The 144,179-nt window shown below is 32.8% G+C and overlaps 7 protein-coding genes across 9 annotated transcripts; 2 read left to right on the forward strand and 5 right to left on the reverse strand.

Moving 5' to 3' along the window:
* Positions 1 to 1,218: 1,218 nt before the first annotated feature.
* On the reverse strand, positions 1,219 to 6,492 carry LOC134707780 (selenoprotein F-like). The gene is made up of 4 exons (XM_063567822.1): positions 6,360 to 6,492; positions 3,444 to 3,623; positions 2,788 to 2,851; positions 1,219 to 2,259 (listed from the first exon to the last, which is right to left on the reverse strand). Exons 1-4 carry the CDS (start codon positions 6,402 to 6,404, stop codon positions 2,081 to 2,083), a joined length of 468 nt encoding a protein of 155 aa, XP_063423892.1. The 5' UTR covers positions 6,405 to 6,492; the 3' UTR covers positions 1,219 to 2,080.
* A 5,740-nt stretch (positions 6,493 to 12,232) lies between these two features.
* On the forward strand, positions 12,233 to 44,316 carry LOC134707782 (ribosome-recycling factor, mitochondrial-like). Of its 2 annotated transcripts, none has more exons than XM_063567825.1 (7): positions 12,233 to 12,361; positions 36,883 to 37,106; positions 39,557 to 39,709; positions 40,454 to 40,572; positions 41,263 to 41,354; positions 41,569 to 41,728; positions 44,063 to 44,316. In XM_063567825.1, exons 2-7 carry the CDS (start codon positions 36,890 to 36,892, stop codon positions 44,141 to 44,143), a joined length of 822 nt encoding a protein of 273 aa, XP_063423895.1. In that variant the 5' UTR covers positions 12,233 to 12,361; positions 36,883 to 36,889; the 3' UTR covers positions 44,144 to 44,316. The 2 variants fall into 2 exon arrangements, with proteins under 2 accessions (XP_063423895.1, XP_063423894.1); XM_063567824.1 differs by lacking the exon at positions 12,233 to 12,361 and adding an exon at positions 35,573 to 35,702.
* Positions 14,755 to 35,622, reverse strand: LOC134707783 (probable RNA-binding protein 18). 2 transcript variants are annotated; one of them, XM_063567826.1, is made up of 6 exons: positions 35,533 to 35,622; positions 19,839 to 19,963; positions 17,962 to 18,088; positions 17,532 to 17,618; positions 15,552 to 15,610; positions 14,755 to 15,212 (listed from the first exon to the last, which is right to left on the reverse strand). In XM_063567826.1, exons 2-6 carry the CDS (start codon positions 19,958 to 19,960, stop codon positions 15,041 to 15,043), a joined length of 567 nt encoding a protein of 188 aa, XP_063423896.1. In that variant the 5' UTR covers positions 19,961 to 19,963; positions 35,533 to 35,622; the 3' UTR covers positions 14,755 to 15,040. The 2 variants fall into 2 exon arrangements, with proteins under 2 accessions (XP_063423896.1, XP_063423897.1); XM_063567827.1 differs by lacking the exon at positions 35,533 to 35,622 and adding an exon at positions 35,457 to 35,479.
* On the reverse strand, positions 27,077 to 28,255 carry LOC134707781 (alpha-crystallin A chain-like). Its single transcript, XM_063567823.1, has one exon. It carries the CDS (start codon positions 27,847 to 27,849, stop codon positions 27,193 to 27,195), a length of 657 nt encoding a protein of 218 aa, XP_063423893.1. The 5' UTR covers positions 27,850 to 28,255; the 3' UTR covers positions 27,077 to 27,192.
* Positions 44,317 to 46,705: 2,389 nt separating the features above from the next.
* On the reverse strand, positions 46,706 to 57,607 carry LOC134707785 (ubiquitin-related modifier 1-like). The gene is made up of 5 exons (XM_063567828.1): positions 57,419 to 57,607; positions 54,062 to 54,132; positions 53,406 to 53,487; positions 48,357 to 48,405; positions 46,706 to 46,993 (listed from the first exon to the last, which is right to left on the reverse strand). The coding sequence occupies exons 1-5, from the start codon at positions 57,445 to 57,447 to the stop codon at positions 46,925 to 46,927; spliced, it is 300 nt and encodes a 99-aa protein (XP_063423898.1). The 5' UTR covers positions 57,448 to 57,607; the 3' UTR covers positions 46,706 to 46,924.
* A 1,937-nt stretch (positions 57,608 to 59,544) lies between these two features.
* Positions 59,545 to 101,478, forward strand: LOC134705940 (uncharacterized). The gene is made up of 20 exons (XM_063564652.1): positions 59,545 to 59,841; positions 60,243 to 60,516; positions 60,901 to 61,285; positions 63,384 to 63,568; positions 64,779 to 64,870; positions 66,867 to 67,104; positions 68,174 to 68,227; positions 68,566 to 69,476; positions 75,403 to 75,676; positions 79,351 to 79,735; positions 81,974 to 82,158; positions 83,368 to 83,459; positions 85,826 to 86,063; positions 87,138 to 87,191; positions 87,530 to 88,440; positions 94,665 to 94,938; positions 95,389 to 95,812; positions 96,543 to 96,730; positions 97,425 to 97,516; positions 101,452 to 101,478. The coding sequence occupies exons 1-20, from the start codon at positions 59,596 to 59,598 to the stop codon at positions 101,476 to 101,478; spliced, it is 5,529 nt and encodes a 1,842-aa protein (XP_063420722.1). The 5' UTR covers positions 59,545 to 59,595.
* A 38,373-nt stretch (positions 101,479 to 139,851) lies between these two features.
* Positions 139,852 to 141,540, reverse strand: LOC134705941 (uncharacterized). The gene has a single exon (XM_063564653.1). It carries the CDS (start codon positions 141,538 to 141,540, stop codon positions 139,852 to 139,854), a length of 1,689 nt encoding a protein of 562 aa, XP_063420723.1.
* Positions 141,541 to 144,179: the final 2,639 nt, after the last annotated feature.

A 144,179-nucleotide genomic window follows, 5' to 3' on the forward strand; every position in this document is an offset into this window, starting at 1 on the left:
AACTTTAAAGACCAAAATGTTGAAAAGGACCCTGTCATACTTCCATGAAAAATGTGTTGTTGTCCAAGCGAATAAAGCTCCAAACAACATTGTTTTTGTGAGTACAGTGGTAAATCCTATTTTCTAAACTGCATGGTAAAGGAATAAGATATTGACAATTCACTTGGTCCCCTCAATATACACCCAAACAACAAGCACCAAGGCAAAAATCCTAGATAAACAGACATATTCTATGTTCAATGGTTGGAATTTCAACCAAAGACAAACAACTGAGTTTCCTTGGTTGTTTAGGATACCTTAATTACACAAGTGGCCTTACAAAACAACTGTATTTTGATGGAACTTCCAAGTGCTCCAAATGCCCCTTTTTAAGTTAGCCTCAGGAACAAACCATCCATTTCATAGATGTACCCGTAATCTTGAAATTACCTTCACTTACACTTAAGCAAAAAATGTATTTTTTTACTTTTTTTTATAGAAGATTTTTAAAATAAATCATGCAAGTAGCAAATAAACTCATCATACATACCAGGATTTGTGGCAGACACATATTTCATCTACAAAAGACTCATCAGTGACATTGGAATCAAAAAAAGTTAATAGGCCAAATAATGTACAAAGTTGAAGATCATTGAGGACCAAAAGTTCCTAAAGTTTTGCCAAATACAGATAAGTTAATATATTCCTGAAGTAGAAATGCCTTAGTATTTCAAAATTTCAAAGTTTTGTAAACAGTGGATTTATAATTGTGACCATATCAGTGATAATTCATGTCAACACAGCAGATGTGCTAACTACTTGGCTTGTGATACTCTCAGAACTAGCTATGCAACACTGACATTAATTAAAATCCTTGAAATGATTGGGACAATCACAGTAATGGTTAAACTGATCCAATATCCTGCTTATAAATAAACTCATCATAGATCCAGGACTTATATTTGTATATACGCAAGACACGCGTTTCGTCTAGAAAAGACACATCAGTGACGCTCGATTTTCTAAAAAATTTAAAAAGGCCAAATAAAGTACGAAGTTGAAGAGCATTGAGGACCAAAATAATTATCTTAATCAGTATCATTCTGGGTATTTAGCTTTCATGTAACTCTGGGTTTTTTATGGTCTCCCACTTTTCCACCTATTTTTTTTCTAAAATGGCATAATTGCAGGAAAAAACTGCAGCTGGCATGCAATGTGAATATTCTTAAAACAAAAACATTTATTAAAATACTTTTATTATATTTCATACTTTGGCCTCAAGTATTAGACAAAAGACAAACATTTCATATTTTTTTGTATTGCATAATTCCCTCTATCCCCTCCAGTCAAACATGCCACAAGGCTTTATTGTTAGACCTTCATACTAGAGGTTAACATAACACATAAAAATACAAAAAAATTATCCAATAACCATACCATGAAATTGTGAAGGCACTTCTAATGAATTAAAGAAATGATGACTTCACTGCGTAACTTATAAATTAGCAATAATTATATAGAACAAATATCCAAATGAAGAATCTATATCATTCATCTTTCACTCAGAAATAATAACAATCATTTTTCTTTTGGCTGTTGCTATTCTATATTTAAACACCTCAACTGCTTTTAAGGAGTATACTTCCAAAATAAACTCTTAGAACCTTATGATTATTCACCAATTTGGAACAAAAAAAAAATTAAATGCTGATATTGAGAATTTTTCAAATTTAGAGTACCGGTAAGTTAACTTGAAATTCTGCAGTGGAAAGTAAATTAGTATATTTATTTATGCCACAAAATCTCTTTTGACAAATAAAGAACCATATAGGATTATGAGATTTCAATAATTCTAAGCTAATATAAATTTTTAATTTTTTACATTATTTTTGTAAATAAAGCATTCTAAAACAAAATATTTCCAAGTGTGATAAAGAGATAAATGCTGAATAACATTGAGAATGGAAAGATACAAATGATTTTTTGACATATTTGGAATGAACAATACAATAACAAAAAAATTACATCAACTATTATAAATTTTCGTACCATCTCTCATACTGTCGCACATTCAACCCTTAATACACATCATGCTAACATATTAATCCTTTAATCTTTCTTTAAAAAAAGCTTCTACGGTATCTGTGTCCCATTTTTCTATACCTAGCGTCTCCACAACATTTTTACTCTCATCTAAGAGTTTTATCATGGGATCTGCTCCTCTGATGTAACGGATTGTTAAACCAGGGAACTGATTTGGGCGGTCACTCTTCACAAATGCTACAAAATAAATTAATTCATTATATGCCATTTTTCTTAAATATGATAATATAAGATATTAAATCTGTGCTTTTAACTACTATGTAGGACCAAATTATACTACAAATGTACATGTTTTCTGATCAATCAAACAAATCTAAAATGGGAATTTAAGGATGATTCTGAGTTATCTAGATGTAATAGACTACAGAAAAACTGCAAAGAAGGCCCTACTTAGACCTATAATGACTTACCTTTACATATTGTGAACTTGATGGAGAGTTGTCTCATTGGCACTCCTACCACATCTTAGTCAGAACTTCATAAAGATGCATTAAGGACCCAATGCCTCGAGTTAGGTGTTGAACTAACACTATAGAAATATTCAACGAAATGTTCTAAAACCTGTGTTTTATAAATTATACATGAAAAGCATACAGGTTGCTAACTTTCATGTATGATTTACAGAAGCACATTTAATATTTAATTCAACAAAAGATTCATCAAACTTAAAAAAAGAATGAGATGTACACATTAAAGCAAACAAACCTTGCACTTGTGGGTACCGCCCCAATTTTCATCCACAGATATGGAGTTCTGCATATGGATGAACCTAAAGAAAATAAATAAACGCAAATTATAATACCTTTTTATCCAAAAGTAACATTCATATAAACAATGTTTGACTACTTTATTATATAACAAAACAAATTAGGTTTCATTTGATCAAGGATTTTTTTCTTTAATCATAATTATAATTTATATTATGTTTCAGTGCATGTTGTAAATGATTTATGCACACTTTGTAATTAAACTTAAACTGATTAAAACAAAATTTGCTATATATTCTGATATACAAACAAAGTCACAAATGTCGTAAAATTTTTCCAATAAAAATGAAAATATTCTTTTGTTTTAAAAAAATTAGCAACAATAACATACTCTGAATCTGTGAGCATGTTCTTTAAAAGCATTGCACTGTTTGTTGAAATTCATTTTAAGCTACATATTCAAAGTTTGGGAAGTTTGGAAATATTTTATCAAATAAATAGCTGTTAAAGGATTACAAATGGTATGAACCATAATCATGATAATAGACTAGCATTTACAACAATGTATTGGTGTCAGAGATGCCAGTCTGCCATTCAATCTAAATATAAATCTTAGGTCTTAATTTGTACTTCTGCAATTTATCAAAAACTCACTTTTAAAGTATTACTGTCACTTTCATCCTTCTGACAACAATTGGAACAGGATTCTGTCAACTGAGACAGATTAAACTGGTCCAACTCTTTACACTGAGAACATACCAAACTTGGTGCAAATCCCAATGTCCTGCATTCCTCAACTGACAGCAGACTACTTTTTACATCATCAAAATACAACTATAGAAAAAATAAAAATAATGTAACAATAAATAGCATTATTATGTACATGTATTCAGATATTGGAATTAACAAGCAATTAATTTCCAAATGTCTTGTTTAATTTTAAGATATATCCATGTACAATGTGTGTGTATTTTCAAAAAGGCAGTGTCTGCGCTACGAATAGCAAAATTGCCGTTTGTAGGCTACGCATACCCACATCCATGACATCCAGTTTTATAATAAAACTTCATTGGATCTGGAATTAAACTTAAAATATGTACAGAAATTATCGCAATAAGTGAATTAAGTTGATCAACTACTTAAAAGTTTTGTAAACATTTATATAAAGGTAAGTGAACAGTTTTTCTCGGTTATAAATATTCTTAAAATGGGAAAAGAGTGATGTACATGTGGGGCAGACATTGTAAAGTTTTCATGAATTGGAACAATTTGTTCAAAAGTATAAGTCGATTAATTTTATACTTTTGTTTAAAAAACAAACTCGAAGTCAATTGCAGCTGCTGAGAAAAGAAGAACTGGAAACACAAAACATAAAGAGGAAATAAAATTTAAAAGACTAGAATTTTCCTGTATTCAAGGAGGCAAAAAATTCTCAACAAGTTCGACGGGAAAAATTAAGGCTTAATACACTATTTCTGATAAACAAAGGCTGATGACAATCATGACAATAATCTTCTATGAAAGCTTCATTAATAAATAACAAAATATTTGTAAACCTTCAGCGCATCAATTTTTTTTTACCTCTGAAGAATGGAAGCAACTTAAAATTCAGATATTATATATTATAGGACTTACTAATAGGCTAGTTTACAGGGACTGCACATGTAGATTTCATTTTCAATTAGCGTGCATTTAATTTTCAAGGTTTATTTTGTATTATTAACTAATAGATACAATTCGAAAATATTATTTGTCATACTCTTCACTCGTTCTACTCGAAATCCCCATTTTATTGATAATTTCTGTATATATTTCACGATTAACTCCCGATCCGATGGCATTTTATTATAAAACAGCAGAGGCGTAGCTAGGCAATTTTGATGTGTACGCAATGCCAGAGAAGGAAGTCATACGGCCGGGGGTTTGGGGGCCGCACAAGGCCCCCAGAAGCTCTGGGGGTAAATGGTGCAAAATCCTGATTCTCGCAATTTCCGAGGACTTAAAATGACCTCACAGAAATCATACTTTCAGGAGAAACAAGTCAACTTTGGAAAAAAATAATCAGTCAGAGAAAAGAAGAGAAACCCGTACTGTTGGCTTAACAATTTTTTTTCTTTCTTATATGTATTGGGTTAAAATTTAATGGCTTGATAAGGTACATTTTATTTGTTACCTAATCATGCTGAACCCACTTTACATTAGAAAACAAACTAATTTCTAAGCCAACACCTTGCAACTTAAATGGGGTTTTTTTTGGAGAAAAAAAAACAGAAATAAAAATTCGAAACACATATCTTAAAATTTATGTTTTATTTTATGAGTGAACATTAGTGTTTTTCAGCTGCTTTATTTATCTGAAAAATCAATGCCCATTTCCGTTTTTTTACTAAAGATGCTTAAAACCGTGTCTGCTTTAAAAAAAAAAAAAAAAAAAGAAGATCTCAGTACATGTATATGAACTGAGTCCGGGTAAACAATTCGTTTTCATTGTATTTCTCAAGAGGTCTTCACTCTTCTCATGGTACTAAAAGACAGTTCTCCCGTTACCGTCGAGACCGGCATACATGCAAATACATTAAATATCTGAAATAAGAAGGAATTGATGTCCATGGTCTCTTAAGAATGTCCTATGTTATTTCATTGGTTATTTTGGAATCTTCAGAAAAGATGTCTGTGTAAGGAGGCATAGAAGATGTGATAATTGTGTTTTGACACCCGGAGGACTCCGCCATTTCAATTTAATAACAGAATCACGATGCTGGTTTCGTAAATGAAAAGGGAAGACTAGTTTTCGGAACGGAATATAGCTACTAAGTGGTCATTAAAATATTTGTATAAATATTTTTTATTAACTTCATCACTTTAGTTTAATTCTTACTAGATTTACCATATTTTTATTTTTGTGAAATTTTCGATGTGTAGGCAACTGCGTTTTTGCGTACGGGTTGCTACACGCCTGAACAGGATGTAGGTACGCCTAGCCTATGAATGTCAATTTGACTATTCGTACCCACATGTGAGTATGGGCAGTCACTGCCTTTCAAAAATAAATCAGCACATCCATCATTTCATTATGAACATTTGTACATAAACGCCAAAATATTAATACCATGAATAACAATACTGTGTATTCATTATTAATTGTTATATAATAAACTCTATGGACCAAGATACCAATAACAAACATGTAAATAGGATGAATGAAACCCCATACCCTAGTCATCATTATTTGGACTACCCTGTCCAATAAAGAATAAAGTGCACAATAGCATTAATCGGTAATAATAGGTAAACATACTGTTTAAACAATTAGAACAGTGTCTAAACACTGTATGTACGGTTCTAAATTTACAACTGCAAAAGTTTGCATGTGTTACAATAAAAAAGGGTTTAAAAACACGTGGCATTTTGACGTTTCATTAGAACTCCCGGGTTTATGCACATGCCTAGATTACAGCTTTAAATAAATATAGTTGTAATATGACATTTGTCATTTCTGGGGCCAGTCTATTGGTACTATATGTTATCGTTAGAATAAATAAAAGACAAAGAAACACAAACGTTCCTTACCAAAATAAAGAAAAAGGAGCATAATAGACCTGGAAGGTCCGTCATTTTAAAAACCGGAAGTTTTTATCCTCACACTTGACAAAACGGACAAAATAAGGAGATTAATCCCGTGAACGTCCCAGATTGAAATGTTTAGTATAGCGTCCTGGGACGGTCGACACTTATGAAAATCGATATCCGTGTTATTTTCTTTCATTAATATACCTTTACCATGTTTAATACAAAAGCCCGGTCGTCAATTTTTCGTAAACAATCAGATACAAAAATGGGCACAGAGACATTTGTTTGCCTTTGAATTGCCCGGGTTTTTTTGCGATAGAGGATAACAAATGAGGATTAGCTATATAGGTATCCATGGTATATATGAATACAAAAGGAGATGTTGGTTTTGAGAATAAAAAGAGGGGATATGGGATAAAGGACTAAAAAAGTTTGGTCTGGGAAAAAGAAGGATAAAAAGTGGAAGCGTGCAAAATGATCACCAAAAAAAACGGGATTAGGGAATTGGCTAGTCCTATTATATAGGCATGCCTATTATATAACTGCATGCATGGCATAAAACTTCACATCCTTATTCAGATTAAAAGTCTTTACGTTCCTATAATTTTGGTTTATATTTTTAAGGTAGCACACTGGTAAAGATAATTAAGACAATTAAGGCAAATAAAAATTAAAAATAGCAAACTAAGTATAAAGAAAATGTCAGAAAAACTCAAAATAAAGGAGGATAATGCCCCACATGTCATATACCAATTACGTTGTTTCAGAAAAATAATATTCAAAGCAATGCTCAGTCTAAGTTAGTGTTTAATTGGGAATTGTGTGCCACCTATGCCACAACAACATTTGCACTGTTATTTGAGGGGAGAAAATGAAAATACTAAAATTGGACAGTCAACATCAAAATGTTTTTCTAACGCAGCGGCCATGTTTTCAAAGGATCAAAACCAAATGAAAAGACAATTTCAAAATTCACAATTCATATACGTAACGGTTTATCATGTCTACCTCAAAAGTTACGGTAATTTAATATGTAGTTTTGAAGCCAGTTGAAAATGTGAAAAGTTTACGGACGCTATACGTCGACAACAAAATTACTTTGAATGAAACCCTCAAGAAACTTGAAGGGAGAATTAAGATATCAAGTGGTGATAAAAAAAATCAATTTTCAAACTGAGGGAAAAACTTCAATTTGCCATTTGAAATAGCTAGCTTCCTTGTCAGCTGAAACACTAAATCATGCAAGGAAAGCACGAAATCATGCATAGAAAACGCAATCCTGATAATTTCATAGCAATTTCTTAAATTCATGTGCAGTAACTCGTTGGCGGATCCAGAAATTTTCAGGGGAAGGACAGGGGGCACGGACTGCTATGAGAGGGCACTTCAGTGATTCCATAGAAAATCAAACAATTTTTTACGGTGTCACAAATTAGCGACAAGTACAAATTAATGACGATCTTAAGTTTGCAACAGGTGTTCACATTTTACAATGATTGTATATTCTGGCGCGTGTAGTTTTATAGTATGACGCGTGTACAAGTTGAAGGTGTTTTAAAAAATTAGATGTTATTGTAGCAATAAAACAAGGGACATGCGCCTCGTTAATTTCATTTGATTTTCAACATTGTGTGTACTGTTATAACCTTTGAGTGAAGCCACATCTTATGTTGCTCCTATCAAGAACAATGATTTGTACATACTGTTGGAAAGGAAATAATATTTCATGTTTTTGTTTCAATAAATCCTTTAAAGGGAAGTTAAAAAATTGTTGTTTTATTTCCCCATTTTATAGCGTGTGCATTTCGTTTGCTCTACCAAGCTGACTTTTATGTTTAGTATATAATAAATTGTCAGCGTTTCAGTCTTATTCTCGCAAAAGTACGTGCTCTGTGCAATTGCTAGAATCTAAGAGCATAGTATTAAGCAAATGCATCAAAATATTATATTCTATTATGCCCATTCCATATATATTTTGTGGCGAGGGGCCCCAGAAGCTTTGAGAAAATTACGCAAAATCGCGCATCCTACGCGTTTCCCGGACTCTTTCTTACATTGAAAAGCAATTAATTTTAGCTATTCTTTTCGACAATATTCTGGTTTTAAAGCAAAAACATATGCAGAGCTATGTATCTATACTATCATTTTACGATAGACAATCAATAGGAAGAATACAGCATAAAAAATGTCCAACCCTTACACTTTAAAGCAACTATAGAATATACATGCCTAATTTCAGGAAAGTGCATTTTACACTTATTTTATGTTTTTCAGCCCCAAAAAGGTCCTATAATGTTTTCGCATCGCTCCGCTCGGCGATCTATAAAAACTTCGCCCCCACTTTCAAAATTCCGAAGTTGAGATCCGGCCCTGGTATGTGCCTGTCAAAAGTCAGGAACCTGTGATTTAGTGGTTGTCGTTGGTTGCAGTGTGCAATATTTATACAATCTAATTAAAACTATTGTTCTTTGGTTTTGACATTCATCAGGACTTAATGTTATATTCATACGAGTACAAGCACGTGAGATAATATAGGTGTGAATTTTAATTAGATTTTTATATACTAATAGTTTGTAATTTGTCCTTCCGAAAACAGTTATTCGTATCATTTGTTGGAGACTATATTTTATATAGTAACATTGATGTATTTTCCCATCAAAGGGCCAACCGGGGGAAGCGAATGCCCTCGACACCTAGTACTATTGCAACCTTCTTGTGATTACTTATTAGAAATCTAGATAGATGTATCATAATTTGAAAATATAAATATTCATCAATAGACACTTTCTAAATATAGTTTGCGAGGAGCATTCTGCATATCCACCATTTCGTCGTTGCAGTTCCATGTTTTTAAGAACGCATGCTATTCCGGTATCCAGTAAGAAGATTCGGTTCTGTGTCGATAGGATTAAATTTCGAAAGTAACACAAACCAGTCCTCTAACTGATATTTTTAAGATTTCCTCTTTTCTAAGCGTCTGGTTGATTTCCAAGTTAATTGTTACCATCTAATTTGTGCAACGAGAAGACATGCTACATACATGTTAAGTATAAACAACAAAAGCCAAATTTTTATAGTTTAGATGGACAAATTCGACATAAGATCTATACACGAGGCCTACAAAATCTTCGAAGAACAAAAATGGAACACATAATTTATCAACCTAACGAAAAAATGCGCACACAACATTAGGCTCCCTGAAAAATATATTTCAGATACTGCACACCAGAATGCAAGAAAACATCCTATATTTCACTGTTCGTGTCGACAATGGAATAAGAAGCGCATGCAGTTAAGGGATACGGGCCACACAACACCAACATCAACTCATTGACAGACACCAACGTTTATATAACACAAACTACAAATTAAGGGAAGATGTACGTCACAGTATGGGTCTCTAAAATGCTGACCAAACTGGAATTAAGACGCTTAAACCAAAAAGCTTATGTTTTTATACGAAATGATTGAGGGGCTATGTCCTCCTTTAAAACAAGCGAAGCTTCTCATAAACAAGAGCGTCCACTTCTCCTTTGTGCATATTCATCAATAGACACTTTCTAAATTGTAGACTAAAATAGAAGTCAGTGACAGAAATCTCTTTTGTGTGGATCTCATAATATTGCTGATATATTGTTCTGTTTACAGTTTTTTTCTTACTTCTTTAGTTTGCGTCAAACACGCACTCAAAATGATAAACAACTAATCAACTTTAAACAATTTCGACAAATTTGGCGTATTTGAAGATTATGTCTTGCTCATCATTTGCTTTTGTCTTATGTAGTTTTCAAGATCATAGATAAAACCCAAATCAGTGGTAAAAATCACCATAAAGAGCAAGGAGTCGACTGACGATTCTGAAAATGTTGACTGATCTTTATAATTTTTTTTAGAAGAATAAGGATGTTTGGTATGATTGCAAATGAGAAAACTATCCGATGATGAAAGTTCACATGAAGCAGATGTAAGCAATTATAGGCAACAGTACTGCCTTCAACGGTGAGGGGAAAACCAATATACATGTAGTTGCAATCACGTTACCGAACATTAAAGGTACTAGTAGTCATGGTAGTGTTAGACCTTCGAAGATATAGATATCCAGTCAGTACCATAAAGTTTTGATGGTATTTTACTCCCGAAAAATGGGTGCATTAATTAAGAACGATTACTCCTATAAGAAATGACAGTTTAAACTTAAAGCTGGTCGATCTCAAATTTTGAACATTTCTAACCCTGTCACATATTCTCTATCAAAATGAAAAAAGTCGTTTTCAAGATAAGCCAAAACATTCTTTTTATCCCTATATTTTATTTTTTAGTAAAGTCAAGATGTTTGGCAGCTGGAGTCATCAGACATGTTTATAAAACTACATACTCCAATGATGATTGTGGACAAAGGAGTAGGTCCGGTAAGGACTCATTTTGGCCTCAAATTTCAGTTTCATCTGACGAAAGATTTTGACCTCTTTTTAAACACTTTTTAAAAGTGTCTATTTCACTTGATTCAATTAGCATAAGTGAAAGATGTTAACTGATGTAGTCATTAAAAGCGATCCGATTCGAGCTCAAATATGCCAAATCTCTCAAATATGCCAAAAACGTCACTTTTCAGATGGTTTTTGTCAAAAATGAAAGTGGCCGCATCCGTGTTTATCCACAAACTTTATAGATCTTTATATATGTTATGTATTTTTCAATATAAAGGATAAACACGAATGCGACACCTTTCGTTATACAGGGAAACCGTCTAAAATTTAACTAAAATGATAGAATTTTGAAGATTTCAGTAATTTAGCATGACTTACTGGTGCTACTTATATAATAGTTCTTGAAAAACTGGTCATTATCGTGATATATGGATTGCCCACAGGACAGTGGTAGTGACTAAGATAGTGATAATGACTGAGCCGAAGGCGAGGTCATTATCGCTATCGCAGTCAGTACCACTGTCCTACGGGCAGTCCATGTATCACGATAATGACCAGTTTTGCTAGAACTATTATGTTTATTTCATTGAGAAACCATGTTTTGGAAAATTCTCATAAATTCAAAACGCCTAAAGCGAACTCGAGTAGTTGTACGATTTCTATAGCAAAGAGTGAAGACCAGTCGTCAGTAATACTGTCATTCATTTTAGTGCAACTTTTCAGTATATAATTTCTAAATTAAGTTCTCTTTAATTTTACAATTAACGAAAAGATATAATAAACAATTCAACAACTTAAATGTAATATTAAAAACAGGAACATGTTTTATAAAAGGTACATCTTCAAGTCTAAACAGAGAAACCACGCCCCAACAGTCATTATCAAACGGAAACCGCGCCCCAACGGTCATTATCAGACGTAAACCACGCCCCACCGGTCCATATCATGTAAAAGTTTCTGGTCCGTATTTTTCTGTTAATGACCTATGGAATTTGTTACTGAAGATTAATGAATGTCGTGTGACCCCTTTTTATCCAATTAGAGAATCTTATTCTCAACCGATATGAAATAAAACCCGATATATGTGCATTGTATTGTCAAAAACAGTCCATATTTATATGTATGTAGCAGAAGCATTCAACTGTCCAATAAATAACTAAAAGTTTACATTTTAACAATTTTGTAAAACTGTTATATTTGGGGACCAAAATGGGTCTTACCGGACCTACTCCTTTGGTTACTATTGGTGTAGTAGTTTCAGAGGAAACAAAATAACCTCCGACCACAGATGATGGAATGTTGACATGTGACAGACTCCAATTGATGAGTAAAGCTCAAATATTGTGTAATAACAACTTAACTAAAAATTAATACAAAACACAAGGAACAGATTGTCAAAATAGGTTGTAAAAATACACATAATGGAAAGTTCATCCTAAGAAATTAGAATGCAATTTTTGAATTCAGTATGGACAACACACAAGTAGAGGAACTGGAAAAGATGACACTATGGTAGAGGAAACAATAGAAATGAAAACAGAGGAGCAGCAACTTTTGTGTTCACAAAGAAATTAGGTAAGTAAACAAGGTATTATGACATTCCAACTATAAAATCACATTAAAAGAGAGGCAAGAGATTCCAAAGGGACATCAAAGTTGAAAATAATGTAAAAACACCATGGTAAAGAAAAAGATAAAATGGCTTAATAGAGTATACAAAACAAACATAATAACTAAAGACTAAGCAACACAAACTTCATCAATCAAAGTGCTTGTAAGCACTGAACAGTAAAGTTTGCTTCAATTTATCAGTGGGAAGTAAAATTAATTATTGCATTGGTTGTAGTTTATTTAACAGAAATTCTAAACAAAGGAAGATAGCTTCAATTTTTAAAGATCATGTTAACAATGACATCATTCTATTTTTACACTCACACCACATCTTCCTTTATCTTTTAGATTCCGGCACCTTGCAAAAGTTATGTAATTTCTAGACAAGTGTATCAATATCTTTTGCCTTGAGTATCTGAGCATATATTACATTAATCAATTTCTTGAAATGTTCATTGTTAGGATGTATAGAATGTTTTGATCAATGCACTATATTTTGTGTATCAAAAAAGGTAATGATAAGCCTTGGAACATTTAGATATCAAGTCAGTTCCATAAGATTTTGATTGCATCAATAATTCAATGGCACCTTCCTCCTTTCTTTTAAAGCCAGTATTTGTATTAGCAACATAAAGATACACATTGCTGTATTCCGCCAAAAAAATTTAGTAATCCAAGAACTACAAAAGTTCCAATAGACTGCAACCATGAGGAGAATGTAATGGAATCTAATGTACTTAAGTGTAAATAGTTTGCTTTTTCATACACAAAACTGCACATGATAAACATAACCTGTAAACATGATCCTCAAGACAAGATATTCAAATAAGCTATATGACCAAAAATGTCATGTGACAATTCCTAACTGTAAGTCATTGGAACTTTCATAGACTTTTTGTGTTTTTTTGTACATTTACTTTGTGAATCTGAAATAAGCATTCAATATATATGGTGTTTTAATTATTTAGTAATAGTTTCGAATTCTTTAAGGCAGCATTTTTTTGTTGAAATGATTTTAGATTGATTGTAGCTGACTTAGTGACAAGTATTTCATGTTTTTCAAGAGAATGAATAATTAAAACAAATAATTTATGGTGTGGGTTTGCAATGAAAACAGTTAATGACCAAATTTGTGTTACCTGAGGTAATACAATCAATGGCAGCAGTACTGCCCTTAATTGTATTACATGTAGTGTTGTCAACGGTTAACCGGTTAACCGGTTAACTGGTCGAACGACCGAATACCGAATACCAAAAACGCTAACCAGTTAACCGGACTTTTTTTCAATTTTGATAGATTTGATATAAATTTGTATTGAAATCATTAAATAGTTATGGTTTATTTAAAACATGTCGTTGTGGTAATTAATTTGACAGATCAATTGTCCAGTCTTTTGATTGCTTTTGTTAATCCAAAAATCATAAAATTAATTAGAACTTGTCTCTAAGCTCGGGGCAAGATCTTAAGGAAACATAATTAGTATACATGTTTTTTTAACAGTAATACAATTAAATTTTACGGTTTTCTTCATTATTTCATTTTTGATCTTATATACTGTCCTGCAGAGCTTAGTCATACTTTAACGAAATGCTAACTAAAAAATTGTGAAATGCAAACCAATGTGAATGTACTGAATGTATACGTAACAGTACGTGTAACATGCTTAATCATTTCAAATTGAAACACTCCACATTATTTTCGGAGACAACAGGAGAAAAGAAAAGAATAATCGGTTTCAGAAATATTCAATTCTTCAAGATCAAGAAGTTTTTCTTTATTTTTCAATCTGAAGTTGGTACAAACGTCATAGTTGATACGGTGTATTTGATTATTTGGAGTCAAACTTCGCAAGGAATCCTCACAGACCAGCCGTATAATGCCAAAAGACAATTAAAAAAAAAACCTGATTTTTTTACTTTGATGGAAGTTGTCACATTTACACTCATACCACATTTTATATCTTTGTGTAGGATACTATAGATAAGACTTTAAAACGAATTTAAACTACCGGTTAACCGGTTAATCGGTCGAACGATTATCCGAGTAACCAGTTAGGCACAAGTTTATGATTTGACAACACTAATTACATGGTAATAAATACATTTTTTAAATTAATTTGTATTCAATACTTTTTGCAATAAATGATGAGAAATATGATATAAACTGTCTATTAACCAAGTGTTTTGTTAAGATTTCTGTATGGCTTCATTAAAATATCTTTAGTAGTGTAAATACAGGAGATGATGTTCCTTATTTCTCGATGCGAATCTCTTTGGCACCATAAAGTGGAAATCCCATTCAACATGGTGTCACAATATCAACAGACTTAAAGAGAGTTAAATTACAAGAATCTTATATTCTTTTCATCTTTATCTAAAATAAGACACAATGCATTGTGTTAATGTGAAATTTGAAACAAAACAATCTTTTATATATTTCACAATTAATGTTTTAAAATTTCTAGTCCTCCTTATCAGTGTACGTTTCTTCTATATATAGTTATTTGCAGTACAACACAGCCTCCTTGGGACAACAAATGCTCATTGGACATTGATACTGGAGCAATTCCATGTATGGTAGCATACCATCAACTTTGCAACCAAGTTTGATTTTTTTTCAGACATCAAAATACCATGATGAGATCACTTTTTGCGGCTGTATGGTTTCTTGATTTGTTCTTGTTTGGCAGCGTTCATTTGATATAATTGACTACTTCCTGGTTGGGCTACAGGTTTTGTAGAAATTGTGAATTCTGATGATGATTCTTCCATCTTTCTTAACTTGTCTTCTATGGCTTGTATCTGACTATCAGTGCTGAAAAGAAAAAGAAATATATGATGTCTGGAAAAGTACGGGTACTCAGTCGACTTTTTTTAAGCATTGAAGTTATTAGTACATATGATTGTAAGAATGCTTTAATTCATCATCTTGCATTTTTGTTGGCTATGGGTTTTTACAACAATTAGTTAAAATGTCATGCCGTTAGTTAAGTAGTTTGGTTTGATAAAACAAATAATTATTTGTCAGATTTTTGAATAATCTGTTATAGTTGTAGAGTGACACTTATATCAGTCATATCATATTAATACATATATACATATTTTTGGGGGGATGCATCACCATGTTAGCTGATAATTTGATTTATAAACTCACCTGCCAGTAGGATATACACCTGTATTGCTACCAGGTACTCTTATGTCTTGCTGTGTACTCTGAAAGTTATAAGAAATTGTGGTCAAGTATATGTAATTCATATTCAACATACATAAACCCTTTCAATTTATTTCCAGGGGGGTGGGGGGTGCGGGGGTTGGAATCCCCCTTTTTTTTGGCCGATCAATGCATTTGAATGGGGACGTCACATATAGTTGGAACCCCCCTTTATCATGGGTTGGCCCCCCCTTTTTTAAAATCGCTGGATCTAAGTTACAGTGGCTACAGTATAGATTCAATCATCGAATCTTAGCTACAAACAAATTTCTTTATAAAATTAAGATTTATGATAATCCAAATTGTACTTTTTGTAATAGAGAAATTGAAACATTAGAACATTTATTTTGGGAATGTGAACATACACAATTATTATTAGAACAGATTGAAAATTGGTTTCTGACCAATGGAATTAGTGTACTTTTTACACAAGAAGTTTTTTTGTTTGGTAACTCTGCAAAAATATCAAAAGGCAATGCAGAAAATACTATTTTTCTTACCATAAAGCAATATATTTATAATTCTAGATGTTTTAAAAAAAATCTTACATTAAACTCAGTAAAAGAAAAGATGAAATATGTGTATGCAATGGACAAAAATATTGCTATGAAAAACAAATGTGAACATCATTTTCTCAGAGAATGGAATGTTTTTGATATATTACTTAGTTAAATACAAAAATGTATATACTTTACATTCAATATTATACATGTTATAAATGAAAATGCTGTATTTACTATACTAAAATAGAATTCAATTTCTAGATGAATTATATTGAAAACTCATCACACTATTCTCTCTCACTCTCTTTCTCTCTCTCTCTCTCTCTCTCTCCCTCTCTCTCTCCGGTGTTCAAACTGCTTTACTCTATATCTTATATTTGTATTTAAAAAAAAAAAAAAAATTGCTTCCTAATAGACAGTTGTATTGATTAGATAATATCTATAGATTTATATATTATATATTGCTATTATATTTTTGTATATTATGTTGTAAATTGGAAGTTATAAATAATAAAAATTAAAAAAAAAAAAAAATTGCTGGATCCACCCCTGATTTCAATGTAATAACAAATTTAAAAGATTCTATAAGAGAGGGCATGAGATGACCTGATTCCAATGTCCAGAGATAAAGCTTTTAGCTTTCTCATAGTAACTTTATAAACTTTTACCTGATAAAGGTACTTTTTGTTATGTAGCTGTGTTTTCCCATAAAGTGATATGATAAGAATTTCCAGGAAAACAAGCAGACATTATCAAATCAGTAGCATACATTCAGTCTTAAAAGAAAACAGAGATGTTGTTTATGGAAGCACATAAATCTATTGTACATGGAACATAAAGCTCAAATTGACAAAAAAAACCTCAAGTCAATAGTTTCTTTTTTTTCACCAAAAATAATTCAGTATATGTAAGAGATTCATTTAACATTGAGTTCTACTGTGGAAATGGTGAAATAACGACAAAATTTTATTTTGAAGGAAAAACATTAATCCTATTTATATATTATTATATCAATAATAAAAACACAATGTGTATCATATCCTGGTAGTGCATCATAAGCCTATTTTGCTGGCTTAAAATCACCAGTATATTTGAATATGATATTGTTATTTATAATTCAGGTTGCACTTTAATATTAAAATATTCATTCATTCATTGTGATGCCACCAAAATTCAAACTTGATCTGTGTTATGTGGTAATAAGCATGGCCTACAAGTTTCATAACATTTGGGGTTCAGGCAAACTGAAGTTAGTGAATAGAGACAAATTTCTAGTCATAGTCAATTTCAAAGTACGACATAAGTCCTGAAAAAACTTACAATTTTTCATTGTTATGGTTAAAGGATTGTTGTACCTGCACAATGTCTTATGTATTGATTATATTTTGATACAGTAAAATCACTAAAGTAAAATAATAACCTCTGTTTCTACATGTGCCCATTTGACTACTAGTCTTTTGGACAATGCCAGTTTACCATGCATATTCCTCTTCGCCTTCTCAGCATCCTAAAAGTGTTATGAAACAAAAATCATGTTACAAAAAAGTTGATACTCAGTTCTGTTTTAATTTTCTATAATACCAAATTCAATCTTGTTTTTTGTACAAATTCTAATAAGTGAAGGCAATATAGTATTAGAATATTAAGCTCATGTATATGTAAGTTAGTTTAACACTACACACACTGAAGTCTTTCCTGCTTTATGAATACTGATTAAGTTCTATGCTGAAAGTTTTTAAGATTAAGGTCTTAATTACTCAATGCACCACATCAGCTTAACATGATCAATGATCCAAGACATTAAGGTCAAGGTCAAATGAACACTGTTGTACAAGAAACCTTATTCTCACCTTTCTATTTTCATAACTAACAAAACAGTATCCTCTGGGTTTTCCTTTTTCTGGTCCTAGTTTGTTAAGAAGAAAATCAAATCTTTTCAATTCTCCAAACTTTTGTAGAAGCTTTAACAATGTGTACCTGAAAGGATATAGGTGTAATGTTTGTTCATTCTGAAACAATAATAAACAATAAAGTTCTTTGTATGACCTTTCCTCAATGTAAACTGTTCCCCAAAATTCCTGTCTACTTAAACACCGTGTATCATTAGTACACCGGATATAGGTACTAACCAAGCGGGCATGATCGATTTTGACCTTACAAGGTAACGAAGATCTGTGTTTTGTTTTATCAATATTCAATGTACATTTCTCAACATTTATATTTCCTGCTCCCAAATAATTTTTGCATCCATTTTTTCCTATTCATAAAACAACTTTGCTATTTAAATAAGAACAATTAACTTGTTCATGCGCAAATAGTTGTGAAAGTCAACACCCACTTTCAATTTCGATACAGTTGTTGAGACATTCACAGGTTTTATCTGAAAGAGACCTAATACAGGGCAACAGTAATGGTTACCAATCATAAACCTACCTGTGATTACTCATTCCTTGAAACTGTTTGGTAATAAACGAGTATGAAAATAAAGTTTTTGTGTACAACTTAACTATGCACCCTACATAAGGATTTATGTGGTCAGCTATACACCGTACACAACACTTCTTTCGGGATAAAATATCGAAAAATAACATATGTATGAAAGATTTCAATGCAAATTATTGAAACAGCTATACTTATTACACACACACATTGACCTTCTATCAGAAAAAGAGTTGAAATGAATAAAGAATTATATCGGAGGAGACAAGGACAACTTCATTTACAAGTATTTTTTCACATGCTTTTAGTAATCCCTCTTGTTTTTGGAAAATAATAAGACATCTCTAATCATCAACCTGTGACCAAATCATTTCTTAAAACAGCAATTATGTCTAGATTGAAGTACACATTGATATTATGTGAACAAAACAAAGATTTTTCGTTTCGTGTAAGATCAAAATCGCTCACGCCCGCTTGGTTAGTACCTATATCCGCTGTACGATGATACACATTGTTAAATATCCCTTAAATCTAGCTACAAAGAAAAAAGTAATATTAAAACTGTGCTAGTCATTATTGGCTGCCCAAATCACTTGAGTACAAAAGTATTACTTAAGGGGGTTACATGTTCATCAATAATGGTAATTTTGGTCTAGTTGAATATGCAACAACTTCCTTATATTACAAAATAGCTGGTTATTTTCGAGGGTGTAAAAGTTTGCAATTTTCATTGAATAAGATATACAAAATGTTTATTGTGGTTAATATTTAGGCAGATTCAAAATGTTTATCAATACCTTGGCATGTGCACTTTTAAATTTGTTGAATTTATTTTGGCGATTCTGTTCTGACTGTGAAAATATAGAAAATGTACACCCTGCGATAAAAAAAACGTTATATGGTATTTTGAATTAGGCAACTGTATCACATTAAGATAACATGAAAAGGACATCTTGTAAACATACATTGCTTTAGGTAAATTTGCTCTAGATATCAGTTATCAAAATATCTATCATAACTTGTCTGCAATTTTTCCTATTTTATTTTAAAATGAACAAGGTTCATGCTAGGATAATAGTTTGGTATGATGTAACAGCAATCTATTTTAGTAATCATGTATATATTTTTATTTTACAGATAAATCATGAGTTATGGCCCCTTAATATACAAATTGTATCCAATTAAAGTTTCATAACATGATTAAAGTTACCAACACAATTATATTTTTTCATGAATTTGGGAACAGATAGAATTTTCTTGTTTATTTCTACATGTATGTATGTCTTACTCTGTCAGTCTAGTATCCAAATTTCCAATCCATAATCTACAATCATCTTTGATGTTGCCTGCTGGATCCTCTGGTACAGGAACAGGTGTTGTATATACTGCCTGGGTTGCTGATGTAAACATTGTCTGAAAAACAGGAAAAGTAAATAATAAGACACATTGAGACAGTAAATCTATTTGTGTACCAGTTTGAGTTGTCCTCCATTATACATGTTATATATTCTGACCTTTAAATAAGTCAGGGAATCCACATGTTTAAGTCAGAATCAATCATTTTGCTTTTTGGAATTAGAATGAATTTGACCCGAGTTATCTCTCTTGGCCATTGGTAGTTTGTCTTCTTTTTTTACCAAAGACAAATTCTTTATTGTCTGGACTCTGGAAACTAGAAAAATGCTTGTTGTTGGCCCCCTTTTTTACCCTTATTCCTGTATGTTTGGTGCAATACCCCTAAACTCATTCCCAGCCTTTCTTTTGTGATATGAACCATTGTGATACAATGACAGAGTGATCCATACACCTACACACAAGTTTTTGTCAAGAAACTACAAAATGCTGGTTTTTTGGCCATAATTCATAAACTGTTGGTAACCATAAACCCCAAAATCAATCATTACCTTTCTTTTGTAGTATTGAACCTTCTTGACAAATTACATAGAGATCCATTCACTTGAACTAAAGTTGCTGCTTGAAAACCAAACGTCTTTAGATGACGACATCATACCATTATACAAACCCAAAAAAAATGTTTGCAGTTATATAAAAACCTGTCCAAAGTCAGGAGTCTACAATTCAGTGGTAGTTGCAGGTTGCTGTCTGCCATACAAAAAAATGAGAATGGAAATGGAGAATTTCTCAAAGAGACAACAACACAACCAAAGAGCAGATAACAGCCTATATTTGTTTATATTTTTAAGCTTATAAACTCAAGCTGTTTTGGTCACATTTTATCATGCGTGGACTTTTGTTCAATTTTGCAATAAATATAAAAAATATTCTTAAATTTTGAAATTCACAGTTTGTCACTACATAAGAACATAAATCATTACGCAAAAAATCATTTTTCTATTTTAAATTATTGATGGATGGATGGATGGCTTGTTGCTTATTGTCCAGAAGCAAATTTTTAAATTCATATTTCGGAAGAGAACTTGAAAATATGAAATGAATATAAACCCTGCTTTGTAATACCAATCACTGAGTCAGATTTTTAAAGTGCTAGTTCACAAGAAGACATGCATATCATCCTTCCACTGGTCACATTTTTATGCCTTTGCTATATTGTGTGCCTAGTGGAGAAGCAACAAATATCAACTTAAAAGTCTATGGTTTGATCAGGCTGCGTTCAAACAACAACCTTCATCACTATGTGAGAGTATTAGACCACAGAGATGATCAAGTAATTAAAGTATGATGCATATTTACTAATTCTATTCACTGTCTTGCACTCAGAATAACAGACAGACAGTAATTAGGGAGGCTTCAGCCTTGTTATTTTTCTACACAGGAAAAAAAGAAATTCCTTTCAATTTTGCACTCCCAGCAAAATATCAAGCTTTCCAACTTTCAAAATATGTATAATTTTCTTTCATGATTATAGATGGTCCTGTGTCCCTTTTCCAGTTTTTTTTTCTTTTCCTGCAAGTGTAAATTAGGCTAACAGCTGAGTGAGATCCTATAAAGACAATTTTAGTAGTTCAACTTCACTTATTCTATTATTTCTTTCAGATCACTTATCTTTTTAAAAATAAAGTGTCCACAACATGCCTAGATGATGACTCTTCTGATAATTTGTGCCTGTGGGTAATTGTCTCAGTGAAGTATACTATAAGACAGTTTTCAAAATATAGATTTCTAAGTTATATATATATTCTATACATATGCATGTACATGTATGTCAGAATTTTTTTATTTTGAAGAAAAAAAAACTCTTTTGTCATGTCTGTATATATGTATAAATATATATATTCCAAATTCTGGTATTAAAACTGTTTTTCTTTTTATAATTTACATGTATAGATACCAACATTGATTTTTCTTGTATACACTTTTTCAGTTTTTATTTATTACACCTCCTAAACCTTAGAATTTGTGTTTTTACATTATAAATATATATATATGGAATCTTCAAAGCTGCAAGGGCATATATGATATATATATATGATATATAGATCATACTCTTTTTTTCAAGTTAATCCTAAAATTGGTACAAATGATAAGAAACTAAAAGATTTGATCAACAGCAGTTTAATAAAAACATCTTTATATAACTACTTGTGTGCAAAAAACTTAAAAAATAAATGCCTATTGTATACATATAGATTCTTACATTGATACCAGTGGATTATCGGATTTATCCAATCGAGATAGTTAAATATCAATTTTAAAGTCCGATCCGCCTCGGCGAGGACTTTAAAATTTATAATTGAACTATCAAGATTGGATGAATCCGATAATCCACGAGTAACTATGTAAGAATCTGTTTCTCTAATGATTTAAAAGACATTTTCTTTTTTTGTTAACCAAAAATCCCCTTCGAGTGCCTTTCACATTGCACGAAGTTGTCAATTTCATTAACACCTGTTATCGTATTTTGATTCATTCAGTTAGCTAAAAAGGTCATGACCCTCAAAATCATCCAATGATCTTTTGAGATCACCAGCAACCACACGTTGATTAAATTTTTTTATACAATGGGTGCGGAAAGGGATAAATTTCCATAGAGTTAGAGAAATAGTATATATGTATGTAGATAAATATTTCATTCAGAGCCCTGTAAAAGTGTTCAAGCTTACATTGAATTACATTTTACCCTTTATTTGTATTCTACATGTATATATGAACATTGTTCATATAAAACAGATCAATAATTAACATCTGCATCAACAAAACTCTATAAATAGTACTACATTGTAGTACTGGTATATAAAATTGAGAATGGAAATGGGGAATGTGTCAAAGAGACAACAACCTGACCAAATAAAAAACAACAGCAGAAGGTCACCAACAGGTCTTCAATGTAGCGAGAAATTCCCGCACCCGGAGGTGTCCTTCAGCTGGCCCCTAAACAAATATATACTAGTTCAGTGATAATGAACGCCATACTAATTTCCAAATTGTACACAAGAAACTAAAATTAAAATAATACAAGACTAACAAAGGCCAGAGGCTCCTGACTTGGGACAGGCGCAAAAATGCGGCGGGGTTAAACATGTTTGTGAGATCTCAACCCTCCCCCTATACCTCTAACCAATGTAGAAAAGTAAACGCATAACAATACGCACATTAAAATTCAGTTCAAGAGAAGTCTGAGTCTGATGTCAGAAGATGTAACCAAAGAAAATAAACAAAATGACAATAATACATAAATAACAACAGACTACTAGCAGTTAACTGACATGCCAGCTCCAGACTTCAATTAAACTGACGGAAAGATTATGATTTCATCATATGAACATCAGGCACAATCCTTCCCGTTAGGGGTTTAGTATCATACCATCATAACATATATGAGAAGAACATAACCCGTGTCATGCCAACAACTGTTTTTAGAATAAATGTGTTTAGTTCCGACGCAAAGACCTTATCAGTGACTCAATATTAACGCCAAAATATGCAATCTTTAATGACTTGACAACAGTATCGTAATTATATCCCTTCTTAATAAGTCTATTCAAAGGTTTTGTAAGTTTCTGAGGTGAATACTGACACCTTTGTGCTTTATACAGAATATTTCCATAAAAAATTGGATGTGAAATACCTGAACGTATAAGAAGTCTGCATGTTGAGCTATATTTACGAATGATGTCTTTATACCGATGATAAAATTTAGTAAATGTTTTGACTAGTTTGTGATATCGAAAACCCTGGTGTAATAATTTATCAGTAATACATAAATTTCTCTCGTTAAAATCTAAAACATTGTTACATACACGACCGAATCGTACAAGTTGAGATATATAAACACCGTAAGATGGTGACAAGGGAACGTCACCATCTAAAAACGGATAATTAACAATAGGAAATGAAAAATCATCCCTTTTATCATAAATTTTAGTATTCAGCTTTCCGTTAGTGATATAGATATCAAGATCGAGGAAGGGGCAGTGGTCATTGTTAGTATTAGCTTTATTTAAAGTAAGTTCAGCAGGAAAAATTTCATTAATATACAAACTGAAGTCGTCATTATTGAGAGCCAAAATATCATCAAAATATCTAAAAGTATTATTAAATTTGTTTATCAGATGTTGTTTTGATGGGTCTTTGCTTATTTCTGTCATAAATTGTAACTCATAACAATACAAAAAGAGGTCCCCAATAAGTGGTGCACAGTTAGTCCCCATTGGAATTCCGATAATCTGACGATATATGGAATCCCCCTAAAAGCGAACAAAAATGTTATCTAGTAAAAATTCAAGGGCATATATAGTATCAAAGCATGTCCAATTAACATAGTTTTTTTGTTTATTGCTACTAAAAAATGACCTAAAAGAGTTTGAACATATATATTCACATTCTGATTTTTTGAATGCCCATTTAATTAGGTGTGTGAATTTTTTCTTAATGAGAATGTGAGGCAATGTGGTATACAGGGAAGAAAAATCAAAACTTTGAACAGATTTAAAATCACCAATATAAGCATGCAATTTATCAAGTACTTCCAACGAGTTCTTGACACTCCAAAAGTAATTTATTCCACTATTTTCGAAGGCCTTATTTGAACAATTTATTATAAGGTTTTTAATTGTACCAAGTGTGCTGGTAAGAAGAAAAGACAATTTAGTAGTTGAACAATGGCTTGAAGACGAAATAAATCTATATTTGTAAGTGGTTTTGTGCAGCTTCGGAAGCCAATACATAGTTGGGACTTTCATTGTATTTGACTCTGCCTGTAAAGCGGTGGCTAAAAGTTTGTTTGTTACAGATTTCGTTTTCTGAAAATGGAGTCAGTTGGAATGTTGGTGAATTGGTGATTTCCTTTTTCAGAACCTCAATGTAAAATTTACGTCAAACAATAATAATATTATTAGCAGCTTTATCGGCCGGGACAAAAACAAATTCCTTGGCTAGTTCTTTTAGTTTATGCTTGATACGAGAAATAGGTTTATTGTGGTTATTGTTAATAGTAAAATGTTCTTTAAAATGTTGAATACGTATATCAACTATCTTCATTACTGAATTAAAAAAAGAGTCCAAAGATTTTTTGTCATTTTTTTTCCCGTTTTATCCATTTCATACAGTAAGTATGGAGTGAGTCGTGGATGATATTACGACACTTATTCCAATTAATAATAGACGGGGGACGATATTTAGGTCCTTTACTGAGGAATGATTTTAACTCTCGTCTTGAACGATGTTAAGATCTCCTGTTATAACATGGGAAATGGGTCCATAAATATATTCAGAATTACTGCAATTACATGAAGTAGGTGTAGTTTCACTGATATTAACATCTTTACACAATTGACTATAATTAAACACAAATTTCCGGGTAGATTTCTTGTAAATATAACAAATAAGAGGTAGCTCAGTATTGTCAAAATATCCAGGAATTTGTTCTTTAACAGAATGGTCGTTAAATATACCGGCAATATTTACAAAATCAAAGCCTTTATTGACATACTTAATTTTAATAAAATGTTTTTTATGATCTTCAGGGCGATCAATTTTTGGAAATAACTTGGAATAACAATATGCCATAATAATTTGAACAATTTCATACTTAGGACTGCTATATGAAATTGTGTTGCAATCCTCCAAAATTTTATTTAACTTATTAACCGGTAACGAACAGAGTTTTGTTAACAGATAATGTCTGCCGTTGTTTTTTGAAATAGAAATTAGGTCCGAAATATTGGTATGATTGGCCCGAAATTTTCTTTGATTGCGATTTGTTCTACGACCGTGAGAACGGTTTTTACGAACAGTTTTAGAAACTATATCCAAAATGTTAACGGAATTGGTTCTAGATATATAACCAATTCCCATGATATTATCATTTAGACCGAGAGGGTAAACTGTCTGTAATTTTTTAATCCAATTTAATTCAATTATTTTCCGTGATCGTACAAACTTTGAATGCGATTCACCAGGCTGCTTATTTACTACTTCTAAAGGTTGAACTGCTAAATATTTAAAAGGATGGTTGTGCTTCTTAAGGTGTTGGTAAATGATACTTTTGAATTTATTTGGTCTTTTAAAACGATACAGATGTTCTTGAGTGCGTTTAGATAAATATCGTCCAGTTTCTCCTACGTACTGAATACCACACCCCGGTTTGTTTCATGTGAGTAAATAAATAATACTGTTTGATTTTCAAGTTATATCAGTTTCAAAATTTAAAGAAAATGTGCGACCATTAAACGTGGACCTTACCGTATTGTTGGTGGAAAGACGGGGACATGTAAGTCATTTTTTGGCATGACACTTATCGATAGAAGGGTAACCACGATTTTTATTGTTAAAAATGTTAGCGATGGTAGTATTTTTAGATAACCAATTTTGAAGATTGAGACGTGTAGATACCCTTTGAACAAGTTTAGTATTTAGTATTTTTCCATTTCTAAGTTTCATAATTGTTTTGTTAGTGAATTACATAATAAAGGAGCAAAGATTGGCGTCCAGAATATGAACCAGCATACAATAATTTAAGTTATATAAAATTGATAAATGTGTTCGGCTGAAAATGTCAAACGCCATCAGTATAAATTACCCGAAAAAGATAGTGTATATCATGGTAGGACTGATGACTGACTAAATAGTAGAATGGGGCTGAATATTGAAATACTACTTTTTGATAAACATTCCTAAAGTAATGAACTAGAGCAGTTCTCGCTCGGACACACACTCCATAATCTAGTATATTATAAGAGCATAAACCTGAAGCACGGGGAGGCACTCTACTGCCTCCACACGGCACTAAAGACAAACTCTGTAAAAAATAAAATTGAGAATGGAAATGGGGAATGTGTCAAAGAGACAACAACCCTACCAAATAAAAAACAACAGCAGAAGGTCACCAACAGGTCTTCAATGTAGCGAGAAATTCCCGCACACGGAGGCGTCCTTCAGCTGGCCCCAGAACAAATATATACTAGTTCAGTGATAATGAACGCCATACTAATTTCCAAATTGTACACAAGAAACTAATACATATATACCAGTATTAAAAGATGTTTATTCACACAATGTACAATATGAAAGATTCTGACAAAACATTGTCACACATCAGATGCTAGAAAATTTTGGTATAAAATTTGGTGTTTTCATATATATCTATGTTCTTTCAAACTGATTTCACAACTGTTTTAAGATGTTTAATTTCCTTTCAACTGACAGACAGTCTGTTATGAACATTATTTTGTGTGCTCAATTGCTATAAGTCTTTCCTTATTTCCTGGCATCAATGCTGGAAGTAAGGCCGTAATTGTTAATTTTCCAGTTTCACTAAGCTTGGAGGTCAAAAGTTCTGGATTTACTTCCTGGGGCAACAGATAGCTTCTCTGATATTCCTTTCTGGATGAACGATTCTCGTATTTCTCTTCATGTTTAGCGTGAACAGTTAATTGCTGGCCAGATGTTTTCACAGTTATTTCCTCTGGTTTGAATTGTGACGTGTCATATTCCAAATAGAATTTTCTTCTTCCAGAATTATCTTCAATTATAGGATTATCCATCCTGAAATTTTCCATTAATCTCCAGTTTTCTGCAGATGGAGCAAGGAAATTATCTCCCATTTTTGCAAGGTTTCCATCTGCCATTCTACGTGAAACATCCCAGTTTCTTTTCATCTCTTCATTCATTTTGGACATTTCTCTTTCAAAATTTGGCCAGATTTGGCTACGCATTAGTGGTCTGCTTTCAAAACCATATGGCATATAAAAATCATCATATCTAGAGATTTGATTTTCATACGGAATAGAATCTCTGTACATTGCTAAATGTTGATCATAACAGGATGGCCAAAAGTCTGGTTCATATCTTATGGGCACATCTCTTGAAACAAGTGACATTTTTTCCAGCTGTTATATATATACACAATCTCCTCTAAATCCTAATATATTTGATAACAGAATAGACACAAAATGTCAAAATTATTATTAAACTCAAAAGCTGTGTTTAACTCCAGAATATTTCATAACACTGAAAATAGTGATTAAAATTATACAGCTGCTATTCTTGAAGATTGAGTTCAAGAAATTTAATTTATAGACCACTGTATAAAATTTACAATAGATCTGGTATTTATATACAAGTACCAGTAGTGTACTTGAAGAAACAACGTAAATAAATATGTTCCAGAAAGATCGACTCCAGAGTACAAAGTGATCTCTTTAGCAAATTTTTCTGCCTAAAGCAATAGTTTGTTTGTAATAAAGTAAATATTTCATCATTTAATATTTACGCCTCAGCAACCTGAGAAACTTACAACTTGTCTATCATCACGATATATATATATAATATCATTATTTGATCATTAAATCAAAAGATTATAACAAATGGGCATTCTTACAAGTATTTGTTGACATGCATTTAACTTAAACACATGTTAAAAGGGTAAATAAATAAATCTGCAACATCAAATATTATTTGCAAAAACTGCATATTTATAAAGCTGTTAATCATGTTAATAAAAAGTAAAATAATTTTTTACAAAATTACCAAAAAGTATTGGTATAATGCATCATAAATGTAAAGACTTAAGTAACACATTATTCTATAACCATAAGGTGTCTAGAGATAATAAATTAACAGACAAACAGAAACAACAGAGGTTTTTTTTCATGCAAAGCTGCCCATGTTTTGAAATACTTCTAAATTTGCCTGATTCTTATAAGTATAAGTACAAAGATAGCATGTAAACAAAAGGGATGCTTATTATTAACTGTGGATTCATTATTATTCATTGGATATCATTTTTCAAGGTTTTCATGGGTACAGGGCTAGATAAACCACAAATTCAAATGCTCAACGAATTACACATTTTCTATAGGTGTTGTATGCAGAGATTGACAAAACCATGAAATCAAATATCTACAAAAATGCAATTTTCTGTCAATCCACGAAAATTGATACCCACTAAAATAGAAATAGGAATCGACAGTTAGTTAATCTGCTAACATTGTATCAGTTTTGATTGTCTTTGCTTATGATAAACAGTCATTACATTGTGTATCTTATGTCATCCAATAGAAAATTGTATATCCATTGGGTCTGGTCAATACCCCTACTGATCCAGAACTCTGCTCTTTATTATAAAACTTAGTCTCTTTATGTAAATGTTCCAAATTTTTTAACTTATTCAACCCAATATAATTTAATTCACATCATTAAGGAGGCAATTTTAACTAACTCTTGTTGAGTAATAATTTCAAGGCAACATGTTTATCATCTAAAAACAAATAGTTTTGCACCGTGATGTGAAGAATGAATAAATATCTCAATCATCATCATCATGAACATTGTTCTGAACTTCATGCCTTCTTGCTATACAAATGCTATAATCCAAGCTTAAGGACTAATGAACATAATAAATTATTTTTCAAAAGATCATTAAGAAATTCTTGAAAAGCTCTGCCATGTTTCCCATGAAACCAGAACAAAGGTCAAGAGAGTACCAAAATATAACAACATCTGTGATGAAAATATGTTGTCTTCAAATTTTGGTAGCTGTCCTAAGGTAAAAATAACAAGAATGTGTCCGAAGTACACGGAAGCCCCACTCGCATACCTTTTGCATTTTCCATGGACCGTGAGATTGGGTAATAATCTAATTTGGCATTAAAATTAGAAAGATTATACTATAGGGAACATATGTACTAAGTTTCAAGTTGATTGGACTTCAATTTCATCAAAAACTACCTCGACCAAAAACTTTAACCTGAAACTCCCACTTTCATTTTCTATGTTCAGTGGACTGGAAATTGAAGTCAAAAGTCTAATTTGGCTTTAAAATTAGAAAGATCATATCATAAGCAACAAGAGTACTAAGTTTCAAGTTGATTGGACTTCAGCTTCAACACATTAACCTGAACAGACGCACAGACGGACGAACGAACGGAGCCACAGACCAGAAAACATAATGCCCCTCTACTATCGTAGGTGGGGCATAAAAATAATTTTTCATTTATGCTTCTTTCAGATGGGAAAAAAGTACAAATATATATGTGGCTATCCAATGGCCACCAGTAAACAATCTACTGTTTAATTATAATCCAGTGATGTAAAAAAATTGCAAAACAACATGTTTAATTATGATCATTTCCTGCGTCTGAGGCACTTTTATGGATTTACTTTCATCGGAAACGCTCAAAGCCAATCATTTGAAATCCTAAGATGTATAAGTATCGAAACTGTTGAAGAGCTATACGTCAAAAATACATAAAATAAATAGCCAAATTCATCTAAAGCCAACTTTGCCTGAGGGAGTTGAAATCTTAGTTTCTTAATAATTTCAAAATTTATAAACAGACAATTTTAGTTAAGTTTGTCAACTGAAATCATGTCAGTGTACCGAAGTAATGACTACTAAGCTGATGATACCCTCAGGGACTGATAGTCCAGCAGCAGAGGTATTGACCCAGTGATGTAAAAAAATTAAAACAACACATTTAATAATATCCTGCGTCCAAAGGGCTTAATTTATCAATCCTTATAATCAATCTAATTTAATTACACGGTCTGATAAAAATTTAACAAAGTTTGCTGTCAAAAATAAAAAGCTGAACATCTGCTACATGTATGACATTTCATTTTTTTTTTTTAAATTTCAATCTGTATAATTTACAAATTTACGAACTATTGTATCAATGGAAAAACATGTTTTTCTAAATTCACACTTCTATATTTACCAAGTTTTCAAAAAAGTACTTTTAAATCTATTAAAAACATGCAACAGTGTGATATTCATACACATGAAAGTAGCATCTATCTTTGAATTAGATCTTAGGGTATAAACATGTACATGTATAAACAGGATAAAGCAAAAAGCAAATTCTAAGAATGTACCTTTTGTACATGTATGGAAGTGTGTCCAGTAAGGAAATTTCAACAAATTCCTGGTAAAAGGAATAGCAGTGATCATGGTGATACCTAATATCATAATCAGCTGATACATGTTTGATCATATATCAGTGTATATCAGGCTACTGTCAATGTTAATCTATAGATTTAAATTTTGCATGATTTATATATATTTATCACATATTTTGTACTGATATGTACGTTTTTGCATGGCCAATAATAACCGGAAGTCAAGGTTGGTTATCAGCCCTATAAATTCATACAAGAAATGAAAAATGAGAACACAGTGAAAAGAAATTTAGAAAGTTACTAATCTGCTGTAGTAGAAAAAAGTAAAAATCACAAAAGTTCCTGTAAAATTTTGACGTCATAAAGAATTCAGAAAATGTATGACGTCGCACTGGAATGAGTAGCGATATGGTATTCTTCCTAAGCATTTTTAACATTCAATTTGGTAATGTAACACTTTAAGTTGCTTAATGTTTGCAATTTTTAAAAAACTTATTTATTGGTAATTATTTCTGAAACTTTAATTGCTTACCTCTCACTTACTGTGATACAAACTTTTGTTTTAACTCACAGTGATACATGTACATATTTTTATTTTTTTTCGTTAACTGTTTTTTTGAATTTGTGATGAAATTTTAAACATAATTTGGTGTATTATGTATGCTTTTTTTTTCTCTTGCTTTGAAATATGTGATAAATAGATTATTACATGTCATTTTCCATATGACCCTGGTATCAGCCCAAGACCCATATCAAGCCCTTGGGCTAAAGCCCTCGGCTTGCTATGGGAGTCTAGGGCTGATACCAGGGCCAGATGGAAAATGCCATGTAATAATCTATAAATATATATAGTTTTATTTAATATTGATCTCTGATTATTTTTTTCCAGTCAAAATATTCAAACGTACTAAATCATATAATACAAAAATTCTGAACAGTTTTTTCCAGCATATTTCATGTATTCATTAAATACAAATGTAAATATAAATATACGCCTAAAGCAAGCTAAAGGGTAACAAAGGTGGCCAAATACATTGAACATGTTGAACACATACATTTGTACATGATTAAAGGTAATGATTCTGATCATTCAATATGTTCATGATGTTAGATTATGGAAAAAAGTACAAAAGTAATTCTTCAACTAGATGTGTCAAAGCAACACAAATGGTCTGTCTAACAAAAAATTGAAAAATCTGCAATTTCAATAACACATGTGGACACAAACATGATGGTATTCTCATAGAAAAAAGTCTGTGTTACTGTGATTTTCAACAATTTTTAGGATGTTACCTGTAAACCCTTAATTTTGGCAAAAATTAGCGACTTAATGTTTATCTGTAACTCATGATGGTTAGCTCACATATCAAAAATCCGCCCAATATCTGAAAGCATTTAGAAAAAAGGTCTGAACAACTGTCAAATATTTATCATAGTCCAAAGCCCGTAAATTCAGTAAAAACTAGCAGAGCGGAACGAAACTTAAACTTGATCTGTAACTCATAATGGTTAACTCACATACCAAAAATCAGCCCAATATCTGAAGGGGTTTAGAAAAAAACTCTGTATAATGGTTTGTTGCAGAATAACGCAATGAATTACAGAATTATGGAATGACGAAATTACGGACAAGGGTAAAACTATATGGCAAGGACAACTCCATTGATTGAAGAAGTAAAAAAAAATATACACATATAAGTAAATAAATAATGTATGAATAATCTCCCCTTAATTACTTTTCTAAAAATAATACTTGTTTAAGTAAATTTTTCTTACAATCCCACAAAAGTTCTCAAGTTTTGAGATGTAAGTTCATACCTTTAAGGATTTTTCTCAGGTTTGCTCAATTTTTTTTTATTAGAGTTCAAAGTTTCATCTCATTAATTCAATAAAGAAACTGATTGCAAAGATTTTAAGTATTTGCACAAGGCCTTCAAAAATTGCTCCTTGGGGCTTGTAAATAAGCAGTGTTCTGAAGATAACAGACAAATGGGATTTTCATGTCCATGAAATTACACTTAAATGATTAGTAAAGACATTTGCAACATGTGCAAAGGGCAGATTATTTGAAATTCTATTCTAGAGCAAAGAAATCATCAGAATTCAATAAAAGAAGATGGGATAACTTTTTTACTTCTACAAGTAAAAAATCTGGAGTCTAAGGGACCTAACTCAGCCTTTATTTTTTGTTACCTATACAAGTAAATAAAATTCACTTGTATAAGTATCCTACAAATTTACTTATATAAGTATATTAATAATACTTCTTCAAGTAATTAAAATTAACTTGTACAAGTAGTACCCCTGACTGTAATATACTGTATGGGATAATAGGTTCGAGTTATTGTTCAAGTTACAATGTACAATGTACATGCATGTACAAATTCTCAGACTTGTAATATACATGTATACTTTTCTCTTATAAAGATACATGTAGTTGTTTCATTTAAAGTCATAAGAAACCTCAAATTAAAAAAAAAATAATGCATATGTTTTTTATAACTCAATAGATAGTTTTCATAATATAAAACTTGTAATTATGTACATATACTTTTTTCTAAAGAAAATTCTTTAATTTATTCATATTTAGAAGAAGTTTACTTTTTTGAATTGCTTCCTTCCAGCAAGCAATTCCCCCCGACATATTTTCCTTATGCAAGGTGACCTCAGTGTAACCCATCTCGTAAAAAAATGGTGACCACAATACGCATGGATGTCCTTAAAATAAACTATTATCTGAATTTACATGTTAAACACGTGCTCAATTTCCATGCTTTTTTGTTTATTTTTCGTCAATTGTTAACAAACAGGTGACAATCGTTAAACTTCGGCTTCAAAACACGAACTTTAATTACCTGCCATATTTTCACAACACTGACCGATTGAAAAAAAAATTGACGATAATACGAAATTTACACGAAAAAAATTATAAATTCGAGCACAGAAGACTAAGTTTATGATGTTTGTATGCATTGGTTCAAGAATTGGAAGAACATTATTTTTCATCGGTCACTCGTTTCTTATGACTTTAACACTTCTATTTTTATATATTAACTGGTATAACACATACATGTATAAATTCTTGTTGAAAGACCCATTGGTGGTCTTCTGACTCTTTTGCTCGTCGGTCGGGTTGTTGTCCCTAATTTCATTCTCAAATTTATTGTAAATATATATATACGTACATGTACCGGTATATACAATGCTCAGTGATGCATGGGGACTGACTGTTAATATTATCATGTGAGTTAGACCACTTTTGAGTTATGTCCTTCATTGGAAATGTTCATCAAATCAGTAATGTTAACGCCTTTATGACGTCATTTAACAGAAAGAGGTATTCTCTTGTATTCCTGCACTTTTAATCATAAAAAAGAAGATGTGGTATGATTGCCAATGAGAAAACTCTCCACAACAGACCAAATGACACAGAAATTCACAACTGTAGGCCACAATACGGCCTTCAACAATTAGCAAAGCCCATACCGCATAGTCAGCTATAAAAGGCCCTGAAATGACAATGTAAAACAATTCAAAGAGAAAACTAATGGCCTCATCTACATGTATATATATATACCAAATAATGAACGAAAAACAAATCTGAAACACATTAACAAACGACAACCACTGAATTACAGACACATACCCACAGAAAGTTCATCATCATTACATCAAGCATCATTGATGGTCATTCCCTAATGACGGTGTTGAATTTCAAATATAAGAATCTACAAATGTAATTTGCAGAATAATTTCAAATTAAGAATGAAATTTGTGCAATATACATGTAGAAAATGACATGAATGATATCATATTGTTTTAGCTGCTCTAAAATTATATGGCAACAGAAATGACGATAACCTTGTGTTCACACAAATGATGTTCACTAAAACCAGAGTTTTTGACAGAACTGAGATAATATTAATTACTCAAAAAGTCGAAAGCAGTCTATTCATTAAATATTGTGGTAACTTAATTTGGGTGGTAACAAGCTTAAGACATATCGGCACCCAGACAAATCAGCACTCCCAGTCTGAAGACATTTGGCACCCAATTTTTTTGGACATTTCGGTATCCGGACATTTCGGGACCAAGACAATTCAGCAACATGACATGTAAAGACAGCGCACATAATTAAGACACCTATCAAAATGACTAAACTGCAGTAAAGTCTTCACAAACAAACAACATAAGTTACGTTTTGTAAACCAGTTAATAAGATACATTTACCTCTTCGATGATATATATAAAGTACAATATTGACAATAATGTTATAAATAGTGCAGGAGACATATTAATAGTTCAGTCAAGCATATCACAACATACAAACATGACAAAACAGTGCCAGGAAATTTTAATGTTTGGTTCACTATATTAAGATGAAGGATAAATAATTTATAAGGTGTCGATTTGTCTATGTTAGTTGCCTTCTTGTCTAAGTGCCGATTTGTCTTTCACGGGTGTCGATTTTTCCTGGTACCGATTTGTCTGGGTGCCGATCCGCGAACTGCAAACTGTGACAAAGCTAGCCCTTAGACTGACTATAAACAGCTGATAAATATTATTCTATAATCAATTATTCCTGTACCTATAAATAGCCCTTCCTTGAGATTTAATACCATAAATCATAACCTTATAGTTATACTAATCGTCGAAGAACCTACCCAGTTTTATTTGATGCTGTCTGCAGTGCGTTGTTCAAATCGAAAAATTCCGAGAATAAAAATAATACGCTTCCGAAGGTTACACAGAAAATGATGACGTATACACATGAACATGTAACTTCAAACCAACATTTGGTACAGCTTAAATTATACGGCTTTATGTAGGACAGGTAGCACATTTTATACTTTGATATTCGTCTTTCCCATTGATAGAAACAAGAATCAAACAAGTACCTGTGTTATGACAGTATTTGATAAAACATAAACATAAGTTTAAAGTCAACGTTATTCAACTTGTATCATCATGAAATATTTGCCACTGGACATACTGATTACTGTGGTTAACAAACCTTAAATGCATGTACCTAGTACTTTTGTAATCACTCGTTGTTTTGTTTCATGTTAATATCACTGAGTATTCTACAAATTTAAAGATAAACTTTTGTTCATATTTTTTAATTATATCTCAGCGCATGCAACAGTTCGTAATCTTCAATATTAATGAAGCTGTAACTATATATCAGAAGAAGAAGAAGAAGAGTTTTCAGGTCAAAAGTATTATGCTGACATTTTTGTGCTTGAAGTTCCCCCTTTAAATGACAATGGATAGTTTGTCATTTAATTAACACCTGATTCTATCTCGATCTGACCTGGAAAATCTGCAAAGTTTATAGGCAAAATAATTATGACATCTTGAAAGGCGATTATACTCTTTTGCTTTAACGCCTTACACAGTAACAGCCCTAGTCTGTAAGACGTGAAAGCAAAATGCCTTTCAAGACATCATCATGATCATACAATGTGATATAATATTATTTGGACTAAAAAGTTTGTAACTCTTCCATTTGTCTGTTTATGAAAATGAAAGTCTGGTTCCTGTATACTGTTATGCAAGCCAACTGTCTTTTGGCTCAGTAGTTTTAGAGTAGAAGATATTTGTAAGATGTAAGGTAATAATGCAAAAAAATGTAAAAATCTTCATTAAAGGGCAATAACTCTAATAATAAGACATGTTGATTGGCAGGTTTGATCATTGGAAACATTTATTACCACTAAATACCCAATAATGTTTTGTTAAATTTGGCCTAGTAGTTTCAGAGAAAATTTTAGCACTTGTTAACAACGACAAGGACCATGACAGATGGCAGAGGCCAAGTGACAAGAAAAGCTCAGTTGGTCTTTGAGCAAGGTGATCATGAGCTAAAAAAAAATAAGTATATTAAAGAGTATTAGTGAGGGGAGGGTATCAAATTTAATTCATGTGTATTTTTATTTTACTATATGCTATCTTCTTCAGGAATATGAAAATAAATAAGTTATTTTAATTGATTATTATTTCTTTATAAACAGGACTGCAATGAACTCACTGAGAAACTTGACTCGCTGCCGGAGAAGTATTCATGAACTCTTATTTTCACTGCAACAATCCAGACAATTTGTTACAACTCACACTGGAATATTTGATAAGAAAAGCATCCACAAGAAGAGTAACACTATTGTTCCAGTTAATGTTAATTTACCTCTGACATGGAGTGTTTGTTGTTATGCCAAGAAAGCTGGCAAGGAGAAGAAAGGTAAATTCCTCTTCTGAGTTCAGTGTTAATTTATTCTAAATTGCATATACAAATGTATGTCCCTTTTTTGTGTAGAAATAATGTGGTTGACATGAAATTGCACACTAAACATTTTTTGTAATGTGGTTGAAGTGAAATAGCAAAAGTCATTGGTAAGACGTCCAACTGTAAGCAACAACCCAGACTTGATTGTGACAGGATATTTACATCGTTTTTATTAAAACAGTGAATTTTGGTGTGTCAAATTTTAAATGTTGTCACAAGGATATTTATTGCTTAATAACTATAGTTCAGTATAAAAATAAATATTATCCTAGGGTAAATAAATTTGAGTTACATTTTATTAATTCAAGATTTGTTACAATTAGGCCACACCAATTTGATTCCTTGTTCGACGGACCCGCCCGCACCTATTTTTTTCAAAACAGATTTTTTTAATTTTTATTATATTCCCGCATCCGGAAATGAAATCATGTCCATTTCCCGCACCGTTTTTTTGTAAATATTATATAAAGATCTCAACATTTGTTTTTTAAAATCACAGTCTAGCCTTTGTATAACGATTTTAAACCTATCAGCACCCCACAACACTGTAAATATCTGTGAGAATATTTGTTTCAGCATGAAACCAATTTATTCCAAGCGGGAGTGCTCCGATATAAATAGAAATACCAGTACAGAACAAAACGTTGGTTTCTTTCCCCCTAACTTATATTCCCTATAAAAAAGATGTTCGTTGTTAAAATAAAGTACAAAGAACTTCTGAAGGATTTGCCTTCAACTGCAATTATAATGTATGGTGACGGTCATACCCGCTGCAGGTTTGTGCACCTGTCCTGGTTGATTCAGAGACCTGTCGTTCAGCAGTTATCGTTTGTTGATGTGGGTATCGGGACCGTTCGCCCTAGTAACATGTTCGCCCTGGGTCCGTTTGCCCTGAGTTCGTTCGCCCTTAGAACCCGTTCGCCCTTAGAACCCGTTCGCCCTACTAAAAATATTAATATTCAGGGCATTGAAGTTGAATAAACTTAATCAGATATATTTCTATGGTATATATTCTTGAAATTTATGGAAACATGGAAATATCTAAAAGTGTATGGCTTGTTAAGGATCATTAATTTATTGTTTTATGACAAAATAATTTCGGATCACTGCTTATTGTGATACCTGTCTTTTGATGGATTTATAATATAAAAAACCCTCCGTCAGACAAGGGCCTTGAAGGGGTCATTTTACCATGTTTACTGTTCAGTCTGTTGTAGAAAAGAAAATAGAAATACTAAGGATTTGTACAGTGCTACTATACAAAACCTTTGACAACTTAGAATTTTTTACTTAAAAAGAAGAGAAATACATTATATTTTAACAACTTTTCTAAAAGAGGGATGGATCCACTTATTTTGCATAATATTAAACTGTTAAAGTAAATGTGTTAACATGGTTGAAGTCCAGGAATATTACAAAATTTTTGGATATGTTTTGACCATTTAATACCAAATATTATAGTTCTTTGAGAAAATATAGGCCCTTTTGTACTTAAAGTGTTTTTACAAAAAAAATATATTATAACTTTAATATTTTGACCCCTCATAAAAGGGATATTCATAACATTAAGGGGTTGTTCTGAACCTGATTATGACTTGAATGGAGAGTTGTCTCATTGTCAGTCACACATACATAGACCAGATTTAATTATTCAATTATTTCTTGTTGAACAGGGAAAAAATACTTCATAAATTAAAGAAATGTCAAGATACAAGTGATAAATCAAGTAAATCAAGTTTTAATATAGTCAAAACCTACTATTTTATGTTTACAAAAAAAAAATTTAATCGCTCGCCTTTACTTTTTAAGCTTCGCCTCAAAAATTTGCAAATTAAATATTTTTTTATTAAAATTTTCAAATCGCTCGCTCGCCCCAATTTTTGGAGTCCAAAAATCCGTAGAACAAGAAATTAAATTGGTGTGGCCTTAATAAAATGTTTTATATTCTGATACAATGTAATCAACTTTTTATAAAACAGATACTTAGGTAATCATCATACAACATGTGATGTGTTCAGTCTGTTGACCCTACTTATTAAGTTATATACATCACATTGTGTATACCCTTAAAAGTCGTGTATAATCCATATTAATGTAAAATTCACTACACCCTTTTTTACCTCAGGAATTCAGCTTGTAATGTAATAGCAAGCAAGTTTCAAGTTATATTGCTGTACATGTATTTCCAGTTATACAGCTCCCTTTACTTTATCCAACAGAAAAGTAAAAAAATGAATAAATGCTAATTTGACCACAACAACACTTACAGTTTAAAACATATCATTTATAAATTAGAAAGGTCAAGAAATACTATATTCTCTAAATTGACTTTAGTTAACAAATCTGCTAGACACTTTACATACCTTTACAAGATACAAAATTATTCATTAACTTATTTTTTTCAGGAAAATTATCATCTAAAGTGGTTAAACCACAACTGACTCAAAATGAAATTGGAGACATTTTAGATTTAGACTCTGTGAAACAAAGTATGCAAGATGTTGTGAACAAATTAAAGGATGACTATCTTCATGTTTTGAATATAAGAACTACCACAGGTAGGAATGGTTTGCTTTTAATTATTTTTAATGCATTAAAATGAGTATTGTGTATCAGTGCATGACAAAAAAATACTACACCGACCAAACGCAAAGGAACAGTTTTTAAAATATGATTGCTGTTCATTGTCTTCGGGTCACATTTAGCCTATCAACATGCCATGATGGGAATACAAACAGAGAATTAAATTGAACTTTGACAAGAAATTCTAAATTTTTATTATTACCGGTTATGCTGAATAAAGATGCATATAAAATACCATAAAAGTGTCATTGGCATTGTGAGGATTTAATTACCTTTTGAATTTTTAATTAAGAATTGAATGCTTCTTTTTGTAAATTTATTGGGGTGTAAAAGCGTTGACCCAAGTACATTTTGTATGAAGCGCGGAAGCGCTTCATTCTAAAAATGTACGCACGGTCAACGCTTTTACAACCCTATAAAGTTACAAAAAGAAGCATTCAATACTGATAATTACATTTTTTAGCTAGGATTATAAAAACACGATTTTCATGAAGTTAAATTTTTAAATTCACCTGTGCACTTTATTGTGGGACCTCGTGTCATCATGAATGAAATGTTATTGTCTCATGCAACTGCTTACGGAATAACATGTGATGTGCAATTAGCCAATCAGAATAACGTATTATAACGAAACATACATCTAATGTAAATATTTCATAATACAAGATCTGAAAAACAATATTGTACTCCACTATTCAACCAAACAACTGTATTTTCAGGAGCATTTGAAAGAGTTGTAGTGCATACTGATGATGGTAGATTCAAATTAAGTCAGTTAGCCCAGATAGAGAAGAAGAGCCCACAACTTATAATGGTTAATATGTCATCATCACCTCAGGTAGGCAAAACTATGAGCAATTCCTTGAGGTTTGTAATGTATACATTTGGTGAAATATGTTGTGTATAAATGTTTCAAATGATCATACAAATAATATTATTTTCATAATTGCTACTGAAGACTTCTACACTAATGAAGTTGTAAGTATCATTTTTCATCAGAAAAAAAATCCTTTATTTTATCTTTGAAGGTTAAGCAACTACAAAAATACCACCCTTGACAGCATTTGATTGGACACATCTAAAAATAATAAAAAAATAATAAACTTAAGGTTCCAAGAACCCTGGGTTAACCTGGCTATCAACAAGTAAGATAAACTTGTCATAGACTCCAGTATTAAATTGTGTACACTAGGCTCATCAGCGACACACATGTACACAAATCAATAAAGTTAAAAAGGCAAAATAAAGTCTGGAGTTGAGGCCCATTGAGTAAACTTTAAAGTGAATAATGCATGTAAAGGGAAATAATTCAGATGGACTGCATAACAATTTTTATAAACATATACCAACTGAAAAAGAAAAATTGAAGCAGCAGAAATAACAGAATAGCTTTAGCCAATTACTGTCATTTCTAGGAATACAGCAATGCCATGACTAAAGAAATAAGAAATATATATTGAATTTGCAATCTAAATTTTACTAAATTGCTCTTTTTAATTTATAACAATTAAATATATATTTCTTTCAGTACACCAAACAAGTTCTTAAATCTTTATCAGAGACTGGTATGAATGTAAATCCATATATGGAAAAAACAACAATATTTGTACCTATTCCTAGGTAAGTTAAACTCTACATTTTAATAATTTTAAAAATTCAGTCTTAATTTTGCCAGTATTTCATTTTCTGTTAAGAGCACTATCTTCCAGGTAAATATTTCTGCTGTATGTGTATTGATTTGCCATAATTTTTAGTTTATTAATCATGTGCATGTATATACAATAATATTTTAAACACATACCATATTACCTTGGATATTCTTTTTCTTTTTCAGGGTAACTAGGGAACATAGAGAAAAGTTAGCGAAGGATGCCAAAAAAATGTTTAATCAAACAAAGACACATCTGGATGGCTTATATGCAAAACACACAAAGACAGTAAATTCTAAGAAAAAAACACATAGTGAAGATTTGATAAGGAATTTAAATAATATGGTATGTATATTCCTGATTGAAATATGACACTTTGAAATGAAAAAAATAACTCATTACTTTGCAATAAACGTTGCAAATGTTATTTCCCCCCCAAAAAAACAGTTTAACCAAATTTTTAAAAGTAAAGTTTCGTATGTTATGAAAGACAGTAAAGTGTTCCAAAACACAGATTTATATGGCTTTGGAAAAGCAGCAAGAGTTAAATTTATTACTTTCTGAAAAATCTTGAGAAAATCTACATATTTTTATTAACCATTCAAAGAAGTACTATTTCTTTCAAAAGAAGAAATAAAGCCAGTCACATTTTGTAACCAATTTTCAATCTCTTATGCTTTTAAGGTGGCTCGTGGGTACAAAAATTTTATCAAAAATTTAAACCTTTATTTTTTCATTGCAAATTTTATTTATTACACTATTAGTTGTTACTTTATGATATGGGACAAAAAACAACCCAAACAACTGATTTGGTTTGGCCCCAGATGACTTTAAAAATTGAAAAAGCTCCAAATTATCTCCCTTTGGTGCAAAAATGCCATTTTTTGGCCTTATATTTGAAATATCTTTTTTAACTCATCGGTGAACTATATTTTTTATTATTGTTTTCAAATAAGTTGTACATAAACTAAATAATTGTAAAATTTAAGCGATTTCTTATATTAGGTTATTTTTTTATTTCGATATTTCCTCTTTTTCTCCTATTAGTTCAACAGAAAAAAAGGACATTAACAAAAATGTATGCTTCTTCCAGAGGCAGATTTTAGCTTAAATGAACGGTGACCCCATTTTTTTATTTCATTTTTCCTTTAAGTATATGATAAAGTTCATTTATGAAAAAATATAGCGAAATCCTATATTAGGAAAAAAATCATTTATACCCAGGAGCCCCCTTAAATCAATTAGGCCAATCAAGGTACCTGTGAATGAGGTATTATTTCTAAAATCTCATTCTTTTATATTGCTATACAGGTTCTGTGAAATTGTTTACTCCTAAATGGACAAAAATACATTTAGGAAAATCCATGTACATTTTTGTCAAGCATGCTCATATTAATCAAACTAAGTTTGAACCTCAAACTAATACCAACAGAAAATGTTTTAGTTCTAATCTATAGTATTAAGCCCCTAATATATACACAGAAAAATGTCCCATGAAATTTAACTTGAGGAAACCTCAAATTTTGCATTTCTAATTTCTTATGGAAATTAACATTGGAAAGAGAGATAACTCAACAAAAACAAGTCTTTTTTTGGTTTATTTTCTTAAAATTCATGACATTTTAAGTTCATATTTGAGGAAATAATTTGACTTTATTGTATAATCTTCTGCTCATGAAATGTACAAAACTGAAGTGTTATGTGTATTTTTATTGGCATATTTTTCATTTAAGAAATTGCTAATTTAAGGCTTTACGACCATTCTGTTTAATAGAAGTGGTTAAGTTATAATTTTGTATCAATTTATATTGATATTTCTGCCTTTTTTTGCAGAGTTGTCTCCCATATCAATGCAAATCTCCATAGGAATTTTAAAATCATGATTTTTTATTTATCCTCCAGTTAGATTTTATGGGACTTTTTCTGTGTACATTTGGGGTATAATGTTATAGATTAAAACTTAAAAATCATTTGTTGCAATTACTTCAAGGTTAGGGTAAAATGTATGCTAGATTGACTGGACTATATTCTTTTAATTATCAAATACCTGTAGAGGAACTGATATATCTTACATACCGGTATTCATCTTAAATGTTGTTGAATGCATTAAAAAGATTTTCAGCATAAAGAGTTAAGCATAAGAAACAACTTCAAAAAGATTGGTACATATCCTGTGCTATTTAACTTGATAGTTGAAAAAAGATTTCAACAGAATTTTATCCACAATGATATCACTTTTTTTAAACCTTTAAAAACAAAAAAAACTACATTATAGGAAGAGGTATTGATGAGAGCTATCATTTATCTCCAAAAATTTATTAAATTTAAAAACCTTTAACATGTTTAAAAATAATGTTAATTTTCATAATAAATGAAAAGGATGCTATATTTTGGTCACAGACAGTCATATCATTTATAATGTCACTGTTGTATCATAAAATTTCATTTTAAAAAATTAATGAAGTTAAATAAAAATGGCATGATTTTTAGTCAAATGAAAAATTCGATACAAAATTTTATCAAATTAAATCATAATTTATATAAACACTCACATAGTTGGGGAAGAAGATAGATTGAAAGTATAAATGTTACTATTATTATACTATAATTAATACTTTTTTTATTATTTAAATACTGATGTTATAAGTATCTCATTTGTTTCATGCTTGTTACTTTCAGATATTAGACATTAAGCAAGAGAGGACTGCTGAATCAGAAAAAATAATGGAAGCAAAACAAAAGGAATTATTAGGAGAGTGAACTTATATACTGACGCTCTGCTTCAAAAAAAATAATAATATCAAAATGTGTATGGATGGAGTAATAAGTTTTCTTACCAGTGGGCTTTCAGCTTTACTGAAGCATGGAGTGATCCTTTAAGTGATTCTGACTGGCCAAAAAAAGCAGTTATGAAATAAAATATAAAGCTGTCATTCAAATTTTATAGTCTTATTTTAAAAATGAAAATCTTCAACGGCAACGTTTCTCCATTTATTAGTCCCCTACCACAAAGTTGAAGGGGACTTTAGATTTGCACTTCGTCCATTTGTCTGTCTGACCATCTGTCAGTCCACCAATTCAGTTTTCAACACTTTTTCCTTCATGCTTGAAGATATTGATGTGGTATTTGGTGTTTTGTTTTATCATAACAAGTTACAGATCAGGTTCTAATTTTGTTCCAGTCTGATGTTTTTGTGCAGAGTTATGGTCCTTTGACTTTAAATTCACTTAAGTAATCAGTTTTCCAAACTTTTTTTTTGTCATTCTTGAAGAAATTGATTTGATAATTGGTATATAGTTTTAACATGAAAAGTTACAGTTAAACTTAGAATTTTGTTCTGGTCTGATGATTTTGTGCAGAGTTATGGTCCTTTGACTTAGAAAATTCACTCAAATTAATAAGTTTTCCACACTTTTTTTCCGTCATGCTTCTTGATATTGAACGAAATTTTATTTATATTTTCATCATGATAAGTTACAGATAAAGTTAATGTTGTTCCAGTCTGAAGATTTTGTGCAGAGTTATGGTCCTTTGACTTAGAAAATTCACTTTAGTAATCAGTTTTTGGCACTTTTTTAGATCTTGCTAGAAGATATTGATTTGATAATTGGCGTTTTGTTTTATCATGACAAGTTACAGATCAGGTTCAAATTTTGTTCAGGTCTGATGATTTTGTGCAGAGTTATGGTCCTTGGACTTTTAACCAGAAGGGTACCATGTATTGCCATGCAATATTCACAGAATGCTTGTTATACTTCGGGTTTTTAATCTAATAAAGAAGGCCTTTGAAAAGCATATCGAAAATTATTTCAAAGGAGACATGATTATAATACAACAACAAAAAAACACATATTGCATACAGCAACCACCAACAACTTCAAAGATCTTATTCTTTTAAGAGTACTCATACTTTCTGAAACCAAGTTCAAAGCCCAATTTGAAATTATTAATAAACAGATTTCCCAGTCAAATATAGCAATTTGTACACATTCAAATGATTTTGTATATACTGGTAGACATCATAACAGTTTATGACATATCTGTTGTTGTTTTGTTGTCAGTTTCTTTTGTGAAATATGATTGGTTTGCTGCCTTTAGCTGATGCCTGAAGGGAAATTCAAACAGAAAGGTTAAGACATCTGAATTTTAACAGTAGTCAAATATCTATATCATATGTCAGATGGAATTACACTGCCTACAAAGATGCAACAAATTAATCACCAAAAATTGGTTCCCAATAGCAAATGATCTGAGATCCCTGACCAAACACTTGATTTAAATTACATCAGGCAATCTGTCTCATAAAACTGCTAAAAATTTGACTTTGAATACTATAATAGAAGATAGTGATTTCAAAATGTTTAAAGCAGATGGAGTTCGTTTGGTAAGATGAGTTACTCTATAATGTCTTACCTGCTTTACTGTTGTCAAATCATAATTGAATTCATGTTAAAAATTCTTAAGATTAGAGGTTTTACATTGTTCTACAAGTATCCCATTAACCTAACACTATCAATGTAAGAAAGGGTCAGGGCTGATATGTACTTTTTACAAAAATTCAATACACTCAATTAATAGACTTATTGCTTGTCTTAGAAAAAGACTTTACATAAAAAAAACACTTTATATTGACCCAAAGAGGTCAAGGTCAGAGGAACTCTGATATGCGTCACCAGTAAAACTGCATTTGCCACTGTCAAATAAATCAACAATTGACGGTGGCAACTCTTCAACCACAGTACTGTTATTCCTTAAATGGAAATACATGTCCACCATACAAATATATTAGACCTTTTGCTTACAGTATGAGAAATGGATTTTACCACGAAAAACTTAACTTTGTTCACTGATCCATGAAATGAGTTCAAGGTCAACTGAAAACTATCTGACGTCCAATTTGATCTTTCAAGGTACGCATATACTAAATATAGTTATCCTACAGGCTATTACTCATGTTAAGACTATTGAAATACTTTTAATCTTTTTTCCGCTGCAGGATCACTCTCACAGAGTTGAGCTTTCTGTGACAGAAGTTACAGGCAAAAAAAAACAGGACAGATTCAAAAAGAAAGGTTTGGAAAGCAGAGAAAATTGTGCCCCTATCAGCATAACTTTATTAAATGACATTACAAATTCTAAAAAATAAGGCGCTCATGTAGGTACTTATCATTCAGTAAAGGACTGGCAATGTCAGGGTGTGTTATAGTAAAGTTTTATACTAATAAACTGTCTTTGCCAAAACACCATCTCACATTCTGTAGCTTTGGTTGTAGGCAAAACAAGAAAAACACACTATGGTAGAAGTAATAATTACTTCAAAAAGAAGAATTGAATATATTTTTATTCGAATTTTAATTCATAGATATCAATTGATAATGAATCACAAATTGTTTAGAAGAATGTAAATTGTTTTTCTTGGAAGCTTCCAACAAATCCATGTCAAACAGTTTGTAATCATTCCTAACATAGGATACTCCCAAGTATTCTGTACACCAAATATACCAAATCGTGTTAAGTAAATTCATCTGTCAATAGAACAATCACCCTCCATGTAAAGTAGATATAAACACTATCCTATCATTTGGCTGTAAACTGTAATCCAACTCTCCCTGTAAACAAACAATTAAAACTAGGATTAGAAGTGGGATGAGTAAACAAGCTTAAGACTTCTACTTTCATAGTTTTCTATCCTTGCTTTTTTGTCCTTATGTCATGACACTCTGTTTCTTAAGAAATATCATTTATAATATGTTATTTATAGATAATCACTCAATAGTGATGATTTGTGTTTTATATTATTCCTATAACTCCAAACAGTAGTGTGTTCAGTTGATTTGTTTCTAATTTCACTCAAGTGTACAATAATACCTGGGATCTATTATTAAATTAAAGATTAAATGAAATAAATTTTTAATAATGTATAAATTTTATTGAGCAGTACAAGGCTAGAAACATGTATGCATATCACATTTTCTATTACTTTGGTTTCTACCAGTACCTCCAAGTTTTTTTTTTAAATTTCCAGATGACAAAACTGTGTATAAGTTATTAATATAAACAGAAAGATAATAGTACATTTATTTAACTCTGGTATACATAACAAATGTTTTCCAAAAGTTTTAAATCATTAATTTATAGAAGTAACCAGTTGATAGTTTATCATTTTTACACCAAATGTACATGTTTTTATTTTAGGTATTGAATATCTTTTTAAATTTACAATTAAGAACAACACAAAATTCATATATATCCCAAAAAATGCAAATTTTCCCTAATCCATGAAATTTGGAACCCCCAAAAATAAATGAATCCACTTTATTCTTTTATTTTAGCAGAACACTGATACAGTGTGTTGGCACTGCAATTTTATAAAAAAGAAAATCTTACAATAATGTTAAGAATATTTATCAAAGCTACAAGGAGCCTGTAGTTTGTTGTAGGTTCATGTCTTGTATTTGTTGTTGTAAACTGTTTGTTATTAATTAGTTGGTTTTCTAATTTGAATTGTTTTACATATTTTACGTCCGGGCCACTTAGAGCTGATTTTTCTCATTGTTAAAGGCTGTGCAATTCCCTATAATTGTGTTCATTCCCTCAATTTTATTTCTGGTGGATAATTGTCTCATCATGCTCAATGGCAATAATCACACATCTTCTTAATTTTATGTTATAATAAAAATTTATTGAGCATCTTTTGCTGTTATAAATGTATATATATATATAATATATAAATAGTATTTTGTAATTAAAACATGTTCACAATGCATATGTTTGTTTATTTACAGTCTGCAGGGTTTGCCACTAGTCCGATGTCCCAGACTATTGAAATTTCTTTCAGAGTTCAGACTAGTAAGTTTTTGCAAGACTTTGTTTGGCCCAATAAGAAAAATGTCAAAATATTGGTTTTTGGACTTCTAGTTGAAAAAGTTTTTGATGCACACTGCATATAGATAGGATATTTAATATACATACCATTAATTCCCAATCTGCATCGTTTACTAGAACCAATATACCAGGACGCCTGTAAATAAAAACATCTAAATATTTTGGAATTTGGAATTCATTTTTTTGGAGGATTATAAAACCCATATTGTATGGTAAGCTTTAAAAGTCTCATGAATAGCCAAAAAATAAAACAATTAAGAAAATCACTCGTCAATTATAATTTACTTAGTTCCCCAGACATATGTTTTATCTTAATAAGACTATTCAGTAGAGCTTGAATCCACAACAGCTGGAAGGCCAAATGAATTATTGTTGAAGAAAGAGCATAGGAAACCAAGTGTCCAAAAAAATTAAAACCAGATGCTCCGCAGGATGTAGCTTTATACGACCGCAGAGGTTGAACCCTGAACGGTTGGGGCAAGTATGGACACAACATTCAAGCTGGATTCAGCTCTAAATTTGGATTGTGATTTAATAGTTGACACAGCATAGGTTTCTGACACAGAATAAATGTGTTCTAATGAACTTAAAATTTTTGTTTTCTCTTAATTGAAGAAATTTTCTTTTTATTTATGAAATTTCAAATGAGAAAAATTGAACCCAATTTTTTAATCACATCCCCCTTTCCCTTATTCCAAAACTAATCTCAATTAAAATATTCTAATGGAGTTTGCAACAATAACTACTCATTTAAATACATCATAAAATATTAAGATGTAACCAGATGCTCTGCAGGGCGTAGCTTTATACGACCGCAGAGGTTGAACCCTGAACGGTTGGGGCAAGTATGGACACAACATTCAAGCTGGATTCAGCTCTAAATTTGGATTGTGATTTAATAGTTGACACAGCATAGGTTTCTGACACAGAATAAATGTGTTCTAATGAACTTAAAATTTTTGTTTTCTCTTAAGAGCAATTCACTATGCTGTTGAATATTAATCCTCTCAAAAAAATGTTTGAAGAAATTTTCTTTTTATTTATGAAATTTCAAATGAGAAAAATTGAACCCAATTTTTTAATCACATCCCCCTTTCCCTTATTCCAAAACTAATCTCAATTAAAATATTCTAATGGAGTTTGCAACAATAACTACTCATTTAAATACATCATAAAATATTAAGATGTAACCAGATGCTCTGCAGGGCGTAGCTTTATACGACCGCAGAGGTTGAACCCTGAACGGTTGGGGCAAGTATGGACACAACATTCAAGCTGGATTCAGCTCTAAATTTGGATTGTGATTTAATAGTTGACACAGCATAGGTTTCTGACACAGAATAAATGTGTTCTAATGAACTTAAAATTTTTGTTTTCTCTTAAGAGCAATTCACTATGCTGTTGAATATTAATCCTCTCAAAAAAATGTTTGAAGAAATTTTCTTTTTATTTATGAAATTTCAAATGAGAAAAATTGAACCCAATTTTTTAATCACATCCCCCTTTCCCTTATTCCAAAACTAATCTCAATTAAAATATTCTAATGGAGTTTGCAACAATAACTACTCATTTAAATACATCATAAAATATTAAGATGTAAAAAAAACTGCTTGTTATCACTGAATGGTAAAGATTATTTAAATTTATCAGTTGGTAGTAAAAAGTGAATATACATTGTATATTGTATATAACAAAGATTTAAGTTGATTCTGGACAAAGAAAGATAACTCCAATTAAAAAAAAATCTTGCAATAAGATATTACTTGCTTACTATTCTGGACAAAGAAAGATAACTCTAATTAAAAAAAAATTTGCTATTTCACAATATTGTGAAATTAGATATTTCTTGCCATTGCACAATACTGTGTAATTGAAAAGACTTGCTTTTGCACAATACTTAATATAATAATTTTAGATCCTGATTTGGACCAACTTGAAAACTGGGCCCATAATCAATGTAAGCCAATTTGAAAACAGGACCAAAAATGAAGAATCTACATACACAGTTAGATTTGGCATATCAAAGAACCCCATTTATTCAATTTTTGATGAAATCAAATAAAGTTTAATTTGGACCCAGATTTGGACCAACTTGAAAACTGGGCCAATAATCAAGAATCTAAGTACATTTTTAGATTCAACATATCAAAGAACCCAACCGATTCATTTTTTGTCAAAATCAAACTAAGTTTAATTTTGGACCCTTTGGACCTTAATGTAGACCAATTTGAAAACATGACCAAAAGTTAATCTGCATACACAGTTAGATTCGGCATATCAAAGAACCCCAATTATTCAATTTTGATGAAATCAAACAAAGTTTAATTTTGGACCCTTTGGGCCCCTTTTTCTTAACTGTTGGGACCAAAACTTCCAAAATCAATACCAACCTTTCTTTTGTGGTCATAAACATTGTGTTTAAATTTCATTGATTTCTATTTACTCAAACTAAAGTTATTGTGCAAAAACCAAGAATAATGCTTATTTGTGCCCTTTTTTGGCCCCTAATTCCTAACCTGTTGAAACCAAAACTCTTAAAATCAATCCCAACCTTTCTTTTGTGGTCATAAACATTGTGTTTAAATTTCATTGATTTCTATTTACTTAAACTAAAGTTATTGTGCAAAAACCAAGAATAATGCTTATTTGTGCCCTTTTTTGGCCCCTCATTCCTAAACTGTCGAAACCAAAACTCCCAAAATCAATCCCAACCTTTCTTTTGTGGTCATAAACATTGTGTTTAAATTTCATTGATTTCTATTTACTCAAACTAAAGTTATTGTGCAAAAACCAAGAATAATGCTTATTTGTGCCCTTTTTTGGCCCCTAATTCCTAACCTGTTGAAACCAAAACTCTTAAAATCAATCCCAACCTTTCTTTTGTGGTCATAAACATTGTGTTTAAATTTCATTGATTTCTATTTACTTAAACTAAAGTTATTGTGCAAAAACCAAGAATAATGCTTATTTGTGCCCTTTTTTGGCCCCTAATTCCTAAACTGTTGAAACCAAAACTCCCAAAATCAATCCCAACCTTTCTTTTGTGGTCATAAACCTTGTGTCAAAATTTCATAGATTTCTATTAACTTAAACTAAAGTTATAGTGCGAAAACCAAGAAAATGCTTAATTGGGCCCTTTTTGGCCCCTAATTCCTAAAATGTTGGGACCAAAACTCCCAAAATCAATACCAACCTTCCTTTTATGGTCATAAACCTTGTGTTAAAATTTCATAGATTTCTATTCACTTTTACTAAAGTTAGAGTGCGAAAACTAAAAGTATTCGGACGACGACGACGCCAACGTGATAGCAATATACGACGAAATTTTTTTCAAAATTTGCTGTCGTATAAAAAACACTGCTTGTTATCACTGAATGGTAAAGATTATTTAAATTTATCAGTTGGTAGTAAAAAGTGAATATACATTGTATATTGTATATAACAAAGATTTAAGTTGATTCTGGACAAAGAAAGATATCTCCAATTAAAAAATAAATCTTGCAATAAGATATTTCTTGCTTACTATTCTGGACAAAGAAAGATAACTCTAATTAATTTTTTTGTTGCTATTTCACAATATTGTGAAATTAGATATTTCTTGCCATTGCACAATACTGTGCAATTGAAAAGACTTGCTATTGCACAATACTTAATATAATAATTTTAGATCCTGATTTGGACCAACTTGAAAACTGGGCCCATAATCAAAAATCTAAGTACATGTTTAGATTCAGCATATCAAAGAGGCCCAAGAATTTAATTTTTGTTAATATCAAACTTAGTTTAATTTTGGACCCTTTGGACCTTAATGTAGGCCAATTTGAAAACGGGACCAAAAATGAAGAATCTACATACACAGTTAGATTTGGCATATCAAAGAACCCCATTTATTCAATTTTTGATGAAATGAAATAAAGTTTAATTTTGGACCCAGATTTGGACCAACTTGAAAACTGGCCAATAATCAAGAATCTAAGTACATTTTTAGATTCAACATATCAAAGAACCCAACCGATTCATTTTTTGTCAAAATCAAACTAAGTTTAATTTTGGACCCTTTGGACCTTAATGTAGACCAATTTGAAAACATGACCAAAAGTTAAGAATCTACATACACAGTTAGATTCGGCATATCAAAGAACCCCAATTATTCAATTTTGATGAAATCAAACAAAGTTTAATTTTGGACCCTTTGGGCCCCTTTTTCTTAACTGTTGGGACCAAAACTTCCAAAATCAATACCAACCTTTCTTTTGTGGTCATAAACATTGTGTTTAAATTTCATTGATTTCTATTTACTTAAACTAAAGTTATTGTGCAAAAACCAAGAATAATGCTTATTTGTGCCCTTTTTTGGCCCCTCATTCCTAAACTGTCGAAACCAAAACTCCCAAAATCAATCCCAACCTTTCTTTTGTGGTCATAAACCTTGTGTCAAAATTTCATAGATTTCTATTAACTTAAACTAAAGTTAAAGTGCGAAAACCAAGAAAATGCTTAATTGGGCCCTTTTTGGCCCCTAATTCCTAAAATGTTGGGACCAAAACTCCCAAAATCAATACCAACCTTCCTTTTATGGTCATAAACCTTGTGTTAAAATTTCATAGATTTCTATTCACATTTACTAAAGTTAGAGGGCGAAAACTAAAAGTATTCGGACGACGACAACAACGACGACGACGACGCAGACGCCAACGTGATAGCAATATACGACGAAAATTTTTTCAAAATTTGCGGTCGTATAAAAATAGTGAACTAATATTAGTTAATTTGTGATGCTTATTTGGGAGGGTTCCAGATATGCAAAAATGTGTTTTGACTTACATATTCATGCAATAGTGCCACAGACATAGAATGACTTACCATGTATATTTTTAATATTTTGAGTTATATTTTTTGGCAATATATCAATTGCTATTTTAGAAGAAACATGATAAACATTTAGAAACTATCACGGTTGAAGTGGGCTAAATTTGGTCTATATTGGTTTTAGAGATTGAAAAAGGTAAACAGATTAATAACTAATAGTAGTGCTGAGGATAAAATTCTTAATTGTCCTTTAGATAAGGTAATTTTAAAAAGTACATTTATTTGTTCAAGGGATTTTGAGCTGAAATGTTTACAAATAAAACTTACACAGTTTCTCCTTGCATAAAAAGTTCTGGCCTTTCTTTCAGCAAATTGTCTCTAACCCATGGCAGCATTGTTTTGATAGTCCCTGTTAATATAATTCAATGAGACTTAATATTGTATGCTGAAACATTCATTTGTGAACTGACTAGAATTTTTTACAATAAATATAATTAAAGTGTAATTTCTGAAAAGATGAAACAGAAAATCATTTTTATCCAAGGTAATAGGCTCTTTTTATTGAATCAAAAGTTCTGTAGGAAATGGGAACCTTAAAATTTGATGACTTGTTGAAAGGCCACATTTCTTACCTTGTCTAACATACAGTACCCTTATTCTGCAGATTCAGGCCACATATTCTGCATTATGTGCCTGTCCCATCTCAGCAGCCATTTATTTAGTGATTGTCTTTAATTACTGTCTTTCATGTTGTTTTATTCAATTTTTTTTTATCATATGTCAGATTGTCTTTTTTTAATGTTTCACATTATCATGATTATGTTATATGTCTGGCATTTTTTGGTAGATTATATATATACATAGTTAAATAGGTTTTTTAACAAAGTATCAAATAATTCCACTTGTTGTTCCTAAATGTCAAGACAAATTTTTAATCATATCAATATTGAGATTTTCTTTCTATAAACAAACATGAAACTTACATGGATTTGAATTTTCAGGTAATACCACTTCAAGTTTCTTCTGGTTATCAAACAAAAGTTCTGCTCCTCCACTGAAAATACACATGTACAATTGAAATTATTTTTTTTCAATATAAAATGCCTTTTGTCAATGTTTGTCCTGTCAAAATTTTAAAGGACAGTTACTCTTATTAATCAAAGCATCATTAGAGTTGTAATCCAGCCAACACTAATCTGACATGTACATCCACACATGCAAACAATTAACTTTTCTCAGCCAGCAGTTATACTTTAAGTCATGTTTATCTGCTTATGTAATATTTACTTGTATTCATATTAAATTTGTAAAATTTTGATTTTCTTATTAAGGTTTGAATTGTCTCCCTTTCATCTTCTCCAAAAGTTTAATTTTACATTTACAATCTTTTACAATCTTTTAAATTTTCAAGATATCAGAAGTCAAAATATGCCTAATGGTATACAGTTTTGCTTCTGGTTTCATGTTAACATTTTTTCATCTTAACATTTTTTTTCTCAAGAGCTAAACGAAGAAATAAGTTACAAAAAATATACTTTGCACAAATGCAAAATTTTTCAGATAACCCAAGTTTTTGGTGGGGTTAATTTGTGTTGCTGCCTTAATTAATTTTTCTATGTTGTGTTTTCAGTAGTACTGTTGATTGTCTGTTGGTCGTTTTCTTTTTTAGCCAGAATCTGTTGTCAATAGATACAGGAAGATGTGGTGTGAGTGCCAATGAGACAATGCAACTCTCCATCCAAATAACAATTTTAATAAAGTAAACCATTATAGGTCAATGTACTGCCATCAACACGGAGCCTTTGCTCACATCGAACAACAAGCTATTAAGGGCCCCAAAATTACTAGTGTGAAACCATTCAAACGGGAAAACCAACGGTCTAATCAGTTTATTTTCGACTTAAAGAGTTTGAGTTGGTCTTTTCTTTATTGGCCAGAATCTGTTGTCAGTTTATTTTCGACTTATAGAGTTTGATTGTCCATTTGGTAATGTTCTCCTCTCTTATATCAGGTTGGGAGCAACCACTCATATGATGACTATTCCTTTAATATCAGGGGTTATTTTCAAGTGTTGTTTTTGTTGTTGTAAAAACACTTCTTAATTAGTATAAAAGGGCACATATTTATATTATTTGCTGAAATTTTCCCCCAAGAACTATATATTTATACTATACATAACTATCTGATATTTAATTATCAAAACATTTGGAATATTCATAGACTTGAAATCTTCTTTATTAATTAAATAAGAGGAGCCCATGGCCTCTTTTAGACAAGTTGTTCCATATGTAATGAAGTTTTCCCTTTTTAAGTAAAAAAAGCCTTGGTTTTTTTTCTTTTTTTTCCAAAACAACAAAATGACACCTTGTCTGAGGGACAGTGTCTTATTTAAACAATTAATGGATATCCCTTATATAATTTGGGGGTTGTTCCCAACCTGTTTAAGGGACAACATATATATACATGCATCAAAAGATCGATGCAGGATAAAAAAACTTAAATCAAATAGTTGGGGGGGGGGGGTAAAATTCTGCAAGTTTTGTATATCTTAAATCTATTTTTTACATATATCCCTATTGGTAAATCAATTTTTCCCAAATTAAGTTAAGAGAGATGGGGGGGGTCAGCGAAAATAAAATATGTGAATTAAGTTTTTTATCCTACATTGAACTTTTGATGTTGTCCCTAAGGTTCATGTGAACCCTTTGGCTAAAATGGATGCATTTTCACCTCAAAATATACAGACGAACCTGAACATCTGGTTAAGTTTAAAAGCATAGTATGGCCTAGATAAATACCTTTCAAATTTGTTTTATGATCTGTTATGTTTTAGAAAAATATAGTTTTTTGCAGTGCACTTTTATTCACTTCTAGAAGGTGCCAAAAAATAAGTTGGGGAAAAGTTTGAGAACTTCCTCACAGGTAATAATTGAAGTGAGCTGTATTGATTGACGGTATCAGGTCCTTTCGCCCTTATTACATGTTAACAAATATCAAGGAGATAAATACAGGGAAAATTAGGGCAAACATCAATCAGGATGAACAGGTACTAGCTATATATAGGGCGAACGTCAATCAGGACGAACACGTACTAGGGGAACATCATTCTGGACGAACAGGTACTAGGGGGACATGTACATCAATCAGGAGGAACAGGTACTAGGGGAACATCAATCAGGACAAACACGTACTAGGGGAACATCAAGCAGGACGAACAGGTACTAGGGGAACATCAATCAGAATGAACATGTACTAGGGGAACATCAATCAGGACAAACAGATACTAGCTATATATAGGGCGAACATCAATCAGGACGAACAGGTACTAGGGCGAACATGAATCAGGGCAAACAGACCCAGATTCTTGATTTAAATGGACAATAGATGGACATTCATCAAACTTCAAAAGATATCAGGTCCAGCCACCCCCCTCACATGTACAGATGTCAAGGCAAAAAACAAAATAGCTTTCAAAGATGTTATAATCTTGAGACTACTATTAGTTATTAGTTATAGTAGTCTCAGTATAATCATAATTTTGGACCAGGGACTTCAGTATAAACTGTCCCTGTTTGGACTAAAGCATAGGCATCATGTTACATTTGAAATAAATTTAAAATTGAAAATATATATTCTAACAGAAGCCTGAGGCTAGATATTGTAGCGTTGTCGTTTTTGAATGGATTCGTGTTTGTCGATGTGTTATTTTGGTAGCGTAAATTACGTAAAATCCATATTCAAATGGCGCAAAGAAAACAAACCACAACACAAAGTTTCAAATCAAATAAGTATGTAATCTGTTAAATGTATATCAGTTTGACATAATAAAACAGTTGAACAATAATCCTAATTCACTAAAACAATATTACTCTCAACACTTCTAACTAACAATCTCAAATCTCGCACTCTATATATTCTCTCTCGCATCCCCTTTTATACATATTTACAGGCGGTACCCCGACGGTCCCAAAGATGGGGTACTGGGCGGTTCTATAGATACCGGGCGGTACCTCAACGGTTCTAAAGATTGGCTACTGGGCGGTACCCTGACAGTTTTAAAGATGGGGTTACCGGACAGTTCCCCGACGGTTTCAAAGATGGGGTACCGGGCGGTTCTTAAGATACCGGGCGGTGAATTTAAATAATATAGAAACTGTTCAAATAAATAAAAATACTGGGCATTGCCCTGCAGAAATGTAATTCAACCAAAACGTATTTAAAAGAAAGACATATTACATAATAATAAATATACAGTCAAACTAAAATCTCTACAATATACATGTATATGACTATAATACATGTATGTATGATGTCTCTGGTTAAAACCATCACACATTTACCTAAGTTCTATTGTTACAGGACATGACATTCTGAATCTGTTCTAATCTATGGTGTAATGACAGAGTAATCTTCAGATTTTACAATTGAACAAATATTTTTCTTCTTTTTTTGACAGCCTGGTTTCAAAACCATTCAAAGTATTTCCCTTTCTTCAACAATATCGGAAAATACCAGTTCAGCAAAAATAAAAGTCCTATATTATCGGGAAGGAGAAGTAATAATTCCGTATGGGTTGGTGGCTTATAATGTTATAAATAATATAATCATAATTTTTGAATTGATAAGTTTATAGAGGAGGCATACTGTCAAAAATAGTTTTATAATTAATATATATTTTTTTCAATGCTACATGTTTGTTTTGTAAATATTCTACAATATCTTTGATATATTCGAGTCTTCTACAATGTATACCATAACTCAGTGACACATACTGGAGATCATACTGTACTGAGAGTCTGAGACTGTAGTAGTGTCATGGTTATTTAAAAAAAATATAATCATACGTAGGGTCAAAGTTTACTTTGCATCGTATGGCAAGATCAGAACACTTTATAAGTGAAAATAATCCGTTAGAATGCTAAAGGATATTACAAACGGCCTGGGACTGTTAGTATAATCAGAGACATATAATATTGTATTATATGTCTCTGGTATAATAGTCCCAGTTCAGGCCAACGCACACTTGAAAATATTAAGAAAATAGGGTGGATTTAATACCAAATTAGCGCATTTGTTCTGAATTCGGTACTGGATTTATTTTTAAGTATTACTTTTAGTCAAAATTGTGATAAGATGATATACGAAAACTATAATACTGAATGATGGTAATAAAATGCAACAGGGACATATAAATGTCTCTGATGCAACTAAAGAATTATTTTACATCTGAAGATCGAGAGTTTCATGATTGGAAATATTGAAATATTTCCAATAAACTCTTGGTTTTCAATATCTTCTTCATCGTTTAGTTGTCTGTAAACATGGTAAACTCCAGTTGCATCAACACTAAACAAAAGAGATTAACGTACCACACTATTTAGTCCGGATAAAATACTGTTGTAACATACAACCCAGACCATCCCTGATTCCTATCAAAGAAAGCTTCTGGCATCAGCTATCATTGGTATTGGTTACTTTTCATGATTTCGTATTTTCTAACTATTTAAATTTCTTCTTATTCTTTTTTTTTTAATGCATATTGTAATAGATTTTCTTCCAAGTGGAATTGGGTACGGTTGTACAGTTTTTTTTAACGTTCGGAATAATTAATGCAACATTTTATTTTTAGATCAGTGACTGATCATATATATACTGGAGACTTCAGTCTAACAACAATAACGGTCAGAGGCGGAATAAGAGAAAACACTTTTTTCGGGGAGCCCGGCCCTCTCAACCCCCTTTTGTGGGGGAAAATTTGGTTTATTATATAGGGATTCACTAAATCATGACTAGCGCGGGTCCCTTATAAGACAGTCAGTGTCCCAACCCCCACCCCAACCCCGGCCTTACGAAAAATTCTGGATCCGCCACTGATATTTGGACATGAATCCATGTACCAACCACCACCAACCACCAACCACCACCAACCAACCACAAGATATAGCCTATACTCAAACTAATAATTGTCTTTTCTTGTAAAAGATTTTTGAAGTTTCCGTATAATACTGAGTTATTAAAATATGATTGAAGTTTTGACGGTTCTGTATTTTTGACATTAACAAATACATGTGTACGTGCATGGAAGAAATCTACAACGTCGCTGCAAGAAACCCAAAAACAAAAACACGGTGTTTCGTTAGATTGATTACAGATAATTCATAGGTGTTTGAATTTATCGTGATTTTTCCACGGATTTGATCTTTATCAGTGACTTAGAACATAATTAAGGGGGGGGGGTGAATTAATTTATCGTGATTTTATCACGGGTTGGTCGTTTATGCTAAATAAATAATTAATTTAAGTAATTTGTGGTTCCAATACTTCAACACCAAAAATTAGTGGATTTTCTAAGGAATTTTCTGTGACGATAGCCTATCGTAAGTGGACTCTCTTCCTTGTTCTAATCTTCAATTTAATGTTCGATAAGGTTTTATTGTACTTGCACATACGCTTAAACCCTGATAACCTTTTCTTACGCCAAGATCTATAGACTTTCGTATTATCAGTTTAGAGAAATATGTTTGCGTCTTTGAACGCCTGCTGTATTCTCGCGCTTTTTGTTGTCGTCTGTTATGCAGCCGACCAAACCCGTCAGCCCGGTGCTATTGGATCAGGAGTAGTGGATGCGGTTGTTAATCTTGTAAGGGAGTCTTGCTTATTTGCTGACGATAAACGATTCCTTGTCAGGCTAGCATATGTTCAGTCACATAACGGATATGACGCGAAGACATTTCGGGATGGATACCATGGAGGAATTTGGCAGGTATGTTATTTTGACACCATTTTCATTAAAATCTACTAAGAACAAAGTTGTAGGCTACAGTTCTTTGAAGTAGAGTAAGACTAGTCCAAAATTTGTGTTGTAAACAAACGTACTATTCAGTCTTCAAATACATATGTTTGAAACAATATCACAAAATGAAGATTTTTTTTTTTTTTTTTTTCAAAAATTAAAACGATTGAGATAACTTTATATTTAATATCTTGTTCAGTTATCAATCTACCGTTTTGGTTCCAAATTGTTAAGCCATTAAAAATTTTCAACCTGTCAATGCCTATTTTCCCCGAGTGATGCAACCGAATCAATCTCTGGTCTTGTGTTCTGTCCGAAGTGTATCACGAGTAAGAAATATAAACATTAACGCGGTATATGTTCATTTAAAGGTGGATAAGAACATGTTTGACGAAACCCACAGTAATGCAGGGCGACTAACAAATGAATACAACATAATAAGTAACCAATTCGGGATAGATTGGAGTAGAGTCACATGGTCTGACCTGAGGAAGCCATTGTATTCTGGAATATCAGCTGCTCTATACACAATACTTCATGGAGGCACTGAATGGCGAGTAGAAGATCAAGCTCATTTTTACGAACTTCACTTCGTAAATAAAGCTGGAAACAATTTCACAAATGAAGCAGGCATTCTGGATTTAGGTATTAAATTAATTTGGTCTTTGGTAAAGGTATTACAATCTAAAACTAACAATCTTTGGATTTGATTTTAGTTTGTTTTATTCTGCGTTCATGTGTTTTCATTGTAGTAAAACTTTGTGATGCAAAGTATCAGCTTTTTTTAAGTGGGGTTTATTTTCAATCAAACTGAGAGAAAAAGCACGAAAGATAAGTTATTATCATTGTTATCTAGTAAACTGTCTCGATTATCAACATATTATTTCGAATTCAAATCGACTATGAACAAATTTCGTAATAATAAATTTTCAAATGAACTTTCTACTTTTATATAAAAGTCTGAATGTTTGCTTATGTCAATTGTTTCTTATTGGTTGTCTAGTAAGATAGATTTCTGGCTTTTTTCAGGATGTCCCGGAAAGGAAAAACTGGATTTGGCTTTTATTATTGATCGATCGAACAGTTTATCAACCGATGATTTCGCACGAGCCAAAAACTTTGTCAGAAACGTTGTTGATTCGTTTGACATAACACCAAACAAGACCCGGGTAGCTGTGGTATCTTATGCCAGCCATGCTAAATCCGAGTTTTATCTCAATAGATATACTAATGTAGTAGACTTGAAGAACGCCATATCAGCAATACCATTCATTGGTGGTTCAACTGCTACCAGTGAAGCGATAGATCTGGCTACAACTAACATTTTTACACCAAGTCACGGCAGCCGAAACAATGCAGTTAAAGTAATGGTTGTCATTACGGACGGCGATGCAAATGACGAAATAGACACGAGGTATATTTCAAGGTTATGTCAAAATAAAATTAATATCTTAAAACGACGGGTAATAACATGGGTACTGTATATAATTGCAACTGCGTAATGCATAAAATTCATATAGAATTATTTATTTAAATTTTGGTCTCGCAGATATTTCGTTATTTTGTTTTTTTCATCTATTCTTCCAGAAAATTACCAGAAGCCGTGGTTATAATTACGAGAGAAGCAATTAGTTATCCAGCTCTACAGCTTTAGTCATCATATATACATGTGTGGTATACGACATTTTAATAGCATTCCAAAGACACAAACACAAACAAAAGTCATACGATAGTTTGTTCAACGAGTGGCAAGTGTATATACATTACTCCAGGTACAAACAAATGCCAATACATGTAGCAGACAATGAAAATCAATGACTTCGGATATGCACATGGACATTTGGAGGGTTAAACAAGTCTAATAGCAGTTATATTGTACGGTGGGGGTAGGAAATCACAAAACAATAGTAGACTTTATATATATATATATTTATAAGTTATTACACCAGTTTACGGGGCGCCGAATGGGACTCTTGTGGTTTTGTACTCAAAATTCAATTTTGTACGGACAAAAGTGACTTTTGTTCAACAAAAATGAGTTCAGTTTAACAAAATTTGTATCATACTACAAATTTGAAATTTTGTCATACAAAATTATCTATCAGCGGACAAAAGTCACTTTTGTCATGACAAAATTCATTTTTGTTACACAGACGAGACTTTTGTTACCTAATTTGAAAATTGAGCGACAAAAGTCAATTTTGTATTTAAATTAGTTTAGTTTGGTTTCTGTGAACTAATTTGCATACAAAATCGACTTTTGTTACACAAAATTGACTTTTGTTACACAAAATTGACTTTTGTTACACAAAATTGACTTTTGTTACCCAAAATTGACTTTTGTTACACAAAATTGACTTTTGTTACACAAAATTGACTTTTGTGAGACAAAATTGACTTTTGTGAGACAAAATTGACAAAATTGACTTTTGTCTCAACAAAATTCAATTTTGTCTCAACAAAATTCAATTTTGTCTCAACAAAATTGACAAAATTGAATTTTGTCTCAACAAAATTAACAAAATTGAATTTTGTCTCAACAAAATTAACAAAATTGAATTTTGTCTCAACAAAATTGATTTTTGTCTCACGAAAGTCAATTTTGTCTCACGAAAGTCAATTTTGTCTCATAAAAGTCAATTTTGTTCTTACAAAATTGAATTTTGTCATCACAAAAATGAATTTTGTCGTCACAAAATTGACTTTTGTCTCAACAAAATTGACAAAATTGACTTTTGTCTCAACAAAATTGACAAAATTGACTTTTGTCTCAACAAAATTAACAAAATTGACTTTTGTCTCAACAAAATTTACAAAATTGACTTTTGTCTCAACAAAATTGACAAAATTGACTTTTGTCTCAACAAAAATGACAAAATTGAATTTTGTCTCAACAAAAATGACAAAATTGAATTTTGTCTCAACAAAAATGACAAAATTCAATGACAAAATTGAATTTTGTCTCACAAAAGTCAATTTTGTCTCACAAAAGTCAATTTTGTCTCACAAAAGTCAATTTTGTCTCACAAAAGTTAATTTTGTTTCACAAAAGTCAATTTTGTCTCACAAAATTGAATCTTACCTTACACAATTGACTTTTGTGATTTAATTTCCATATCAGGTAACAAAAGTCAATTTTGTATGCAAATATGTTTATATTTGCATACCTTTAAGACAAAATTGACTTTTGTCATGACAAATATGAATTTTGTCTACAAAAATGAATTTTGTCATGACAAAAATGAATTTTGTCTACACAAATGAATTTTGTCATCACAAAATTGAAGTTCTCACAAAACAAGTCTGTAGCACATAGTTTTGTAAGACAAAAATGATTTTGTTATGACAGAATTGAATTTTGTACAAAACCACAAGAGTCCCATTCGGCGCCCCGTACAGTTTGCCTACTTTACTATACTATTTGCCATATTAAGACTGGTTATATTACAATATTGGACGCACTATATGTTAATTAGTATACTTATTACATATAGTTCATTCTGCTTTTTCAGGCATGCTGCTGAAAGAGCACACCGAGCAGGTATAACCGTATTCTCAATAGGTGTTGGTAACAATATACAGAAACAAACACTGAATACTATTGCATCGAACCCTTCCTGTACTCATGTGTTTAGTGTCACCAGCTACTCCGAGATAAAGGCCATTAAAGAAGAAATTCAAAAGAGTACTTGTGGAGGTAAGACTTTTAAGGAAAGTTTGCTGTTTCTATTTATTGAACTTTTTTCTTTGTTAAAACTTGTGTATTGTTAAACACATTTTAAAGCATGGAAATCACGTTTTCTTATCACTTGGAAGTAAACGTTATAAAGCCCAAACTAATGATCTGATGATTAAATTTTTAGGCGAAAATTTCCCACAAATATTCAATAGTTGGACATATGTGGATGGGAATTAGAGAGGGGACAAAACTCCAAATAAGCAGTTATAATCATAAACATACAATGTTTGAATATGCAATTCCAAATATTAATTGTATTCTTTGGAAAACTCTTAGCATTTTAAACTGACTTTTGACGTTTTAGTTTTTAAGATATAATATAAGTAGACGAAAGCCTTTTGCAAACTTTTAAGCAAATTACTTGTTTCAGACATTAAATTAAATTTTGAATTAGAAATGGCGAGTTCATCTGATGTATCACTAGCCTGTCAACGCGGACGTTAGGAGTTCGAACCCCGCACGTAGCAGGTGCGTTCGATTCCAAATTAATCTTAATTGATAACGAAAACCAATTTCATGCATTTCTTTTGACAAACCGGCTTCCTACAACAATAAAGACTTACCGCCACGATATATCCATTAGTGCTGAAATTAACATTGAACACCAACAATCAACTAATAAAAAAACACGTTTATAAGAAATTTTCTTGGGAGCGTTTCGTATGTAACGTAACTAACATGATTATGTTGCTTAGTGTTAAGTTATCTCCTCTTTTTATGGCTTCTCTGAATACTTCGAGTTTTACAATCATTTGAAATAGTATAGTTGTATATTTACATGCTTCAAATATATGCTTTTTATATGTTAATGTGTTTTAAAAGAGAACATGTAAATTTGGTATACTTCTGGTTGAGAGTAAGAAGGAAGGACTTCTAAATAAGCAAATGAAGTCTTTGTGTTTGCATTTAGCAGCTGTGGGATTCTTTTATGTTGTATTTTTACTACATTCGTTTACTTGTACACGTATTTTTGTCGTCAATACCGATATTTGACGGCTAAGAGGTTGTTTGTGATCTGTAAACTATACACTATTCTTTGACACTTTTGTTATCTAACTGATTGACCTTAATACTATGTATTTTTTCTGCAAATTTTCTGTTTCATTGGTGTTTAACCCCACATATGATTAATTCCAACCTTACTTTACTACCTATCTAATCGTTACAGCACCAATTTATATACACGAGCCTTTCTGTTGCACACTTGGTGAATGTCCTACACTAGCTTACAATACAAAAATTGGAGGAGTAACACTAGAGGTGAGACAATGTAAAGCTCGAATATGAATTTATACGTTTTATTTCAAGATCACTCTTGCATATGTTGTTGAGAGTATATCATATTGTTATGAATTTCTAGTTAAACAATCATAACGAAACTGTAAGCACTTTGATATTTAAACAGATTCGCATCAAGCAACTGAGCATTCGAAAGTCGATCTTTCCGAAAGAACCGAAAAAATAATGATACTCGCAAACAAAGATTTCCTTGGAAGATTTTATCCGTTCTGTATAGTATAAAGATAAGAAGGTATGGAACAACTATCAATTGTACTATATATTGGACATTAATGTTAACAGCTACACGCGTTAGCGAACAACGAGCAAAACCCATATGGTTCTGTATTATTTAAACGACCCGCTATATACTAGTAGATGATGTTTTCTCTCAATAAATATTTCAAATTCGCGACTATGTTGAACGCGTCTGTCACATCTGACTTGAGACAAATGCCGATACAACAGATACAGTTAAGTCTGCTGATATCTTGACTAACACTTAGAAACAGAACATGAGGGTCTGTTTGAAACATAACTTAACGACAACGGCGATTATTTAAGCTTCCGAAATGTGTACTTCACGTTTGTATGTAGCAGCATTACAGCAGCTGCAGCATACGGACTATGTATCTACTAGTTGATACGATATTCAGCTGGGCTCCGCTTTAAATTCTTACATGATTTCCTTGATAGAGGATTGCTACTCACAAGAAAGCTATTAAACCAAGAGTTCTAAGTGATAAAAACGAATATGTTCCAATTGTCATAACTACAATCCCGTACCCTGAGATCACATTTAATTTTTGGCGGGATTTATGTTGCTCAGTCTTTAGTTTTGTATATTATGTGGTTTGGCTTTTACTTTTTTTATACCCCCGCTTTAAAAAAGGGGGGTATATTGTTTAACCTCTGCCTGTCCTTCCGTCAGTCCGTCAGTCAGTCCGTCCGTCCCATGAATATTTTTCGTCGCATATTTCTCAAGAACTACAATACAAGGATTTCTGAAATTTGGTTTCAGGGTTTATCTAAGTCAGCTATACCGTGTGATGCGTTTTCAGATTGATCACTCGACAACTTCCTGTTTACCGAACACTTGTATGATTTTACACATGATAGCCAAGTTGAAAATTTTCGTCACATTTTTCTCAGGAACTACAATACAAGGATTTCTGAAATTTGGTTTCAGGATTTATACAAGTGAGCTATACCGTGTGATGCGTTTTCAGATTCATCACTCGACAACTTTCTGTTTACCGAACACTTGCATATTTTTACACTATCAATATTATCCACTTGCGGCGGGGGTATCATCAGTGAGCAGTAGCTCGCAGTTTCACTTTTTAGTCATGACGTTGTCAGTTTGTTTTCAACCTATATGTTTGAATGATCCTTTGGTATCTTTTAGCTTCTCACTGTCAAACAATTCGAAAGGGAAACTTGGGGAAAAAATAAAGTTAAGCTAGTAATGAAAATCAACGCCTCGTAACATGCTTTATATTTCTACATTATTTATAGCGATCACATTGCAAATGTTTCCTACTATAGATTAAAGCTCTATTATAATCTCAGCAATGATCTTGTTGAGATATCTATAGAAAGAACATGTTGTATGATTGCCCATAAGAAAATTCTCCAAAAGAGACCAAATGACACAGATATTAACAACTATAGGTTACCATACAGCCTTCAACAATGAACAAAGCCGATATGTGTTAATTGCTTGTGCGAAGCTATTATTCACGCCATTTTGGAATTTATTTACTCAGTTCTGAATGATACCGTATGCATTCGATAGGCTAGCGTGAGATATAGAATAGGGAACGTGGACAGGATAAGATATACATATAACAGTACAATGTATATGTATTCACCCAAGACCCGATCTTCAATTGTTGATTCATTTTGACGTAATGCGTGATACTGAAAAGTACCTTTTTAGAAAGGTTTAACTGTGTTAACATTATCTTAATTTTAGTCCAACGTTACATGTGGACTAGGCAATATATATACTGCCTTCAGCAACCCTTATCCAAGCCAGTCGTTTTACGAACAAACCACTACAGTTTCCTCTGGAACTCCAGGTGTGATGTTTGTAAATAGCTCTTCTGACCGTACTCTGTACATTAACATGGTAGACGCTCTCAAAAGTTCTGGCGGAAGTGGAAATTGTGAAATTTGTATTAATCCAAAAGATGGAGACCAAAGAAATCATAGTAAGTTACCTTTTGCTTATCAATTATATTGTATTCCTGATGAGGTGACATTTAGACGCCGACATTATTTCTATTCTAACATGAAAGTAGAGACAACACTAACACACAACTCAGTCGATTTTTATGGAATTCTACTTGTCTATTGGCACCGTGGCAACTTATAGAAAACTTGGCGTTATTTTGGCGGCCAGTATTTATCGGCAGAAAAGTTCACAGTACTTGATTATACTAATGGATCTCAAGCAGTAAGAAGGCTTTTTCAAAATACCAGGTTTATAATTTGATATTACAGACTCGCGTTTCATCTCCATGAAGACTAAGTTGTAACGGCCGAATTATAATAGCTGGATTGCCAAATCAAATATGTTAAAAAAAAACCACTAGAAAACAGAAAATCACAGAAATTTTGCAATTTCTTACAGGAAAGACGCAATCAGCAATGTCAATAAACATCATAAAAGTATAATTACAAAAATACTGAACTCCGAGGAAAATTCAAAACGGAAAATCCTTAATCTAATGGCAAAATTAAAAGCTCAAACACATTAAAAAAATAGATAACATTCACTAATCTAGTGAAAGCAAGTATAATACTTAAAAATATTTTAGTCCTATCTTCTTTTCATTCTGATTCAGACACACCTGTACTAATTCTACGTCATAACGATAAAGGAATAGTTGACAGAATAAGCGAAGACATGGCCCCATATGTAGGGAGACTCATTGTTGAGTTGTAATTTTAAAAAAAAACCATTTATTTTGACCCTTGGAAAAAAAGCTAGAACTTTTTAGTTTCTTATTTTTTCTTATTTAATTTAATTCAATATAATTTTGATTTATAACACTCCTGAATGTAACTTCACAGTGCACAAATTCCACGGACAGCTCTAATCACCAGCTCTAATCCTACCCATTTAGAAAGATTAGCAGCTGCAATCTTACGAGTTTTCTTCATGTTCTTAGAGAATAAACAACTTATATTTTGAAGTTTTGACGAAATAAATGCAATTGGTAATTTAGATACCTTCACGTTATGTTCATTAACTATTAAATGTGTTAAATTTTACAGATATCAAATGCTACCAGAATGCAGTAGAAGTTCCCTGTCCAGATAATTGTGAAGGTAGAGTACATGTCAGTTTAACGTCTTTTAATAAGCAAACTAATCTAAGGTTTACAGAAGACACACGAAGCTTTAAATACAATTTTAGTTTACTATGGTCAAAAGATAAAAACAAAAGTTTCAAGTTTTAGAACATTAAACCGTAGATACTATAAGAGCTTTCATAAAGAATGTTAATAAAGATAGACGAGTTATTCGAACTCAATACGTGTCAGCATGTATTCTTTTTTTTTATTGGAATTAATTTCCAAATAAAATTGGCATAAGCATTTAGTGGTTCTGATATATAATTTAGTAGTATGCAATTTAATATTTAGTTTATTTGGTTCTATTTTCAGAAAAGTGGAACCTTTTCCCAAACGTTTGTACCGTAGAGAACTTAAAAAATGGGCATACAAAATTTGAGCATCCATTTTCAAAGCTCAAATATTTAATGTGCGACCAAAAACTGCAAAAGTATGTTGTTCATTGTCCACAAAACCAGTCTTATTACCAAGAATGCGAACAGTGCGTTGGAGAAGGATCTAGTTGTCCAAATTTAACAGTACCACTGACTGGTTTAGTAAATCCTTGTTCTTTGGAGAACATATTGAACGGTCATTTTTTCTTTACATACCCGACTGATGTTACAAAGTTTATTCATTGTGATGTCTGGGGAAAGGCCTGGATTATGAGCTGTCCCCATGATGAAGAATGGGATCAGCACGAGTTAACATGTATCGTCCCGCCAGGCTATACAAATCCTTGTAGAACATACAAAGTAGGCGATCCTCTTTTTTACCCTTATGAATGCGATTCACACAAGTACATTCAATGTGATCTATGGCACCAATCATTCCTAATGACATGTCAGTTAAATTTCGTCTTTAGTCCACTTGTAAGAAACTGTGTTCCAAGGAATTCATATACACCGCCTACGCATGATCCAATGATGGTGTGCCCAGACATACATGCTCATCCAACTACCCAAAAGCCGATTGCTATCATACCTGGTAATGGAGGTGCAACTGGAACTACATACACAACTTATACCTTTTGTGCACATTGCCAAGCGATGGTAACACCATGTACATCATACCACCTCATTGCAGGAGAGTTCCTGTTTCCGGTAACAGGCAATCGCCATCAGTACATTCAGTGTGATTTGTCTGGATACCAATACTTGAAATCATGTCCAGCTAATAGTTACTACTTTGATGGGGCTACTAACACTTGTGTCGATGGCCCATTTCAGGTTGACAATTCTTTTGGAAAATAATGATTCAGTCGGCTATCTTATGTAACAACCTCCACTGTTCTCATGGTACAACTTGAAAAGCCACAATTAATTTCAAATAAATTGATAAAAAAAAAATTGTTAAATATTGATGATCAAATTTTTTTTGTTACAGTAAAAAATATTACCAATTTCAAAAGAAGATGCAGATCGACACATACTTTATATACAAGATTCATTCCTATATTGAAAAACAAATTCGCTGTGATAATCCGTAGGGTAAAACTGTTTTAAGCATGACAAAAGAAAAACAGCATCAACATTGATATTTTGTTTTATATATTAGATAAAACCATTTCATAGTATAACCGATGGACGTCTATCGACCTTTATTATTAATCTCTAGATCTGTCAAGATATGAGACTAACATATACACATGGGAAAAATTTGATTTTTTAAACTTGAAAAATCAGCCACTTATTTTGGATGGAATATGATAAAATATTTTTAAAATAATATTTAAACATAGTTGATGGTAACATTGACGTTAAAACTAACAAAAAATGTATGAAACAAATGTTTTATCTAACCACTATTTTGATAACAAAATGAAGTTGTTTTTTTTTGTACCAAAAAAATGCATTTTACAACTTTTACTCTAGTCGAACTTTACAATGTCAGACATTTCAAAATTAATCTTAAGATGATTGTTCACATCATGGTTTATCGTTATACGACAAAGAATTAGTACTTTGTGCGCATACTCCATTTGAACGGATAACCGCCTCTTAACGTCTTCTGATTTCTGCCATAAGTCGACTAATTTGTTGCTAAGGTAGCAGAAACCATTACTGACCAAGGGCATTGTTTGAATTTGAGTATCCCTTTGCGCACTTGACGCCAAATAGTGTTCGATATTTGCTCGATATGGTTCAAATCAGTGCTACTTTCGAGCCAAGGAAGATAAACTAAAGTCCATTGGAACAACGGATTTTCCTCCACGATGCTAATTCCTAACTTTGGCAAGCTCTGCACTGCATTGGACACGGGTAACTGTGTGTCTGATCGTGACATTTAGGTCCTCGAAATAGTCTTATCGCACGATAACTAGTAGCGATGAGTCGATCCTGAATTGTTCTCGTTTAAAGGCTCCTGTATGGCCACCACTCTCTTTTTAGGATTGATTTGTTTGCAATGGGTTTCCTTCTGACCAACCTTCAATATGCTTGATGTTCCCTAGGAGATGTTATAGGTCTTCTTGATCTTGCAAGGTCTTTAATATCGTTTGTTGTCTGATTTTTAATCTCAAAACGACTTATAGTGTAATGGTGATGGCCAACAATACGTGCAATTGTCACAGCAACATACCTGCTTATCTCATGCTAATAATCTTCCATCTTGCTGCAGTAAGAGTTGTGGATGATTGCAAGGTGTCAATCACATAACTTTATAAACTTGATTATAATTTAAAGTGTTGAAAACAATGATGATAAAAACATATGTTTTATTGTTTAAAAGTACAGTTGCTGCATGTGCAGATAAAAACTTATCTAGTCGATATTTATTGATTAGATCAGGCGAGATTAAATTTATGTTTAACTAGCTCACAAAAAATTAAAGGTTTTTTTTTTCAATTTGAATTTCAATTTGGTATTGTAATACTTTTTTCCATGTGTATATATAACTGAAACTGTGCATCCAATTTAAATTTCATTTTCATGGGTAATGTGTTTAAAGTAGTCATAAACATTAAAATACTTGGTGAGAGGACATTTACTCCTTCGCGGAATTTGAAGTTAGATAATAGAGCGAGCTTCTTTCCATTTTTATGCAAAAACTCCTGAATGAAGTCAGCCTGGTATCTATATCAGATTAGGAGTTAAGTTGGCTCTAGGGCGGTTGTCTGTTGAAAACACCCTTCCTCGAACCATAACATGGTGTAAATAAAAAGAAATCCAGCATCTAATTGTCAGTTTCATTAATTGAGTACATATGACCAATCCCTTCCTAACACAAGATATCTGTTTAAAACCTGCTTCGACTTATTCTTTCAATTTGTCTTTCTGGTTATAATGTGGAGTACCAGTGTTTAGGGTAGAAACAACACATCTGTTTATACAATTGCTAGAGGTAAGAGACTTGTTTGTTCTCTAAGATATCTATAGGGTTTTATCTATCCATATCCGATTCACATAGTCCCTACATAACTTGACAGAGTAATAGTGGATTTTTCACGCTGATCAACTAAAATTAAGGTATGATTTTTTTTTTACAACAAATAACGATAGTAATCTTAAGTGCAATTACCATGCCACAATATTTAGTTAAAATAAAATGCCTTAGGAATACGAACTATCCAAATTCCTTATGTGTTCCTATTTTACAATAGTGTGTTGCTCAAAGTGTTTAGTTCTTTTTCTGTTGGATCATCTAGGTATTGACTTATTTTCATACCGTCGTATATATACTTCATTTTTGCTGCTACTAGTTGTGTTTTAGTTCAATCATATTTCAAAGGGTTTCCTCCATTAAAATATTGGACATAACGACAGGCGTACGAATAAGGAACTATTGGTGTATGAAATTTAAAATGTTTGGAAAAAAATAATAAGTGTTCATATATTTCGTGCATTACAACTCAAATCAAAATGCAAATCCAATATGGTAAACATCTGGGGATCTTTAGTGAGTGGTAGCTAGCAATCATTTCGAGTGTTATGTTTTAATTCCATGAAAGATGTCCACATTTATCATTTTAGTACAAAAATAACAAAATAATATACTTGAAATAAGTGTTTTTTAATTTATTGTTCAATACCTGTTTATTTAGGAGGTTATAGTCTCTTATACTTTCAACGATTTTTTTTTAATTAGTCCATACAAGCATGATAATAGTGCCATATGCAGTGGATTCATTTATTTTCTTGGGTACCAATTTTCGTGGTTTGAGGAAAATTTACATATTCGTGGATATTTAATTTCGTGATTTTGGCAAAGTCTACACCCATTCCTTTAGAAAATTTGTTATTCGTTGAACATTTGAATTCATGGTTCTCCTGTTCCCACGAAATCCACGAAAATTGGTATCCAACGAATATTAATGAATCCACAGTATCTGTTATATAACATTCAAAAGATAATGTATATAGAAATCTGAGACGTCGCTGGTGTGTTGCTGGTTTGGTTTGAAATAAATGCCGTGTTCATACGAGAACATTTACACTGGGTTGTTTGAAATATTCTGCAAATGATTTCCTATCGTGTTTGCGAATGAGTCACAATTACCTTATCGCACCGAATACCGAAGTTGCAACCATGATGTACCCCAAACACCTACAGTAACAATCGACGCAAATTAAGATAATACTTCTGATATGATTTGCATATCTACAGATACTTTAATCAGATTTTTTATGAAGCTTTTTTTTCCTTGGTGAGGGAACTATTTTCGTGACCTTTATCTTGATCTATTCATGCGCGATACTGATGCATTGGATCAAGGGATTCAAGCAAAGTGAGTTTGAAAATAATAATACATAACTGTTATTTCTATTCTAATGAATAATAAAAGAAATAATAAAGTGGAGAATAGAAATGGGGAATATGTCAAAGAACCAACAACCACACGATCAAAGAAAAGATAACACTGGAAGGCCATCCATGGTTCTGCAACACAGCGAGAAAATCCTGCACCAAAAAGGTGAACCTCAGCTGACCTCTAAATAAAAATAAGTACTAGTTCAGAGAAAATGGACGTCATGCTAAACGCAAAAAACATATAAATGAACTGAAATTTTAAAAAAACATACAAGATTAACTAAGACCAGATGGCTCCTGACTTGGGACAGACGGAAAGAAATCGCCGATTTTAAACTTGTTTAGTGAGATCTCATCCCTACCCCTATGCCTCTAGCCAATGTAAAAAAAAAAAAAACACACAGTGATACGCACAGTAAAACTCAGTTAAAGGGAAGTCCGAGTCTGATGTCAAAATAGGTAACAAAAAAAACCTAAGGAAATTTACAATGATACATAAATAAACCTGAGATCAACCCAAGTTTTTCGTGGAGGTCGTGTTGATTAGTCTTTAGTTTTCCTTGTTGGGTCTTCTGTTCTATTATTTGTCTGTTTGTCTTTTTTTTTAAGACATGGCGTTGTCAGTTTATTTTCAATCTATGAGTTTGGCCTCCCCTCTGGCATCTTTCGTTCCTATTTTTTAACAATGGACTACAAGCAGTGACTGCCATGCCAGCTCCAAGCATCAATCAAACTGATCAGTAGATTATATCTTTATCATATGAAAATCTATATCACAAGCATTCATCTTTGTACAAAAATGAATAAAAAGAATGGACTTTTGTCAAATAGTCCTAAAACAGTTATCAAAGGTACCAGGATTATAAGTACGCCAGACCAAACAACACTAGTGTGAGCAAATTATAACAAAACATCATTTTCGATATGCTTATTTTGTGTAACTCTATAAAGAAACTTGGTGAGTTGGGAGGTTGGTTCAACCAATTTTTTTCCATGAATTTATATGAATTAAAATTAAAATAATGAAACTTGATAGTAAAACGACGGATTATATCTACAAAAAGAAAACAGAAACTTCCGAAAAAATACTGGTTAAAAAACTGTCAAAATAGGTGAAATATGAATACCATCATGTTAGTTGAGTTAATGTTAATATCAGGCATATATGCATATTAGAAGACGAAAAATAACCCAATGTAGATAGCTAAATTTTTCCTTCTTTATATTTCAAGCTAGACTTCAACTTTGCTCAAACCGATTCTTTTGTTTCTCCCATGATCTAATTACTGGAATTTCAGATGACATTAGTAAACGTCACTAACACCAACCTCGCATTTACTCCACTTTATGTTCACATATAGAAGGCGTGGTGATTATTCCTGGTTCGCTCTACTTGAAAGACGGGATAATTTTGATCTAGGTTCACCGCGGTTTAAACCGTTCACATTATCTTAATCTAAAAAAAAACAACATTCAGATATTAATGAGCAGAGAAGCGTAATCAGCATGTCCACAAAAGGTTTTTTTTTTGCTTTATTTTGGTAATGAGTGAATAAAAGATAATATAAGTTATATGATGAATATGTGTGAATGAGACACCTAAAACACAATAAAATAAGGAAAAAACGTCAAGATTGCAATATTTATTTTTGATAAATATCTTTCATATTATAACAATATCACAGTGTATATTAAATTCAATAGCACAACATTTCGATAGCTTCTAGTGTCAATACTTTAACAATAACAATCAGTCGATATTTTGTGCAGATAGCTGGTCATTCTCTTCATTGTTCTAATCTTCGATCTAAAGTTGGATAAGATTTAATTAAACTTGCACATAAGCTTCAAATTTGATAAGCTTTTGTGACGCCAATACTCATTGACTTTCGAATTGCCAGTTAAGTGTCACAATGTCTCCGTCCTTGAACGTTTGCTGTATTCTCGCGCTTTTTGTTGTCGTCTGTTATGGAGCCGACCAAACCCGTCAGCCCGGTGCTATTGGATCAGAAGTAGTGGATGCGGTTGTTAATCTTATAAGGGAATCTTGTTTATTTGCTGACGAAAAATGATTCCTTGTCAGGTTAGCATATGTTCAATCGCATAACGGATATGATGCTAAAACATTTCGCAATGGATATCATGGAGGAATTTGGCAGGTATGTAAATTTAAAATCCTCCAAATCTGAAAAACAAGTTTCATGCCACAGTGCTATAAAGTAGAATAGCCAAACATGTGTACTATTGAGTTTGCACATACGTGTGTAGAAACAAGTTCACAAAATGCAGAAAAGGTTTTGATCAAGGTGAATATTGTTTAGTTGCCAATTAAAACAATCTACTACTTTGGTTCTCATTCGAATATGATCATTCACGGCCTCTCATTTCATAGATAACATTAACGTATATTTTCATTTTAAGGTTGATAAGAACATGTTTGACGAAACCCACAGTAATGCAGGACGACTTACAAATGAATACAACATAATAAGAAACCAATTTGGGATAGACTGGAGTAGAGTCACATGGTCTGATCTGCGGAAGCCATTGCATTCTGGAATATCAGCTGCTCTTTATACAATACTTCATGGCGGAACTGAATGGCGAATAGAAGATCAAGCTCATTTTTACGAACTTCACTTTGTAAATAAAGCTGGGAACAATTTCACAAACGAAGCAAGCATTCTCGATCAAGGTATCAAATTCATTGATTCAATTTAATAAGTTTGTTGCTCAAACAAATTCATTTGCTATTTAGCTATTCAACACGTGCAGGTTATTTCCCCGTAAAAAAAGAGCTTTTGTGATATCAAAATTGTGTTTAGAATTATTGTCAGAAAATATATTTGATCAAAAAGTTCAAATTGTAAGTTCAGAAATCATGAATATTTAGTGAAGCCAAGGTGGTCGTGTGGTCTAGCACACCGGATACAGTGCAGGCGAGTTAGTGTCAAGATATCTCAGAAGCATGAGTTCGAATCCCGGCGAGGGAAGAACAAAAATTTGCGAAAGCTAATTTTACAGATCAAACATTTTTGGGCTGATGTTTAGACGAGTTATATATATTTATACGAATATATATTTAGACCCTTCTACAACGAAATTTGTTTTACATGCACACGTATAAAAATTGCGCTTTTTATCCAACGCAATCATAGGTTTGAACTTTTCAATTTAGACTTCTTTATATTTTTCGTTTGGGCTTGTATCATATTTTCCCTCCGGTTTATATGATCCGTTCATCCTATTGACTCTTAAAATTCAAGAGTCTATCTAAAAATGAGGGTAATTTTATATGGACTTCCAAATACCGTTTCGATCCCTAACATCCCTGAAAAGACATTTATTGTCGAAATCCGGATCTGGTGTACAAAAAAAACCAACAACACTGACACCTTATGTTTGTGGCATAACATCTTGGCCACTAGTTTATTGTTTTCTGTTTAGTATTAAAGTTATATATTAAGATCCATTTTGTTACATCTTGTGATCAATTTTATTTGGCAATCGCCAATGGCAGTCAGCAGGATTAAAGGACATCGGTTGTTCGACCTGTTAGTCAAATGCGTTTTGTTTAAATATTCTTTTTCACTTTTTTGGTCTTTTGGAAAATGTTGTTTGTGCTGTTTTTAGACCCTTCTACAACGATTTTTTTTACATGCACACGTATAAAAATTGCGGTTTTTATCCAACGCAATCATAGGTTTGAACGTAGTTCTCAATTTAGACTTGTATATATATATACCATATACTAAAATACATTATGCGTGTACCATGCAATTCTTATGTGTATGTAGATAAATTGGACTATAGCAGCAGACGCTATTCCCGTCGAAGACACCGTTCTATATTATCTTTAGAGTCATGCGTAATAGATTCATGAAAATTTAACATCGGTATATTTCTAAAAACTTAATCTATACAACCAATGCAGTCTTACCGGCTCGATAGACTCGTGAAAGTCGCAGGAGGTAATGGTTTTGACCACTGTCGAGTCAAAACAAAGAATTGAAGATGCGTATTTGCTGCTTTTTAAACGGCAGTTAAAAGTAACATCAAATTCTTGTCGGGTGAAATCAGAATATTGTGCCCAATAGGGTGACACGTTTTCTTGTGAACGATTAACTTGTGAACTAACTTATTAACAATTCAGCGTTCTAGTACAAAGCAGTATTAATAGTCATATTAGCATGTTCTTTTCCTAAATTTGCTTTTAATTTACCACTGGATCTAGTTAAAATACATACTATTTTACAACCGCTTTCTTTAATATATAATGGATTATGTGTTCTTGGATGGGATCCTTGTATCTGTCCCTATTGCTATTGCATTTGTGCATTTTCTTAAGAAGTGACACAAATATCTTTTTAATATTTGATCTGATGCTATATAGACAATTGATTTGATTGAAATCAATTAAATTTGATAACTTTAAATAACTGTTTAAGTCAAGATTTGTTTATGCAGGTATATCTAGGATTCAAATCTATGGCGGGTTTCCAAATCTATGGCAGATACCTAATCTAAGGAAGCAATAAACAGTTAGGAAAAAATATTAAAATTTGCCCTTATAAATTCCATAGATTTTATATCCAGTATATAAAATGGTAAAATGTAATTGCTTTTGGATGTATCCATGGCAACAATCTGCATTTATTTGTTATAAAATATTGCAAAAAAGGGGGGGAAGATGTCACATATTTCCCCAATATTTGGCTTAAAGTAGAATTTCAATAGCTTGAAGTCATACCTTTTTTGAAACTGTGTACATATATCATTGAGCTAATCCAATGAAAATCATATGTCTTTCATCTCATTTTTTGATAAAATTTGGTGTAAAAAAAAAGGTTTGTAAACATTACATTAATTTGTGGACCGATGGCCGGTCTAGCTATGAAAATACGGATTGTCAAAAAGAAAACAGCCAATTAAACATGTAAAAAATAATCTCGATGCTCTTATAAACCAGATTTGAAGGCTAAATTAGCACTCAGCTGTCTAAAACTGAATTTTATTACACAGTTTTCCTATTTGAAAAATCCACAGGGGCCAAAATGCGAAACTAAACTCCTAACTGTGTATTGCTTCCTAAGGCAAACGCCAAACAACTCAAATCTATGGCAGATTTTTGTTTTCTCCAAATCTATGGCTGATCTGGGGGAAAGAGTAACATATTACGTCACAATTGGATAACGCCTTATTATATCTTCGCCGTCTCTAACGATGGCGGAACGCATAGATTTGAACACCATTCAAGATAAAGATATTTCACTGACAACAATTTGTGGGTGGTTTAAAGGAATATGTGACCTTATATCCCGAAGATGGACAAAATGTGCTGTACTGATTGAATAATCCCGCAATGAATTATGGCACCGCTATTATCAGTACCGAATATTTTAGAAAAAAGGAGTTTTGGGTCCCTTTATAGCTTGCTGTTCGGTGTGAGCCAAAGCTCCGTGTTGAAGGCTGTACCTTGACCTTTAATGGTTTACTTTTATAAATTGTTACTTGGATGGAGAGTTAGCACTCATACCACATCATATATGTATCTAATAGTAGTTTACTGTCTACAGCTTCAACCTTGCAAAGTTTTTTAAGTGAAATATATATTTACCGGATACAATTTTGATTTAAATCGTCATCAAATAAAAAACATGTATTAATGATATCGCTGAAATAAATATTATTTGAAAATTCAAACTGTTTATCTTTATTTGTTACTCTTTTAATATTTTCTTTTATAAAAAGCGGCCTTCTTGTTTTTAAATATCTTATTAATTCGTTTAAAGAATTTGTTAAACAAGCTAGGTACCATGCACAGATTAAAAAATGTTTATATTTTTACAGAGTACATCATTTTAATCTTGAAGTATGTATTAAGGCATATGAATTTATCATTTAGGATTTCTTGGTTGATCATTAAGGAAAAGGCATATTTCACAAATGTTTGTTGACATGCTCTCGTTATTGTATACTTCCGATTGCTTAAGACAAGTAATTGGTCGACACTGTACTGTTTTCCATTTGCACAAAACTTGCCATACATTTGGAAACTACATAAATCCGCCATAGATTAGGAAATTACAAAACTTGCCATTGATTTGGGATGGCATGACGTCACATTTATCATAGATTAGGAATCTCCCATAGATTTGGAACCCACCATTGATTTGAGTCCTACATATATAAAAAAGATTAAATCAAATTTGAGTCTCGTAGCTATAGACATTTTTTTCAATTTTCTTTGATTTCTAAATTTAGAAATTAATGTTCACTGTAGCTGATAGCATATGTTTTACAATGAAAACAATCTGTATCTATCCATGATATCTGCTAAGAGTTATAAATGATTCTTTTTCCTTTCAGGATGTCGTGTAATAGAAAAATTTGATATGGCTTTTATCATTGATCGTTCTAACAGTTTATCAACCGATGACTTCGTACGCGCCAAAAACTTTGTCAGAAACGTTGTTGATTCCTTTGACATAACACCAATCAAGACCCGGGTAGCTGTGGTATCGTATGCAAGCCATGCTAAATCTGAGTTTTATCTTGATAGATACACTAATAAAGTAGACTTGAAGAACGCCATATCAGCTATACCGTTCGTTGGTGGTTCTACTGCTATCAGTGAAGCCATAGACCTGACCACAACTAACATTTTTACACCAAGTCACGGCAGCCGAAATAACGCAGTTAAAGTAATGGTTGTCATTACGGACGGCGATGCAAATGACGAAATAGACACGAGGTACATTTCAAGGTTATGTCAAAATAAAATTAATATCTTAAAACGACGGGTAATAACATGGGTACTGTATATAATTGCAACTGCGTAATGCATAAAATTCATATAGAATTATTTATTTAAATTTTGGTCTCGCAGATATTTCGTTATTTTGTTTTTTTCATCTATTCTTCCAGAAAATTACCAGAAGCCGTGGTTATAATTACGAGAGAAGCAATTAGTTATCCAGCTCTACAGCTTTAGTCATCATATATACATGCGTGGTATACGACATTTTAATAGCATTCCAAAGACACAAACACAAACAAAAGTCATACGATAGTTTGTTCAACGAGTGGCAAGTGTATATACATTACTCCAGGTACAAACAAATGCCAATACATGTAGCAGACAATGAAAATCAATGACTTCGGATATGCACATGGACATTTGGAGGGTTAAACAAGTCTAATAGCAGTTATATTGTACGGTGGGGGTAGGAAATCACAAAACAATAGTAGACTTTATATATATATATATTTATAAGTTATTACACCAGTTTACGGGGCGCCGAATGGGACTCTTGTGGTTTTGTACTCAAAATTCAATTTTGTACGGACAAAAGTGACTTTTGTTCAACAAAAATGAGTTCAGTTTAACAAAATTTGTATCATACTACAAATTTGAAATTTTGTCATACAAAATTATCTATCAGCGGACAAAAGTCACTTTTGTCATGACAAAATTCATTTTTGTTACACAGACGAGACTTTTGTTACCTAATTTGAAAATTGAGCGACAAAAGTCAATTTTGTATTTAAATTAGTTTAGTTTGGTTTCTGTGAACTAATTTGCATACAAAATCGACTTTTGTTACACAAAATTGACTTTTGTTACACAAAATTGACTTTTGTTACACAAAATTGACTTTTGTTACACAAAATTGACTTTTGTTACACAAAATTGACTTTTGTTACACAAAATTGACTTTTGTTACACAAAATTGACTTTTATGAGACAAAATTGACAAAATTGATTTGAAAATTGAGCGACAAAAGTCAATTTTGTATTTAAATTAGTTTAGTTTGGTTTCTGTGAACTAATTTGCATACAAAATCGACTTTTGTTACACAAAATTGACTTTTGTTACACAAAATTGACTTTTGTTACACAAAATTGACTTTTGTTACACAAAATTGACTTTTGTTACACAAAATTGACTTTTGTTACACAAAATTGACTTTTGTTACACAAAATTGACTTTTGTTACACAAAATTGACTTTTGTGAGACAAAATTGACTTTTATGAGACAAAATTGACAAAATTGACTTTTATGAGACAAAATTGACAAAATTGACTTTTGTCTTAACAAAATTGACAAAATTGAATTTTGTCTCAACAAAATTAACAAAATTGAATTTTGTCTCAACAAAATTGATTTTTGTCTCACGAAAGTCAATTTTGTCTCACGAAAGTCAATTTTGTCTCATAAAAGTCAATTTTGTTCTTACAAAATTGAATTTTGTAATCACAAAAATGAATTTTGTCGTCACAAAATTGACTTTTGTCTCAACAAAATTTACAAAATTGACTTTTGTCTCAACAAAATTGACAAAATTGACTTTTGTCTCAACAAAAATGACAAAATTGAATTTTGTCTCAGCAAAAATGACAAAATTGAATTTTGTCTCAACAAAAATGACAAGATTCAATGACAAAATTGAATTTTGTCTCACAAAAGTCAATTTTGTCTCACAAAAGTCAATTTTGTCTCACAAAAGTTAATTTTGTTTCACAAAAGTCAATTTTGTCTCACAAAATTGAATCTTACCGTACACAATTGACTTTTGTGATTTAATTTCCATATCAGGTAACAAAAGTCAATTTTTTATGCAAATATGTTTATATTTGCATACCTTTAAGACAAAATTGACTTTTGTCATGACAAATATGAATTTTGTCTACAAAAATGAATTTTGTCATGACAAAAATGAATTTTGTCTACACAAATGAATTTTGTCATCACAAAATTGAAGTTCTCACAAAACAAGTCTGTAGCACATAGTTTTGTAAGACAAAAATGATTTTGTTATGACAGAATTAAATTTTGTACAAAACCACAAGAGTCCCATTCGGCGCCCCGTACAGTTTGCCTACTTTACTATACTATGTGCCATATTAAGACTGGTTATATTACAATATTGGACGCACTATATGTTAATTAGTATACTTATTACATATAGTTCATTCTGCTTTTTCAGGCATGCTGCTGAAAGAGCACACCGAGCAGGTATAACCGTATTCTCAATAGGTGTTGGTAACAATATACAGAAACAAACACTGAATACTATTGCATCGAACCCTTCCTGTACTCATGTGTTTAGTGTCACCAGCTACTCCGAGATAAAGGCCATTAAAGAAGAAATTCAAAAGAGTACTTGTGGAGGTAAGACTTTTAAGGAAAGTTTGCTGTTTCTATTTATTGAACTTTTTTCTTTGTTAAAACTTGTGTATTGTTAAACACATTTTAAAGCATGGAAATCACGTTTTCTTATCACTTGGAAGTAAACGTTATAAAGCCCAAACTAATGATCTGATGATTAAATTTTTAGGCGAAAATTTCCCACAAATATTCAATAGTTGGACATATGTGGATGGGAATTAGAGAGGGGACAAAGCTTCAAATAAACAGTTATAATCATAAACATACAATGTTTGAATATGCAATTCCAAATATTAATTGTATTCTTTGGAAAACTCTTAGCATTTTAAACTGACTTTTGACGTTTTAGTTTTTAAGATATAATATAAGTAGACGAAAGCCTTTTGCAAACTTTTAAGCGAATTACTTGTTTCAGACATTAAATTAAATTTTGAATTAGAAATGGCGAGTTCATCTGATGTATCACTAGCCTGTCAACGCGGACGTTAGGAGTTCGAACCCCGCACGTAGCAGGTGCGTTCGATTCCAAATTAATCTTAATTGATAACGAAAACCAATTTCATGCATTTCTTTTGACAAAACGGCTTCCTACAACAATAAAGACTTACCGCCACGATATATCCATTAGTGCTGAAATTAACATTGAACACCAACAATCAACTAATAAAAAACACGTTTATAAGAAATTTTCTTGGGAGCGTTTCGTATGTAACGTAACTAACATGATTATGTTGCTTAGTGTTAAGTTATCTCCTCTTTTTATGGCTTCTCTGAATACTTCGAGTTTTACAATCATTTGAAATAGTATAGTTGTATATTTACATGCTTCAAATATATGCTTTTTATATGTTAATGTGTTTTAAAAGAGAACATGTAAATTTGGTATACTTCTGGTTGAGAGTAAGAAGGAAGGACTTCTAAATAAGCAAATGAAGTCTTTGTGTTTGCATTTATCAGCTGTGGGATTTTTTTATGTTGTATTTTTACTACATTCGTTTACTTGTACACGTATTTTTGTCGTCAATACCGATATTTGACGGCTAAGAGGTTGTTTGTGATCTGTAAACTATACACTATTCTTTGACACTTTTGTTATCTAACTGATTGACCTTAATACTATGTATTTTTTCTGCAAATTTTCTGTTTCATTGGTTTTTAACCCCACATATGATTAATTCCAACCTTACTTTACTACCTATCTAATCGTTACAGCACCAATTTATATACACGAGCCTTTCTGTTGCACACTTGGTGAATGTCCTACACTAGCTTACAATACAAAAATTGGAGGAGTAACACTAGAGGTGAGACAATGTAAAGCTCGAATGTAAATTTATACGTTTTATTTCAAGATCACTCTTGCATATGTTGTTGAAAGTATATCATATTGTTATGAATTTCTAGTTAAACAGTCATAATGAAACTGTAAGCACTTTGATATTTAAACAGATTCGCATCAAGCAACTGAGCATTTGAAAGTCGATCTTTCCGAAAGAACCGATATAATAATGATACTCGCAAACAAAGATTTCCCTGGAAGATTTTATCCGTTCTGTATAGTATAAAGATAAGAAGGTATGGAACAACTATCAATCATACTATATATTGGACATTAATGTTAACAGCTACACGCGTCAGCGAACAACGAGCAAAACCCACTTGGTTCTGTAAGATTTTTAAAAACGACCCGCTATATACTAGTAGATGATGTTTTCTCTCAATAAATATTTCAAATTCGCGACTATGTTGAACGCGTCTGTCACATCGGACTTGAGACAAATGATACAACAGATACAGTTAAGTCTGCTGATATCTTGACTAACACTTAGAAACAGAAAATGAGGGTCTATTTGAAACATAACTTAAATGACAACGCCGATTATTTAAGCTTCCGAAATGTGAACTTCACGTTTGTATGTAGCAGCATTACAGCAGCTGCAGCATACGGACTATGTATCTACTAGTTGATACGATATTCAGCTGAGCTCCGCTTTAATTTCTTACATGATTTCCTTGATAGAGGATTGCTACTCACAAGACAGCTATTAAACCAAGAGTTCTAAGTGATAAAAACGGATATGTTCCAATTGTCATAACTACAATCCCGTACCCTGAGATCACATTTATTTTTTGGCGAAATATATGTTGCTCAGTCTTTAGTTTTGTATATTATGTGTTGTGTACTATTGTTTGGCTTTTTCTTTTTTATACCCCCGCTTTAAAAAAAAAGGGGGGGGGTATATTGTTTAACCTCTGCCTGTCCTTCCGTCAGTCCGTCAGTCTGTCCGTCCGTCCCATGAATATTTTTCGTCGCATTTTTCTCAGGAACTACAATACAAGGATTTCTGAAATTTGGTTTCAGGGTTTATCTAAGTCAGATATACTGTGTGATGCGTTTTCAGATTGATCACTTGACAACTTCCTGTTTACCGAACACTTGTATGATTTTACACATGATAGCCAAGTTGAAAATTTTCGTCACATTTTTCTCAGGAACTACAATACAAGGATTTCTATAGTTTGGTTTCAAGATTTATATAAGTCAGCTATACCGTGTGATGCGTTTTCAGATTCATCACTCGACAACTTCCTGTTTACCGAACACTTGCATATTTTTACACTATTAATATTATCCACTTGCGGCGGGGGTATCATCAGTGAGCAGTTTCACTTGTTATTCATGACGCTGTCAGTTTGTTTTCAACTTATATAAAATTGAGAATGGAAATGGGGAATGTGTCAAAGAGACAACAACCCGACCAAAATAAAAAAAAAAAAACAACACAACAACAGAAGGTCACCAACAGGTCTTCAATGTAGCGAGAAATTCCCGCAGCCGGAGGCGTCCTTCAGCTAGCCCCTAAACAAATATATACTAGTTCAGTGATAATGAACGCCATACTAATTTCCAAATTGTACACAAGAAACTAAAATTTAAATAATACAAGACTAACAAAGGCCAGAGGCTCCTGACTTGGGACAGGCGCAAAAATGCGGCGGGGTTAAACATGTTAGTGAGATCTCAACCCTCCCCCTATACCTCTAACCAGTGTAGAAAAGTAAAAGTTTAAATGTTTGAATGTTCCTTTGGTATCTTTTAGCTTCTCACTGTCAAACAATTCGAAAGGGAAACTTGGAAAAAAATAAAGTTAAGCTAGTAATGAAAATCAACGCCTCGTAACATGCTTTATATTTCTACATTATTTATAGCGATCACATTGCAAATGTTTCCTTCTATAGATTAAAGCTCTATTATAATCTCAGCAATGATCTTGTTGAGATATAGAAAGAACATGTTGATGGATTGCCCATAAGAAAATTCTCCAAAAGTGACCAAATGACACAGATATTAAAACAACTATAGGTTACCATACAGCCTTCAACAATGAACAAAGCCGAAATGTGTTAATTGCTTGTGCAAAGCTATTATTCACGCCATTTTGGAATTTATTTACTCAGTTCTGAATGATACCGTATGCATTCGATAGGCTAGCGTGAGGTATAGAATAGGGAACGTGGACAGGATAAGATATACATATAACAGTACAATGTATATGTATTCACCCAAGACCCAATCATCAATTGTTGATTCATTTTGACGTAATGCGTGATACTGAAAAGTACCTTTTTAGAAAGGTTTTTAACTTTGTTATCATTATCTTAATTTTAGTCCAATGTTACATGTGGACTAGGCAATATATATACTGCCTTTAGCAACCCTTATCCAAGCCAGTCGTTTTACGAACAAACCACTACAGTTTCCTCTGGAACTCCAGGTGTGATGTTTGTAAATAGCTCTACTGACCGTACTCTGTACATTAACATGGTAGACGCTCTCAAAAGTTCTGGCGGAAGTGGAAATTGTGAAATTTGTATTAACCCAAAAGATGGTGACCAAAGAAATCATAGTAAGTTACCTTTTGCTTATCAATTATATTGTATTCCTGATGAGGTGACATTTAGACGCGGACATTATTTCTATTCTAACATGAAAGTAGAGACAACACTGACACACAACTCAGTCGATTTTTATGTACTTCTACTTGTCTATTGGCACCGTAGCAACTTATAGAAAACTTGGCGTTATTTTTGCGGCAAGTATTTATCGACAGAAAAGTTCACAGTACTTGATTATACTAATGGATCTCCAGCAGTAAAAAAGCTTTTAAAAATACCAGGTTTATAATTTGATATTCCAGACTCGCGTTTCATCTCAAGGAAGACTAAGTAGTAACGGCCGAATTATAATAGCTGGAATGCCTAATCAAATATGTTTAAAAAAAAACACTAGAAAAACAGAAAATTACAAATTTGTTTGCCAATTTTTGTTTACAGGATAGACGCGATCAGCAATGCCAAATAAACATCATATAAGTATAATCACAAAAATACTGAACTCCGAGGAAAATTAACGGAAAACTCTTAATCTAATGGCTAAATCAAAAGCTTAAACATATCAAACGAAAGGATAACTTTCACTAATTTAGTGAAAGCAAGTAATGCTTTAAGAGGAATATTTAAGTCCTATCTTCTTTTCATTCTGATTCAGAAATACCTGTGCTAATTCTACGTCATAACGATAAAGGAATAGTTGACGGGATAAGCAAAGAGATGGGCCTATATGTAGGGAGACTCTTTGTTGAGTTGTAATTTAAAAAAACAACATTTATTTTGACCCTTGGAAAAAAAAGCTAGAACTTTTTAGTTTCTTATTTTTTCTTATTTAATTTAATTCAATATAATTTTGATTTATAACACTCCTGAATGTAACTTCACAGTGCACACATTCCACGGAGAGCTCTAATCACCAGCTCTAATCCTACCCATTTACAAAGATTAGCAGCTGCAATCTAACGAGTTTTCTTCATGTTCTTAGAGAATAAACAACTTATATTTTGAAGTTTTGACGAAATAAATGCAATTGGTAACTTAGATACCTTCACGTTATGTTCATTACCTATTAAATGTGTTAAATTTTACAGATATCAAATGCTACCAGAATGCAGTAGAAGTTCCCTGTCCAGATAATTGTGAAGGTAGAGTACATGTCAGTTTAACGCATTTTAATAAGCAAACTAATATAGTGTTCACAGAAGACACACGAAGCTTTTAAATACAATTTTAGTTTACTATGGTCAAAAGATAAAAACAAAAGTTTCAAGTTTTAAAACATTAAACTGTAGGTACTATAAGAGCTTTCATAAAGAATGTTAATATAGATAAACAAGTTATTCGAACCCAATACGTGTCAGCATGTATTCTTTTTTTTATAGGAATTAATTTCTAAATATCATTGGCATAAGCATTTAGTGGTTCTGATATATAATTTAGTAGTATGCAACTTAATATTTAATTTATTTGGTTCTATTTTCAGAAAAGTGGAACCTTTTCCCAAACGTTTGTACCGTAGAGAACTTAAAAAATGGGCATACAAAATTTGAGCATCCATTTTCAAAGCTCAAATATTTAATGTGCGACCAAAAACTGCAAAAGTATGTTGTTCATTGTCCACAAAACCAGTCTTATTACCAAGAGTGCGAACAGTGTGTTGGAGAAGGATCTAGTTGTCCAAATTTAACAGTACCACTGACTGGTTTAGTAAATCCTTGTTCTTTGGAGAACATATTGAATGGTCATTTTTTCTTTACATACCCGACCGATGTTACAAAGTTTATTCATTGTGATGTCTGGGGAAAGGCCTGGATTATGAGCTGTCCCCATGATGAAGAATGGGATCAGCACGAGTTAACATGTATCGTACCGCCAGGCTATACAAATCCTTGTAGAACATATAAAGTAGGCGATCCTCTTTTTTACCCTTATGAATGCGATTCGCACAAGTACATTCAATGTGATCTTTGGCACCAATCATTCCTAATGACATGTCAGTTAAATTTTGTCTTTAGTCCACTTGCAAGAAACTGTGTTCCAAGGAATTCATATACACCGCCTACGCATGATCCAATGATGGTGTGCCCAGACATACATGCTCATCCAACTACCCAAAAGCCGATTGCTATCATACCTGGTAATGGAGGTGCAACTGGAACTACATACACAACTTATACCTTTTGTGCACATTGTCAAGCGATGGTAACACCATGTACATCATACCACCTCATTGCAGGAGAGTTCCTGTTTCCGGTAACAGGCAATCGCCATCAGTACATTCAGTGTGATTTGTCTGGATACCAATACTTGAAATCATGTCCAGCTAATAGTTACTACTTTGATGGGGCTACTAACACTTGTGTCGATGGCCCATTTCAGGTTGACAATTCTTTTGGAAAATAATGATTCAGTCGGCTATCTTATGTAACAACCTCCACTGTGATCATGGTACAACTTGAAAAGCCACAATTAATTTCAAATAAATTGATAAAAAAAAATTTGTTAAATATTGATGATCAAATTTTGTTTGTTACAGTAAAAAAAATTACCAATTTCAAAAGAAGATGCAGATCGACATATACTTTATATACAAGATTCATTACTATATTGAAAAACAAATTCGCTGTGATAATCTAAAGGGGAAAACTGTTTTAAGCATGACAAAAGAAAAACAGCATCAACATTGATATCTTTTTTTATATATTAGATAAAACCATTTCATACTATAACCGATGGACGTCTATCGACCTTTATTATTAATCTCTAAGATCTGTCAAGATATGAGACTAACATATACACAGTCATGGGGAAAACTTGATTTTTTAAACTTGAAAAATCAGCCTCTTATTTTGGATGGAATATGATAAAATATTTGTAAAATAATATTTAAACATAGTTGATGGTAACATTGACGTTAAAACTAACAAAAAATGTATGAAACAAATGTTTTATTTAACCACTATTTTGATAACAAAATGAAGTGGGTTTTTTTGTACCAAAAAAGTGCATTTTACAACTTTTACTCTAGTCGAACTTTACAATGTCAGACATTTCAAAATTAATCTTAAGATGATTGTTCACATCATGGTTTATCGTTATACGACAAAGAATTAGTACTTTGTGCGCATACTCCATTTGAACGGATAACCGCCTCTTAACGTCTTCTGATTTCTGCCATAAGTTGACTTATTTGTTGCTAAGGTAGCAGAAACCATTCCTGACTAAGGGCATTGTTTGAATTTGAGTGTCCCTTTGCGCACTTGACGACAAATAGTGTTCGATATTTGATCAATATGGTTCAAATCCGTGCTACGTTCGAGCCAAGGAAGATAAACTAAAGTCCATTGTAACAACGGATTTTCCTCCACGATATTTCCTAACTTTGGCAAGTTCTGCGCTGCATTGGACACGGGTAACTGTGTGTCTGATCGTGACATTTAGGTCCTCGAAATAGTCTTATCGCACGATAACTAGTAGCGATGAGTCGATCTCGAATTGTTCTCATTTAAAGGCTCCTGTATGGCCACCACTCTCTTTTTTGGATTGATTTGTTTGCAATGGGGTTCCTTCTGACCAACCTTCAATATGCTTGATTTTCCCTAGGAGGTGTTATAGGTCTTCTTGATCTCGCAAGGTCTTTAACATCGTTTGTTACCTGATTTTTAATCTCAAAACGACTTATAGTGGAATGGTGATGGCCAACAATACGTGCAATTGTCACAGCAACATACCTGCTTATCTCATGCTGATAATCTTCCATCTTGCTGCAGTAAGAGTTGTGGATGATTGCAAGGTGTCAATCACATAACTTTATAAACTTGATTATAATTTAAAGTGTTGAAAACAATGATGATAAAACATATGTTTTATTGTTTACAAGTACAGTTGCGGCATTTGCAGATAAAAACTTATCTAGTCGATATTTATTGATTAGATCAGGTGAGATTAAATTTATGTTTAACTAGCTCACAAAAAATTAAAGTGTGATTTTTTCAATTTGAATTTCAATTTGGTATTGTAATACTTTTTTCCATGTGTATATATAACTGAAACTGTGCATCCAATTTAAATTTCATCTTCATGGGTAATGTGTTTAAAGTAGTCATAAAACATTAAAATACTTGGTGAGAAGACATTTACTTCTTCGCGGAACTTGAAGTTAGATAATAACGCGAGCTTCTTTCCATTTTCTGCAAAAACTCCTGAATGAAGTCAGCCTGTTATCTATATCTGATAAGGAGTTAAGTTGGCTCTAGGGCGGTTGTCTGTTGAAAACACCCTTCCTCAAACCATAACATGGTGTAAATAAAAAGAAATCCAGCATCTAATTGTCAGTTTCATTAATTGAGTACATATGACCAATCCCTTCCTAACACAAGATATCTGTTTAAAAGTGTCCTGTACCAAGTCAGGAAGATGGCCATTGTTATAATATTGTTCGTTTCTGTTTTCTCTTATTTTTGAGATAAGACGTGGCACGGTACTTGTCTATCCCATATTCATGTATTTGGTTTTGATGTTATATTTGTTATTCTCGTGGTGTATTGTCTGTTGCTTGGTCCGTTTCTGTGTGCTGTTGCGTTTCGGTGTTGTGTCGTTGTTCTCCTTTTATATTTAATGCGTTTCCCTCAGTTTTGGTTTGTTGCCCCGATTTTGTTTTTTGTCCATGGATTTATGAGTTTTGAACAGCGGTATACTACTGTTGCCTTTATTTAAAACCTGCTTCGAATTATTCTTTCAATTTGTCTTTCTGGTTATATTGTGGAGTACCAGTGTTTAGGGTAGAAACAACACATCTGTTTATACAATTGCTAGAGGTAAGAGACTTGTTTGTTCTCTAAGATATCTATAGGGTTTTATCTATCCATATCCGATTCACATAGTCCCTACATAACTTGACAGAGTATTATGTGGATTTTTCACGCTGATCAACTAAAATTAAGGTATGATTTTTTTTCAACAAATAACGATAGTGATCTTAAGTGCAATTATCATGCCACAATATTTAGTAAAAATAAAATGCCATGGGAATACGAACTATCCAAATTTCTTAAACCTTATGTGTTCCTATTTTACAATAGAGTGTTACTCAAAGTGTTTAATTTTTTTTTCTGTTGGATCATCTAGGTATTAACTTATTTTCATACCGTCGTATATATACTTCATTTTTGCTGCTACTAGTTGTGTTTTATTTCAATCATATTTCAAAGGGTTTCCTCCATTAAAATATTGGACATAACGACAGGCGTGCGAATAGGGAACTATTGGTGTATGAAATTTAAAATGTTTGGAAAAAAAATAATAAGTGTTCATATATTTCGTGCATTACAACTCAAATCAAAATGCAAATCCAATATGGTAAACATCTGGGGATCTTTAGTGAGTGGTAGCTAGCAATCATTCCGAATGTTATGTTTTAATTCCATGAAAGATGTCCACATTTATCATTTTAGTACAAAAATAACAAAATAATATACTTGAATTAAGTGTTTTTTAATTTATTGTTCAATACCTGTTATTTAGGAGGTTATAGTCTCTTATACTTTCAACGAGTTTTTTTAATTAGTCCATACAAGCATGATAATAGTGCCATATGCTGTGGATTCATTTATTTTCTTGGGTACCAATTTTCGTGGTTTGAGGAAGATTTACATATTCGTGGATATTTAATTTCGTGGTTTTGGCAAAGTCTACACCCATTCCTTTAGAAAATTTGTTATTCGTTGAACATTTGAATTCGTGGTTCTCCTGAATCCACGAAAATTGGTATCCAACGAATATTAATGAATCCGCAGTATCTGTTATATAACATTCAAAAGATAACGTATATAGAAATCTGAGACGTCGCTGGTGTGTTGCTGGTTTGGTTTGAAATAAATGCCGTGTTCATACGAGAACATTTACACTAGGTTGTTTGAAATATTCTGAAAATGATTTCCTGTCGTGTTTGCGAATGAGTCACAATTACCTTATCGCACCGAATACCGAAGTTGCAACCATGTTGTACCCCAAACACCTACAGTAACAATCGACGGAAATTAAGATAATACTTCTGATATGATTTGCATATCTACAAATACTTTAATCAGATTTTTTATGAAGCTTTTTTTTCCTTGGGGAGGGAACTATTTTCGTGACCTTTATCTTGATCTATTCATGTGCGATACTGATGCATTGGATCAAGGGATTCAAGCAAAGTGAGTTTGAAAATAATAATACATAACTGTTATTTCTATTCTAATGAATAATAAAAGAAATAATAAAGTGGAGAATAGAAATGGGGAATATGTCAAAGAACCAACAACCACACGATCAAAGAAAAGATAACACTGGAAGGCCATCCATGGTTCTGCAACACAGCGAGAAAATCCTGCACCAAAAAGGTGAACCTCAGCTGACCTCTAAATAAAAATAAGTACTAGTTCAGAGAAAATGGACGTCATGCTAACGCAAAAAACATATAAATGAACTGAAATTTTTAAAAAACATACAAGATTAACTAAGACCAGATGGCTCCTGACTTGGGACATACGGAAAGAAATCGCCGACTTTAAACTTGTTTAGTGAGATCTCAACCCTACCCCTATGCCTCTAGCCAATGTAGAAAAAACCGAACACACAGTGATACGCACAGTAAAACTCAGTTGAAGGGAAGTCCTAGTCTGATGTCAAAAAAGGTAACAAAAAAACCCTAAGGAAATTTACTATGATACATAAATTAACCTGAGATCAACCCAAGTTTTTCGTGGAGGTCGTGTTGATTAGTCTTTAGTTTTCCTTGTTGGGTCTTCTGTACTATTATTTGTCTGTTTGTCTTTTTTTTAAGACATGGCGTTGTCAGTTTATTTTCAATCTATGAGTTTGGCCTCCCCTCTGGCATCTTTCGTTCCTATTTTTTAACAATGGACTACAAGCAGTGACTGCCATGCCAGCTCCAAGCATCAATCAAACTGATCAGTAGATTATATCTTTATCATATAAAAATCTATATCACAAGCATTCATCTTTGTACAAAAATGAATAAAAATAATGGACTTTTGTCAAATTGTCCTGAAACAGTTATCAAGTACGCCAGACCAAACAACACTAGTGTGAGCAAATTATAACAAAACATCATCTTCGATATGCTTATTTTGTGTAACTCTATAAAGAATCTTGGTGCGTTGGAAGGTTGGTTCAACCAATTTTTTTCCCTGAATTTATATGAATTAAAATTAAAATAATGAAACTTGATAGTAAAACGACGGATTATATCTACAAAAAGAAAACAGAAACTTCCGAAAAAATACTGGTTAAAAAACTGTCAAAATAGGTGAAATATGGATACCATCATGTTAGTTGAGTTAATGTTAATATTAGGCATATATGCATATTAGAAGACGAAAAATAACCCAATGTAGATAGCTAAATTTTTCCTTCTTTATATTTCAAGCTAGACTACAACTTTGCTCAAACCGATTCTTGTGTTTCTCTCATGATCTAATTACTGGAATTTTAGATGACATTAGTCAACGTCACTATCACCAACCTCACATTTACTCCACTTTATGTCACATAAAGAAGGCGTGGTAATTATTCCTGGTTCACTCTACTTGTAAGATGGGATAATTTTGATCTAGGTTCACCGCGGTTTAAACCGTTCACATGATCTTAATCTAAAAAAAAAAACCATTCAGATATTATTAAGCAGAGAAGCGTAATCAGCATGTCCACAAAAGGTTTTTTTTTTTTGCTTTATTTTGGTAATGAGTGAATAAAAGATAATATAAGTTATATGATGAATATGTGTGAATGAGACACCTAAAACACAATAAAATAAGGAAAAAACGTCAAGAATGCAATATTTATTTTTGATAAATATCTTTCATATTATAACAATATCACAGTGTATATTAAATTCAATAGCACAACATTTCGATAGCTTCTAGTGTCAACACTTTAACACTAACAATCAGTTGATATTTTATGCAAATAGCTGGTCATTCTCTTCATTATTCTAATCTTCGAAATTAAGTTGGATAAGATTTAATTATACTTGCACATAAGCTTCAAATTTGATAAGCTTTTGTGACGCCAATATTCATTGACTTTCGAATTGCCAGTTAAGTGTCACAATGTCTCCGTTGAAGGTTTGCTGTATTCTCGCGCTTTTTGTTGTCGTCTGTTATGGAGCCGACCAAAACCGTCAGCCCGGTGCTATTGGATCAGAAGTAGTGGATGCGGTTGTTAATCTTATAAGGGAGTCTTGTTTATTTGCTGACGAAAAACGATTCCTTGTCAGGTTAGCATATGTTCAATCGCATAACGGATATGATGCTAAAACATTTCGCAATGGATATCATGGAGGAATTTGGCAGGTATGTAAATTTAAAATCCTCCAAATCTGAAAAACAAGTTTATGCCACAGTGCTATAGAATAGAAGAGACAAACATATGCACTATTGAGTTTGCAAATACGTGTCTAGAAACAAGTTCACAAAATGGAGAAAAGGTTTTGATTAAGGTGAATATTGTTTAGTTGCCAATTTAAACAATCCACTGTTTTGGTTCTTATTTGAATATTAACATTCACGGCCACTCATTCCATAGATAACATTAACGTTTATTTTCATTTAAAGATTGATAAGAACATGTTTTACGAAACCCTCAGTAATGCAGGACGACTTACAGCTGAATACAACATTATAAGAAACCAATTTGGAATAGATTGGAGTAGAGTCACATGGTCTGATCTGCGGAAGCCATTGTATTCTGGAATATCAGCGACTCTTTATACAATACTTCATGGCGGAAGTGAATGGCGAATAGAAGATCAAGCTAATTTTTATGAACTTCACTTCGTAAATAAAGCTGGGGGAAATTTCACAAATGAAGCACAAATTCTCGATCAAGGTATCAAATTTATTAATTCAATTTGACAAGGTTGTTGCTCAAACAACAATTCAATTGCTATTTAGCTAGTCAACTCTGCGTCCAGGTGATTTCCCTGTAATAAAACTAATTGTACATTTTATTAACAAATGAACAATAACTTTCTAATATCTGATCTTATGCTTAACAGACAGTTTACTTGCTTGAAATCAATTAAGTTCGATAACTTAAAATATCTGTCATTTTCAACGTTTAAGTTAAGATTTTGTTATAAATGTATAAAGGAAAGATAAACAAAAATTTGATTCTCATATCTTGAAAAGATGTCTTTTCAATTTTCTTTGATTTCTGAAATTAGTACTTTGTGTTGAATGTATTTGTAGTTATAACATGTGTTTTACCATGAAAAGCTGCTCTATCTATCCCTGATTATGTCTGCTAAGAGTTATACATGATTCTTGTTCATTTCAGGATGCCCTGGAAATGAAAAACTGGATTTGGCTTTTATTATTGATCGTTCTAACAGTCTTTCAACCGATGACTTTGCACGTGCGAAAATCTTTGTAAGAAATGTTGTTAGTTCTTTTGACATATCACCACATAAGACCAGGGTAGCTGTGGTATCTTATGCAATCCATGCTAAATCTGAGTTTTATCTCAATAGATATACTAATAAAGTTGACTTGAATAACGCAATATCAACAATTCCGTTTATTGGAGGTTCAACCGCTATCAGTGAAGCCATAGACCTGACCACAAGTGTTATTTTTACACCAGGTCACGGCAGCCGAAATAATACACCACATGTAATGGTTGTCATAACGGAAGGTGATACAAATGATGAAATAGCTACGAGGTATATTTTAATTTTTGCCATGGAACACAATATCTTAAAGTGAACGATAAAGATTACTATAAAGTACTTTATTTCAACTGAGATAGCAGCGCGCTTTCCTATTATATCTTTAGATTCGTGAAAAATAGCATCTATTTCATTCTTATTAGCAATGACTTGTAAAAATATGGAAAATTAGAAAAAAAACGTAAAATAGAGTTACGAGGGAGAATGCCTGAAATCAATTGAACATAAGTTTTTTAACGATCAGGATCACAAATTGGATGACCGATATGGTATAGGTGTGTCTTTTAAGCAAAATGTATTCATAGTTTTAAATCTTAGATATTCGAACTGTCGTCTGATATGTACTAATATTTAGATTGAAGTTATATGGCAATAAACAATAACCCACATACAACAATGATGCCTTTATAGGTCACCATACGTTCATTTACCACTGTCTACACTACACAACGAGCCTTTCATCGCCTAAATCAGCTTTCAATAAAACAAAATCCAAAAGACGACAAATTTCAACACACATACAAACACTTCCGAAAAACATGATTAAGAACAGTCCAAATAACCTATAGAGGGATTTCAATAGTTGTTACCTGTTAATTTTACGATGGTGTGACGTCACATATTAATCATTAATTCTATTTCATTTCCTCAATTCTGTTTTACTCATAGCTTCCTAAACATTAATATTATATATAACTGCATGAAATGCTGGTCGCAATTTTTTGTGTAACATGCAACATAAGAGTTTATTCTATTATCTAAGGCAAGCAGCCGAAAGAGCTCATCGTGCAGGAATAACTGTATATTCAATAGGCGTTGGTGGCAATATAAAAACAGATACCTTGAACAACATAGCATCAAAACCCGACTGTACTCATGTTTTTAGCGTATCTAGCTACTCTGATATAAAAGCCATTAGAGGAAACTTCCAGAAGAGTGTTTGTGGAGGAGGTAAGACTATTATTGAAACATTTTTATTCTGTTTGTATCTGTTGAGTTCAATTTATCAAATAAGAAAGTAATCAAATTGTATGCATGGTTCTATCTCATTTCAAACCATTGTATTAAGATTATTTATTGAATTTTTACTTAAATAGACTGAAAAACATTATTGCAGGGATACTGAGATTTTCAGCAAGTTCAGATTATAAAACGATTGCATAACAGTTGTTTATATTCTTTTGCATATATAACCAAAAAGAAATAAAATAAATGCACTAAAGCTTCGAAAATGTATAAAAATAAAATTTAAATAAAATTCCTGAAAATTTCACGAATGATTTGGCGAATTAACGTCATACGATTGAAAACTTTCAGATGGAAGATTATTTCGTTACTTGCACGTTTTAAATTCGGATAGTATCTAATTAAAATGAAGTTTTTGAGGTAGGTGCTAGTTCATTTTAGATTCTATTGCATTTATCGAACATTTAAGTTTTTTTAAAAAGTCAAGATGGCGGCTTACTCCTTAGTTACGACGTGTCATTGTGCTTCTGATGGTACATATAGTAGCCATTTAAGTAATAATGTAAAATAATAATCGCGTATGTTAGGGTTACTGTTCCTTGGGGTATGCTCGCACATATTTTTCAATTATATCATCTGTGATAATTGAACAATTACAAGTATCTTATTTTCATTACAGTTCCATCGTATTTAGAAGATTTATTTTGCTGCAATCTTGGTGAATGTCCTACATTAACTTATCCTGCAAAAATAGGAGGAGTAACATTAGAGGTAAAGCACTTAAAAGATCGAGTATGGATAAATAAACATTTAAATAAGTATTATCGAATCCTTCCTTTTTAAAGTACAATTTTCAGGTTTTTGTAAGTTCAATATATATATTGATGCAATGCAAAAACAATCCACTAAACATCACCAAATCACTAACAGACAACTAAACGTTGAGAGTTGACACTGCAAAACAATGAACTCCGACATTAAAGTCATAAGAAACGAGTGACTGGTGAAAAATAATGTTTATCCAATTATTGAACCAATGCATGTATATATCATAAACGTAGTCCTCTGTGCACGATTTTATCATTTTTTTACGCAGATATATAATCGTATTTTTTTTTCTCTCTGTCCAAATTGATTTAACAAAAATGGCTACTCATTAAATGCCGTGTTTTGAAGCCGAAGTTTACCGATTATCACCTTATAGTAAATAATCAACAAAAAGCATGGGTATTTAGCACGTGTTTAACATATACAAGCGAAGAGGGTCACGATTAGGTCACTGTGCATACGGAAAATATGTCGGCAAATTGCTTCCTGGCAGCAAGCAATTAAAAATAAGTAAACTTCTTCTAAATGTGGACAAATTAAAGAATTTCCCTCAGAAAAAAGTATAGGCATATTTTTTTTTTATTTGAAGTTTCATATGACTTTCAACAAAAAATGTTTCCCTCCTCTTCAACGCATCGATTTCATCGCCTTCGGTAGTTATATTCTAGGTTATATCTGAATACGTGCTGTGTGCACTGAAATAGCTACATTACTTGTTCTCTAAAACACTTGCTCGATGAAAACTAGAATCTGTATCATCATGCAATAAATGATTCTTGGTAAGGTTGGTATTAAAATTGATTGGACCTTTTTATTACTCTGATAAGCTCATTGTGCATCTGCATATCATGCATTCATAACGTATATACGCTAATCAAAGACTTCATAAGTTTGAATCTGAATTATCACCAATGTCATAGTGATTAACCAGACGTTTATAAGTTTGAGCAAAACTTATTAAGTCCTCATTCGGGTTTCTCGAAAATCGAACAGAAACTATAGTATATCGGGCACTATAGATGAAAGCTAGAGAAAAATTCTACCTCTCACTGACAAATGAAATCAATAAATATTTAAAAAAATAGAAAAGTGTATAATATTTAACGATATAGCAGTCTCAGTTGACATTAAAGACATCCAAGCAATTTGAAACGTAAGTAACTTCGGCATTTGTTTAGGGGCCAGCTGAAGGACGCCTCCGGGTGCGGGAATTTCTCGCTACATTGAAGACCTGTTGGTGACCTTCTGTTGCTGTTTTTTTAATTGGTCAGGTTGTTGTCTCTTTGACACATTCCCCATTTCCATTCTCAATTTTATTGAATTGATAAGTAACATATTTTTCTCAAAGTCACTACTGATAAATGAAGAAATTACAATGAAAATAAGGTTATTACCTTCTCATGCAAAGTTGACCTTAGATAAATTTAGCTATTTTTACAATGTATCTTTTAGACGTTTTGCTCCTAACTTTTCTCACTACATTAGCTTACATTTACCAGGCTGCCACATATTTGGGTTTTAGTGTTCCTGATGAAAACAAATACAAGAAAAGAGCTGTAAACATATGAAATGAGTGTTCTGTCATAACTAGCACTAAGTTGATACCACAACTTATGGAATGTTAGTCTCTGACAGTAGTGGTGCATCGGTAACAATATGATTTGTAACATATTTTTTTTTTTTATAAAAATAGCCTTAGATAATTTTATATCTTAACAAGAACCTAACCCTCAGCCAAGTTTACCATAGCTAAATTTGGCAATTCTTTTTAGTTTTTTTTTTACATTGCCTTTTAATGTTTCTACATTTTTAAACACTTCTAGCTTTCAAATGTTTGGTTTGTGCATTCTTGGGGAAGTTTAATCCAAACAAAGAGCTTTAGACGAAAAGATTTACGATTTTTTTCCACTGGAGTTTGATACTTTAGGTATTTTACTTTTTATTAAAGGAGTAGGTCCAGTAAGACCCCTTTTTGGCCCCAAAATATAGCAGTTTTACAAATCTCTGATAATACATAACATATATATAAAGGTTGGGGATGAACACGGATGCGGCCACTTTAATTTTTGACAAAAAACATCTGAAATTGTTATCAAAGGTACCAGGATTATAATATAGTACGCCAGACGCGCGTTTCGTCTACATAAGACTCATCAGTGACGAAGTGATAGATTTTTCATATTTAAGCTTAAATTGGGGCATTTTAATGACTAAATCAGTTAAAATCTTTCACAGAAAGTAATTGAATCTACTGAAATAGACACTTGAAGCGTTTAAAAATTGTCCAAAATCCTGAAATGAGATGCCAAAATCAACTGTTACCGGACCTACTACTTTGCAATTTAATTTTTCATTCGAAAGATGTTTTTATACGCGTTTATATTGACCATATTGGGACAATCTGAAACGTTCCCTTAATACCTAACAATCTGTAGAAAATATTATCTTTAATGTAATTCCACACTTGATCATCAAACAGCACACGGGTTCCTTTCTAAAAAATGCAGATTAATAAGGTTAGCCGTTCCTGCTCCACGTGATGAAAAAGTAAATTGCAGAACCTATGCAAAATCAATCCGATAACAAGTTGCTTCCGGTAGAGTCAAAATCGAGAAATCGAGAACGGGATTGTAGTTCCTTCATTCGAACATATCCACGGTCATATGCGACAGAATTATCCTGTAACAGTCGACCAAACAATGATGGTGTCTGTTAAACTTTCAAAGGGCTAAAACTTCCCTACTTTGATCCCTTGATGCAAAAGCGTTCATGTTAGCAGTGACGACCCTTATAAAAAAATCTTGAAAGGTAATTAACGCAGGCAAATTGATAACGTTAAAACTTAATTATAGTCCAAGTTATACACTTCTAATAATTATGATTTTTTGTTTGTGTAGTTTGCTCTTATAATGTTTCGCATTACAGTTCAACGTCACTTGTGGACTTGCTAACATATACACGGCCTTTAGCAACCCGTATCCAACCCAAGCGTTTTACGAACAAACTACTACTGTATCCTCTGAAACCCCAGGTGTGATGTTTGTAAATAGCTCTACTGAACATACACTGTACATTAACATGGTAGATGCTCTAAAACAATCTGGCGGAAGTGGAAATTGTGAAGTTTGTATAAATCCCAAAGATGGAGACCATCAAAGTCATAGTAAGTTGTATTTACTTGTTGCTTCGAAATTCATTGTATTTCCATTGAGGTGACTTTCAGACACGAACATTATTTGTATAATTATATGACAATAGAGACAATGACACTCACATTTATCGGTTATATAGCTGTACTTCTTTATTTTAATATGGTAGCAGCTTTGTGTGTATTAGTTTCGTTGTTTAATGCATTTTTAGCAAAATAGTCTAATATTCAGCGGCCTATAATTTTAGTTAGGAAAAGTCTAAGTATTAGGATAGATCCATGACGCCTGCAGTAAACAAACTCATCAAAGATATCAGGGTAATAATATGATACGCAAGATGTGCAGTGGGTTTCGTCTATAATAATATGATACGCAAAATGTGCAGTGGGTTTCGTCTATAATAATATGATACGCAAAATGTGCAGTGGGTTTCGTCTATATATAGAATTATTAGCGACAATCGAATTGAACAGCTGGCAGTCAAATATGACAAAACACCAGTTCTAATTCTACGTCGGAGGAATACAAACATATTCGACGGGATAAGAGACATAGTTGGGTCCTGCATTATAGTAGGCGCTTTGTGAAGATGTTCATATCAATTATTTCGACACTTAGTAGAGAAGCTGGACTTAATAGTTTTCTGGTGGTTTTTTTTTATATCTAATTTTGATTGATAACACTCCTGAGTGAATTCTCATTAATTATTTATGAGCTATATTTTTACAGATACAAAATGCTATCAGAATGGAGTAAAGGTTCCTTGTTCAGACAAATGTGAAGGTAGAAACTATTTTTTACGTCTAAAAAAAAAAAACTAAAATTAAATGGAAAAAGAAGCTTTGGATTAAATACATTTTTCGTTTATTATGTTCACAATAAATAAATAGAAGTTTCAAGGTTTTGGAATAAAATAAAATTAACGGTACACATTTTCTTGCACCAGATGCGCATTTCGACAATACATGTCTCTTCAGTGATGCTCGTGGCCAAAATATTTGAAATCCAAAGCGTATATAAAAGATGAAGAGCTATAATCCAAAAGGTTCAAAAAGTAAAGCCAAATCCGTGAAAGAAATCAGAGCTTTGCATGAGGGAGATACATTTCTTAATTTATAACAATTTCTAATATTTTGTAACAGCAAATTTTAATAACACAAAAAATCCGTATTTCATGCCAGTACCGAAGTACTGGCTACTGGGCTGGTGATACCCTCGGGGACTAATAGTCCACCAGCAGAGGCATCGACCCAGTGGTAGTAATTAAATTAACGGTACCAATGTTCTTGCACCAGATGCGCATTTCGATAATACATGTTGTGGGGACGATATCTTATAATATAACTCTGATAAAATACACAACAGCTTTGTAGTTTGACGTTTACTATTTACTAAGAAGATAAGGAGACGTCGCCGTGTGACGTCGACCTTAAATATAATATGACTTCCGATACGTTGCCGGTCCCGCGGTCTTCTCGACATTCTCGGGGCCTCAAAAAAAATACTTTACGTAGAAAAGAAAATTGAAATACAATAAATGAATTACATTGAATTAAGATTAAAGTCTCTCAAAATAAAAAAATCACAGTTCTTTGAATTTCACAGATGAACTAACGTAGTTCGTAAAACAAAATCGCATACCATTAACAGTCCATCATAATTGCGTAACACATTTTCAAACAAAATATGCTCGATCATACTTAACTCCGAAAGTCCATAAAAATATTTAATGTTCTATTTAATCGTTGTTGTGTTTCCATGGTAACTTTGCATAATCTTTGTCGTCGCGAAATTCTATATAGCTCTCTTTTCCGTGTACTCCTGGAGATTCTATTCCTGTAGCTTCAATCTTCCTAAACGCTTCTAAGTCGTGTTCCTCTGATTTATGTGAAATAAGAACATTGAAAATGCTTGACGCTGTTGATAAGTGTGGTTTTTCTAACGGTCCAGAAAGTAAGTACCCTAATTTCGATTTGACTGCGGTGGGTCCGTTTCCGCGTACAACTTTATCTTCAATTATTTCCCAATAAAAATCGGCTCCAATTAATAGTGAAATTTCGAATGAATCCTGTTGCGTAACTGGATGTGCGAGCTTTAGTCCTTTCAAATAGTTATTATTCCTGTCAATGTAACGAATGTGGTTCTGTAACGGCGTAGCTATCATTGGAACGATTAATGCATGTATAGGTATTTTATGTCCAGTTTCAGTTTCAACATAAACTGTGGCTTTATCGAGTCGCCTAGCATTAGTGTTGGTTTCTCCAAATGATGAGAGTTGAATCTTTTCGGCTCCTTCTCTCTGCAGGTTTAATTTTCGCGCAAGACTCTCCGTTACAAAAGACCTTTGAGCGCCTTCATCAAACAAAATATTCGTATCTGTGCAATTATGATCTGACCAAACGTGGGCCACGGCAGTTTTCAACAATACTTTTGAGTGAGTTTGTGCTGACGAGTGTAATATTGTTGAGTCTTCTTGTATCTCGGTATCCTTCACAAGATTAACTACAGTCGGTGAAGATGTCGTACTTTCGTTCGTACAACTGTGAGCGGAATCTTTCGTGTCAGTGAAACGGTTTTCACTTCTCTGGTCGGGGTTCGCGGTTTGTCCAACTTCATTACATAAACTAGTGTGGTGTCGTTTACCACAGTTACGACATGAGCTTTTCGATTTGCATTCTTTTATTTGATGTGTACCGAGGCAGTGAAGCATAAATTATTACGTTTAACAACAGCGATGCGTTCATCTAAATCGCGTACTTTCTGGCAGTTGTCAGGCGAATGAATATCTTTGCAGAAAATGCACGGCTTTTCTGTTAAATGCTGATTAACATTTCTAGTACTTGCGTTGCGTTTTCTTTGTGAGTTAGCACCGGCGAAAAGAGTAGAATACGAAATACCACTTTCTGTCTGTGTAACTTGTCCGGCTTCCATGATTTGTATCTCTTTATTTATACTTCTTCGAAGATCTCGTAATAACCAATTTGTCGTACCATGCTCCCGCGCGAGATGCTTTTTGATTTCTCCGGGCAGTTTGTTGATTATAATCGGAACTAATAAATTACCGTATGAGTCCTGTGTCTGTCCTAGCGATTCAAGTCCTCTAACTAAACTCTCCATTTTGTCATAAAACATTCTCAGGCTTATGAGGTCATTCCGGGGTGGCGTAATATCAAGCAGTGCTTGTAGATGTGCTTGTGTTATTTTATGAGTCTGTCCAAATCTCTCTATCAGAACATTTACAGCTTCGGCATAGGTAGCGTTAGTTAGAGAAAATCCGGCAATCGTCTGAGCGGCTTCGTTTTCTAATTGGGCCTTCAAATAATTAAACTTTTGAACATCTGTCAATGTTGGGTTGTAATGAACTGCTGATTCGTACGAATCCCAAAAGCTTGGCCATTCTAATATACTGCCATTAAATGTAGGTAAAGTTAATTTTGGCAAACGGTGATTGCTTGATATAGCGGACGGGACAGCATAGCTTGACGTTGGAATTGATGTAGCAATTTGGTTTGTCTCTGTTAAAATTCGAGCGGCATCATTTGACTGTGGCAATGACGGGGCGGCATAACTTGTCTGTACAATTTCAGGTGAACTAGAAGGGGTGAACGGTGGACTGTCTACATTTAAAACTTGATAAGACGAATGTGATGGTTGATTGGAAATAGGTTGTGATGTTTTATCTATGAATATCTTAAAATGTCTCAGTTTAGTAACAAAATTTGTAGTATACTCATCTGTGTCTACGATTTCCGTCTCTATATCCTCTGTTTCCGATGCGTTCTCAATTTGTTCATTCAGTGTGTCGAGTAACTTCTTCTTCTGTTGTAGATTTTTGTATGTGGCTAACAGCTCCTCTCGGTCGAATTCAGAACTTTCTTTTGCGTCGGCAAATTTTCGTAAAAGTCTGGTAACGGCACTACGATTGCCCGTTCTTCTTGATTTCAGCTTTGGTAGCTCCATTAGTCACGGCACCATAAATGTGGGGACGATATCGTATAATATAACCTTGATAAAATACACAACAGCTTTGTAGTTTGACGTTTACTAGTTACTAAGAAGATAAGGAGACGCCACCGTGTGACGTCGACCTTAGATACAATATGACTTCCGATACGTTGCCGGTCCCGCGGTCTTCTCGACACATGTCTCTTCAGTGATGCTCGTGGCCAAAATATTTGAAATCCAAAGCTTATATAAAAGATGAAGAGCTATAATCCAAAAGGTTCAAAAAGTAAAGCCAAATCCGTGAAAGGAATCAGAGCTTTGCATGAGGGAGATACATTCCTTAATTTATAATACATGTAATTTATAATATTTTGTAACAACAAATTTTAATAACACAAAAAATCCGTATTTCATGCCAGTACCGAAGTACTGGCTACTTGGCTGGTGATACCCTCGGGGACTAATAGTCCACCAGCAGAGGCATCGACCCAGTGGTAGTAATAAAATTAACGGTACCAATTTTCTTGCACCAGATGCGCATTTCGACAATACATGTCTCTTCAGTGATGCTCGTGGAATATTCACCTGGATGTTATATAACAGCTCTCATAATAACGGTTAATTTAAATAGGTTATACGAAGTCAGTAAGAGTCAGCATTTAACTAATTTTAAAATTTAATCGGTATAAGATATTAAGCCTTCAGCGGTTATTTTATATACTTCAGTATTATACAACTTTAAACCATTTGTTTGGTTCTTCAGAGAAGTGGAACCTTTTCCCAGACGAATGTACCGTAGAAAACTTAAAAAACGGCCATACAAAATATGAGCATCCATTTTCGAAACTGAAATATTTAATGTGCGACAAAAAACTGCAAATGTATGTTGTGTATTGTCCACAATACCAGTCTTATTACCAAGAGTGCGAACAGTGCGTTGGAGAAGGATCTAGTTGCCCAAATTTAACTGTACCACTTACTGGGTTGGTAAATCCTTGTTCTTTGGAGAACATATTGAATGGTAACTTTTTTTTTACATACCCGACCGACAAAATTTATTCACTGCGATGTCTGGGGAAAAGCATGGATTATGAGCTGTCCCCAGAATGAAGAATGGGATCAGCACGAGTTAACGTGTGGCATGACGTATATCTATGAAAATCCTTGTAGAACATATAAAATAGGAGAACAACTTTTTTACCCTTATGATTGCGATTCACATAAGTAAATTCAGTGTGATCTTTGGCACCAATCATTCCTAATGACATGCCAGTTAAATTTTGTCTTCAGTCCACTTGTAAGAAACTGCGTTCCAAGGAATTCATATACACCGCCTACGCATGACCCAATGATGGTGTGCCCAGACATACATGCTCATCCAACAAACCAAAAGCCGATTGCTATCATACCAGGTTATGGAGGTGCAACTACATACACAACTTATACCTTTTGTGCACATTGCCAAGCGATGGTAACACCATGTACATCAAACCACCTTATTGCAGGAGAGTTCATGTTTCCGGTAACGGGCAATCGCCATCAGTACATTCAGTGTGATTTGTCTGGATACCAATACTTAAAATCATGTTCAGCTAATAGTTACTACTTTGATGGGGCAACCAACACTTGTGTCGATGACCCATTTCAGAATGACAATTCTTTTGGAAAATAATTATTCATTCGGCTCTGTTTGGTAACATCCTCCGTTGTTCTCATGGTACAAATTAGCTGAATATAAAAGCCAATATCGATTCTAAATAAATTGTTTAAAAAAGAATTGTGTGTAATTAATTATTCCAATTTCTCGTTCCAGTAATAAGAACTTCCAGCTGTAGTTGCAGATTGCACATAAACTTCATATATATGATCCATTCCTAGATTGAAAATGAATACATTGTGATATAAAGATGTAAGGTAACACTTATAAAAACGACAAAAAAAGAAAGAAGAAAAACAGCTTTAACAACCCACACACATGTAGATATTTATGCAACAATCCTGATAAAAATAATGAAAGCTTTTCATACTATAACTGATGAGCTTCTACCTACCCCCATTGTCAAGTTCTAGCTAGGCCATGATATGAGACAGATACATATGGTAACTGAAACTGTGAACCTATTTGTAATTTCATTTCCATGGGATATGTCTTCAAAGTAAACGATAAACATGGAAATGCTTTTTGAGGAGACATGTTCTTCTCCTTAGCGAACCTGAAGTGAAAGGATAACGCGAGCGAGCTTCTTTTCATTTTCTGAAAAAGCCCGTATATGAAGTCAGTCTGGTATTAATATAAAAAATTATGGTATGACACTATATTGCATTCAAATTGACGATAAAACACTATTGATTTGCTAGGCCAGGTGAGCAGAAGATAAAATAACAAAAAATACTGAACTCAGAGGAAAATTGAAAACGGCGATCACTAAGCAAAATGGCAAAATCAAAAGCATAAACACGTTACCGAATCGATAACAATTGTCATATTTCTGACTTTAAAAAATTACTTTTTGAAGTAGATAAAGGTGGATTACACCTGGTTTTATAGGTAAGAACCAAGCTACGTCAAATGAATATTACCAGTAATAGAATAAACAGGTATTAGTCATATTTGCAAAGACAAATACAAGAGTTATTTAACACATTATTAAGATTAAAAAAAACCAAAAAACAACGGCAGTACCTAGACTATATACCTCAAGACCTTCGTTTAATAATTTTGAAGTTGATACGGAATATTCATCTACCAGGTCTTAGTATTTTCCAACGAACTATTATAAAAAAAAAAAGGACGAGACGTTCTTAAACACACCCTTGGTTCGTTAGCTTTCTTCCCAGACACTGATAACGTTTACAAAAGTCTGATAAGCAGCTGCAAGCTCTTCAATACCGAATCAGTTTGTAAATGGATATCCCATATTCAGGTAAAGTTTAAATTTTGGAATTTTGGGTCCTCAATGCTCTTCAACTTTGAAATAGTTTAATAGTTTGGCTTTCTAAACAGTTTTATCTGAGTGATAGTGATGTGTAGACGGACGAAATCCGCGTCTGGCATATGAAATTAGAAGCCTGGTACCTTTGATAACTATTTACACCACTGGGTCGATGCCACTGATGGTGGACGTTTTGTCTCCGACAGTATCACCAGCCCAGTAATCAGCTCTTCGGTGTTGACATATATATCAATTATATGGTCATTTTTATAAATTTACTGTTTGCAAAAGTATGAATTATTCGAAATACAAAAAAGTCTTCAAAGAGAGGCGAACAGTTCTTTCCCAAAGGAATGCCGACAGTTTGTTGAAAACTTTAACTCCAAATTCAACAAATATGCTGTCAATAAGAAATTTCAGAAATAAACATTATAACAGTAGTTGTCAAGACCAAATATGTAAAGTTTCATGTTTTTTGGATACCGCAAAATAATTACAATAATTACATTCTTAGTAAATATGCTTTATAGTTATAAGAAACCTTGATAACAGGCCACATTACTGTAAAAACAGTTGGTTTGAGCCGGATATAGTTCATGCTTTGCGATGCCCGTGAATAGTATTGTTTAAAAATTCAATAGAAGCGTTTATAAAATTCCCTTCGGAAAGCTTTCAGTGGTTGTCGATACTTTTTTAGGTATACTATTCCAGGATAATTGAATTTAAAGTATCAGTACGATGAAAAATTTGGAGAAAATGACCCCTTTCTTCTCGACGCGCTTATCCGTATTGCTACCATGTTAGTCCACAATGTAATGGATAGCAAGTTGACATTTTATCCTACTCAAACATATTATTCTGATTTGCAGCCGACCAGTCTTTGATCTTAATTTCTAAATTTAAAGCAAGTATGCTAGAGATGAAACCAATGAGTTAATACTTTGTGGGGTTTGCTTTAAATTCGTATTATAAAACTTCAAAGGTCAATGTATATGCATGCTTCATATATCTTCGAAAATAAAAACGTTGCTGTTCACCTACTAGTATCCCCATCAAAAACATGATTATGCACCTGCAGGAAAAAAAACTCAAGTAACACCACTGTTGTGGGTGAATCACATTAGATTAATTACTTTTTTGAAGGAAAAAGGTATTGAAAATTCAATTGGAAACTTTGCAAAAACCCCAACTGCTTTTACAAAAGATGAAACTTTGAATTTATACATGCGTTTTGTCGTTGTCTATATAACGGAATTATATGAGACTGTCAAACAAATGAGATGTTAAGCTAGCTATAAACCTAGGATCAATCCTTCATTTTCTACAGATGGAAATATCTGTACCAAGTCATGAATATGACAATTGTTATACATTTGTTTGATTTGTTTCAGCTTTTGATTTTGCCATTTGATTTTGGACTTTCTATTGTTGAATTTCGTCGGAGTTCAGTATTTTTGTGAATTTATTTTTTACACTTGTTTCGATTGACAATACAAAACATTTGAGAAATAAGTTTGACCAAACCTGCAACTTATAGTACTTAGCTAGCTTGTTATTTTATAGGCAACTTAACTCATAGAATAGCTATAGTGCTCTGTTCAAATTCAATTCATTCACTTCACATTTGTGTCGTTTAAAAGAGGTCTTTGGTCCTTATGCTTTATAATGGCTTTGAGTGTTGTATTTGTCGAATTTTCTAAATCAGTTTTGTCTTCAATATGTAACTATCTTGTTACTACATATTCAATGCACATTTTAACTCCGGATCGATATAACAAGGTTTCTTAAAAATGGGTTTCAATGTTTTTATAAGTCCGATATACCGTGCTATGCGTTTTCAGATTCATCACTCAACAGCTTCTTGTTTACCGAACACTGGCATCCTTTTACACATGGCATCCAAGTTGAAAATGTTCGTCTTAATTTTTCCGGAACTGCATGACAAGGATTTCTGAAATTTTGTTTTAGGGTTAATATAAGTCAGATTATGTGTAATGTGTTTTCATATTCATCACTTTACAACTTCCAGTTTACCGTCAAGAATTTGGGCGGGGTATCATCAGTGAGCAGAAGCGCACAAGTTCATTTGTGAACTGTTTATGGACTGCTGTCTGTATTTTGTCTATAAAATTTATTGACTCTCGTCATCTAATTGGTTTTTATTGCACCTCTGGGTTCTCCCCTTTAAACAAATATGTTATACAGCCCGTAACAGAGTAGTGATCGAATTCGCGTTTCTTTACCGTCATAATAAGTTACGTTATCGAAAAACTTATTTCAGAAGTGACACAATTTAATTTTCTTCATCGACAAAATACTTCATGTCCAACGTGTAAGTTTTCATTGTTTAAGTCGAAGTTTTTTTAACACAGTAAAACATTTTTTAATATCTACCTCTGTCATTAGCATTTTCATTTTAACGGTAAAGGATCAACTACGGGATCTCCGAAATTTCTATCATTTGTTACGAGGATATCATTATGCAATCGATTTTCTCAATGTAGATATTATATACAGCTTACACTGTGAATATTTATGGGATTCAAAACTGTAATAGTTTTTTCTTTCGTCTGATACAGAATACCCAATGTCTTTTCTTTTTCATATCTGTTTATTATGTCCCCGGGATTATGTCAATCATACATTGTTGCAATACCGAAATGCTTGTACTTTGTTAAGGACAAAATTGCTCTATATCTTAAGTTATTGACGAATATTTGAAATTTAATTAAACCTTTCTAATATGTGATGTACGGCATTTCATTTTATCATTGCTAATGATCCATATCTGACAGAGAAAAAATGTTCATAATTCTCAGAAAGTTTCGTAAATATTGTTAGATACCACTAATCGTTCCAACAATCAAGACAACAGAGACAAACAGGGAAAAAAATATGAAAATGAAAAGATATGACTTAAGTGTTAGCATATTCAGGGAGACGGCACTCAATTTACAAAAAAAATAATTGATGTATTAAGGAACTGTAGAGGTCTTCACAGGTTTTCAACAAGGGTAGAATTCAAAACCTTGAATATGAAAGCCTCGAAATTCATGATACTTTTTCTGTGCGGTACTTATATCTACAAAATCCAATCATATACAAGTCATATAATACATAAAATTGAGAATGGAAATGGGGAATGTGTCAAAGAAACAACAACCCGACCATAGAAAAAAACATCAGCAGAAGGTCACCAACAGGTCTTCAATGTAGCGAGAAATTCCCGCACCCGGAGGCGTCCTTCAGCTGGCCCCTTACTTATAATGAAAGTCATACTAATTTCCAAATTGTACACAAGAAACTAAAATTAAAATAGTACAAGACTAACAAAGGCCAGAGGCTCCTGACTTGGGACAGGCAAAAAAATGTGGCGGGGTTAAACATGTTTGTGAGATCTCAACCCTCCCCCTATATCTCTAGCCAATGTATATTCATACATGTATATTTATATATTGGGAATTTATTTTTGGTTTCAAACAGAGTTATAAGGTTATGTGTAAGTGCCTCCGTTCACTGCACAATTGTAAATTGTCTTCCTAAAGACCAGCAAAAATAAATGGCACAAGTTCACGTAGTCATAAAAAAAGTCGTATAATTTACGTTATCGAAAAAAAAAATCAAAAATACGGAATATTATATGTGAATGGTTAGGCAATCCGTTTCCCCTACATGTTTTAAAAGTCAAAGAAAAAGGTTTTCCTGATACGAACATTTTAAGAACCAGCTTTGTGTAACCTATAGACAAATTCGACTGTATAAAAGGAAGTTAATATGTTTACTCTGATTTGAAACTATCTTTTAGAACTTTTTTTAGTAATTGAGAACCTATGTTGTTTATGGGTAATAGGTGAAATGTTGCATGATCCCTCAAAATGACAGCAAGCGCAGTTTTCTGGACGATTTTCGTTTGTACATTGCTAAAAACTGTCCGGTCCTGGCCATGGTATATTTTGGAGATTTTTTTTTTACTGATTTTTACTAAAAAAATATTCTCTGCAAGGAATAGTTTTGCTCGTTATTTTGTCATATTAAAAAAAAATTCTCAACAAAATTTTCCCGTTTAAACTGTACTAGAAAAACGTTTGGCATGTAAAATTCTAACAGAGGTACAAATACCAGTCCTCCTTTTTGTGTATACATATGAGAAAACATTTCAAAGTTATTGATTGAATTCAAACGGTACACATTGTAGTCCGAAAAAATAAAGGACTTCATTCCTATCAAACACCTTTTTATTTGTTTACCAGTATATTTCTTTTAGTTTTGGGTAAAATTGTAAAGGAAATAATACTATCAAGACATCCTTCCATAAATTTTTTTTTTTCTGTTCTGACTATAAAGAAATGACTACTTTTCGCCCAATCGATTGATTATCGACACATGAACGTTTGTCAGCATTGTCAATCCTTTTAACGTTAAAGTACCAATAGTTCGCTCACTACTCAATTAAGTTTGTCGATAACGTAGCTAATTTTGACGGTAAAGAAACATCAATTCGATCACTTCTCTGTTACGCGCTGTATTTTATTTTGAAATTCAATGGCCAACTGGCTTCATCAAAAATATTATTGTTTTCTTTCATGTTCATGTATAACATGTGTAAGCATGTCATTATACGATAACCATTGTTATGCGCAATATGTTACACCAACTTTAGAATTTTGCTGTACATGTTATATAAGTAATTTCCCACTTGAATATTTTAACTGAATAAAAACGTGTTCACTTATCATTCACTTAATTAAACCTGGTCAATTGAAAATGTGAAAAGCTAAGATTTTGATACCTTGTGAAGTTTATAATATACATATACAGATTATATCCTTTGTCAAGGTTTGGATAATTCTCTATGGTACTTCTTTTGTTTTCCCTGAATTCGCGGCAACAAATGTTTTAAAAAATGCAGTCTTTTAAAAAAATAAACATTCATTAACATACTACATGTATATAGTAAAAAATCATTTCTGTAGATCACCGAAAGGGGAAGTGGTCTAGAACACAGTATTATTTTATTTAGGGGGTTCACTATACACGCAAATTTTTATTAGTCTTCACTTCAAGGTTAATCGAGCAAATTTGATTTAATAAGGCTTTTTACATTTTTTTTTACTTTACTACGGGCTCATAAGGATCTTAAATCTGATTTTATTGCTGTGTCCACAATAGACACAGCAATATTATTCTACGTATTTCATCTGTATCGGTTTGGACAATTCCATGGACTATTCCATACACACACCATTATGCTTAAGGGGTTTTCATATGATATAGGCTATTTACAGTTGTTTGCCACAAAAAAAATCTGGTAAAGTCACTTTTCTGAAAAACCAATATAAATATAGTTAACATATTTATATATTTAATCTGACTGTGTTCATTGACCCGAATTTTTTAATGACAACACACATCTAAAATTCGTTTTGGTCTATTCCATGACATTTGCGCGGGAAATATTCATCAGAGACTTTAATTTTAATGGACGTTCATTTGGAAAATTTTACTATCTATCTTATGTGAACAATTGTCATATGTTTTTGTTTTTCATACATTTAAAGGATCAACGTTATTTAAATTCCGTATATCTTCATTTGACATCAGGTTTGTACGCATTATGCTCTTCTCTAGTCTATAATCAAAACTGAAGGCCGCGAAGGGACACATGTCATGATGACACGTGCTGCACAATCCCACACATTTCACATTATGTAATAAATTTCTACTGTTTGCGATAAAAATATTCACTGTTTAGGGGTGTTGAAATTAGGTCTTACATAGTTGATGCGTATCCGATCCGTGATTTGTATATATTTCAATGGTGCTCTCGGTAAGGCCAAAAAAATATATGTTTGATTATGGGTACGTGACCGATCCTATTTTGAGCACCCACCCTAAGCTATTTTATTGCCGTCGTAAGAAATAATCCAATCATTATAAATAGGGGAACTCTCGCCCCATGGACAACTCGGACCACACAATTCAAAATCATGGCACAAAAAATAAAATGGACAAAATAATAAAAAGAAAATACCGACCTACCTACCTATCCTACATATTTTGATGATGTAACCTTAAACAGACATGTTAGTTTTCTCGTTTGAATTGTTTTACATTGTCTTATCAGGGCCTTTTATAGCTGACTGCGGTATGGGCTTTGCTCATTGTAACATGTACAACAATCAAACATCAACCCACACTAAACTGAATGTAATTGCAACACGTACAACAATCAAACATCAACCCACACTTAACTGAATGTAATTGAAAGACATCTAGAGGTTGATATCAGAGGTGGATTTAGGTGGGGGGGGGGGGGGGGTGGTGTGGGCCCCTGCTTTTTGAGAAAAATTTGGTTGCTTATATAGGGAATCACTGAATCTTGACTGGAGTGAGCCCCCTCTTAGGTCAGTCAGTGGGCTCCCACTTTAGAAAATTTCTGGATTCGCCACTGGATATACAGTATCGAACAGAAGATAAAAAAGGGAACAATATGGTGAATTTTAGAGATTAATATTATTTCATGTACATGCATTTGAAATATTTAAGATATATTGTTTCCCTTTTTTTTGTTCTAGGTTCCACGGTGACCTAGCTTCCATTTTCGAAAACTGTGATTTAAATGCTAGTCTATTAGAGGGATATTTCCTTTTCATTGGTTGTAGATATGGAATCTTATTTTACCATGAAGTCAGATTTGAAAATGACTTTGGGAATGAAGATATCGTAAAGACTGAATGTCAGTTTTAGTCTTATATATCTATAATACTAAAATTACGAGGTCCAATTTGTCAGCCGTCATCGCGTAAAAATGACGAATCAAAGAATTCGACTTTATATATAACTATTATAGTACAAAGGTGTAGATTAAAAATTACACCACTCCAGGCCCTTTTGTTTTCCACGTAATTAATATTGCCAATAATTAAGAAGTTCCGGATCGAGTCCAATACCGATACCAAAAATTAATAGTATATTCACCTGTTACCGATTACCTTATTTGTATGTTCCGCGTCTGACAGGTGCACCACCAAACGGTGTATTCAGGATTAATATGCTATATACACGGGTCGTATCCACAGGGTTGAAACTACTAAATTGTCAAATTTTAATCAGTTTAGACTTTCTAAGATACATTGTAACAATACAAATACTAAAATCTGGACTAAAAATAAGGCGTATAGGTACAGTTTTCAATTTGTTAGCCGGCATGACGTAAAACAGCGAATCAAAGAATTCAATTTTATTTACAACTAATACATGTATGTATATGACAATGCTGTTGATTAAAAAAATACTCCATTCCAGGAACTTTTGTTTTTCAAATAATTAATATTACCAATAATTGATAAGTTCCAGTTCGACGGTTTCAATCAGAAAGATTTGAAAGCAGAGAAAACTGTGTATCGTTTAATCGGCATAACTTTATCAGATAAAAATACTAATACTAAAATAAGGCTTGCACATAGTTATATACATTAACTCAGTCATGGATGGACCTGCGATACCACGTGTCTGTTCTAGTGTACTTTATAATTTTTGTCTTGCAAAACATAATTATGTGTACATATATCACTGATTCAGTGGCAATGGTAAATAGACACTGACAAGTCTTAGATAATATTTTATAGTTTTGAATGTTTTGTCCGTTGACTAAAATTAGGTGGAGGTTTGTGTGTTCTTATTTCCAACAGAGGTAAACTCAACACATATCAATATGTGCATGAAGCAAATTGATAGTTGCTAGATACGGAATGATTGTACCACAAGAAAGTTTAAACCTGTGTGTATATACTTAAAATATGATAAAAAAAAATCATGTCTTTTTCAGGACTTCTGAATCCAACCATGTAGTATGGAATGTTTTTGAGATGTGGTTTTGGTCGATGGATGTTAATGAAGGACCTGTAGTACAAAGTATATCACTGAATTTAGCTCTTTGTCTAAGTGTATTATTGAATACTTTGCTTTGAGCTCAGTTCATTGTTATGCAAATCATTCTTTGTGAAATAAAGATTTGACAGAAAACTCTCATGGACAAGGATTTGTCAAAGTAGTATCGCCTCTATTTACAATGTAAGTATTAGGGAGATAAAAGCATTCTACATTGTATATTGATTTGAACCAATATATAAAAAAAAAGAACAAATTTACCCGAGAATGCTACTACCACTACTAGCAATATGATGCTAGATTGTTTTAATACATCTGTACTAGCTGCCTACTGATGACTCGGTTCTGAGTGTAAATGGTCCTTCAACTATGCAGGGAAAAATTATGAGGCATATCTAGGCTTATCAATTTCTAAAACAATATTTCATCGTACATGTTTGAAATTTTTAAACAACCACAGAAACTTTTGCAGTTGAAATACATGTATGTATCCTGTCGTCGTCTTCCCAAGACGGATGGTTTCCAGATAATAACTTCAGTATAAGTAAAAAGGAAGCCTTAAAATTATAACATACTGTGGATTCATTTATTTTCGTGGGTACCAATTTTCGTGGATTAAAGAAAAATTGCATTTTCGTGGATATTTAATTTCGTGGTTTTGCCGAAGTCTGCATACAAGCCTATAGAAAATTTGTTAATCGTTGAACATTTAATTTCGTGGTTAGACTCTAGCCACAAAAGCCACGAAAATTGGTATCCAAAGAATAATAATGCATCCACAGTAATATTTATAATCATAAAAGGAAGCCTGGGATTGTTTTGGGGGGTTATATATATAGTCCCTAAGGTTTAGGAATAAGGGTTCCAAAGGTGACCAAAACAAGCATTAATCTAGTGTCCGTACAAAAAGTTGTGTATAAGTATTTCAATTGTTCTGAAATTGTACCATAATATTGAATACCATAAGTAGAAGGTTGAGGTCTATTTTGCGGGTTATGGGTCAAACAGTCTAGGAATTAAGGGCCAAAAACAAATATTATTGTAGATTCCAGACAATAAATTTGAGTTATTTCTTTGTCCAGAATGGTTGTTGAATTACCTCAAACCAATGCTTTATGAAATCTTCTTTAAAAATTGGAGTTTAGATTTCTCTGTCCATAATAGTAGTTGAATCAACTTAAAATAATGCTATACATGTATATACACTATACAATGCAAAATTCACTTTTCTACCAACTGATAAATTTAAGCAGTCTTTAATAGCCATTCAGTGATTACAAGCACTTTGATTAGCATTCTAGGGTTATGCCCTTTCACAAATGGAAAAATTTCTCAAGTTTGTCTCAACTAAATTTAGTGAAATGTGTATAATGCTTATTACCTCTAAACTCAGTTTAAGTTCAATTTTTGGCAGCTTCACTTTATGTACCTTTTTAACGTTATATGCTAGCGGGGGCATCATCACCATGACTGTATGACATTTATATTTTAATACTTAATGTTTTATTAAAATGAGTAGTTGAATAATTATTGTTGCAAACTCCATTAGAAATTTGATTTGAGATCATTTTTATACCACCACAAAAATTGAAAACTTTTTGGTTGTACATTTGTATCACGTTGGCGTCATCGTCTTCATCCAAAGACATTTGGTTTTAGCACTCTAACTTAAGTAAAAGTCAATAGAAATATATGAAATTTAGACACAAGCTTTATGACTATGAAAGGAAGTCTGGGATTGATTTTGGGTATATTGGTCTCAACAGTTTAGGAAAAAGGGCCCAAATTTAGCATTGTTCTTGGTTTTTGCTCTATAACTCAAGTATTAGTAAATAGAAATCTATGATATTTTAACATAAGGTCTATGACCACACAAGGAGGGTTGGAATAGATTTTGGTAGTTTTAGTCCCAACAGAGTAGGATTTAGGAACCAAAAACAGGTCCCAAATAAGCATTTTTCTTGTTTTTTTTTAACAATACCTTTAGCATAAGTTAATAGAAATCTATAAAGGTTTATGACCACAAAAGGAAGGTTTGGATTATTTTTGGGAGTTTTGGTCGAAAGGAATAAGGGGCCAAAATTAAACTTTGTTTGCTTTCATAAAAAAAATGAATTATTGTGCCTTCTTTGATATGCCAAATCTAACCGTGTTAAGATTCTTAATTTTTGGTCCTGTTTTTAAATTGATCTACATTAAGGTCCAAAGGGTCCAAATTTAAAATCAGCTTGATTTTAATAAAAATTGAATTTTTGGGGTTCTTTGATATGGTGAGTCTTAACATGTACTTAGATTTTTGATTATGGGCCCAGTTTTCAAGTTGGTCCGATCAAAAATTGAATTCTTCGGGTTCTATGATATTCTGAATTTAACCATGTATTTAGATTTTGGATATTGGACCAAAATAGGTAAATGTCCAATTTAAAATTTTTAAGTTGAAGTTCTTTATAGACCACATTCAATCTGTGTCAGAAACCTATGTTGTGTCAACTATTTAACCACAATCCAAATTCAGAGCTGTATCTAGCTTGAATGTTGTGTCCATACTAGCCCCAACCGTTCAGGTTTCCACCTCTGCAGTCGTATAAAGCAGCACCCTGCGGAGTATCTGTTCCATTCATTTGTTTTTTCTTAATTTGTGTGAATTAACATTGTTACAGTAAATGCTAATTACTACACTTGCATACCACAACAAATACTGTATTGGTACATGTATCACTTATATTTGTATCCATATAATAAAACAAAAAATGAAAAGGAATAATTTTGCAATACCTTTTGAGTACTAAATAGCTTTTTAGGTATTTAGACATATTTTAAGACTTATTAAGTAGATGTTGATGATATCTGCTTGACATGCTTCAAATTCGATCAGATTACTTTTGGAGCAGTTATGAGTCTTTGAAGCATGCTCACAAAGGTTCTTTTGGTGAAATCATTTTTATTTTGGTCAAAATTTGTCTTTGCTTCGACCAGCTTTGGAGGAGATATAAAGAATTGATATAAATCAGCATAGAGGTTTACTTCCGATCTAATTTAGCCCCAATAATCATGTCAGACTTAAGCCATTGTCATTACTTAAAACCAATAAATGTATTCTAATCTGAGGAAGAAATTCGACATTTAAAATTTTTTTTTTACTAATGATACTGACGATCCACCACAAAGTAATGTAAATAGAACCATACCAATAGTAAGCAAATACATATAAAAAAAGATGAGGTATGATTGCCAATGAGACAATTCTCCACAAGAGACCAAATCGAAACAGAAATTAACAATTCCCAGCTACAAAATGTATCCAAAACCAAAGATGTAGAACATGTTCTATCATAATCATTTGGTAACTAATGTAATTACTGTCTCCCCATGTCTGTATTGAACATAAAAAAATATCAAATAAATAACACTCCTAATGCTCAGATCGGTTGTCACTGTGCAACACAGTTATTAACACCATATAGGAAAAACATAGAACTTTATTGTCATAAGACACTGTCAAACATCCAAACACACTATCCACACTCATCTGTGTCCACACTTGTATAAGTTAATAAAAAGTTAATTTTAGAATAAATGGCCCGTAACTTTTATATCGTATGGTTTATGTTTAGTTTGAGAAATACAAGGAATAAAAAACTAAAGTTGAGAAACACTTTTTTTTCATACAAATGTAGGGAAAGTTGTTCATAAAAAATATTTAGAAAGTTTCACCGCAAAGCGTATCTATAACTGATTACTGATAATATGCTGAGATCATTTGTAGGAATATATTGTAAATCCGGGCTTAGAGTATATGTTTTAATTACTAAGATAAGTATTTCTATTACAAATATGATTGTTTTCTTTCATGTGCATGTGTAATATGATGTAAGCATGACATAATGTCATTATGCAATATGCATTGTTCGCGCAATCTGTTACATCAACATGAGATGACGAATTTGTAATACATGTTATGTAAATAGTTTCACACCTGAATATTTTTACTCAGAAAAGACGTGTTGAAATAAGTTCATATAAGTAAATCTCGTCAGGTGAAAATGTGGAAAGCTGGAATTTTGATACTATGTTTAATTTATTACACACATGTAAGTTTCAAAAGTACAAATATAAGTATTGAAATAAAAGGTTCTTCCTTTTTCTTGTATATATTTACTGTAAAATATGTTTGCAGATACTTTTTCACAGACTTGGTACAAAATAAAACCGGTTTGAATGTTTAGGTTTGTAAACATCACTAGGCATAAAAAAGATCGAGGTATCAGTTAGTTTCCAATATATAAAAAAAATTGATGTGACGGTATGGTAAGTAACATTATCGTCCTTCTCGACATACATTACCGGATCTGGAAGTGACGTCTGACGCAATTACAAAATTTCAATCCTGGTATCTTTGTTTATCTGAGTTTATTTACACCATACATTGGCCACTACACATTATGTAGTACTGTATTATAACCCTCGATAAAGCCGACGAAGAAAGCCATTACACGACCAACGAAAGCTATATTATTTTAATAACCCAGTTGATCTAGTGGTCTAGTCCACTAGAAACAGAGTTGGCAGTGTTGCTATGATGTCTCAAAAAAATAAAGGCAACAGTAGTATACCGCTGTTCAAAACTCATAAATCCATGGACAAAAAACAAAATCGGGGTAACAAACCAAAACCGAGCGAAACGCATTAAATACAAGAGGAGAACAACGACACAACACCGAAACAGACCAATCATCAGACAAAACACCACGAGAATAACAAATGTAACATGAAAACCAAATACATGGGAAAAAACAAAAAATACTAAACGCTAATTTGCAGACCAAACATCTTCTACATAAGACTAGCTTAATCCAAGTTAGGAATATAACAATTGTTCTCCATGCGTTTCATGTATTTGAGCTTTGACTTTGCCATTTGATAAGGAACTGTCGTAATTTTTGCTATTTTCCTTTTTTTTCTCAATAATTATGCATTAGTTAAATTAACTTATTATGACTATTCATTATCTTAAATCCTAATAACATTGATGACATGAACGTAATGACGGTAATATACTTTTAACAAATCTTCAATTTACTATTTTCTAAATTACATAAAACTAAAATGTACTAGGATTTTAAATGAAGATCTGTTAAAATTGAAAAAAAAACATTCAATCATGCATGTACTTTCAACAAGTTGATAAATTATTTTTTTATTATTATATTGACTAAAAAGATAAGTATCTATATAATCACCGCTTTATCGAAAAACAGTGTTTTCTCTCATTTACTTTACTTTTTGCAGAGTTTCAATTGGTAAAGTAGTAATATAAGTAGACAGGACAGAGGCTATATGATGAAAATGGAAATAGAAAAAATAGCGAAATTTATCTTCGGTCATATTTGCCTGATAAAGATGGTTAATGAATAACTTCTGTATTTATTATCGTGGATTCTTTAGATCAACATGTTATCTTACCGAGTCTCTTATTACTGAGCTGATGACAACCCTAGACTTAAGGTTTGCCAGCAGTAGTTTACACCTAGTTCTAGTGAATGAAAATATAACTTTATAACTTCATGCGTCCAAAGCACATGAAGCTCATCAAAGTTACCTGTTTTTTTCCCCTAAATTTTAACTTCATTAGGTACGCACGAACATAAACCTGTCAATATATATTCCAATCGTTGCCGTTTTCTTAGTAACATCATATACATGTTATGGGTTGTTGTTTGGTATATTTTTTTTCTAAACCTTAATTATCGGGGTAAGGGAGAAATTGATATTTTCAAGTCAGGAAATAAAAATCATAATAAGAGAAATAAAACGGGACACTGCAGAAACTATTTTTCTATTTGTTTTCAATATATATTTAGATGCGCAGCCGTTCAATTCATTAAATCAACACCAGTTTTTTTAATCCATATGTTTTTAAAATTGTCATTATTCTTTCGTCATGTTTTCATATCTGAAGAGATCTTCATTCTGCTAAAACAATACAACAATTAAAAGATTAATTGGTTTGATTTTATAATTTTAATAGGGTGCACCTAGATGTCCAGTTTGTTTCAATGGGAAGACTGCTCCGGGTTGTCCCGTTTGTTTCCACTACTGGAACCAGTGTGATGGAGATGAGGATTGTACACAAGGTAGTGTAGTGTTGTATCTAGCTATACATAATTTACAATAACTTATGCTGATACAAACCTTTGAATTGTGTTTGTATTTGATATGAATTTCAAACTAACATGAAAAGAACAGGACTCTTCTCACACGAAATATAATAGCTAAGAGAAGAGGGACGAAATATACCAAAGGGACAGTCAAACTAATATCTAAAATAAACTGACAACGCCATGTCTAAAAACGAAAAAGACAAACAGAAAAACAATAGTACACATGACACAACATAGAACACTAAAAAATAAACAACACGAACTCTACCAAAAACTAGGGGTGATCTCAGGTGCTCCGGAAGGGTAAGCAGATCCTGCTCCACATGTGGCACCCGTCGTGTTGCTTTTGTGATTACAAATCCGGTAAATAGTCTAATTCGGTAGGTCACATTCATGAAAGGGAAGGGGATTGCAGTTACGACGTAAGGAACATATCCAATATCATTTGTGAAACGGTTATTCCATAACGGTCAACCAACTCGTGATGGCGTCCGTAAAATTTACGAAGGGATGACTTCAACTTCACTATTTGGAACTCTTGGTTTAAAAGCTTCCTTTTGAGCAACAACCCTCTATCAAGAAAATCATGATAGGAAATGCAAGCACGGGAATATCGTATCAATTGGGAGATATATACCCCGTATGCAGGTGCTGCTGGAATCTTGCTACTTAGAAATGGAAAGTTCACAATTGGAAAGCTGAAATCATCACTTTTGTCGTAAAGTTTTGTTTTCAACCGACCCTTATTGTCAATTTCTAGATGTAAGTCAAGGTATGAAGCCGACTTAACTGTATCTGTAGTATCCTTTATCTCTAGTTCGATGGAATAGATGCGTTCCACGTAGTCACCTAATTTTGAATTGTATAGTGAAAGAACATCACCTATATAGCGGAAAGTAGAGTTAAAGGATATTGCTAACTTCTTATCTTTCTTCCTAAGAAGTTCCTGCATAAAGCAATTCATATGTTATTTACATTTAAGTATAACTTCCGATTAATTTTAATCGTACGATATTTTTGTGAAAAGACCTGTTTTAGTTACTTTTCTTTTGAATCATTTAAAAACCCTTATGAAATGCAATTTGAAGCCTGTTCTTGGATTCGAAGCATCGTTTACACGACGAGTTCGACATGTGGAACAGGATTTTGCTTACCTTTCCGGAGCATTTGAGAGCACCTCTAGTGTTTGGTTTGGTTCGTGTTGCTTATTCTTTGGTTTTCGTTTTTGCTTCATGTGTTCTAATGTTTTTCTGTTTGTCTTCTTTCATTTCTAGCCAGACGTTGTCAGTTTATTCTCGTGCAATGATTATGACTGCCCCTCTGGTATCTTACGTCCAGACTTTTCAAAGATTTCAAAATCATTCAGATGATGAACCACATATTATTTCTTTACAGGTAAATTGTGTTGTCTTAATCCAAACTGTGGCAGAGAGTGCGTAGATCCAGGTATGTTACTATGTGTCCGCATTATGTATTTATATGAAATGGGTAGATTCTTAAAACACTGAACAGTTATTTGCCGTTTAGGAAAAGGGTCTCTTCAGTTTCATTTTAGCTCACCTGGCCCGAAGGGCCAAGTGAGCTTTTCTCATTTCTTGGCGTCCGTCGTCCGTCGTCGTCGTTAACATTTTACATTTTGAACTTTTTCTAGAGAACCACTGAATGGAATGAAACCAAACATGGCATGAATGTTCCTTATGAGGTGCTGACCAAGTGTTGTTACTTTGTAGCCGATCCATCATTCAAAATGGCCGCAAGTGGGGGACTTAGTTTAACATAGGACCATATGGGAAATGCATACAAATGACTTCTTTTAGAGAACCACTGAATGGAATGAATACAAACATGGTATGCATGTTCCTTATGAGGTGCTTACCAAGTGTTGTTACTTTGTAGCCGATCCATCATTCAAGATGGCCGCCAGCGATGGACTAAGTTTAACATAGGACCTTATGGGAAATGCATACAAATGACTTCTTTTAGAGAACCACTGAATGGAATGAAACTAAACATGGCATGAATGTTCCTTATGAGGTGCTGACCAAGTGTTGTTACTTTGTTGCCGATCCATCATTCAAGATGGCCGCCAGCAGGGGACTTAGTTTAACATAGGACCATATGGGAAATGCATACAAATGACTTCTTTTAGAGAACCACTTAATGGAAGGAATTCAAACATGGCATGCATGTTCCTTATGAGGTGCTAACCAAGTGTTGTTACTTTGTAGCCGATCCATCATTCAAGATGGTCGCCATCGGGGGACTTAGTTTAACATAGGACCTTATGGGAAATGCATACAAATGACTTCTTTTAGAGAACCACTGAATGGAATGAAACTAAACATGGCATGAATGTTCCTTATGAGGTGCTGACCAAATGTTGTTACTTTGAAGCTGATCCATCATTCAAAATGACCGCCACCGGGGGACTTAGTTTAACATAGGACCCTATGGAAAATGCATACAAATGACTTCTTTTAGAGAACCACTGAATGGAATGAAACCAAACATAGCATAAATGTTTCTTTCTTAATGAGGTGCTGGCCAAGTGTTGTTACTTTGTAGCCAAATTTAAGTATCTTATTTTTATATGATTTCAAAAACCCAGGTAGAATCAGGTGAGCGATGCAGGCTCTTGAGAGCCTCTAGTTTGTGTAATTAAAATTCAAGAAAGAGGTGCTCTTTCGTTGATTATGTCACTCTTGAAATTATCTTAGGACTAAGACGTTTCAAATAGATCTAAAAATTTCATTTAAGGCTCGCTTCGATTTGAAAATAAGTATAATGTACGTTTGAAGAATGAATTATTTGTCAAAACACTATGGAAAAATAATGTTCTGTAATTTTCAAAAGATATTGAAAACAGTACTATATACAAGAGTGTATCTATTGAATACAAATTTTATATTTACTTAATTACAAATAATTTTGAGTCTAATAAAAAAAAAACATAGCGACTTTAAACGTTACTTTAACACAATTTCTGCAATAAAACATATTCAGAACTGGCCAAGGGGGGGGGGGGGGGCTTTTTAAACTGTTGTAACCACTAAGATCTTAAATATCTCATATAATTATCAAAACTACAAGATGTAGGTACACGATTGCAATTATCATTTAACAAATGCACATCCTAGGCATAGAAAAATAAACGATGTCTTTGTTAATACTAATAGCCTTAATTTCTTATTTGAACATGAAATCAAAGTAGTTTGTAAAACATTGTTCCATATTTTTCAAATAAGCATTTGAAATTTTCTTCAACATACTGCTATTTCAAATATATATACTTTGAAATACATTAGTTCTATGGGATTCAGCACATGCAATATCCAATATTTGTATAAAAGAGGGACCAAAGATACCAAAGGGACAGTCAAACTCGTAAATGTAAAACAAACTGACAACGCCATGGCTGAAAATGAAAAAGACAAACAGAAAAACAATAGTACACATGACACAACATAGAACACTAAAAAATAAACAACACGAACCCCACCAAAAACTAGGGGTGATCTCAGGTGCTCCGGAAGGGTAAGCAGATCATGCTCCACATGCGGCACCCGTCGTGTTGCTTATGTGATTACAAATCCGCTAAAAAGTCTAATTCGGTAGGTCAAATTCATGAAAGGGAAGGGGATTGTAGTTACGACGTAAGGAACATATCCGATATCATTTGTGAAACGGCTATTCCATAACGGTCAACCAACTCGTGATGGCGTCCGTAAAATTTACGAAGGGATGATTTCAACTTCACCATTTGGAACTCTTGGTTTAATAGCTTCCTTGTGAGCAGTAACCCTCTATCAAGAAAATCATGATAGGAAATGCAAGCACGGGAATATCGTATCAATTGGGAGATATATACCCCGTATGCAGGTGCAGCTGGAATGTTGCTACTTAGAAATGGAAAGTTCACAATTGGAAAGCTGAAATCATCTCTTTTGTCGTAAAGTTTTGTCTTCAACCGACCCTCATTGTCAATTTCTAGATGTAAGTCAAGATATGAAGCCGACTTAACTGTATCTGTAGTATCCTTTATCTCCAATTCGATGGGATAGATGCGTTCCACATAGTCACCAAATTTTGAATTGTTTAGTAAAAGAACGTCATCTATATAGCGGAAAGTAGAGTTAAAGGATATTGCTAACTTCTTATCTTTCTTCCTAAGAAGTTCCTGCATGAAGTCAGCCTCATAATGATAAGGAAACAAGTCAGCAAGTAGAGGGGCACAGTTTGTTCCCATTGGGATGCCGACAGTCTGTTGAAAAACACGTCCTCCGAACGTAACAAATATGTTGTCAATCAAGAAATCAAGCATCTTGATAATATCGGTTTCAGAGAATTTTTTATTTGAATCAGAATGATTCTTTACAAAGTAGGATTTATCCCTCCCTAAGACAAGATCTAATCGTTTTGTTTATTTTTTCCAGATAATTCTAATAACAGAGGGAGATGATCAAGAATAAATTTGAGGATCCTGTGCTCGTTTCATTTCTAACGTTATTGAAAACTTTAAGGGGCTGCAAAATTCAATAATTACTACATTTTATGTTTTTATATATAACTGAACTTGATAAGCTGTATGTTCTGAAAACAGAAAAAGAAATAAGCGGACAATATTTGAACAGATGTTTTGCAAATTCTGCTCGACATTTAAACTGAACTTGCAACAATAAAAAAAAATTAAAATAATTATGATAATTTTCATGTCTATATGTATTTTTTCTTTATCATTTATTTTAAATATTTCTGCCTGCTTTTCGATAGTAAATAAAGATTAACATATGAACCATTTTAAACACATATTCACATTAAGCTGAATGCCAATATTGGAGTCATCCTAGATGAAAACGAACCCTAAATAGTACAGAATTCAAAAAGAAAAGAACTTTCATACTTTATATCAACTTGGAAAATATCCATCTTCATCCATTGCTCCATAAAAAAGTCAATATGTGTTTTAATATATACCAAGATATATTGTTCACCTTTACCTTTAAAAAATAATCGTTAATGAGAGTTCGAATAAAAGAAGTTAAAAGGCGAAATGACAGTACGACGTTTAGGAGCACTGAGTACCCAAATTCCTAAAGCTTTATCAAATGACAGACAATAACAAACAAAACCAAAGAGTAAACAAAGACTCATAAAACCAAAGAACATTAACATCAACAGTTATAAATAATAAATAAGAATCAACACGTACTCCACTAAAAACCGGGAATGAAATCAGGAGCTCCGGAAGGGTAGGCATTTCCTGCACCGTATACGGCACCTGTCGTGTTATTTCTTTGTTTAGTTCGGTAATGATGGACGGTTATTATGACTGGAAAGAATATCAGATATGATTTCTAACACACATTTATCATAATGGCCAATCAGCTAATGATGGCGACCGTAAAATTTCTTGACAGGTACGGTAATCGACACTTTGAAAAATACAAAGTTTTGTAAAAGAATGGCTCACAGTTCCAAAGAAAAATTCACACTCATAAGTTGAAAATAAAATGACAACGCAATTACAATGCAAAAACAAGACCAACACACAACATGGAAACTAAAGACTGGATAGCACGAACCTAAACAGAATCAGGGGGTGATTTTATATAGTCTGAAAGGATAAGCATATCCTGCTCTATATCTGGCACCTGTCGTTTTGCTTGTATAAGCAAACAGTTTATTTATAATTATGAACATCGTCATTTTAATCTTTAAATAGTTACGACATACGGAACGATATCATTTGTGTAACGGTGAACAAACTCATAATGGTGTTCGTAAAATTTACGAAGGGATGATTTCAACTTCATCATTTTGAACTCTGGCTTTGATATCTTCCATGTGAGCAGCAACCATCTATCAGGAAAGTATGATTCAAAAACAAGCTCGGGAATATCTCAACCATTGGGAGATAAATACTCCGTATGCAGACGCTTTTTAAATGTTGCTATATAGAAATGGGAAGCTCAAAATATGAAAACTGAAATCGTCTCTTTCGTCTGAAAGTTTTGTTTTCAACCGAACATCTTTGTCAATTTCTCGATGGCTGTCAAGATATAAGGCATACTTAACTGTATCTGGTATACCCTTTATCTTTAGTTAGATCGGATAGACGCGTTCAACAAAACCATCAAATTTTTAGTTGTTAAGTGAGCAAACATCATCTATAGAGTGGAATGTAAAATTAAAGGATATTGCTAATTTCATTTCTTTCTCCCTAAGAAGAATGAAGTCAGCCTAAGAAAAAAAATTATCAAGTCGGCGAAAGAGAGACACAGTCGGTTCTCTTGGGAATACCGATTGTTTGATGAAAATCATGTCCTCCAAACATAACCAATACGTCATCAACCAAGAAATCAAGCATCTTGGTAGTGCCAGTTTAAGAAAAAAAATTGTTTGAATAAGAGTGAATTTTTTTACAAAATAGGATTAATCCCTCCTAAGACAAGTTACTTGTATACAAGTTGGCCATTTTGTTTAATTAAACAAAACAATACCAATTCTTTCAATATATGTTTTAGTTTGGAATGGAGATACTTGACTCTGTAAATTGTAGAAGAAAAGTCAAATGTCTTAATACTATTGCAATTTGAAAGAGATTTAGATTTTTTGTACTCTAAAAGATTTTTTAGTACCAACATCTAGTTCACGCCACCTCTTAAATAGGCAGTTTTTACAATAACTTTGAAACTCGGCTTTGATTACTGATGTAATTGGTGTTAATAAGTAAGAAAGATGTTTCGTAGAGCATATTACTATATTCAACAACTATTTTTTTTTTAAATAGAGTAGTGATGAGGGAAAAAAGAACGCATTTCCTACAAAACAGATGAATGATGATTTATATCAGGTTAAAAATACCTTGGCTATGTAGGTTTCTTTCTACCCAATAGTCTATCAAATGTACAGTGTTATTCTTATGGCTGTTTTCCACCATTGTGTTGCTCGTTGGATTTTGTGCTTCATATGTTGTGTTGGTGATAATGTGTTACATTCCACAAAATGAAAACACTATATGACACTACATACAAATCCAAAATATCTGTATGTATATAAAAAGAAGGTATATCAGATTGGTGCCTTTCAAAGCAACTTTCACATTTAAAAAAGTAAACAAAATCGATTTGAAAAACTGTGCAGTTTTAGATATTTTCGCGAGCGATTTGATTTTGCGACTTTCGCGAGTAGAAAAATAACGCTAATATTGATCGTCGCGAATATGCAAACTTGTATATATTTGTTAAGAGGCCAGCCGAAGGATACCGGCCGCCGGGTGCGGGAATTTCTCGCTGCATTGAAGACCTGTTGTTGACCTTTTGCTGTTGTCTGCTCTATGGTCGGGTTGTTGTCTCTTTGGCACATTCCCCATTCCATTCTCAGTGTACCAAAAAAATGCGCTGCTTAAATGTTGTAACCTTGAAACGAGGAGTCAATTATATTTAGATTTCGGGATTTCGGGATATGCATTTCTTTAAATTCTGCATCTCGGGATTTCATGGTTTTAAGCTCGGTATTTCGGGCTCAGGACCCCTCCGACCACCCCTCTAATTAGCCTTAGTCATTTATTATACATGATTCATATCCTACCATTGGCATGTTAATAAGGCTCTTAAAAGAAGAAAAAGACCACTGCACTAGAAGCATAATTTATTAAACTAAGACTGGTCTATAAATAAGCAGTTACATTTATTTCATGTTTGAAACGGTGCAAATTGCTAATTTGGTTTGACTTTTACTTAAAGAAGCATTGTATCAAAGGAGAAGAATAATTGTGGTCTAAGGCCAGACACAAGAAAATAGTTGAATTTAACAAAATAGGAAACAAATGTCGGACTTTGAAAAAAGGGAGAGGGGTTTTGATACCTTTTATGAAATTCTCCATACCTAATATCTTTTACAAAGATTATATAATAAGAATGTTCTTATCCCGGGCATAATAACAATGCCGTATTTGGCAAAACCTTTTCAACTTTTGATCTTCAGTGCTGTACAACTTTGTACTTTTTTCACCTTCGATCTTTTATATCTGGGCGTCACTGGTGAGTCTTGTGCGGACAAGGCGCGTTTTTGGCGTATTGAATTTTAAACCTGATGCTTTTTGTTAATCTATTAATCATGTTTTTCTTTGTCTAATATGTTCTCCTATTTATTTGCATTGTAGTCCTGTAATATTATGTTGTCATTTCAATGTTATATTTAACTTTGCCGTTAAAGTGCGAGGTTTGGCATGCCATAAAACCAGGTTCAACCCACCACTTTTATTCCCCTTAAAAAGTGTCATGTGTACCAAGTCAGGAAGATGGTCATTGTTATATTATTGTTCGTTTCTCTGTGTGTTGCATTTTAACGTTGAGTCGTTTGTGTTTCCTCTTATTTTTGAGATATTGAGATAAGACGTGGCACGGTACTTGTCTATCCCAAATTCATGTATTTGGTTTTCATGTTATATTTGTTATTCTCGTGGTGTTTTGTCTGATGCTTGGTCCGTTTCGGTGTTGTGTCGTTGTTCTCCTCTTATATTTAATGCGTTTCGCTCGGTTTTGGTTTGTTATCCCGATTTTGTTTTTTGTCCATGGATTTATGAGTTTTGTCTTTGAGACGACCCATCAATTTTACCTGTAAACTGTAGGTGTCATTAGACAAAAAACATCACGATTATCATTGCGTAACATATTGGATTGTCGGTTTATATATACTGAGTTGACATATAGCTTCAGAATATATATTAACCAAATAAATAAATATATAGCTCTATCATATAATCTTCTTATTTTGTATGCATTTAGAGGACATTTCATGTTGAATTGATAAAAAAAATACTGCAATCATTCTGGATCCCTTCAATTTCATGATTACTAGAACACACCCGCGAAATCGCGGGCATATACAGCTTGTGGACTGTTGTCGAGAGATATTGAAAAGGTTTACTTGTTTTAAAAATGAACCGATTACGAATCAATATTATAATGCTTTACACTGTGTTGTTAGAATCTAAAAAAAGCATTCTTTTGGAAGAAGGTGAGTACTGCGAGTTATTAAAATTAATAATTTGTGTAACAATTGAATGAATCGCTTATTCATCTATTTTAAAAAGGGGGCATGCGCTGACATGATTTCGCTATGTTGCTAACGTAGTTACATTTCACAAAATTGTGTATGTATCGAACCTCGTGCTAGTGTGTAACATGTATATACAATTACATATATGTTTTTTTTTTATTATTTAGCGTGTTTAATTTCCGTTCTAAAAGGGAATTACATACGAAATTTGTAAATTTAGAAAAAAAGAATGATTTTCTGCTTTTAGCAGTTAAGTTCAGCTCCGTCAAAAAATAAATGATATCTATCTATATCTATATTTACATAGTATCGAGCCCATGACCGGTGTATTTTTTATTTTAGACTTCATGATTTTTTAAGTGTTTTACACGGTTATAAATTGAATTTGAGTGAAATAGGTGAACATGAATTTTACAGCTAGTGCCCCATTAATTGAAAACCGCCATTTTAATAATAACCAAGTGTATCTCTTTTCTTGTCAATTTGTTCCTTTAGTCTTGTAATAATGACTTCATACAGAAACTTCAACCGAAGAAGGAAATAAATTATCAGTATCCTTTAACTTTACTGTCCGCTATAGAGATGATGTTCTCTCACTAATTATATAATAGTTCTTGAAAAACTGGTCATTATCGTGATATATGGACTGCCCACAGGACAGTGGTATTGACTAAGATAGTGATAATGACTGAGAAACGTGTTTTATCAAAGGTACATCTCTCTAAACAGAGAAACCACGCCCCACTGGTCATTAACAGATAAATCACGCCCCTACGGTCATTATCAGAAGAAAACCACGCCCCAGTGGTCACTATCAGACGGAAACCACGCCCCACCGGTCAATATCATGTAAAAGTTCGTTAACGACCGGTTTTCTGGTCCGTTTTTTCTGTTAATGACCGATCGAATTTATTACTGAAGAATGATGAATGTCTTGTGACCTTTTTAATCCAATAAGAGAATCTTATTCTCAACCGATATGAAATAAATAGTTTTAAATTTGGTGATTATATTGAACGCATCTATCCCATCCTACTTGAGATAAAGGATATACCAGTTATAGTTAAGTATTTCTGATATTTTGACCTTTATATAGAAATTGACAATGAGGGTTGGTTGACGACAAATCTTTCCGACAAAAGAGATGATTTCAGATTCCCGATTGTGAACATTCATTTTCTATGTAGCAATTAACATTTTAGACGCGCCGGCATACGTGGTATACGAATACGAATACGAATTTGTTTATTATAGTGACATTGTGTATATATATATATACAGTATAATAATAATATTTGTCAATACTAGTACAATATTTGTACACCCGGCCCATTGGACCTATAAGTCACTTAAAAATATAAATCTTTAAATCATTTCATAGTAGAGTCATGTAGTTCAATTATTTACATAAATGAATTGTCTGCGATTTGTAAATGCTTGTAAAATATATTAAGCTGTTCTTGGAAAACAAATTAAAAATTGTATTAATTTTTCACAGTGTGGCAGTGATAAAAATGTTTCTTTGATTGGTATTGTTGAGTAAAGTTCATTTCGAAGTTCATTATAAAAATCACAGTTAATAAGGAAATGAGTTTCGCTTTCAATTTCATTTTTGCTACACATTTTACAAAGTCTGCTGTCTTCAGGTTCGCCACTAAACCGTCCTGTTTCAATTCTTAGAGGTAGAATGCCGCATCTAAATTGAGCCAACATCGACCGTTCGTTGCGTTGTAGGTTAAGGTTCACGTATGCTTCAGCACAGAATTTTTTTTTTTAAAAGTTTTGAATGTTCGCAGTTTGGGATATCTATCTAAGTTGTTTAACCAATCAAGACTATGCTGTTCAAGAAGGGCTAATTTTGCGTTATTTATATCACAACTCTTCCTGTTCTGAAAAGTTTCCATAACTCCAATGTTTGTCATTATAGTTTTTATTTCTGCCGACCAGTTGTTTGAGCATATGATATAGTCTCATTGAAAGATACGTCTGCAGATCCTTGAATTATCCATTAACAACAGTCTATTCCAGTAACTGATCATGTTGAGCCATCGTCGTTCTTTAGAAGGTAGCCATCCGATGTCCCCCTCTATGGCTAGTTTTGGTGCAAATTTGTGTACTCCAAGAAAATATCTAATTGCTTTGTTTTGTATATTATCGATTCCGGAGAAGTCTTTGTATCCCCAAACTGAGTAGTTGTAGTCTAATACTGGTACCACACAAGAATTATACAGCTTCTCAAATGTCTTAAATCCAAATTCCTTCAGATTGTGAAGTTTTGAGATAATTGCTCCTAGAGCACGTCCACCACCTTTTGCTAGATTTTCTGCGTTTGATGCAAAATCTTTTTTTCTCGTTGATTAGTACTCCCAAATATTTGTACTGACTTGCAACCTCTAATTCATTGTCTCCAATCTTGAATTGGAAAGATGTACGCTGTCGACTGCCAGATCTGAAATGCACTACTTTGGATTTATCTGTATTTATCAGAACTCGTCACCGTTTACACCAGTCGTGTAGTTTATCCAACATCTTTTGCATATCCGTCTCGTTGTATGCTAGTAGTACAATGTCATCTGCGTACAACAACATAGACAATTTGGTGTCTTCGATATTTATACCAAGATCCAAATTGTTCACTTCTTGCACAAGGTCATTAATGAATATTGAAAACAAAGTTGGCGAACAATTGTCTCCCTGTTTCACACCAGAGTTACAAACAAACCAATCCGACATCTTCTGATTGACACGAATACTAGCTGTTGTGTAGGAATAAATGTTTATGATAGATTTGTACATTTTCCCGTCGATATTGTTTAGTAAAAGCTTATTAAGTAACATATCTCGGTCCACAAAGTCAAAAGCTTTCTTAAGATCCACAAACGTTGCAATTACATTAGCGTTGTTCCGAATCACACCACTAAGAGAAAATACGTGATCTTCGCAAGAACTATGTCTCCTGAATCCATTTTGCTCATCAGCAAGAACCTCATTCTCGTCTAGATAAGTCGATAGTCGGTTATTTATGAAGGCACTGTACAGCTTAGATATACAAGACAATAAGCTTATTCCTCGATAATTTAGCGGAATACGATGGTCAGATGAGGGATCCTTCAATACCGGAAAATAACTGCTTTTATCCAGATTGACGGTATACAACTGGTGTCAAAAATCACTTGAAAGAGAGAGCGAATCACTTGTTAGACATTTTGGAAATTTTAAAACTTCGTACGGTATTTGATCAATCCCTGTTGATTTTCCATTTTTCGCACTTTTGATTACAGTTTCTATTTCCTCAAGTGTTATGTTACCATTTAATTCTTCGTCGTCATTGTACAATGGATTCGAAATTGTATCCTCTAATACTGTTTTATGAGTTAATGCATACCTATAAAATTCACTGTTGAAATCCTCTTCCGATTTATCATTATTATACAAATGTTCAAAGTCGGATTTCCATTTATCAAGAACTCTAGTTTCATCAATCAAGATTTCACCTTCAGTATTATATACTTCCATTGGAATCAATTTGTTTTTTCGTAATCCTAGCCTTTAATGTTTTTCCCAGAATTCATTTGGGTTTTTCGTAGTCATGATTTCGATATCAATACAAAACGATTGTCGATGTTGTCTTTCACATTTTCGTAGTTTACGATCGAATATAGTTTGTGCAGATTTGAAATCTTATCGTAGTTTTGATTTAACGCTAGCTTTTTCTTTGAATTCTAAAAACTGATTTTCCTTGATGCGCATGTCATCCCATAATAATCTAAGTTCGTCGTTCCGAAACGGTTTATTTATTTTAAGGCGTTTTCTGATATTTGTGTTTGTACTAAAACGTGGAATTTTATCATTCATCTCATCGATTATGACATCGCAAAGTTTTGAATATATTTCGTCTATGTTTGTTTGGGTTCCCCTTGTTCTTTCTATTTGCATTATAATTGACTGCAGTGCAATTTTAGATAAATCCGACGCAAATAAATCATTAGGAATTGACTTTAGTTTGTAACGTTTATTTTCAACACACTCCCGTGGAACTTGTGATTTTGTTGAATACGTACATGTAGTTTTAAATTCTGCTATTAACACTGAGTGATCTGGAACTTTACTTCGTTCTCCAAGCAACGAAAACAAATTTGACTGTTCAACAAATGAGCACGTTGTTATAACTTCAAAAGAAACCAACTGTTTAAGAACATCATGCGGAACATATATGTAATCCACCACTGATTTTCCTCTTCCCGATATATAAGTAAAATTATCTTTTTGAACATGGATTCTACCATTTAATACACACATTTTTGATTCATTTAAATATTCTAAGAATGCTTTTCGGTGTTGATTGGTGTTGCCGTCAAGGGAGAAACGGGTGGGTACATCATCAAATTCGGTAAAGTCGTTCAGGTTTCCTATTCTGGAGTTAAAGTCACCACAAACAAATATAGCATCACAGCTATAATGTACAAAAATGTTAGATAGAATTTGAGCGAAAAATCCCTGCGAGTCCCGACCCCAGACGGAATTTTCTGCTGGCAGATAACAAGAAAGTACAAGAAAACTATAGTCTGTATTTGTTGACGTAAATTTAGCAAAGAGAGTAGTGGGGGAAGTGGGGATTCTGGGCCACTTTTTCTAATGTTAACCCTATGGGGAAAAGGTAGCCTCCTAAGAGGTAGCCTCCCGATGTGAGGCTAATTTTAATGACGTCATTTTAAGTATTACGACATTAATTAATTGTTTTCATTGAATAAAGTATGAAGATGCTTATCATTTTTCAGGTGTGTGTGTGTGTGTGTGTGTGTTTGTATATATATCGATTCAAGGTTTGCTAATATCAATCTGAGAAAGGAATCATCCACTCTGAACCTGCTTTTGTATGATTGTATCCCTATTTATTTATTTATATTTAAGTTTTGGCTTCTTGGTACCACCCTTGTAATATAATGATAACAATATTAGTATGTACAATATTTAATATCTCCATCAATTCAGACAAACATGGGTCGGAGAGCCATCCACATGGTGCCTTTACAATATAACAAAATTATATATAACTATTGTATACATCGAGATAAAAGGATTAAAAAATTGTCTACCACTCAACAGTATCTATAACCTCACGAAAGGGCCAACAGTATGCAATCTTTCGTGCAGGGGTGTAAATTGTCGAGACTTGAAGTTAGTCTTTCCGGGGTAGTTAACTCTTTCAAATATTAGAAAAATCGCGAGCTTTAATCCAAGAATTGAATTTCTTTGGCCAGTGTAACAATTTCACATAATATTGTTTGTAGGGTCCTTTGCCTTTCGTTTTGAGGATTTTTCAACTTTCCACATATCGTCTTCCCGAACATCCACTTTTTGCACTTCTGACTGGTAGAAGCTTCCTAAAATTTCTTCGTCTTGAAAATCAATAAGTCGATAAACTGGGAGTCCACCACGTAATATTCTTTGAGATATTTTAAATATCTCTCCGCTCAATTTCTCATCGTATTACTGGGTAAAAGGATTTCTCATATATGTAATCCGAACGTTATCACCTATTTTGAAACGGAAAGGTTTTCGTACTTTCTCTGTCTTAGGTTGTAATCTTTTCGGCCAATACATTTTCCACCAAAGGTTGGTCTCTTTAGATATGGTGACTTTATCTGGTGCCATATCAATCGTTCTATGGAAGGTCTTATTGTAGCTGTTAGCAAAATTCTGTAAGTTATCCACATAATTATATTACTGCTTACTGGTGATAAATCTCATGATTTTTGATTTAATAGTCTTGATAACTCTTTCAACGTAATTAGCTTTGATTTCTGTATGTTGTGCAAATAAATGTTGAATAGTTCTCTGTTTCAGGAGAGATTCTACTAATCTTGATCTGAATTCTTGTCCTTTATCTGTTCTTATTCTGTTTGGTGATCTTCCTTCTGATAAAACGTGTTTCAAAGCATTCGCCACAGATTCGCTTTTCTTATTCTTTAGAGGAATATGTCAATAGCCACCAATATGAAATTGAATCCACTGTTAAATTTCGAAAATTTAGACATGTCCATCAAATCGATATCGCATTGGTCGTCTATTCCAATAACGATAACTCTGTTCCGCTGATACGACCTTTTTAATGATCTTTGAAAACTGCATGGTTCCTGTCGTTGTAGTTATTTTCGTATCTTATATTTACTGAGAACGAATTTTCCATCTGTTCGAACAAATCTGTAAAGTTTATCAGGCCCTGCAAAACTCGCTGGGTTAGCTGGATTGTAATAAATATTTCTCAAGTACTTTTCCCAAGAGGCCATCTTTTCACATGAAATGATGAATATAGAATGATATACAGAGTACAAAGTTCTCATATTTATATAGTTGAGCTTTCATCGTCTTCATTCTCCTCGTCCTCCTCTTCCTCTTCATCGTCATCAATGCTATTTTCACTTTCAGAACCATCATTATTTGTTTCGTTTTCAATAGCTTCATCTAGATAGCTTTCCAACATAGGTTTATATTTCCTGATAGCTACTTTAATGGCTTTTACGGTGTCCATGCCATCGTTAACTAATTCTGTTATCATTTTCATGACTTTGCCATGCAGTTTAACCTTTTTGTAACTGTAGTAATTACTCAATTAAACTGCTATATCTGGACAAAAACTGACCCATATCCTCGTCTTTTAATTTGCGATTGGCCTTACTTATGGCGTTGTCTTCATTCATGTCACCATCCATGTATTTATCAACTTTTTCTTCCCATATATCTGTATTTGCCTCTCTGGCAAGTTCAGCTAAGGTTATAAAAGCCATATCTTCTCCACCTTCTATATCAATTTCGTTTACACGAGGCTTCTTTGAGGGTATGTCTTCATCTTCAATTTCCCTTTTTCTTTTTAAATCATTATTTTCCGGGCACCACTTATTCATATGTCTAGCTAAATTAGGAACGCTTTCAAAGACTAAACCGCAATCATCACATGATTGTATGATTTTTTTATCGTCTGGTAATTACGTCTGCTCACTTTGAAATGATTCTTCAAACTGATGTGGTTTTAGTTCTTTTCTGCTAATATACTCTTTAGAATTGCTCCCACAAACCATATTCTTGCTTTCAAATATATTAAGTTTTAGTCTGTCGTCTTCCGGCGTATTCTGTTTCAGATCAATGAATAAACTCCCATATGGTTGTTGTGTCCCCTCTTTGTATTTATTCATGAATTTCTTCGGGTTATTAGGATACATCTGTCTAGCAATTATGGCTGGCCCAACTTGATCAAGTGGGTTTTTTAATAATACTATATACATAGTGACTATTGATGTTCATGGTTCGACTCTCCTTTCCCTTCGAGAATGCATTTTGCATTATACAGTGAAACCTGGGTAAACCGAACCCTGATAAAACCGAATTTCAGTTTAAACCGAACAATTTTCAAAGTCCCACAAAATTTCCCTATCATTTAACGTTAATCTAACCTGAAATAACCGAACCCTGTCAACACCGAATACCGAACGCCTTTTGAAGGCTCGTTAGTAAATTTTTATCTAAAAATTACCTGTCAATATCGATCGATAGCAATCAAAACAATAAAATATTATTAATGATTTGCATGATTTAATTAAACAAACACAGGATGTCAGAGTGTCCCCGAGGGTATTTGAGGTTTAATGAACTTGCATGTGAGTTGTTATTACAAACTAATTAGCATGTCTGTGTCCATGTTTAAAATGATTGTTTTGTAAAGAAACGATAAAAAAAATGACCAGCTATACCCCCACCGCCGATAATGACAAGAAAGGAACTTTCCCTCGAATCAATTAGATGCACCTTACTCAAATAATTACGGCCATAAAATCGTAACTGCCATTCTGTAACTAAACTGCTTAATTAAATAATAGTTTTAAAGCCCTTCACTGGATTAAGAAGTCGTGCAACACAACAAGGTAAATGGATTTCGATTACTGGATTTCCTTTAGAGGCCCTATATATTTGATTCGAATGCTCCCGAAGACTTCCGTTAGCTATTTAGCAACGATAAAGTCCGAGAATAAACTAGATCCCTGCTGTTGTTTCACCGTTTTTGTGTCCCGAAGTATCAATCAGCGGGTGACCAGTTTAGTCTGAGAACTCACGAGTGTGAACAATGACGTTCCCGATTAAACTAAGGAATCGTCATTTGACAGTGACTGTGAGTCTGAATTGGTCAGTGAATTAACGGATGAGAAAATAGTTATAAAACGCAAATTCGCTCCCCGACGAGCGTGATTGATGGAGTGGCGTTTGATTTATAAACAAAAATGTAGCAAAACGTCTATCTTCATCTTCATTTATTTTTAAATTTACATCTAAATCAACACAAAAATTAACTGTCGTCTGTTGTGTCCCCATTTATCCTTTGTCAGTAAATGCCAAAGTTATTTTGCTGTCGACTTCCGTTTACCTCTATAATCCGAACACCTGTGAAAACCGCATAAAACGCAAAGTCCCGTGGGTGTTCGGTTTGGACAGGTTTCACTGTACAAGCTACGCTAAGGTTCCTGTAATGACTACCCTCCACAAAGAGTTCACACACATCCTTACTATTAGTGACGTCTCTCATTAAATCGTCTAGGATGATTAAACTTGGAAATCTAGAGTCTATGAATGAGTCATCATTCAAATTTTCAGGTAAACCTTGAACAAACAAAATGTTTTTAATGGTCTGTTGCATTTCACTAAATAATGGCTGCCATCGTTTATAACACCATATTATCCTCTCTGGTGGTGTAATCATAGTCCGTGCTCTCTCCAATAATGTTTTCATCCAAAACGTTTTACCTGAACCAGTAGGTCCAGCCAGCATCATAGTGAACGGATGATGTAGTATCACATTCTTTGGCGGCGGCGGCGGCGGCGGCGGCGGCGGATATGCATCATTGATCTGCGGATATGGTTGACTGATTCTGTGCTTGTTTCTTTGGTGTCGCAACAAGACATCTTTTCTCAAAAATTCCGTGCCACAATCTGGACAAGTATTTGACATCTTAGAGAGCTCTTAAAACACGTTTTCTACCGTCAAATGATAGAAACAAAGTGATTAGACTATTGACCTTCATCCTAATTATATTCTCCAATGTCCATAGGCTAAACTTTATATCCCATCATCTAGTAAGTATATTTTGTCATCGTAAGGGGATAAGCCCAGTTTGTTGATTGTGGTCATATGAACGGATCTGTGTCATGGTAGACATATGGATTTCTTTATTGAACAGACACTGTTTATAATGGTCGTGTCTTGTGTCATGTTTGATCACACTCTTCTTTATACCTTTTGCTGTCTTCTTCTCGCAGAGTTGTTTATTCTCCTCATATATCAATGAGTACATCTTCAACTTGAGACCGACAAATTCCTGTATGGGAATACCATGTGTTTCATCCTTCATCTTTCCTAACACCTTCTTATTCAATGTGCTATGTAGTGGATGATTTGGTTCATATTCTGATGTATCAAACAAGTGATTGTCCTCCATCATATCCTGATTTATATCATAAGTGTTGATGTTGTAGCATAGCGAGTCAGTGTCCGTAAACAAGAGTGTTGCTCTAGATCCATATTTATCCTTTATGTAATTATAATGAAAATCGTACATAAGTGTCTTTGACAAATCGAGTATAGTGAATCCCACGTAGATAAGTCTGTTTAAGTATAATCGTTGTTTCAGCATGTGAACAGCCACCAAGTCGTCGTTGAAAATTTTGAAGGCATGAAATTTTGGTTTGCTGATTAATTTTCTGGCCTTTGATTGGCCATTCAAAAGTTTTATATCTGTTCTCTTCCTTAAATTTTCCATCGTCTTTCCAAAGACTGCATTATTTATGAGTTTGAAAAAGTCCTTTTCGAACTCATTTGTTGCAAGCTTTCTCTTCTCTGTGTTGAAATCAATATATGTCTTTAGCCAGGGTCGTTGTTCAAATGTCATGACTCTATAGATCTTTGTTAGTTTCATTCCAAGTGATAAGTAGAGCTTTAAATTTCTATAATGTACCACGTATTTTTGCTTTGGATGTAAATTTGGTATCAATTTTTCTGTTGAAGTTCCTTTTAAGTTTAAATCATCCAATGGCTTTTCTGCATAGGGCGATAAAGTATCATTTGTAACCTTCAATTTTTCTGGAGCGAGTGGATATTCGTTGTGATCGTCGTGTAGTTCCCTAGGATATTCTAAGTCAACTTCTAATATAAAACCATATAGGTACATCACGTGATTAATGGGTTGATTTGGATCGTAGTTTGGTACATGTTTATTGTTAGTTTTGACATGGCGATGGGATATCATTGATATTCCACCTCTTAAACCTTTTTCTATAAACAAATGCATGTCAATATCAGTGAGTAATTCCAACTTGACGCCTGTCATTTTCAAGGCAGCCTGCCAGGCTAAACCGGGTGATGTATAAAAATGTGCGGCATCCAGTCCATAGTAGTTGAGACAGATCTCTCTGAAATTTTCAAAGACGTCGGCTAATGCAAGGACATCTGATAGAACGTATAGATCATGGTACTGTCCGAGATTCTGTATCTTAAACAGTTGCCATATGTGTTGCGCATGCGCATAGTCCAGTGACGTTATACCTTCTCTCGATAGTGTACTGTAAAAGTTTTCAATCGATGGTAGTTGAGATTCAAAAAATTTTGCCTCGGTATCAAAATACTCATATGGGTATACTTGTTTTCGCAGAAACAGGTGTATTTTTTCTTCTCCAAAGTGGCTTGTCATGTGTCGAAATTTGCTAGAACCTTCTTTGGCAAGGTTTTCTACAAGTTTTTGTAAAGATGAAGACATGAACTGGAGCGAGTCTATAAAATCCATACATCCCAATGTATATCGTATCCTCTAAGGTTATGAAACACAACTGGAATTCGACCCGTAAACTTGTAATTGATGTTACAGTCGTTAGTTTTAGTTTTCGCACTCTAACTTAAGTAAAAGTGAATAGAAATCCATGAAATTTTAACACAAGTTTTATGACCACAAAAGGAAGGTTGGGATTGATTTTGGGAGTTTTGATCCCAACATTTTTGGAATTAGGGGCCAAAATGGGCCCAAATAAGCATTTTCTTGTTTTTCGCACAGTAACTTTAGTAAATGTAAATAGAAATCTATAAAATTTTGCCACAAGGTTTATGACCACAAAAGAAAGGTTTGGATTTATTTTGGGAGTTTTGGTTCCAACGGTTTAGGAATTAGGGGCCAAAAAGGGGTCCAAATAAGAATTTTTCTTGGTTTTTGCACCATAACTTTAGTGTAAGTCAATAGAAATCTATAAAATTTAAACACAAGGTCTATGACCACAAAAGGAAGGTTGATATTGATTTTGGGAGTTTTAGTTCCAACAGGTTAGGAATTAGGGGCCAAAAAGGGGCCAAATATGCATTTTTCTTGGTTTTTGCACCATAACTATAGTAAAAGAAAATAGAAATCTATGAAATTTAAACACAAGGTTTATGATTATAAAAGGAAGGTTGTTATCGATTTTGGGAGTTTTGGTCCCAACAGTTTAGGGATAAGGGGCCCAAAGGGTCTAAAATTAAATTTTGTTTGATTTCATCAAAAATTGAATATTAGGGTTCTTTGATATGCCGAATCTAACAGTGTATGTAGATTCTTAATTTTTGTTCCCGTTTTCAAATTGGTCTACATTAAGGTCCAAAGGGTCCAAAATTAAACTCAGTTTGATTTTGACAAAAAATTAATTCTTGGGGTTCTTTGATATGCTGAATCTAAAGATGTACTTAGATTTTTGATTAATGGCCCAGTTTTCAAGTTGGTCCAAATCGGGGTCCAAAATCAAACTTTGTTTGATTCATCAAAAATTCAATAAATGGGGTTCTTTGATATGCCAAATCTAAATGTGTATGTAGATTCTTAATTTTTGGTCCCGTTTTCAAATTGGTGTACATTAAAGTCCAAAGAGTCCAAAATTAAATTAATTTTGATTGAAACAAAAATTGAATTCTTGGGGTTCTTGGGTATGCTGAATCTTAACATGTACTTAGATTTTTGATTATTGGCCCAGTTTTCAAGTTGGTCCAAACCAGGATCTAAAATTATTATATTAAGTATTGTGCAATAGCAAGAAATTTTCAATTGCACAGTATTCAGCAATAGCAAGAAATCTCCAATTGCACAGTATTGTACAATAGCAAAAACATTCCATTGCACAGTATTGGGCAATAGCAGGAAATCTTCAATTGCACAGTATTGGGCAATAGCAGGTCTTTTTAATTGCACAGTATTGCTCAATAGCAAGAAATACTAATTGCACAATATTGTGAAATAGCCCAAAAAAAATTAATTAGAGTTATCTTTCTTTGTCCAGAATAGTAAGCAAAAACTATCTAATTGCACAGTATTGTGCAATAGCAAGAATTTGTTTTAATTGGAGTTATCTTTCTTTGTCTAGAATCAACTTAAATCTTTGTTACATACAATATACAATGTATATTAACTTTTTACTACCAACTGATAAATTAAAACAATCTTTACCATTCAGTGATAACAAGCACTTTTTTTACATCTGAATATTGTATGATGTATTTAAAAGAGTAGTTATTGTTGCAAACTCCATTAGAAATTTGAATTAAGATCGGTTTTGGAATAAGGGAAAGGGGATGTAAAAACAAAATTGGGTGTGGGGTGGGTGGGGATTCAATTTTTCTCATTTCAGATTTCATAAAAAAAAAGAAAATTTCTTCAAACATTTTTTTTAGAGGATTTATATTCAACAGCATAGTGAATTGCTCAAAGAGAAAAAAAAATTAAGTTCATTAGAACACATTCATTCTGTGTCAGAAACCTGTGTCAACTATTTAATCACAATCCAAATTTAGAGCTGGGTTCAGCTTGAATGTTGTGTCCATACTTGCCCCAACCGTTCAGTGTTCAACCTCTGCGGTCGTATAAAGCTACGCCCTGCGGAGCATCTGGTTTACATATGTGGCAATGAGTTGCCTTCTTAAAAGACTGCCAATCTCTCCCGGTCATAATCATGGGCTCGCAATGTTTAAATCTTTGTTCTATTTCTTCCTGTTCCTTCACCATACACTCACCGCGATATACTACTGGTTCATTTGCATTTCAGGTGTCAGACCAACCACTTTGTATGCAAAACCACATGGTATGTGTTTTGTAGTCTTTTTTGTCTTCTGGTCACATTCGTTGCTATCAACAATTGATTTTTGAAGACATTCAAACCTGCATAAATAACGTATGGAACCTTAAGCTGTTTACGAATGTCTTTATAATGTAACCACTTATTGTCTTCAGTTGGGGTCCGTGGGTCTGGCAGTTTGGTAAATGATTGTTTAAAAGTTTTTCTTTGGTAAATCCGTGTAAGCAGTATGGACAGTGAAAATGTCGTGCGCGATGGCTATGCTGGTCCCTTAATAACCGATCGAGATCCCTAATCCAGCAGAAATGTGACTTCTTGTTGTCCGCTATCATGAGTA

This window comes from Mytilus trossulus, chromosome 2 (genome assembly GCF_036588685.1).
Source record: "Mytilus trossulus isolate FHL-02 chromosome 2, PNRI_Mtr1.1.1.hap1, whole genome shotgun sequence".
In the NCBI taxonomy this organism is placed as follows: domain Eukaryota; kingdom Metazoa; phylum Mollusca; class Bivalvia; order Mytilida; family Mytilidae; genus Mytilus; species Mytilus trossulus.

Bases quoted from the DNA above. Each gene is read 5' to 3' on its own strand.
- LOC134707785 (XM_063567828.1), bottom strand. From the start codon at position 57,447: ATGTCATGTCCTGTAACAATAGAACTTAG. The intron at 48,406-53,405 runs GTAAGTTTTATT...TTTTATTTACAG, and splicing joins TTTATGCAAGGAGAAACTGT to GCGTCCTGGTATATTGGTTC. The intron at 46,994-48,356 runs GTATGTATATTA...GTTTGTTTACAG, and splicing joins ATGCAGATTGGGAATTAATG to GGAGAGTTGGATTACAGTTT.
- LOC134707781 (XM_063567823.1), bottom strand. From the start codon at position 27,849: ATGTCACTTGTTTCAAGAGATGTGCCCATAAGATATGAACCAGACTTT.
- LOC134707782 (XM_063567825.1), top strand. From the start codon at position 36,890: ATGAACTCACTGAGAAACTTGACTCGCTGCCGGAGAAGTATTCATGAA. The intron at 40,573-41,262 runs GTAGGCAAAACT...TATTTCTTTCAG, and splicing joins ATATGTCATCATCACCTCAG to TACACCAAACAAGTTCTTAA. The intron at 41,355-41,568 runs GTAAGTTAAACT...TTTCTTTTTCAG, and splicing joins ATATTTGTACCTATTCCTAG to GGTAACTAGGGAACATAGAG.
- LOC134707783 (XM_063567826.1), bottom strand. From the start codon at position 19,960: ATGTTTACATCAGCAACCCAGGCAGTATATACAACACCTGTTCCTGTA. The intron at 18,089-19,838 runs GTAAGACATACA...ATATCCTTTCAG, and splicing joins TTGGATACTAGACTGACAGA to GTACACATTGTTAAAGCTTC. The intron at 17,619-17,961 runs GTGAGAATAAGG...TAACACTTTTAG, and splicing joins TTAGTTATGAAAATAGAAAG to GATGCTGAGAAGGCGAAGAG.
- LOC134705940 (XM_063564652.1), top strand. From the start codon at position 59,596: ATGTTTGCGTCTTTGAACGCCTGCTGTATTCTCGCGCTTTTTGTTGTC. The intron at 68,228-68,565 runs GTAGAGTACATG...TTCTATTTTCAG, and splicing joins CTGTCCAGATAATTGTGAAG to AAAAGTGGAACCTTTTCCCA. The intron at 69,477-75,402 runs GGAAAATAATGA...TTTCATTTTAAG, and splicing joins TTCAGGTTGACAATTCTTTT to GTTGATAAGAACATGTTTGA.
- LOC134705941 (XM_063564653.1), bottom strand. From the start codon at position 141,540: ATGGATTTTATAGACTCGCTCCAGTTCATGTCTTCATCTTTACAAAAA.